This window comes from Zootoca vivipara, chromosome 15 (assembly GCF_965207765.1).
Source record: "Zootoca vivipara chromosome 15, rZooViv2.hap1.1, whole genome shotgun sequence".
Lineage (NCBI taxonomy): Eukaryota > Metazoa > Chordata > Lepidosauria > Squamata > Lacertidae > Zootoca > Zootoca vivipara.
In genome coordinates this window covers 16924202-17050924 of record NC_142598.1, presented here as the reverse complement: position 1 = coordinate 17050924, position 126723 = coordinate 16924202, and the positions used below count along the sequence as shown (strand labels likewise).

Here is a 126723-nt window from a genome sequence, read left to right as displayed (position 1 = left end):
GTGGCCAAATTTCAGGACGATCGGGTAAGTTGTGGGAGAAAAGTGGGGAATAACACATATGCACCTTCACCATTTATATATATATATATATATATAGATTAGTAAATCCCCTGTGAACTTTCATCTTTTTGTATCCTAAATACGCATGCCACCCATAGTGGCTATTAAACACTTCAAGTACCATGATAAATAATAAGGCTGAAAGAGGGCAGCCTTGCCTGGTCCCTTTATCTGCATAAGAGCAAATGAATAAACATACATATATCTAGCTTTGAATTAGAACATAGAGATAATAGCTCACTAAGTCATGTAAGTCATTGTGACAATCCCAAACATATTTCAGAGAGACTCCTTCCTGGTATTTGATGACTTATCATGGATCATAGAAATTGTCAACCAATTTCTGATCTACAAGCAGGTTTTACCCTGTTCCTCCCCAACAAATGAATATATATTCAAGGAAAGTGCTGACTCAAGGATCACTGCTCTAAGGAAATATTCTGAAGATCTATACTAAATGAATGAATTCATAATTAAAAACAGAAGAATGAATAAATATTTTATTTCCCCCTTACTTATTACCAATATTGCTGTTAGTAATGATTGACAAGTAGAAGGATCTGTGTAAATAATTATCAAAGGTTGGATTTCTAGGCAGGAATAAACTTCAGGGGAGGTTTAGGAGGAGCAGACAAGTATTAAAAGGGGGTGGGAGTTTCTTTTTTGGATACAAAAATTCATGTCCACAGCCCTCTTCTCTTTATGAAGCCACATCTCTGATGTTTAGTATGTGCAATAAGGTTTCTTTCAGTTTCGGATTGGACAATATTAAGATTATGGTATGTGCTGAAGGGATTGCAGACAGCACTATCACCAAACTTAAACTGTCAGATTTGTCGTACCTGAAAAAACCGCTTACAAGAATGATTAAAGCAGTAAAGTACGTCATATCAACAAGCAGAGAGAAGATCAAAGACTTCATGACATTGTGATAGACCTGAGTGCTGAGGTCCTTAATGATAGAGCCACTCTTTTTCATATTCTTTCTGTGCCTCCAAAGAGAGATGAGCAAAACTATGGATGCCGCTATGCTGAGGATGAAACTCATGCATATAGAAATGAACTGTAAAGTTCTAAAAACAGAGAATGGGTCTTTGCAAACCTTGCTGAGACTGGCATTCCATGTCAGAGTTCCTGAGAGATTGCAGAGCTTCTTAGTTTCAAAATAAAGAATGGTTGGATGAGTAGAGATGAGCATGAGAGCCATTATCACTATTCCAAGCAGTCTGGGTGCAAGTACATTGATCCTTAGCTTCAGCCAGAGGAAAAGGTGATGGGGGAAGTTGGTGACCTTCACACAGTAGAAGATATTGAGCCATGTGGCACACCAGAGGCTGACGTTGCTGAGAAATACCCAGAGAAATGTGCCAATATCCAATTCATATGAACACTTATCACTTTTTGCAGAGTTGCAGTACAGAATACTCTTTGTCAGGATGGTCAGCTGCAGGATAATTCTGGAGGTGCTCAAACAGGTCAAGAGGAAGTCGCAAGGGACCATCTTCCTGCTTTGGAGCCATCGGTGCCCATTCACAACTATGATAAATCCATTTCCTAAAAAGGCAACGGCGGACTTAATTGCTAAAATGGTCTGGAAAAAGATAGCAAGTGGAGTAATTATGCCAATTGCTGTTACTTTCTGCCAAAAATGCCTGAGTGGAAGAAGGATCAGTGTGTTATTCTCCTGGTTTCTTTCGGATGTCCAGCAATGGAAACTTTGGAGACTTGGGCTTTTAAAATGATGAGATCATGGTGCGGAAAGAAATGCAAATCTCAGTAGGATTCTGTTACTAATGACAGCGACCCCAGCATGTAAATCAGCAGTAGGGCAGCATTTTTGTCTGCTGCCTGGCCACCACCTCCTCCTTCCTTGCCCACCCATTCCCTTACTTGTTTACCTTCCTTCTTCCCCCACCCATCTATTCCTTCATTTTTGCCTTTGGTGCCTCCTCCACTCGGATCCATATCCGAGTGTACCGTTATCACTTCTAAGGGTGAAATCCACCAGTGTGTCTTCGGTTCTAGTAGTTCCTTCGTATTTACCCATACTCTTTATATAGATTTTCTTATGATATGATTAGTAAATCCCCTGTGAACTTTCACCTTTTTGTATCCTAAATACGCATGCCGCCCATAGTGGTCATTAAACTCTTCCAGGTCCAGTAAATCTCCATCCTGCAACAATATCCACTCCTTTTACCAATTTAAACAAACCGAATCATAAGACAACTTTAGGTCAGGTAATGCCTCTGTATATTTTATCTGTTTAAAGTTTATGTTTAATTCTTGGTTTTCTATGCTGCCAAATAAATTTTGATAGGTCTTTTTTTTAAAAAAAAAAAACAGCCCTCCCCTCCAATGATCGGTATCATTTGAAATAAAAACATCATTTTAGGCAACACATTCATTTTTACTGCTGATATCCTGCCACAAAGTGATAGTCTTAACTTATTCCAGATTTCCAAATCTCTTTTAACTTCTTTCCAAATTTTTGTATAGTTGTATTTAAATAGGTTACAGTGGTACCTCTGGTTACATACTTAATGCATTCCGGAGGTCCGTTCTTAACCTGAAACCGTTCTTAACCTGAGGCACTTCTTTAGCTAATGGGGCCTCCCACTGCCGCTGCTGCATGATTTCTGTTCTCATCCTGAGGTAAAGTTCTTAACCCGAGGTACTTCTTCTGGGTTAGTGGAGTCTGTAACCCAAAGTTTCTGTAACCCAAGGTGTTTGTAACCTGAGGTACCACTGTACTATTTTTGTTTGTCAGCCAGATTCCCAGATACTTGGTTTTGTTTACTATTGCCAATCCTGATATCGTTGTAATTCTTCTTTTTCCTGCATAGTCATATTCTTTGCTAACATATTGGTCTTGCTTTTGTTTAACATGAATCTTGCTACTTTCCCAAATTCAAGAATTCTTTCTGTTATTTGTGGCACACTTTCTTCTGGGTTTTCGGTTGTTAATAACAGATCATCTGCGAAGACTTTTATTTTATGTGATTTTTTTTCTCCACTGTTATGCCTTTCATCTTTGTGCTTTTCCTTATTGCAATCGCTAGGAGTTCAAGTACAGTGGTTTACAAACACAATTGGTTCCGGAAGTCTGTACTTAACCTAAAGTGAACTTTCCCATTGAAAGTAATAGAAAGTGGATTAATCTGTTCCAGACAGGTCCGCGGAGTACTTAAACTGAAAATACTCAAACCGAGGCGTACTTAAACCGAGGTATGGCTGTACCATGATAAATAATAAGGCTGAAAGAGGGCAGCCTTGCCTGGTCCCTTTATCTGCATAAGAGCAAATGAATAAACATACATATATCTAGCTTTGAATTAGAACATAGAGATAATAGCTCACTAAGTCATGTAAGTCATTGTGACAATCCCAAACATATTTCAGAGAGACTCCTTCCTGGTATTTGATGACTTATCATGGATCATAGAAATCGTCAACCAATTTCTGATCTACACGCAGGTTTTACCCTGTTCCTCCCCAACAAATGAATATATATTCAAGGAAAGTGCTGACTCAAGGCTCACTGCTCTAAGGAAATATTCTGAAGATCTATACTAAATGAAGGTTTAGGAGGAGCAGACAAGTATTAAAGGGGGGTGGGAGTTTCTTTCTTGGATACAAAAATTCATGTCCACAGCCCTCTTCTCTTTATGAAGCCACATCTCTGATGTTTAGTATACGCAATAAGGTTTCTTTCAGTTTGGGATTGGACAATATTAAGATTAAGGTATGTGCTGAAGGCATTGCAGACAGCACTATCACCAAACCTAAACTGTCATATTTGCCGTCCCTGAAAAAACCGCTTACAGGAATGATTAAAGCAGTAAAGTACGTCATATCAACAAGCAGAGAGAAGATCAAAGACTTCATGACATTGTGATAGACCTGAGTGCTGAGGTCCTTAATGACAGAGCCACTCTTTTTCATATTCTTTCTGTGCCTCCAAAGAGAGATGAACAAAACCATGGATGCCGCTACGCTGAGGATGAAACTCATGCATATAGAAACCAGCTGTAGAGTTCTAAAAACAAAGAATGGGTCTTCGCAAACCTTGCTGAGACTGGCATTCCGTGTCAGAGTTCCCGAGAGATCGCAGAGCTGCTTAGTTTCAAAATAAAGAATGGTTGGATGAGCAGAGATGAGCATGAGAGCTATTATCACTATTCCAAGCAGTCTGGGTGCAAGTACATCGATCCTTAGCTTCAGCCAGAGGAAAAGGTGATGGGGGAAGTTGGTGACCTTCACACAGTAGAAGATATTGAGCCATGTGGCACACCAGAGGCTGACGTTGCTGAGAAATACCCAGAGAAATGTGCCAATATCCAGTCCATATGAACGCATCTCACTTTTTGCAGAGTTCCAGTACAGAAATCTATTTGTCAGGATGGTCAGCTGCAGGATAATTCTGGAGGTGCTCAAACAGGTCAAGAGGAAGTCGCAAGGGACCATCTTCCTGCTTTGGAGCCATCGGTGCCCATTCACAACTATGATAAATCCATTTCCTAAAAAGGCAACTGCGGACTCAATTGCTAAAATGGTCTGGAAAAAGATAGCAAGTGGAGTAGTTCTGCCCATTGCTGTTACTTTCTGCCAAAAATGCCTGAGTGGAAGAAGGATCAGAGTGTAATTCTCCTGGTCTCTTTTGGATGTAGAGCAGTGGAAACTCTGGAGACTTGGGTTTTTAAAATGATGAGATCATGGTGTGGAAAGAAATGCAAATCTCAGAAGGATTCTGTTACTAATGACAGAACAAGGTATCATGTTATTTATATATACTTGGATTTTGACATATACTGAGATTTCAATGATCAACCAATCTCTGTCAGTTTGGGGTGGATATATATATATATATATATATAACATTTTTCAATGCTTGGACTCTAGGTAATTCTGTTTCACCATAAGCAACCTCCCAACCTGTTATAATGTGAAATGTGAAACAGCTTCCAACAACATGGATAGGATATGCTACTGAACTATAATACAGTGGTACCTCTACTTACGAATAACTCTACTTACGAATGTTTCTTTTTTATATAATCTATTTTTTATTAATTTTCCAATTAAAACACAATTATATCACATTCATTATTTCAAATTATACAAATACATATCAATTAAACCGAATATTATGCCAAATCATATAATATTTTCTGGAGTTCCCATGCTTCAAAAATTTGGGGATTCCTCGCAACCGTCTACTGCCGTCTTTTTCTAAAGTCCAAATCTTCACTCAAAGTCCAAAATAATCCCAATCTTTCCCCACCAGTCACTAAAATGTTTTCTTCTTCCATCCAATTTTTTCACAGCTGCTGAAATAAGTATCAAATGAGATTTCACATATATTCTTTCTCCTGTGTGAGTTTTAATCGTTCTGGCCCCCCCATATATCTTCTGTCTGGAGTGTCCTGTTGCGTCTGTCTTTCAACACGGAGCAGCGCCATCTTAGAAAGCTTAGATCACTTTCGCTTTCTTAAAACTTTTTTAAACCAACCATCTTTGTAAAATTTACAGCTTTTCCAGGCAAAAGATACAGCCGTCACATTATGCATATACTCTTGATAAATTTGTGGCTCTCCTTGCCCTGTAGCTGAACTTAGCTTCAGATCGCTGTTCAAATTCAAAGTGCGTCACAGGCATAAATCCACTGAACGCATTCCAGGGACTCCGGCCATCCAGTTAGAGGGGGGCTTCTCTCTTCAGCAGTTTTACAACTTCAAAAAATATGCTCAATACAATAGTTTATAGAGTTCATTACTCACTCAGGTATTCTTTATCTCTCATTTGTTCCAAACAAACAAGGACATCACGTCCGGGAAGGTATGAAGTAACTCGTAGAGTATATGAAAAAAATAAAAAAGCTCGCTTCCCTTCTCGTAACGTCCCCATCAATCTTTCTTCCAGATAAAATACAGCTTTGACTAATCACCCTCAGCAGCACAAATTCCTTGGCAGTAAACAGAGCTTCTGCCCCTCCTTCCGAAGCATGTCCATGAATTTAAGCCTAATTATCTTCTTTAATCATGGAGATCCCGCCATGCAGATTAGCGTCCGGGAGTTCCGACATTTCATGAGTGCTCTCAGCCCAAGCCCCCCCCTGAACAGTCTGGGTGGGTTTGGGGGCATCGCGGGCCCGCGGCCCCTCTCCGTAACCCCCGGAGAGGTAGGGGGGTTGCCGTTAACTCCCCTGGCAACCGCCGAATTCCTCATGAAGGTCGGAGGGATGGAACAAGGGTCAGCCATTCCTGCAGGCGGAAGCGGAACCTACTTACGAATGTTTCTACTTACGAATGGAGCTCCGTCCACCATCTTGGATGTGGTTTAGATAGGATTTTTTCTACTTACGAATTTTTAGATAGGGTTGCTTCTACTTACGAATTTTTTCTCCCAATGCATTCCTATGGGATTCGACTTACATTTTTTTTTGACTTACAAATGTGCGTTCGGAACACATTAAATTCGTAAGTAGAGGTACCACTGTAGAAGAGCAACTAAGTCCACAAATGCTGCTTCATTTTTGCCTTTGGTGCCTCCTCCACTCGGATCCATATTTATTTATTGCCTTTATTCTCTACCTGTTAATCCCAGGAGCTCAAGGTGGTGTCCATATTCATATCTTCTACCAATAATAATAATAATAATAATAATAATAATAATAATAATAATAATAATTTATTATTTATACCCCGCCCATCTGGCTGGGTTTCCCCAGCCACCCTGGGCAGCTTCCAACAGAATATTAAAATACAATAATTATTAAATATTAAAAACTTCCCCAAATAAGGTTGCCAGGTGTCCACTATTTGAGCGGACAGTCCTCTTTTTTTCACATTATGTTCACTATCGCCCCCCACAAAATAGTGGACTTTTTTTTATTCAAAAGCTTTATGATGAAACTAGTGTCATTCAGCCCGTTCAGTAAACGGGCGCTAGAGAAGTGGCGGGGCCGCGGCCTTCCCTCCCTTTAGCAGTGGGCGCTCCGCTGAGCCCAGTTGGGCAGCGGGCGCCCGGGAGAAGCTTGTTTCGGCGATGGCGGCACGGGGGCGCGGCTGGCCCTCCCTCGGCTGCCGCTTCCTCAAGGGTGCTCCGCTGAGCCCAGCTGGGCAGCGGGCGCCCAGAAGAAAGCCGCGATTCGGCCTGTTTTGGCGGCGCCGCCACAGAAAGAGGCCGAATCGCGGCCTCCTCCTGGGCGCCCGCTGCCCAGCTGGGCTCAGCGGAGCGCCCCGCCGAAGCGCCGGCCGTGGGAGGGGCCAGACGGCCCTTCCACGCGCCGCCGCCACAGAAAGAGGCCGAATTGCGGCCTTCTTCTGGATGCCCGCTGCCCAGATGGGCTCAGCGGAGCGCCCCAACGAACGGCGGCTGTGGGAGGGGCCATCCCCCCACGCGCCGGCGCCACAGCGTCGGCGGCGCACCTGGCGACCGCGGGATGGAGGGAGGGCGAGGGCAGGTGCATAGGAGCGCGGCCGCTGGCAACAACAGAGAGCGCCGCAAGCGCCGGCGGCCCTACCAGGAAGCCTGGGGCGGCAGCAGCCGTGCTCCCTCCCAGCTCCTGCTGGAGAAGCTTGAGCGGATCCGGCCGCCGCCTGTACCTGAGCCGGGTGGCAATGCGAGAGGGGAGTGCGAGGGAGAGCGGCGGTTGGCAGAGGGGGGGGAGCGCGCATGTGTGTGTGTGTGTGTGTGCGTCCTGTCTCTCCGTCCAATCCCTGTGTTCCTGGGGCCCATGCGCAGTACCCCAGGGACACACGGGACAACTTGGACGCAGGGACAACTTGGACTTTATTATATAGGATGGTACGTAATCTAAAGTTCTACAGTCTAAGACAGGGGTATCAAACTCAAATTCATCGGGGGCCGCATCAGCAGTTTGGTCACCCTCAAAGGGCCGGTTGTATCTGTACGACTATGTGTTCACTCTTTATTATCATAAATTATTGTCACTGCATTCAATTATTACTGTTTTTGTAATAATGTAAGTAATAACTAGCTCTGAAAGCGGAAACATAGTCAGAATAATGGCAAGTAGATATTCAAATGTACAATTATTGTACAATTTATTGAAAAATGATTTTTGGTAACTGCACTGGGTGGTGGAGGCTCGCTAGGGTTTCATGCAGGAGCTTTGCAGAGCTACTGGTACCTGGAGATGCTGGGGTCCTTCTGCATGCAGGACAGATGTTCTGCCAGTGAGCCACCACCCTTCACCAAAGGGACTGGCTGAGGTTGACTCACTGGAGCTGCTCTCCTGGTTCCAGGGTTTAAGGGCCAGAAGTATAAAGCAGCATCCTATGTTTCTGAGGAGAGGGAGAGGGAGGGGAGGAAGGAAGGAAGGAAGGAAGGAAGAAAAGAGGGAGTGGGAGGGAGAGAGGAAGGAAGGAAAGAAAGAGGGGAGAGAAAGAAGAGTAGGAAATAAGGAAGGGAATAAAGAAGGAAAGAAAAAGAAAGAGGGAGAGAAGACAGAGATAATTGATTGCGGGCCACATGATGGGCCACATGACAAGGGCCACATGACGAGGTCCGGTGGACTGGATTTGGCCCCTGGGCCTTGTGTTTGACACCCGTGGTCTAAGAGAATAAGGATAGGAGAATCGCGTTTTGTCTTTTTTTTTCAAAGTAAGAATGAGACAAAGATCGAATATCCATTGAACTCGATTCTCCGGAAAAATTATTAATCATACTCAATTGATTCACAAGACATTTTAAAAATGGGGGGGGGCGCCTCTTGCCGGAGTTTGGCCCACCTGTTCCTGACTCGAGGGGAGAACAAATGGGACAGGCGCAAAAGAAAAAGACGCCTCTTCCTGTTCCTGACGCGCAGGAGCAGCAGCAAATCAGCTACTGGTAGAGGCGCAGGGAAGAAAGGCGGGCTTGGAGGAGACTTGCCTGACAACCTGAGGGAGCGAGATCCTTGCTGCAAGGATCGCCTCCCTAATACAGGAATGGTAAGAAGGAACCCCTGTTGGGAACTTGGGTAGCTTTGCCCCAAGGATCCCTAAGAAACATAGAAGCATAGAATTGTAGAATTGTTGTAAGGGACCATGAGGATCATCTAGTCCAACCCCCCTGCAATGCAGGAATCGAACCCACGGGGGCTCGAACCCATGACCCTAAGATTAAGATTAAAAAATAAAGATTAAATTACGATTAAGATTATAAAATTATGTACAGTATAACCTTTTAAAAATGTATTGTAGCTTGTGTCGACTGACCTAAAATGGCGTCGAGTGATGAGAGTGACAGCGGCGAGATTTCTAATTCTTTAAAATGAAAGAGAGGAGTGTGCAAATACATCAAAGACTGGGAAGCTACTTTTGCATGGATTACCAAGAATGAAACCGACAGGACAAATACGACAGCCTACTGTAAATTGTGTCATAAATCATTCACAATTGAATATAATGGTATAGAAGCTGCCACACAGCATACAAGCACAAAAAATCATTTAGATAGGGAGAAAACGGCTTCCAGCAACAAGCGAATCAATTCGTTTTTCATTGTTAAAGACTCCTCTTTCAGTGAGAAAGTGACTGTAGCTGAAATGGCAGAAACTTACCATGGGATCAAACACCATATTTCTTTCCTGACTCAAAATTGCGGTATTAAGTTAATGAAGCAAATATTTGATGATTCAGAAATTGTAAAAAAGATGGCTTGTGGAAGAACCAGATCATCAGCTATTGTCAATTAGGTTTTGTATCCTTTATCTATTGAGTTGGTTCTCAATGATGTTAAAACTGGAATTCCATTTTCTCTCTCCACTACTGACGCATCAAACAAGGGAAATCGCAAAATGTATCCCGTTGTTGCACAATATTTTACTTGTGAAGATGGACTGTCTGTGAAAATTTTAGACTTTTATGAGGATTCTTTCGAAGATTCTACATCAATAAAAAATCAGCTGTGTTGAGTTCTTAGTGATAACGAATTGGAAATAAATAATGTTTCAGCTTACTCAGCAGATAATGCATCGGTCAATTATGGAGTGAACAAATCTGTTTACCAAAATTATTGCTGGAAAATGACAATATTGTAGCTGCTCATTGCAATAATCACATTTTACAGAACAGCGCAAAAAATGCATTAAAGCAGTTATCTTTTGATATCAAAAATGTAGTGCTGAAGGTTTTTGCTGAATTTTCGAATTCTGCGAAGAAACGAGAAGAGTTGAAATAATTTTTTGAGTTTTGCAAGTCAGAATTCCATGAAGTTTTGCGCCATGTTCCAACACGTTGGTTAAGTTTGTTTAAAGCGGTCGAAAGACTACTTTTAAACTGGATACCTCTAAAATCGTATTTTATTTCTCTTGGATCTGATGAGTGCCATAAGGTTATCTGGAACCTTATTTCGGATCAGGAAAATGAACTAGCAAAGGACGATGAACCAACAATTTCAGAATTGTATTTATATTTCACGCACTTCTTCATGTCAATAATGCAAGACACCATAGCTGCCAAGTTATCCCTTATTTTAAGGGATTTAGCCTTATGCTGAATAGGCTTCCTTGCGAGAAAAGGGAAAACTTGGCAGCTATGCAAGACACCCTACTGAAGCTGGAAAGCAAGAAAATTCTTGCATGTGATCTTCACATTATCATGTGTAAGCTGCGTGATTCTTTGCAAAAAAAATACGATGAGCAGTTTTTTGGAATGCAAGTTTTATTTGCCTTACGTAAAAAACATTTGCCTGAGAATGCCGTGCGAAAGTTCAAAGAAGAAGCCATCAATGTGTATCAAAGAGGCATTGCGTACCTAGAAAAGTGGTATAATTTTGGAGTGTGGGTTAGAGATCCAGGGAGGAAGCATTTGAAGAAATTAAGGAGGCTTTGACTGGATGGTTACAATATCACCAGGTGAATGATGTTTTGACAAAAGATAAGAAACTAGGATTTGAAGATAAAAGGTCCAAATTTCAAATAGAATTGTTGGGAGGCAGAGTAAAGTTATTGTCAAAGATGTATGATTTGTTGCTTGAATGGTGTACAAAATATGAGTTGACGAAAGATGTGATGATAAGATGGGCAAGAGATTTTGGGTATAATATTGAATATGATGCGTGGTTGAAATTATGGAATGAAACAATGAAATTCACTGCATGTACCGCCTTGAAAGAAAATGTTATGAAAATGATGTGTAGATGGTATTTAACACCAGTTAAATTGGCAAAAATGTATAGAACAAGTAGCAAAAAGTGCTGGAAATGTCAAGAGGAAGATGGTGAATTTTTTCATATGTGGTGGACATGCGAAAAGGTGAAAAGATATTGGGAAATGATATATAATGAATTGAAAAAGATGTTTAGATACACCTTTCCTAAAAAACCTGAAGCTTTTTTATTGTGTATAATGGGAGGGGAAATTGCTAAAGAAGATCAGAGATTGTTTATGTATGCTACAACCGTGGCAAGAACTTTATTGGCCCAAAAATGGAAATTACAGGACGTACCGACAGTTGAGGAGTGGAGGACGAAGATGACGGACTATGCAGAACTAGCTAAGTTGACCCATGGGATCTGATACCAGGGGGAAACAAGGTTCCAAAAAGAATGGAGTAAATTCGTTGAATATATGGAGAGGAACTGTAGAAGTTTAAGGACACTTGCAGGACTAAAATAAATCCTACGAATTGACTTTGAATAAGTAGGTAAAAGAAACTGCGGGATAAGAGTGGAAAAACAAAGCCGAAGGATGGGAGGGAGGGAAATCTTAGCTCGGCGGAGCAAACTATATTAAGACAGAAGAGTATAAGATGCAAGAGGTTGTGTTATGTGTGTAGTTTGTGTGTGTGTGTTTGTTTTATATTTGTTAATTTGTGTGTTTATGTGAAAACCAATAAAAATCTTTATGAAAAAAGGAAAGGAAAGTGGTATAATTTCACCGATTCAGTATATGAGAGGCTAAGTTGTTTCAATCTAATTGATTGCAATAATCCTCCAACTTTAGAAGAAATGACAAACACCTGGTTATTATCACCATAGTGAGAAGAACTTCCACCCAACACTCTCTTCAATGAAATTTTTGCCTTAGAAGAAGTTTATGTTCATCTGCAGGGCGATTCATCCCTTGAAAAGTGGACATACTTTTTCAAGAAAGAGCCAGCTCCGAGTTTACTGAAACTGTTCCAGTATTGTGCATCAATTTCAGTATCAAATGCAAACATTGAACGAATTTTCAGTGTCATGGGAAATTTGTGGACTGACAAACGTAACCGACTGCTTGTACCATCAGTTCGAAGTGAACTTTGTATATTTTTTAATATTTCTCAACGTTGTATTGAAATTAAAGAATTATTCCTTAAACACAAATAATTCATCAAAGCTGCGCAGTCAAATAAAAAATACACACAACAGCAAAGTAAAATGTAATTTTAATATTTTACATATTATTATAATATATTTGATGTTTTGAATTTTAAGTAAAGTTTTGAAGTGATTATATTAATACATGTTAAAATGTTTGTAAGAAAATATATAATTTAATTTAATTTAACCCCCCCCCGCTTGTCTGCTATTTTTTGGAAGCAGACCTGGCAACCCTATCCCTAAACAGGGCTGCCTTCAGATGTCTTCTAAAAGTCTGGTAGTTGTTTTTCTCTTTGACATCTGGTGGGAGGGCATTCCACAGGGCAGGTGCCACTACCAAGAAGGCCCTCTGCCTGGTTCCCTGTAACTTGGCTTCTCACAGCAGGGGAACCACCAGAAAGCCCTCGGTGCTGGACCTCAGTGTCCGGGTGGAACGATGGGGGTGGAGACGCTCCTTCAGGTACACTGGGCTGAGGCCGTTTAGGGCAGGGTCCCGAAACTAAGGCCCGGATGCAGCCCTACCGCCTTCTAAATCTGGCCTGTGGATGGTCCGTGAATCAGCATGTTTTTACATGAGTAGAATGTGTCCTTTTATTTAAAATGCACCTCTGGGTTATTTGTGGGGCATAGGAATTCATTCATTATTTTTTTTCAAAATATAGTCCGGCCCCCCACAAGGTCTGAGGGACAGTGGACCGGCCCCCTGCTGAAAAGGTTTGCTGACCCCTGGTGTAGGGCTTTAAAGGTCAGCAGCAACACTTTGAACTGTGCTCAGAAACGTACTGGGAGCCAATGTAGATCTTTCAAGACTGGTGTTATATGGTCTTGGCAGCTGTTCCCAGTCACCAGTCTAGCTCCTGCATTCTGGATTAGTTGTAGTTTCCGGGTCACCTTCAAAGGCAGCCCCACCATAGAGTGCATTGCAGTAGTGCAACCGAGAGATAACTAGAGCATGCACCACTCTGGCAAGACAGTCTGTGGGCAGGTAGGGTCTCATTTAAACACCACAACATTCCTGTTTAGGGAGAGAGAGAGAGAGACTATCCCAAGGACACCTAATGAGCTTCACGGCTAAGTGGGGATTATAGCCCTGGTCTCCAGGCCGACGTCCATCACTCCAGCCACTACACAACATTGGCTCTTTGGTGTCACGTCACCCCTGATCATTGGCCATGCTGGCTGGGGGCTGTTGAGTGCTTGGTGTACAAAAGGGGGAAAGGTCCTAGTCAGCTTGCATGGTGTGGGGCAATGATGCTGCTGACACATGTTGTAGTTCACCTCAGAAGCGAAAAATGTCCTGGGCTGCCCCTGAGGATACATAGCTATGCCTGCAATTCCCCAAACTGATTCTGAATTATGATTGCAATCAAAATCTGGGAACCTCAGCTATTAAACAGTTCATGTTGGAAAACCTAAAAGAGATGGGAACAGGAGACATGTTTATGAGTGGAATAGCTGCAATATATTCAGATCAGACAGCAAGGCTCATCGTAAACAATAACTTAACAAACAAATTTAATATCTCAAAGGGAACCAGGCAAGGTTGTCCTATATCACCTCTATTATTCATTACTGTCATTGAGATCTTAAACAACCACCTCAGAGATATGCCAGAGGTCAAAGGAATCAAGGTTGGGAAGAAAGAGTACAAATTAAAGGCCTTCGCGTTGACTGTGGAACAACCAGAAATTAGCTTACCTGAAGCGTTGAGGATTATGGAAGGATTATGGAAGAATTCGGCCAGGTGGCGGCATTCAAACTTAACAAGACGAAGACCAAGATGATTGTGAAGAACATACCAAGAGAGGAAAGCGAGAAGTTGGAAGAGAGAACGGGAATCTCATGTATTAAAAAGATAAAATATTTAGGAATTTGGTTGACACCGAAAAATATAAATTTGTTTAAAGATAATTATGAAACTATTTGGAGAGATATCAAAAAAGATTTGGAAAATTGGAAGAATCTAAAGTTATCTTTCTGGGGAAGAATTGCAGTGATCAAAATGAACGTTCTTCCCAGGCTTCTGTTTCTTTTCCAGAAAATTCCAATAATAAATGGGGTTAACCAATTTAGAGAATGGCAAAGAACGTTTGGATTAAGTTAAAAAAGGATTAAGTTAAAAATTCTAGTAGACAAAAAGGAAAGGGGGGGATTTGCAATGCCCGAATTGAAATTATACTACAAGGCAGCCTGCCTCGTCTGGCTTAAAGATTGGATCATGTTGGAAAATTCAGATATCTTAGACTTAGAGGGATATCAGAATCGATTCGGGTGGCATGCCTACCTCTGTTATGAAAAGGTAAAAGCCCATAAAAGCTTCTTAAATCATATATTTAGAGGACCCATCTTTGAGGTCATGTTCCCAGACCTAAGCTCTACTAGAGAATAAAACCCCTTGGTGCGTTTCCCCGGCGAATGTACTATCAATACGTAAACTCAATATGGAAAAGAAAGGAGTCACCTATGAAGACATTATAGTTAAGACAAATGATGATTACAAGTTGAAACCATACGAACAAATTCAAGACACATTGGCAGGATGGCTACATTATTATCAAATAAATGATTTATTTAACAAAGACAAAAAAAACTGGCTTTGAAGAAAAGATTTCCAAATTCCAAATCGAACTGTTGGGAAACAATCAAAAATTGTTGTCTAAAATGTATAGTTTATTATTAGATTGGTACACAATGGATGAAGCTGTAAAGGAATCAATGATCAAATGGGCTATCGATTTTGGGCATGATATACCAATTGATATGTGGTCCAAATTGTGGAGGGAGAATTTAAAATTTACCGCTTGCACTGTGTTAAAGGAAAATGTCATGAAATTAGTATATCGCTGGTACCTGACACCGGAGAAACTAGCCAAAATGTATAGGAATCAAAACAAGTTTTGGTGGAAATGTAAAATATCAGTTGGAGATTTCTACCACATGTGGTGGAAGTGTGAGAGGATAAAAAAAATTGGGAATTGGTGTATAATGAATTTAAAAAAATACTGAGCTATACCTTTACAAAAAAGCCAGAGGCTTTTCTGTTGGGGTTAGTTGACAGAGAAATTTTAAAAGTTGATCAAGGATTCTTTTTGTACGCCACTGTGGCTGCTAGAATCTTAATTGCCCAGAAATGGAAATCACAGGAAATTCCATCAATTACCGAGTGGCAAACGAAGGTCTTAGAATATATGGAAATGGCCAAATTAACCCACAGAGTCCGGGACCACGACGACGAGAAATTTCGATTAGAATGGAGTAAATTTATTGAGTACGCTAAGGACAATTATAAGGGAATGAAATTGTTAGCAGTAGTAGCATAACTCCTACATCGTTGAGATTATAAGAAAGCTAGATAATACGGGAGAGGATCGAAATAGTGTACCATTTGGTGGGGGGAGGGAAGTCGCAAAGTACTGAATGTATTGTGACGGGTATAGGGCTCCGTTGAGTTGTTTATGACTCAATTAGGAGCCTCTGATTATCGCCCGGCGCGCTTCCTCTCCGCTTCTTTGCTTCCGTAGAACCGGGCTGGCAGTAAAACACACACACAGCAGAGTTCTTCTTCTCACACAGCGAAAGCTTGTATAGCCGTTGGATAAAAAGCCTCTTAAGAACACACAGAGTCCAAAGTGTTCTAATAACTACTTAAGTTTATTCTAGAGAGAAAATAACAAACAACCTGGTGAGAGCGCAGACATCTTGCGACCGTCTCCCAGGCAAAAACGAAACCAACTGCAACATACAGAAACACTTCTGGTACATTCTGTAACATGATCTTCCTCAGTGGTCAGGTGCTACAGTACACAGTTAACTCTTTAGTTACTTGTTACTCATCACACCCCCTCTCACCTGAACACTGGGGATAGCGGGTATCCAAACTTACCCCAAAACCAACCCTTCACAGAATTCCCCATGCCGTTGGAAACTCAAGGGTTTTGTGAACCCATCTGCTAGGTTCTCTTGGCTTGGACAATACCTCAACTTTACCAAGCCTACCTGTATGCTCTGACATACGTTTCGGAAGCGGATGTCTAAGTGTTTGGTTCTGGCCTTGAACTGTCCAGACTCCGCCAGTCTCAAAGATGGTTGATTGTCGCCCCAAACAGTGATGGGCTGGCTACAATCACCCCAGATTTCCTGGACCAAACATCTGTAGTACTCCAATTCAGTGCATGTCGCAGACAACGCACAGAATTCGGCTTCCGTGGAAGACATTGCTATTAGGCTTTGCCTGCGCGACCGCCAACCAATCAGGGCATTTCCAAACTTGACTACCAAACCAGTCACTGACTTCCTGTCCTCCTGATTGGTCCAATCAGCATCTGCAAAACAAGTGAGTTGTGGCTCACCTTGCGCTGACATCTCCAAACAATACTCTTTGGTCTCCTGCAAATACCTAAGCACTCTCTTAATGCCATTCCAAGCATGCACGCTAGGTTTCGATGCTTCTCTACTGAGCAAATTGACTGCAAAAGCAATATCTGGTCTGCTCCATTGTGACAAATACAACAGACTCCCTAGCGCTGACTGAAACACTTCAGGACTCTCAAACGCTACTTTGTCCTTCACTTGTGACTCTTTCACAAAGTTTGTCTCCATGGGTGTTCTGACCCCTTTACAATCAGACATTCTGAACTTCTCAAGCAAATGTTCAATCTTGCCTTTCTGACTGAGCAAAAAACTTCCATCCTCAGTTCTGTCTATCTGCACACCTAGATAAACATTCACTGCACCTAGATTCTTGAGTTTGAACCTCTTGCCTAGCTCTTTTGCAAACTTCTGCACTTGCATCTGGCTCTTTGCTAAGCAGATCAAGTCATCAACATAGACAAGCAACAGTTCTTGCTGTTCTCCTTCACCTCTGAGATACAGACAACTGTCAGCTAGACTCTTCCTGAAACCTAGGCTCTTCAAAACAGAATCAAGACATGAATTCCAATTTTTAGCGGATTGCTTCAGACCGTAGATCGACTTGTGCAGCTTCCACACCTGACCTGGCACGTCACTCTCAAACCCTGGAGGAGGCAACATGTACAACTCCTCCTGGAGGTCAGAGTTCAAATAAGCGGTGTCCACATCAAAGTGGTTGACCACTAGGCCTCTCTGCGCTGCAGTCGCTAAAAGCATCCTGAAAGATTCCGCTCTCGAAGTCGGACTAAAGACATCTGTGTAGTGGATTCCTTTCTTCTGAGTAAAACCTCTAGCCACTAATCTAGCCTTGTACTGAGGCTCTCCAGTCACTGTGGGTTTCAGCCTGTAGACCCACCTACAACTGACTGCTTTCTTGCCTTCTGGCAACTGTGTTAGGCTATACACACCAAGAGATTGCATGGAGTTCAACTCTTTCTCCATTGCAACTTTCCACTTACCAGCTTCCTCCACTGACAACTGTTGCACCTCTTCAAAGCTTTCAGGCTCACACACTGCTAGGTTCGCCCATACACTGACAGCTGAAAACCTTTCAGGTGGTTTACCTTTCGTGGTGCGTTTTGAACGCCTTGGTCCCACATCTTCCCCCTCTAAATCCGAACTGCTTGTCTCTGACTGTGGCTCTCTCGGACTAGCAGCACTGTCAAGAGACTTACTACGCTTTGCAGCCCCCTCTGGGCTTGCTTTGGGTGAAGTGGGTGACCTACCACGTTTGCTGTACTTCCCAGGCTTGACCTGGGGTGAAGTCGGTGCGCTTCTGACTACTTGCTTCACTTCCCTAGGAGCTACACCACTTGGACCAGCTGCCTGACCTGGATCTGGTCCTGCAGCACCTGGAACTCCAGCATCAGCCACCTGAGTTTCCTCTTCCTGGTCAAAACCTGAAGACCAGTCAAGAAGAACTTCGGGGTTAGCATGAATGCGTCTCCAGCCCTCTTGTTCACAGAACGTAGCACTCCTGCTAATGTGAACGCGGGTTTGGTCCCCCTCTGCTGGTACAAACCTCCAAGCCTTTGAGTTTGGTTCGTAACCACAGAAGATCATTTTTCTGGATCTTGATCCTCCCTTTCTGCGCTTCTGCTTTGGAATTAGAACCCAAGCCTCACACCCAAAAGTTCTGAAATAGTGCACCTTCGGAACTTTGCCATACAACATGTAGTAGGGTGTGTTTTCCACAACTGAATTAAAAGCGCGATTTGAACAATAATTCACAAATTTATAGCATTCCCCCCAAAACTTCTGGGGTAGTCCTGCATCAAACAACGTTGCCTCTACCAGTTCAGACAGCGTCCTAAATTTCCTTTCAGCTAAACCATTCTCCTGTGGACTAAAAGGAGCGGTTTTTCTGTGCCTAATTCCCTTGCTTCGGAAAAACCCTTGTAGTTCTGCACTCAAAAACTCTCCCGCCCTGTCACTCTGGAAACACTGGACAGTGACGGAGAACTGTAGTTCTACTTCGGCTACCCACTCCTGTATCACTCTGGCAGCCTCCCCCTTCTCTTTCAGTGTTATGACCCAGGAAAAATGGCTGAAATCATCCAGAAGACACAAAACATATTTTGAACCACCTAAACTTAACGTTGACATAGGCCCAGAAATATCCAAGTGCACCAACTGAAATGGTTTTGTGCTCTTCCTCTCAGACCTAGGATAAGAGCATCTCTTCGTCTTCGCTTTCGCACATGCGCGGCATTGCAGGTGTTTTTGACATGGCTTGAACCTGCAACCTTTGACAAAATCAGGGGCTTTTTTCACATAAGGAAAAGACATGTGACAATATCTTCTGTGCCAAGCATGAATACAATCCTTATGGATAGCGCCCTCTGTGCCCTTTGGGGTATTGGCACTTTTAGCCTGAGCATCACCAGTGTTACTTCCACCTGCTTGCCCCCTCCCATCTAGGACAAACAGACCATCAGACCCAACAGTAACGCTTACCAGCTCAGCCCCATCTCTGGCAATTTTGCAAACACCATTGGCAAAACTTATTTCAAAGCCCTCACGCAATAAGCAAGACACACTTAAAAGACCATTCTCCATGCCTGGTACAACATAAACATCAAGGTTAGTGTCTAAGCATTGCATATAAAAAACACCCTTGCTTTTAATTGTTCCAGAAGAACCATCAGCAAGATGCAGGCTTTTTTCATCTTCAAGTGGCCTGCAGTTCAGGATCTGTCCTGAAGGCGGTACAAGATGATGGCTGCTGCCTGAGTCGATAATAAAAGTGAAACTGTCCTGTCCTTTGTTTCGAATCGTTGCTAAGGCAGCAGAAAGACGGCTGACAGGCTTATCTGGAGTTTTCCCACGTCCTCTGCCTCGGCGCTGCTGGCTGGTCCCACGACCACGTCCGCTGGGTTGCCTGGCACCTGGCTGAGTGACCTTGGCTGCTTCCGGAGCTGGGCAAAATCTCGCTACGTGCCCAGGCTGCTGGCACCGATAGCAAAGCCTTGTTGCGCACGCACTCACAGTGGATTCCTCAGTGCTTTTTACTGCACCCCCACTGGCTTCTCTGCGCCCATGGCCCCCCTTCTCAGCCGATTCTTTCTGGCGTCTCAGTTCCTCATCCGCCAAACGCCCAGAAACGTAAGCAATCGTGAGTTCAGATTCAGGCATTGACTCAAATGTTAAACACAAATGTTCATAGGCGTTTCCCAAACTAGACAGCAAAATATAAACTTTTTCCTTCTCTTTGAACACAAGCTCATGCCGCTGCAGCTTATGGAATGCATCAATCACATTGGCAATGTGCTCCTTAATGGGTTGCCCTGGTCTCAGTCTCAACTCAAAGAGATGCCTCATAGCATGCAGCTTAGCTCCAGCTGTTTTTCTCTGATGGACCCCTTCCAAACTGTCCCAGGCTTCCTTGGCATTTTCAGCATTTTGCACATAGGGCAGTTGTGTAGCATCGCAGCTCATGGCAATGGCACATAGAGCCTTATTGTCTTTCCTGGTTTCTGCTGCAAACCTCTGTGCTTCAGCTGCTGAATTATCAGCGACAGGGGTTGGAGGATTTAACACACAAGTCCACAAATCCTTTCCTAGCAACCACATTCTGGCCCTTTCTCTCCACTCTGCATAGTTGTCGCCATTCAACCTCTGGAACGGCACGACAAATGACTCCTGTAGCTGCTCCGCCATCTTGTCCACCCCCGGGCTCCGTGTCTGTGTACTCACTCAGAATAGCTCACGTTGCTCCTCCGGGTAGACTGCGGATCCCAGCCTTCTGGTACAGGGTCTTTCTGCTAGCGAGTGCATCTATTGATTGCCGACTGCAAGACAACAGGTTTCTCCCAGCTAGCTCTTTACACCGGCTTTCTCCACGGCTTTTACAGCTGCAATCACCTTTTATTGCTTTGGTGATTGATTAGGTTCTATGACCCATAACCTGTGACGGGTATAGGGCTCCGTTGAGTTGTTTATGACTCAATTAGGAGCCTCTGATTATCGCCCGGCGCGCTTCCTCTCCGCTTCTTTGCTTCCGTAGAACCGGGCTGGCAGTAAAACACACACACAGCAGAGTTCTTCTTCTCACACAGCGAAAGCTTGTATAGCCGTTGGATAAAAAGCCTCTTAAGAACACACAGAGTCCAAAGTGTTCTAATAACTACTTAAGTTTATTCTAGAGAGAAAATAACAAACAACCTGGTGAGAGCGCAGACATCTTGCGACCGTCTCCCAGGCAAAAACGAAACCAACTGCAACATACAGAAACACTTCTGGTACATTCTGTAATATGATCTTCCTCAGTGGTCAGGTGCTACAGTACACAGTTAACTCTTTAGTTACTTGTTACTCATCACATGTATATTATGCAGATGTATTATTATGTCTGTGTTTAATTGAAATGAATAAAAATTTATTGGTCAAAAAAATATGATCAGAGAAATAGTATGAAGGGTATGGTGTAATTTGGGGGTATAAGGGTATTAGACTAGTTTTCTAATATCTGAAAGGGAATCTGTGTGTTTATAATAGGTCGTCCTATAAAAAGATAAGTTGGGTGGAGGGAGAGAGAGATGCAAATCTTAATAGCTTTCTCTTACAAATGACACACCCATGCATCATGTTGTCTGTATATGCCAAGGACCATATTGCAATTTGCATGGTGACATTTACAGTAATTTTCCTTCTGTCACAATGGGATTTACCAAGCCCTGATCACTTGTTACTGACTCAGATGATAGATTTAAAATGTATGTTTTAAGAAAATCACCTGAGCCATATTCTCCGTAATGATCTGTACAGGATATTTTTGTGGTGTTGTTGTATCATTTTATGTAGGCAGCAAACATTGTAAAAAAAAAAAAAGCCTTCTTCTACAGCTCTAACACGCAACATGTTACTTAAACAAGAACCTTAAACAAGGCAGGAGTCAGGGGGGAGTCAGAAATAAAACAGACAGTGCCAGTGAAGAACCAGAACAGCTCAGGCCTAGTGAGCCAAGCAACTCCTCCCCAACATCCAAGTGAAACAGTTGCGGGGAGTGAAGGTCCCTGCCTTACGACAGCTCTCCAATCTCCTCCTTCCCAGGGTCTTTCCCAATGAACCTGAGAAACGCCTGCCTTGTTCATCTCTGCTCCACCCTTTTCATACCTCCATGGGTTCTGGGAGACCAGAGGGGAGGGGAGCTGGTCACAGCAGAAGGGAGAGACTCCCTAGCTTCTTTAGCATAAATCAAAATCTAAAACTAAGAATACAACCTTAATAAAATCACATAGGTAAAGAATAACAGGATTTTTTTAATAAAGCAAAACAAAACAGAGCCCTCTCTGCCCATCAGGCCCCGCCCTAGGCCAGGTGGTGAGTGGCAGGACTGGGGCCTTCAGGCGCTGAGCAGGGGAGTCCTCCTCTCTCCAACTCTCCAAGTCTCCTCCTTGCCATCATCTTACCCAAGGAACCGGAGAATTATCTGCTTTTCTTTCTCCGCTCCGCCCTCTTCATACCTCCATGGGTTCTGGGAGATCAAAGGGGAGGGGAGCTGGTCACAGCAAGAGGGGGAGGCTCCCTGCCTTCTTCAGCAGCCTGACTCCTTGCTGCCTCTTGACTCCTTCCTCTCCAGCCTCCTCTTCTGCCTCTGGTTCAGGATTACTCTTTCCCACAGCCTCTTCCTGCTCACTAAACCCTGTTACCTCTTCAGCTTCCAACACCTCCTCCTTCCAGTTTGCTCCCTCTTCTCCTTCTGACCACACATTGTCATCCCACCACCACCAATCCCCTGGCTCTATGTTGTCTTCCCTTAGGGGTTCCCTTGGAGGTTCCCCTGCTAGTGACTCACACCACTTCTCTGCATCCAGGCTGTCACTGACAAAGCAGGGCATCCTATTAAAGGCATGGATCTGGATTGGGCATTCCAGTAGAGGGTATGTGCAAATGTTTTTTTCCCATTCCAAGGCAAACCACATTTGAACCTAAAATAGAGAAGATTGTTCATAAAAAGAATGTGGCTGGCATTTGTCTGGCCCGAGAGAGAGAGAATGGACTGAACCTTTTGAGGGGAATGGGTGACGTCAAAACGCTACGTTAGCAGCACCGAAGTGACCCCCTGGGGCGCATAAGCTGGAGTGTGGGTTAGAGATCCAGGGAGGAAGCAACCATCCCTGCACTCCCCAGGGACTTGGAATATCTCATAGAACCAGAGTTGGAAGGGTCATGAGGGTCATCTAGTCCAACCCTTGTATTTCAGGAATTTTTTTGCCCAAAGTAGGGCTTGAACCCACAACCCTGAGATTAAGAGTCTCGTGCTCTACCAACAGAGCTATCAATGTTTTTTCCATAAAAGGAAATAAAACAGTAGCTGCATAAGGGCAAATGAATAAACATACAGGTATCTAGGCTTGAATTAGAATGTAGAGATAATAGCTCACTAAGTCAAGTGTACAATTTCCGTATTTCCACATACAAAAGCAATTCTTCTTCTTCCTCTTCCTCTTCCTCTTCTTCAGAAATGGTATGCAAGTCATATGACAATCCCAAATGTTGTTCAGCGAGACTCCTTCCTGGTATTTGATGACCAACCATGGATCATAGAATTCGTCAACCAATTTCTGATCTATAAGTAGGTATTCCCCTGTTTCTTGATGTTCACCAACAAATAAATATATATTCAGGTAAAGTGCTGATTCAAGGCCATTGACTTAAACTGCTCTAAAAAAAGGCCTGAAGATCTATACAAAATGAACGAATTTGTTAATAAATGGAAGAATGAATAAATATTTTATTTTCCCCCTACTCATTAGTAATGATTGACAAGAGGAAGGAGCTGTGAAAATAATCATCAAAGGTTGGATTTCTAGGCAAGAACAAACCTATGGGCAGGTTTAGCAGGAGCAGCTAGTATATCTCAGACAAGTATTAAAGAGATGGGGGGAGTTTTGGTGGGGGGTTTTTGATATAAGAAATTCATGTCCACAGCCCTCTTCTCTTTATGAAGCCACATCTCTGATATTTAGTTTGCGCAATAAGATTTCTTTCAGTTTGGGATTGGACAATATTAAGATTATGGTATGTGCTGAAGGGATTGCAGACAGCACTACCACAGAACCTAAACTGCCATATGTCCCGTACCTGAAAAAATCACCTACAGGAATGATTAAAGTAGCAAAGTACGTCATGTTAACAAGCAGAGAGAAGAACAAAGACTTAATGACATTGAGATAGACCTGAGTGCTGAGGTCCTTAATGACAGAGCCACTCTTTCTTAGATTCTTTCTGTGCTTCCAAAGAGAGATGAGCAAAACCATGGATGCCGCTACGCTGAGGATGAAACTCATGCATATAGAAATCAGCTGTAGAGTTCTAAAAACAGAGAATTGGTCTTCGCAAACCTTGCTGAGACTGGCATTCCTTGTCAGAGTTCCCGAGAGATTGCAGAGCTTCTTAGTTTCAAAATAAAGAATGGTTGGAGGAAAAGAAACGAGCACGAGAGCTATTATCACCATTCCAAGCAGTCTGGGTGCAAGTACATCGATCCTTAGCTTCAGCCAGAGGAGCAGGTGATGGGGGAAGTTGATGACCTTCACACAGTAGAAGATGTTGAGCCATGCGGCACACCAGAGGCTGACGTTGCTGAGAAATATCCACAGAAATGTGCCAATATCTCGTCCATATGCACGCATATCACTCTCTGCAGAGTTGCAGTACAGAATTTTATTTGTCAGCATGGTCAGCTGCAGCATAATCCTGGAGGTGCTCAAACAGGTCAAGAGGAAGTCGCAAGGGGCCATCTTCCTGTTTTGGAGCCATCGGTGCCCATTCACAACGATGATAAATCCATTTCCTAAAAAGGCAATGGCGGACTCAGTTGCTATAATGGTCTGCAAAAAGATAGCAAGTGGAGTAGTTACGCCCATTGCTGCTACTTTCTGCCAAAAATGCCTGAGTGGAAGAAGTATCAGAGTGTAATTCTCCTGGTCTCTTTTGGATGTCCAGCAATGGAAACTCTGGAGACTTGGGCTTTTTTAAAATGATGAGATCATGGTGCAGAAAGAAATGCAAATCTCAGTAGGATTCTGTTACTAATGAGAGAACAAGATATCATGTTGTTCACGTACTGAGACTTCAATGAGCAACCATTCTATATCGGTTTGAGGTGGGGGCTTTTTTGCTGTGTGTATAAATTTTACAGTGCTTGCACTTTAGGTAATTCTGTTTCACCATAAGTAACCTCTCAATTTCTGACATTTTGGCCACATTCTTCCGAATTGCTTGGAAAAGCTAACAGAGTGGTCTTTTTTGTCTCGCTGTGGTGAACATCCTGAAATTATCCCAAGTTCACTACTATGAAAACACTTGCAACTTATGGACAAATTGCTTACAGACGTAGACTTTGTTTGGATAAATATGGCAATACCTGGAATGCCTTTATACAAAATGCAGCAGGCTATTAATATTTACATATGTATTAGGATACTAAGATCAAATTTATATAAGAATGTATGAGTTAGGGTATTTTTCATATATTGCAAATATTCGTACATCTTTTCTTTCAACACATTCATGCGCCTTTTTCTTTTCTTCTTTAAATCACTTTATTTCTTTATAATTGAAAGTTTTTTCAATACAATATTAATACCGAAATTTCCCCCACCATGATTTTACCATGCTGTCCCCTTACTGTGATCCTCTTACTCATCTGATCTTATTTAACAACTCTTATCACATTCACAGTATTTTTTTAAATTGGGATAAAATCGGAATTGTAGCTGTCCATTCCAATACCCTCCCCCTTTGTTCTGCCAATTTCTTCAGTCTCCATTGGGCAAATTGTGCACTAAATATTACTCAACATACCTGCTCTTCCTAGTCACACATTTTGTCTCCACGGTGGCTAATGTTTTTGCTACAATGGTGTTCCTGGGCTGCCATGTTAAGTGTGAAACAGCCTTCAACCCCATGGAAAGGAAATGCTACTGAACTATTGTAGAAGAACAGGTGAGTCAATGAAGTATTTGTGAGAGCCACAGTAGTAGCAGTAGTAGCAGTAGTAGTAGTAGCAGCAGCAGCAGTAACCACCACCACCATCACCATCAATTTCTTATATCCTGCCCATCTCACTAGGTTGCCCCAGACACTCTGAGTGCCTTCCCTTTTACAGAGGAAAGGAAAAAGAAAAACACATTGAACATTAAAAGCTTTCCGAAACAGGGCTGCCTTCAGATGTCTACAAAAAGTTATACAGTGGTATCTCTACTTATGAATAACTCTACTTACGAATGTTTCTACTTACGAACGGAGCTCCGTCCGCCATCTTGGATGCGGTTTAGATAGGATTTTTTCTACTTATGAATTTTTAGATAGGGTTGCTTCGACTTACAAATTTTTTTCTCCCAATGCATTCCTATGGGATTCGATTTACAATTTTTTTCCACTTATGAATGTGTGTTCGGAACGCATTAAATTCGTAAGTAGAGGTACCACTGTACAGTTCTTTAACTCTTCACCAGGGTGTTCCACAAGGTGGGTGAGACTACCATAAAGGCCTTCTGCTTGGTTCATTTTAATTTCACTTCTTACAGTGAGGGAACAGCCTTTGCTACACGTAGGTAGTGGATGGAGAGACAGGGAAGGGAAGTTCTTCCTGGATGAGAGAAGAGGAGAAGAAAGGAAAGCTGCCAGGTCAGAGCTGGGAGGGTCCACAACTTTCTTTTATTTATTTTTCTCAGACAGTACATCTAAAGCAGAGAGAGGGGGGGGGAGAGGGAGAGAGGGAGGGAGGGAGATAATTTTGTCTTCTTGGATGCAAGGGATGCATGACAACAGCCCTCTTCTCTTTAGGCAGCCCTTTGTCTGATGTGTAGAATGTGCATGAAGATTTCTTTCAGTTTTGGATTGGACAATATTAAGATCATGGAGTGTGCTAAAGGGACTGCAGAGAGCACAATCTCAAGAACTAATCGGCCAAACTAATCGGCCATTTGTGCCATTCCTGTACAGACTAACCATAGGATTGAAGTAAAATAAGTAACGTCGAAGAACAGAGAGAACAGCAAAGACTTCATGACATTGAGATAGAGTTGAGGTCCTTAATGGCAGAGCCACTCTTTCTTATATTCTTTCTGTGCCTCCAAAGAGAGATGAACAAAACAATGGATGCTGTTACACTGAGAATGAAACTCACGCATAAGGAACATAACTGTAGAGTTCTAAAAACGAAGAATGGGTCGTCGCAAACCATGATGAGACCGGCATTTCGTGTCAGAGTTCCTGAGAGATTGCAAAGCTTCTGGTTTTCAAAATATAGAATGGTTGGATGAACAGAGACGAGCATGAGAGCTATTATCACCAGTCCGAGATGAAGAAATTATAGTAGCGGGGGATTTTAATGGGGTAGTTGAACCAAAAATTCACAGAACCAATGAGGGAAGGAGGGAGAGGGGGGAACTACTGGGGATTTCCCCCCCCCCCAAATAGTCAATAATTATGAATTGAAAGATATTTGGAGGTTGAGAAATTTAGTAGAAAGAAAATATTCATTCTATTCCGGAGCGAAAAAATCCACCTCAAGGATAGATATAATATGGATATCGTCGGAGCTAAGTAAACTAGTAAAAAAATGTGAAATTATGGCAAAGTCAATAACAGACCACAACCAAATTATGATAAAAATAAAAGAGAGCTACGGACAATTTAGAAGGTGGCGCTTAGACGAAAGAATTTTGGATGATGACAGATTTGTTGGTAAAATGAGGAATCTCCTAAAGGATTTTTTTCAGAAGAATGTAACAGAAGAGATATATCTGGCAACGGTCTGGGACTCGAGCAAAGCCTTTATTAGAGGAATGTATATACAACAGAAAAGTAGAGTAAAGAGGGAAAAAGGAGAAAGATTCGGAAAAATTAGAAAAGAGATTGAGAGAAACGCGATTGAATTAGGGAAGAATTCAAAAGATGTAAATACAGCAATACAAATTAAAATTTTACAAAACAATTTATCAAATTTATTGAATGAAGAAATTGAAAACAATATTAAATGGGCTAAACAAAGAACATTTGAATACGGGGGGAAGGCAGGCAAACTGCTGGCATGGCAATTAAGGAAAAAACAAAGTAAAAGGATAGTAATAGTAATAAAGGAGGGAGAGAAGATTTGGTCAAAACCGGAGGACATCCAAAGATGTTTTGTGAAATTTTATAAGAAGCTATATAAAGAGAAAGAAATGAATGAAAGTAAATTAGAGGACTATTTTAAAAATCATGAAATAAATCAAATTAATCAAGAGGAGAAGGATTTGTTAAACAAGGAGGTGTCAAAACAGGAAATATACACAGCTATTAATAAACTTAAAAGTGAGAAGTCACCTGGAATGGATGGCCTGTCGGGACGACATTATAAATTATTTAAGGATGAATTAGTAGTGGTATTCCAAAAGTTATTAAATAAAATTTTGAAAGAAGGGAAAATGCCTAAGACATGGCAGGAAGCATACATAGTCCTCATACCAAAAGAGAAAGAAGGAATTGCGGAAGTAGGAAATTTTAGACCGATCTCCTTGTTAAACATTGATTATAAGATCTTCACAGAGATTTTGGCCAGTAGAATAAAAGGATTATAGGCCAGGAGCAACAAGGTTTCTTGCCGAAGAGAAAAATGTCCAAAAATATGAGAATCTTCTTGAATCTATTGGAGTACACTGATTGGAATCCGAGCAAAAAAAGCAGCATTCATCTTCCTGGAGGCCGAAAAGGCATTTGATAATTTGGCCTGGGAGTTCATGAAAAAAGCATTGGGGAAAATTGGGATAAGGGGGGCATTTTTGGAAGGGGTGAGGGCAATTTATAGCAAACAAAGGGCGAGAGTAATTGTAAATGGAATAAAATAAAAAAATTCCTTCAGTAGCACCTTAAAGACCAACTAAGTTTTTATTTTGGTATGAGCTTTCGTGTGCATGCACACTTCTTCAGATACAGTGAAATGGAAGTTTCCAGGCACTTATGTAGAGAAGGGGTGGGGAGGGGTGGGGATGGGGAGGGGGGATCACTCAGAAGGGTGGTGGAAATGGGTGATTGACTGACTGATAGCTGTTGATGACCGCAAACGACTGCAAATGGTTTTGCATGAAAAAGCAAGGGTTGAGATGGCTGAAGATCGCTTATCATGTATAATGAGATAAGAACCCGATATCTCTGTTCAAACCAGGTCCCTCCATGGTTTTGAGCTTGGTGATAAGTTGCAATTCAGCAACTTCTCTTTCCAGTCTATTTCTGAAATTCTTTTGTAGTAAGACAGCTACTTTGAGATCTTGTATAGAATGTCCTGGGAGATTGAAGTGTTCTCCTACTGGTTTTTCTGTCTTCTGGTTCCTGATGTCAGATTTATGTCCATTTATCCTTTGGCGTAGGGTTTGGCCTGTTTGTCCAATATAGAGAGCTGAAGGGCACTGTTGGCATTTGATGGCATACACAATGTTAGAGGATGAGCAATTAAATAGTTGTTTAACTTCATCAGGTGGATATTTTAGTTCTAAAAAGGTTTGCTGTAGATCTCTTAGGTGAGATTCTCTGTCTGTAGAGTTGGAACAGATGCGGTTGTAACGTAAGGCCTGGCTGTATACGATGGATTGTTTGGTATGTTTGGGATGGTAGCTAGAAGCATGTAGATATGTTTGTCGGTCAGTTGGTTTTTGCACACGAAAGCTCATACCAAAATAAAAACTTAGTTGGTCTTTAAGGTGCTACTGAAGGAATTTTTTTATTTTACTTCGATCCAGACCAACACGGCTACCTACCTGTAACCTGTAAATGGAATAATCTCAGATGAATTCAATATTTCTAAAGGTACCCAACAAGGATGCCCACTGTCCCCATTATTGTTTATTTTAGCATTGGAATTTTTGGTTCAGGGTATTAAAGGGGACGAGGAGATGAAGGGAATCTCAGTTGGGAGGAGAAAACATAAAATCAGGGCCTTTGCAGATGACATTATAATAATGATGGAAGACCCAGTGGAAATAATAAATAAGTTGAAAGAGAAATTATTAGAATACGGGGAGGTAGCAGGATTTAAGGTTAATGGGGAAAAGACTAAAATAATTGTTAAAAATATGGGGAAAGAGGGGAGAGAAAAACTAAAAGGAATTTTAGAGTGGGAGATAGTAAAAAAAAGAGTAAAGTACCTAGGGATAATGGTAACCCCAAATAATGTTAATTTGTATGAGAATAATTATGCGAGAATCTGGAAAAATGTTAAAGAGGATCTAGAGAGATGGAAAGGATTAAATCTGACGTTTTCGGGGAGGCTAGCGGCAATTAAGATGATGGTTTTTCCCAAGTTTCTATTTGTATTCCAAATGTTGCCCATCAGGATTAAAAAAGAAACATTTGAGACTTGGAGAAAGGATGTAAGTAAATTTATTTGGCTAGGAAAAAAGGCAAGAATACAGTTCAGATTACTAACAGATATAAGAGAAAGAGGTGGGTGGGGGGTCCCAAACTTGAAATTATATCATGCAACGGCTTGCTTGTGCTGGCTGAGAGAATGGGTTGTGCTGGAGGACTGGGAGTTGCTAGAGCTGGAAGGCTTCAGGAATTAGGAGGCTGGCACGCATATCTATCAAAAGAAGAGAAAGGGAATTATAAAACATTTTCAGATCACGTCATTTAAAAATCGCTTTATAATACATGGGAGGAATGTGGTGTAATTTGGGGGTATATGGGTACAGTATTAGACTAGTTTTCTAATATCTGTCTGAGAGGGAATCTGTGGATTTATAATAAAAAAGAGAAGTTGGGCAGAGGGAGAGAGAGATGCAAATCTTAATAGCTTTCTCTTACAAATGACACAGCCATGCATCATGTTGTCTGTATATGCCAAAGACCATATTGCAGTTTGCATGGTGACATTGACAGTAATTTTCCTTCTGTCACAGTGGGATTAACCACGCCCTGATCACTTGTAACTGACTCAGATGATAGATTTAAAAAGTATGTTTTATGAAAATCACCTGAGCCATATTCTCCGTAATGATCTGTACAGGATATTTTTTGTGTTGTTGTTGTTGTTGTTGCTGCTGCTGCTGCTGTTGCTGCTGTTGTTGTTGTTGTATCATTTTATGTGGGCACCAAACATTGTAATAATAATAATAAAGGCCTTCTTCTACAGCTCTAACACGCAACACATTACTTAAACAAGAACCTCCAATGTGAAGCACAGAAGGCAAACAAACAATAGGCTTATGCCTGTAGACTGTATATCATAACCTGCTTTGAGACTTTGTGGGGAAGGACAGGTAAGAATGCAAAGAAATAAGAAGTAAGAAGTAAGAAATAAAATAAAATTTAAAAAAATGACTGTGAATTGTTTTTTTATGTGGTACCATCTACCACAATCAGCACTTCGACCAGAGGTTCTACATTCTTTTTAAAAAATAAATAAAAATTAAATCAAGGTTGTTTCTACACACTGAAAGGAGTTAAGGTTTTATGAACATTCAAAGTGAATATTCACAAGCCTCCAAGGAACGTTTTGCTTCCCCTACTCCAGGCAAAGGAAACGTACCTTGCAGCATGTGGTGGGAAGCACTCTCAGCTCCTGGTCGAGTGCCTGTTCCCACTGGGGACTGGGAATGCAACAACCAGCTCCAGAATCCCCCCAAAGTAAACAGAGAATACGGTATGCAATTCCATTCCCTGAGAGATATCCAACATTGAGCAGGAATTGGCACACACAGCATGAGTTCCCATCTAGAAATTGTGGCCACAGTCCCCAGTGAGAAATGATGCTCAGCTGTGGGCTGTGAGTGCCGCCTGCCACTTCAGCCTTTGTTTCTTCACCTTGGCATAGGAGAAGTGAGAGGAAGGGACAGTTTGCAAGACTGGGGGAAGACCCAATACAGGTTTCAGCAGCTTATAAATCAGAAAGAACAACGGCAATTAAAGTAAGAGAGCCATTGTGGTGAAGTGGTTAGAGTGTCAGGTGAGGACCTGGGAGACCAGGTTTCCGATTCCCATTCAGCCACGAAGCTCCTTGGGTGACCTTGGGCCAGTCACTACCTCTCCGCTACCTCATTGGGTTGTTGTGGGGATTAAATGAGGACAGGAAGAAAACCATGTACGCCACCTGCTCAGACCTGTGAAGAGAAGGCTCAGAACAAGCCGAAAACGTCTCGGATCCATGCTTTCTAATGTGGGACAAGCAAAGTGTGGACGAGCCCTGAGTAAGGTCCTGGCCCTTACTTACAATTTCTTAAGCTATGTTCTCATTTGGTTCCACAAGCAGGACAAAGAAAGCGGCTGTTACAGGGAACCCCAATCACTGAGCGGTGTGAGATTGCAGGGGTACCCGGTTCACTTTAGCCCAAGGTCTGCGTTTCCTTTTGGAATGAGGCACAGCGGAGACTGGGGTGTCTTTATGATATATGGTTTATTTACACACACATATATATACACAGCATTACAATTCAGGAGTGTCTTGCCTCCTCTAGGAGTGCAGCATTGGCTTCAAACAGACACTAGACATTTTCTCTTCCCTCTTGCACTCTGCTTGTCACCTAACTTCTCTCTCTGCTCCTCGCCCACATTGCTTCCTAACTGTTGCTTAATTCCTAATTTCTATTCTAAACTCTAACCTTTCCTAAAACACTAAAACAACTGGCATTATCTTTTACACCAAACCCTTAGTTGAGGGTATATGCTAGAAGCCTCCCAGAGTGGCTGGGGCAACTCAGTTAGATGGGTGGGGTACAATTATTATTATTATTGTTGTTGTTGTTGTTAGGAAACCCACTCATTTGCAAATGTGATTCTTTTTTTAATCCTTTGTGTGACCTAATTTGTTCTATACCTCAAATGAAAATTATCTAACTTTATGAACTTCTACACTTGGTTAAATAAAGGATTAACAAGGTCCAGCATATGGCTTAGATAGACATTGGGTCTGACTTAAATACACATATGAGTCAATGTATCACCTCCAAGGAAATTAGCTTTGATACCCCAAACCTTCATTAAACCCATAAACTTAAAGGGATGTAGGTAGCATTGTGGCCTAAACCACTGAGCCTCTTGGGCTTGTTGATCATAAGGTCAGCAGTTCAAAAATCTGCATGATGGGGTGAGCTCCTGTTGCTTTGTCCCAACTGCTGCCAAACTAGCAGTTCGGAAGCATACCAGAGTGAGTAGATAAATAGGTACCACTGCGGTAGGAAGGTAAATGGTGTTTCCGTGCACTCTGGCACTCATCACACTGTTCCGTGCTCCAGAAGCAGTTTAGTCATGCTTGGCAAGACCCAGAAAAAGCTGCCTGCAGACAAACGCCGGCTCCCTTGGCCTGGTTACCATTACCTTTTCCAAATCCAAAAAACTATAGCAGCATCGTATCTCAGTGGTAGAGAATGGGCTTTGTACTTGGAAGATCTCAGGTTCAATTCCTATCATCGCCAGTAAAACAAAAACCCACAACACAAGTATGACAGATAGCAGAGTCCTTGCCTGAAACCTTGCAGAGACACTGCCAGAAAGAGTCAACCATGGTGGACCTGCTGGACTATTAGTATAAGGTAGGTTCAACAAGGTCTTCTGAACATTCGGAGAATTTTAATCAAGGCCTCTTTCACATCTCTTTTCTGCAGACTGTATATAATTGGATTAAACAAGGGAATGACAATGCTATAAAACAGAGAGAACGTTTTGTCCTGACCAGGGGAGTGGTTCGACTCAGGTCTCATGTACATGAATATGGCGCTGCCATAGAAAAACACCACCGCTGATCCGTGAGAGACCCATGTAGAGAATGCTTTGTGCTGGCCGTGCGCAGATTGGATTTTCAAGATGGAAGCCAGGATGCAGATGTAAGTCATTAAAATAAAGGAGATGGGGATAAGCAAGGTGAAAATGCATCCCACTGGAGGAAACTTTTCAACAACCTTGGTATCGGCACATGCCTACTTCAGCAATGCTGGCATTTCACTCTGTGTAAGACAAGGGTTAATCTCTACTTTTGAGAGAACTCTGCATTTTCTTTTCTTTATTTTTCTCTGTTTTTCTTTTTACGTAGATTCCTTTTCATGTTATTGCATTATGAAATATAGCAGACAGTACATTTGAGGCAAGTTTTATATATAGAGAGAGGGAGGGAGGGAGGGAGGGAGAGAATCTTGCCTTCTTGGATTTAAGGGATGCATGACAACAGCCCTCTTCTTTTTATGTAGCCCTTTGGCTGATGTGCAGAATGTGCATTAAGATTTCTTTCAGTTTTGGATTGGACAATATTAGGATCATGGAGTGTGCTGAAGGGACTGCAGAGAGCACAATATCAACAACTAATCGGCCATTTGTGCCATACCAGCACAAATTAGCTGTAGGAATGATTACAGCAACAAAAAATGTTATACCAAACAACAGAGAGAAGAACAAAGATTTCATGACATTAAGATAGACCTGAGTGCTGAGGTCCTTAATGACAGAGCCACTCTTTTTCATATTCGTTCTGTGCCTCCAAAGAGAGATGAGCAAAACCATGGATGCTGCTACGCTGAGGATGAAATTCATGCATAAAGAACATAACTGCAGAGTTTTAAAAACGAAGTATGGGTCATGGCAAACCTTGCTGAGACTGGCATTCCGTGTCAGAGTTCCTGAGAGATTGTAAAACTTCTGGTTTACAAAATAAATAATGGTTGGATGAACAGAGAAGAGCACGAGAGCTATTATCACCATTCCGAGCAGTCTGGGTGCAAGTACATCGATCCTTAGCTTCAGCCAGAGGAAAAGGTGATGGGGGAAGTTGGTGACCTTCACACAGTAGAAAATGTTGAGCCATGTGGCACACCAGAGGCTAACATTGCTGAAAAATAACCAGAATAATGTGCCAATATCCTGTGTAAAAGTACGTGTATAGTTCTCTGGAAGGCTGTTGTACAGGATATTATTTGTCAGGATGGTCAGCTGCAGCACAATTCTGGAGGTGCTCAAACTGGTCAAGAGGAAGTCGCAAGGGGCCACCTTCCTGTTTTGGAGCCATCGGTGCCCATTCACAACTATGATAAATCCATTTCCTAAAAAGGCAACTGCGGACTCAGTTGCTAAAATGGTCTGGAAAAAGATAGCAAGTGGAGTAGTTATGCCCATTGTTGTTACTTTCTGCCAAAAATGACTGAGTGAAAGAAGAATCAGCCGGTTATTATCCTGGTTTCTTTCAGATGTCCAGCAATGGAAACTTTGGATACTTGGGCTTTTAAAATGATGAGATCATGGTGCGGAAAGAAATGCAAATCTCAGTAGGATTCTGTTACTAATGTCAGCGATCCTACCATGTAAATCAGCAGTAGGGCAGCATTTTTGTCTCCTGCCTGGCCACCACCTCCTCCTCCTTCCTTGCCCACCCATTCCCTCACTTGTTTGCCTTCCTTCTTCCCCCACCCATCTGTTCCTTCATTTTTGCCTTTGGTGCCTCCTCCAATAGGATCTGTATTTATTTATTGCCTTGATACTCCACCTGCTAATCCCAGGAGCTCAAGGTGGTGTCCATTTCTTCTTCTTCTTCTTCTTCTTCTTCTTCTTCTTCTTCTTCTTCTTCTTCTTCTTCTTCTTCTTCTTCTTCTTCTTCTTTATTTATACCCCTCCCATGTGGCTGGGTTCCCCTGCCACTCTGGGCGGCTTCCAACAGAAGGATTAAAATACAATAATCTATTAAATATTAAAAGCTTCCCTAAACAGGGCTGCCTTCAGATGTCTTCTAAAAGTCTGGTAGTTGTTTTTCTCTTTGACATCTGGTGGGAGGGGGTTCCACGGGGTGGGTGCCACTACTGAGAAGGCCCTCTGCCTGGTTCCCTGTAACTTGGCTTCTCGCAATGAGGGAACCACCAGAAGGCCCTCGGCACTGGACCTCAGTGTCCGGGCAGAATGATGGGGGTGGAGATGCTCCGTCAGGTATACAGGACTGAGGCCATTTAGGGCTTTAAAGGTCAGCAGCAAGACTTTGAATTGTGCTCAGAAACGTACTGGGAGCCAATGTAGGTCTTTCAAGACTGGTGTTATATGGTCTCGGCGGCTGTTCCCAGTCACCAGTCTAGCTCCCGCATTCTGGATTAGTTGTAGTTTCCAGGTCAATTTCAAAGGTAGCCCCACCATAGAGTGCATTGCAGTAGACCAACCTGAGAGATAACTAGAGCATGCACCACTCTGGTGAGACAGTCTGTGGGCAGGTAGGGTCTCATTTAATCCCCACAATATTCCTGTGAGGTAGGTTTAGGCAGAGGGGGGGGGACTATCCCAAGGACACCTAATGAGCTTCATGGCTAAGTGGGGATTTTAGCCCTGGTCTCCCGGGACCACGTCCATCACTCCAGCCATTACACAACATTGGCTCTTTGGTGTCACGTCACCCCTGATCATTGGCCATGCTGGCTGGGGGCTGTTGAGTGCTTGGTGTACAAAAGGGGGAAAGGTCCTAGTCAGCTTGCATGGTGTGGGGCAGTGATGCTGCTGACACATGTTATGGTTCACCTCAGATGCGAAAAATATCCTGGGCTGCCCCTGAGGATACATAGCTATGCCTGCAATTCCCCAAACTGATTCTGAATTATGATTACAATCAAAATCTGGGAACCTCAGCTATTAAACCGTTTCCTTGTGTGAAGGCAAGTGCAGCGGTTCCCAGCTATGCTCTAGGAAAGTAAATGGGCACAGTTCCCAAAATGATCAGAGAAATAGTATGACGGGTATGGTGTAATTTGGGGGTATAAGGGTACAGTATTAGACTAGTTTTCTAATATCTGTCTGAGAGGGAATCTGTGGGTATATAATAGGTCGTCCTACAAAAAGAGAAGTTGGGCAGAGGGAGAGAGAGATGCAAATCTTAATAGCTTTCCCTTACAAATGACACAGCCATCCTCCATGTTGTCTGTATATGCCAAGGACCATATTGCAATTTGCATGGTGACATTGACAGTAATTTTCCTTCTGTCACAATGGGATTTACCAAGCCCTGATCACTTGTAACTGACTCAGATGATAGATTTAAAAAGTATGTTTTATGAAAATCACCTGAGCCATATTCTCCGTACAGGATATTTTTTGTGTTGTTGTTGTTGTTGTTGTTGTTGTTGTTGTTGTTGTTGTTGTTGTTGTATCATTTTATGTGGGCACCAAACATTGAAAAAAAAGGAAAGCCTTCTTCTACAGCTCTAACACGCAACATGTTACTTAAACAAGAACCTCCAATGTGAAGCACAGAAGGCAAACAAGCAATAGGCTTATGCCTGTAGACTGTATATCGTAACCTGCTTTGAGACTTTTTGGGGAAGGACAGGTAAGAATGCAAAGAAATAAGAAATAAAATAAAATAAAATGACTATAAATTATTTTTTTCATGGTACCATCAACCACAATCAGCACTTGGATCAGAAGTTCTACATTCTTTCTTTTTTAAAAAAAATTAAAGAATCAAGGTTGTTTCTACACCCTGTAAGGAGTTAAAGTTTTATGAACAAGCAAAGTGAATATTTACAAGCCTCCAAGGAACTTTTTGCTTCCCCTACCCCATGCAACAGGTAGCACTGTGTCCTAAGCCACTGAGCCTCTTGGGCTTGTTGATCATAAGGTCGGCAGTTCAAATCTGCATGATGGGGTGAGCTCCTGTTGCTTTGTCCCAACTGCTGCCAAACTAGCAGTTCGGAAGCATACTAGCATGAGTAGATAAATATGTACCGTTGCTGTGGGAAGGTACCGTAAATGGTGTTTCCATGCACTCTGGCACTTGCAGAGACACTGCCAGAAAGAGTTAACCACGATGGACTTGCTGGACTATTAGTATAAGGTAAAGAAAAAGGTAAGGGACCCTGACCAGGTCATTCCAGTCAGAGGCGACTATGGGGTTGTGGTGCTCATCTCGCTTTTCAGGCTGAGGGAGCCAGCCTTTGTCCACAGACAGCTTTCCGGGTCATGTGGTCAGCATGACTAAACTGCTACTGTTGCATGGAAGACAGTGACACAAACCAGAATGCACGGAAAAGCCATATACCTTCCAGCCGCAGCGATACCTATTTATCTACTTGCACTGGCGTGCTTTCGAACTGCTAGGTTGGCATCTCATGTTTGTCTTCTGAACATTCCGAGAATTTTAATCAAGGCCTCTTTCACGTCTCTGTTCTTCAGACTGTATATAATTGGATTAAACATGGGAATGACAATGCTATAAAACAGAGAGATTGTTTTGTCCTGACCAGGGTAGTGGCTTGACTCAGGTCTCATGTACATAAATATGGCGCTGCCATAAAAAAGCACTACCACTGATATGTGAGAGACACAAGTAGAGAATGCTTTGTGCTGGCCGTGGGCAGATTGGATTTTCAAGACGGAAGCCAGGATGCGGATGTAAGTCATCAAGATAAAGGAGATGGGGATAAGCAAGGTGAAAATGCATCCCACCGAAGTGACCTTTTCAACAATCTTGGTATCGGCGCATGCCAACTTCAGCAATGCTGGCATTTCACAGAAAAAGTGATCAATCAGATTGGGACCACAGAATGGCAACCGCCAGGTGAGGACTGTGTGTGCCACTGGCAACAAAAGGCCACTCATCCAGGTTGCCACGGCTAGCTTCATGCATACTCTCTTGTTCATGAGGACCGTGTAGTGCAGTGGGTGGCATATTGCCACATATCTATCATATGCCATTACTGCCAGGAGGATGCACTCAGTCGTGGCCAAGACCAGGAAGACATACATCTGAACGGCACAGCCAACCAACGAGATGGTTTGTCTTGGGCTCTGGAGGTTCACCAACATCTGGGGGACTGTGCTGGATGTATAGCAGATGTCCACAAAGGCAAGGTGGCTCAGGAAGAAGTACATGGGCGTGTGGAGTCGGGGGTCCAGCCAGATGAGCATCAGTATGATTGAGTTGCCCACCAGAGTGATGGTGTAGGTCACCGAAAAAAGCCCAAACAGCAAAGGACGGATCTTCAAGCTCTTAGAGAGACCAAGCAGGAGGAATTCAGCCACAAATGTTTGGTTCCTCATAGCAGCTTCCTAGTCTCATTTCCTATACAAAAGAAAGAGATGAAACCCGTCACCTGGGCTTGTGTGTCTGAAGTGGAGAATACTATTCACTCTCATGTTCTGGCTTAGTTTGGATGAAAACAAACAACAAATCCGTTTATTGTGAGGACCATGCCTTTACACAAATATCTACATGACAAAAATTAAAAATACTAAAATTCATTGCATACTATCCCCGCAAAACCTTCATCTCACAAAACAGGAGGAAAAAGAAAAAACAGCAATTAGTTAAACAGATGATGAAGGGGTCTTTACTTTGTCATCCAGATATCTTTCCCTGGCTTTCATGGCCTTCATCACAAAGACCGCTACCGCATGCGTAATCTGTGGGTTAAAAAGGTAAAGGGACCCCTGACCATTAGGTCCATTCATGACCGACTCTGGGGTTACGCGCTCATCTCGCATTATTGGCTGAGGGAGCCGGCATATAGCTTCCAGGTCATGTGGCCAGCATGACAAAGCCGCTTCTGGCGAACCAGAGCAGCACATGGAAACGCCGTTTACCTTCCCGCTGTAGCGGTTCCTATTTATCTACTTGCATTTTGACGTGCTTTCGAACTGCTAGGTTGGCAGGAGCTGGGACCAAGCAACGGGAGCTCACCCCGTCACAGGGATTTGAACCGCCGACCTTCTGATCAGCAAGCCCTAGACTCAGTGGTTTAACCACAGCGCCACCTGGGTCCCAATCTGTGGGTTAGCATCAACTAAAATCTGTGGGTTAGCATCAACTAAAATCTGTGGGTTAGCATCAACTAAAATCTGTGGGTTAGCATCAACTAAAAATTTTTTTACTCTATCTTCAGGATTGATTTTAGAGTTGGGTATAATTTGCAGCATCGCATCTCTAAAGCCCGAGTAAATGGGACAATAGAGGAGGTAATGTATAAGATCCTCTTTAATTTTCATGAAGCAAGGGCGTAAACGGTGCTCTACTGGGATTTTTGTGAATCTACCGGTCAGGTATGCAGTTGGCAATGTTTGAAACTGGGCCATAGTGAAAGCTCTCCGAAGGGTGGGTTCAGTGACATCCACCAAGTAGTTGGCACAGATTTTGACTGCTTTTACTCGGGGAAACCAGTAGGAAAACCCAGAATTCTTTTTTATCTTTGTGGTGTCTAAAAAGGCATCTTTTTCAAAGATCCATTCCCGAACTTTATCAGGGCTCCTAGTTTGGATTAAATAAACTTACAAAATATCATTTATCTCTACATGTTCCATTATCTTTCACCCTTGATAATAGAGTTGGGACAGTCCCCTCCCCCCCTCCAGCAATGTTTCTTTGTGCTGAGTGGTGACATCCTTGATGATTGGGAGTGGGCAAATTTCTTTCTGGCCTGTGGAGAGTCTCACCATGGCAATAAGCATCTGGGTAGGCTTTTCTCAATCACATTTAAAAACGACAAGGAAACCCCACTTTGTCTCCTCATCTAAATTAAGCCAAACCCTCCCACCACCACCACCACTGCCGCACCAAAATATCAGAAATCCACCCCCCTAGAAGCAGCTGAATATCTCCCCACTGTCATTTACTGGGATAAATGGTCCCAAGAAGGGAGAAGATGCCTTTAGAATCAACAGAAACTTCCTTACCCCTGAAGCCCCCGAATGTATGGGTCAGGATAATAATAATAATAATAATAATAATAATAATAATAATAATAATAATATATTAAGTATGCACTAGAGGTGTGGCTTACAACTAAAATCCATTTCACATGCCTCCTAACTAAACACTTTGTTAAAATGTTCGGAGGGCAACACACACACACATACAGGCTCATCCTGATTTCTGAAACACTGGTGTCCCCTCCCGTTCCATTTGCTCTTGTAGCTTTCAAGCCTTGATGGAGTCGCCTTACCCTTCCACTCCTCCCAGTACAGACACCCCTTGTTATGATGGGACCCATAGCACACCCCTAATCCTCCCCTCTATGTATCTGATGCATTCTCAGTGAGTTGGTAAACTTGTGTTTGAGCTGTAGCATTTTGGACAGCAAACGAGGGCTTGCATAACTGAATGCTCCTCGATAGTATTAATTAATTAATTAATTAATTAATTAATTAATTAATTAAATCCCCACACAAATAAAACTTGCATGTCAGGGAGAAGTCTAGGCTAGAACCCCAACCTCTGGGGTGAGCTATTAATCACTCATTCATATTTATCACTCCCCTTCTCCCCGGCATCTTCATTCATGTTGTTGTTGTTGTTGTTTAGTCGTTTAGTCGTGTCCGACTCTTCGTGACCCCATGGACCATAGCACGCCAGGCACTCCTGTCTTGCACTGCCTCGTAGCTTCGAGAACACTGTCCAACCATCTTGTCCTCTGACGTCCCCTTCTCCTAGTGCCCTCAATCTTTCCCAACATCAAGGTCTTTTCCAAGGATTCTTCTCTTCTCATGAGGTGGCCAAAGTATTGGAGCCTCAACTTCTGGAAATCTAAAAAAGCGGAATATTTTGGTTCTTCCAACAAGTCTCATTTCGAAGAAGAAGAAGAAGAAGAAGAAGAAGAAGAAGAAGAAGAAGAAGAAGAAGAAGAAGAAGAAGAAGAAACAACAACAACAGCAGCAGCAGCAATAATAATTCTATTGTTGTGCATACCCCAGTCTCTAGTCTCTGGGGGTTCCAGTACTTACCCAGAGTTCAGTTTCCTTAGAATGAAGGTAAGCGGAGACATTGGTATTTTTAGGAAATATGTTTTTTTTTACACATACATACAAGCTGGACATAAGACAGTGGGACTCGCAGCATTTGCAGTTCAGCAGATCTTGCTTCCCAGTTAGGTTTCCAGGGACATTGCTAAATCCATAGCTTTTCTTCTTCCGATTCTCCTGTATTTCAATTGAACTGGATGACCTTTTTAAGAGGGAGGTGAAGCAGCACTTCCTTCTCGGACACCATGCCTAAATTAATCTGTAGGTTTAGTAGCAATGGCTGCAAATTTGAACTACTTGAGAATCACTGCTCTTTCTGTATAGAAAGAGAATTTATTATCGAAGTTTGTACTGTACTTCTCTGTATCCATAGTTGTGGGTGCTATTGCGATATCTATTCAATGCTGAACACTCCAATACAGTGGACCAGAGACTCAGACACTGATCTGCAGCAATATATTAATGAAATCTGCCCTTTGGAGAAAGTGTTGAAGTACAAGTAACATTACCATTCCATATTGCTTCCTCTTTTGTCTCCTTTTGGATGCTGTCTCCTGATCAGAGTTATGGATATTGGGACATCTATCTAATATCATGGAAAGATTTGGTCCAGAGATGTCCTTCATAGCAGAAGTTCCCATACAGTGGTCTGCAAGCTTCATTCAAGTGGTCTGTGAAGAACCATTTGAATTATATAAAAGTCCATGGAATTCAGATTGTAATACTGTACAATAGAATACAATGTAAGAAATAATACAATTAAATAGCATGCAGCATCGAGCACTGGTGCTCATTGCAACTGCTTCAACAGGCAGAAAACAAAATCATCAAGATGCAACTGCTTCAACAGGCAGAAAACAAAATCATCAAGATCCTCAGCAACTTTCAAATGGTCCGTGGTGGGGAGAGCATATGGGAACCACTGTTTTATAGGTTATTTCTGCTTTCCATCAATTCTTGTCATCATTGATAATGCGTGCAGGGGGAAAAATATTTGGTAAAAAGAGAGAGAACAAATATCTGGCATGCATCTTTTAGATAAAATATTACATCTTTCAGAAGAGTTACAGCTCAATTCTCTACTCAGAAGTAAGTCCCACTAAGTTCAAGGAAGTTCCTCTCAAACAGGGAAGTGAATACTATATGCTTGCAACCTAGCATATATACCTGAAAATACCTTTTGATCACACTCTGTTAATATAGCTACTGTCAGTGCTTTTTTCCTGGGGGGACGCGGGGGTGTGCATACTCCTCAACATTTTGTGAATCTAAGTTTGGCCTCATTGAGAGGCAGTATTTCAATATGAGTAGGAAAATGAGAGTACCCCTAAACATATATTTTTTAAAGGAAAAAAAAGCACTGGCTATTGTTATATAATAGCTATATGTCTTTAGCACATATATTTTGCTTATCTGTTGCTAGTTTTGGATTGTTTTATTGCTGCTTATTCAGTCTATAGCTAGTGATTTGAGTTGATCGTCACAATCACATGTTGGTTGAAAATCAGGAGCTGTATGGTTTAGCAAATAAACAAATCACCGTTTTAGCAAATAAGCAGTGTTAAAACTCACTCATCTGTTGGTTTTCAGCATTGTTGTAAGGATTATTCAGTCTCCCCTGCATACACAGGTCTCTTACTCCCTTCAGAAAAATAAAGCATCACGAGATGTTACTCTGCACACTTTTAAATCTTTGTTGATCTGGGGAAGGCTGTAGCTCAAGTGGGAGAACACATGATTTGTGTACAGAAGGATCCAGCTTCTATTTCCACTTAAGAATTCAATGAATAAGCTGTTTCCAACTTGAACTCCCTTGACCATTGCAATGCTGGCTGGAGTGTTAGGGGAATTGTAGACAAAAGCATTTGGAAGACAACAAGTTGGGGAACGCTTTTGTAGCTAATATGGGGCTAGAATATATCTTTTGTGAAACATTTTATATTTCAATGAGTTTTCTGCTGTCTAGTCTAGGTACGTTGGAAGAGCTTAAAGGTAAAGGGACCCCTGACCATTAGGTCCAGTCGTGACTGACTCTGGGGTTGCGGCGCTCATCTCGTGTAATTGGCCGAAGGAGCCGGCGTACAGCTTCCAGGTCATGTGGACAGCATGACAAAGCCGCTTCTGGTGAACTAGAGCAGCACACGGAAACCCTGTTTACCTTCCCGCTGTATTTATCTACTTGCACTTTGAAGTGCTTTTAAACTGCTAGGTTGTCAGGAGCTGGGACCGAGAAACGGGAGCTCACTCCGTTGCGGGGATTCGAACCACCAACCTTCTGATCGGCAAGCCCTAGGCTCAGTGGTTTAACCCACAGCGCCACCCTTGTCCCTAGGAAGAGCTTAGCCCTTTACTAATAGATTCCTTTAGCGTTCTCGCCTGCTCTTTCCCTCTGGGTTGATTTTGAATGGAATATCAAGCAGTCTTTGAGCTATGGGAGAAAGATAGAATCATAGAATTGTAGAAATTCAAGAGATTCTGAGGGCCATCTAGTCCAACCCTCTGCAAGGCAGGAATATTTGCCCAACATGGGGTTTGAACCCACGACTCTGAGATTAAGAGTCTGCTGTCAGAACCACAGTTCAGTCCTGAGCTATATACTGTTTAAAAAGTTGGGTGCCTCCCCCACTCTGACAAATGGTGGCAATAATTCATGGGGTTCCAGACACTCACCCAAGGCCCGTGTTCCTCTGGAGAATTGAGAAACAGCGGAGACTGTCATAGCTTTAAAAAATATGGTTAATTCACCTATTTACACCTTCAGTCTGCCTGGAGGGAGTCCAGATCTTACAGCATGGTCATTTCAAGAGGGGCTTTTTCTTCACAGCAGTGAAGCCCTGGAGTCAAAGGCATTTCTCTCAGGCCAGCCTTCAGCCAACCTGCCCAAGATGGATCCCAGTCTCTCTTCCTCCTTTTTCATCACAGAACCCCTTGCTACCAGACTCCCTTTTCCTGTCACCTCAATCACATAGTTACCTTGGCAACCTTCCAACACCCCCCAGTGTCTGTTCACACCTTAGGAGGGGGGGGGAGGACAATTCTATTGCATTGCCAATGGCCCTCGATTGTTTCTTAATGGCCCTAGCTTGGCCAGGTCATTTTGCATAGGCTAATCCAGGAATTCCTCTCCAGCTTGTATTTCTCCCTTCACACCCCAAATAATAAAAAGCCTACTATTTATTAATTTCTAGGGTTTAGGGGGTCCCCCCAATCTATAACAATACTATTATTTTAATAAGTGAGTGCTCAAGGATCCATCTGTGAGACTAAATCTCATTAAATTCAGTATACTTTACCTCTGAATAGACACATATAGGATTGCTCTGTTACTACAAGGTGCTACAACTGTATTGCAGTTTTCACCAGTAACAAGCTGCCCTTAAACACATTCACTCTGAAGTATACCCCACTGAGTTTAATTGAACTTAAAACATCTCAGGAACAAAGTATGCAATCTTTGTGTTAATGTAAGAAATCAGGCTGCACGAATCTTCCAGCTAGGGAGATTCAATATTTGGAATTTTGGAAGCTGGAAGCCAGCAATGACCCTTGCTCTTAAATCTACATTTCTTCCAAGAGAAGAAAATGGTGGGCTTACCTGAGAGAGAATAAAGACTGCAAAGTGTTTTTAAGTCCCTCCTAGGAGAATGGGGTCTTAGGTAGGGTGTTAAAGATATGTTTAATATGCATAAAATGTAATGTTTGTATGTGTTGTGTTTGAAAAGATTTTGCAAAGAGAAGGTTGCATTAGAAACATGGATGTTTCACTCTGACAAATGTGGCAGGAGAGGTTGAATGTTTCCATCTCAGTCTTTAGGCTAATTGATGAGTTGTCCTGGAAACCCAAACTGCAGATCTGTCACAGCAGAAAGTGTTGTCTTGAATTGCAGGCCCATATACGTTAGGATTGGGAGAAGTTATCCGTAAATGATAAGGTCAGAAAGAGATGAAAGGTGTGCTGTCTCACTAACAATGACTATTCACAAAACCAAAAACTAATAACACAGACATCCTGGCACTAATAAGACAATTAAAGTGTAGTATGATAAATAAAATAAAATAAAAGTGATATGTCAATTGCAGAGTTGGTACATATAAGCACATGTGGTGGGGCTGCTCAAAGGTGACTAAATTTTGGAATAAATTGTTCACTGAGATCACTTTGATAACTAAACATACTGTGACTCCACTTTTCCACCTGGTTCTTTTGAATCTGTATATGGAAACAGAACAGGACTTGAAAAGCAAATAATTTATCTCCCATCATTTAAAACAGCCCAGGACTCCATTGTCAAACCCTGGGAGACCTTTGATCTTAACAATTCGGATTGCTAGTACTGCAGGCTTTGGCAAATCGCCCTCCTTGAAAAGATATCTCATTAAAAAAAAAGTATCTAACGAACAGAGATTGAGTAATCCCCCCCAAAAAAATATGGCATAATTTTATTTGTTAAATGAGTATTGACACACACAGTCATTCAGTCTCACTAGTATATGCTAACATCTGCCTCATTTAAGACTTTATAGAACCTTTATTTTCAATAGTGATGGAACTCACAGGTGGATAATACTTTTGTTTTTATATAGCTTTATGATTTCTAAAGGGAATTTTTGTATGAGTTAATACTTTACCATCCCTTTGAAGCTATGCTGTATCTTTGTAGTTTTCTTCTTCTAGGCTGTGACATGTTTTTTTTATTATTCTTTGGGTTTTTTTCCCCTTTTAGCTGGGTTTAAACAAAATCACTAAAATCTGGATTTTTAAAAAATGTTGCAGTGCAGTCCAGAGTGATAAAATAAAACCTCTTGATGCAATATTTTCTTTAATTGCTTGACAACGTAGCAGAAATAATATTATTGCAAAGTACACCTATTTCATTAGCAATTTATATTTGTTACAACAGCATTGTGACTACTACTTCTCTGAAAATAAGGGGTTTGAACTTTAAAAAAGTAGCCCACTTTGGAATCAAGTTTCTCCATCAACAAAGCTTGTGCTGTGGCAGAATTTTGACCAAGGCCCCTTTCATGTCTTTGTTCCTCAGGCTGTATATCATGGGATTGAACATGGGGGTGAATATGCTATAGAAAAGAGAGACTATTTTGTCCGAATCTGCTGAGTGACTAGACTCTGGTCTCATGTACATAAACATGGCGCTGCCATAGAAAAGCACCACCACTGATACGTGAGAAACACAAGTAGAGAATGCTTTGTGCTGGCCGTGGGCAGATTGGATTTTCAAGACGGAAGCCAGGATGCGGATGTAAGTCATCAAGATAAAGGAGATGGGGATAAGCAAGGTGAAAATGCATCCCACCGAAGTGACCTTTTCAACAATCTTGGTATCGGCACATGCCAACTTCAGCAATGCTGGCATTTCACAGAAAAAGTGATCGATCAGATTGGGACCACAGAATGGCAACCGCCAGGTGAGGACTGTGTGTGCCACTGGCAATAAAAGGCCACTCATCCAGGTTGCCACGGCTAGCTTCATGCATACTCTCTTGTTCATGAGGACCGTGTAGTGCAGTGGGTGGCATATTGCCACATATCTATCATACGCCATTACTGCCAGGAGGATGCACTCGGTAATAGCCAAGACCAGGAAGACATGCATCTGAACGGCACAGCCAACCAACGAGATGGTTTGTCTTGGGCTCTGGAGGTTCACCAACATCTGGGGGACTGTGCTGGATGTATAGCAGATGTCCACAAAGGCAAGGTGGCTCAGGAAGAAGTACATGGGCGTGTGGAGTCGGTGGTCCAGCCAGATAAGCGTCAGTATGATTGAGTTGCCCACCAGAGTGATGGTGTAGGTCACCGAAAAAAGCCCAAACAGCCAAAGACGGATCTTCAAGCTCTTAGAGAGACCAAGCAGGAGGAATTCAGCCACAAATGTTTGGTTCCTCATGATGCCCTTACAGTCTCATTTCTGAACAAAAAGAATAGCATGATGCTGGCATTTATTATTATTATTATTATTATTATTATTATTATTATTATTATGCTGGCATTTAAATGAAGGGAATGAAAAGTATTGGTCATACTTATCATCAATAGACTCTTATGCAGACAATAGCCCTCCTTCATGGGTGCACTAACATGTTAAGGAGGTGGTAGAGTCATACCTCTAACCCTGCGTGAGATGCTGCATGTCTGGTCTTTGAGCTGGATGCAGAAGGGAGCCCACATGGGTAGAATTAGCTCCATGCTATTTGGAGCGCTGCATTATCAGAGTTCCCAACTGCATGGAAGTTACATATGTTCAGCTAATACACACATAGGCTTCCCTTTGCACACAGCATTCTGAACATATGGGGCGAGTGGAACATGTTAGTTCAAAGATGGCACCAGCAGGCACTCTTCCACTTCTTCCAGCACATGTAATAATGCAAATGTGGAGGAGATCATCTAATGAAGAGGGATAATACCTGTAAGATATCTTTTACTCTATTTTAAACATACCCTAGGTATAGGATGCGGTAAGAGTTGCAATGGGGACCCAGGTGGCACTGTGGGTTAAACCACTGAGCCTAGGGCTTGCTGATCAGAAGGTCAGCGGTTCGAATCCCTGTGACAGGGTGAGCTCCCGTTGCTCTGTCCCAGCTCCTGCCAACCTAGCAGTTCGAAAGCACGTCAAAATGCAAGTAGATAAATAGGAACCGCTACAGCGGGAAGGTAAACGGCGTTTCCGTGTGCTGCTCTGGTTTGCCAGAAGCGGCTTTGTCATGCTGGCCACATGACCTGGAAGCTATACACCGGCTCCCTCGGAACAATACTGCGAGATGAGCGCGCAACCCCAGAGTCGGTCACGACTGGACCTAATGGTCAGGGGTCCCTTTACCTTTACCTAAGAGTTGTGATACCCAAGGAGGATTGGCTTGTTCACCTGTAATGACAAAAATAGAGGACTTCATACATTTCTTTTTCTACTGCCCCATTTATGAGCCAATAAGATCTAAGCTCCTCCTCTTGATCCCGTCCACCATTACATCTAAGGAAGACTGTTTGAAATCGCTTCTTGTGGACGCAAATCCCAAAATTTCACGTGGGGTGGCAATCTTCATAGTGCAGGCTCTGAAACTCAGGGCTACCCTGACAGGGTAGTGTGTCCTATGCCTGGACCTGTTTTAATGCTCTCTTTTATATTTTTAACTCAATGTGTCGAGCCTATTTTGGGCTATTTTATGCTTCACATATATCCGCATATTAGATTTTTGGCGCTGGCACTTAAACCTTTGCATCATTGTCTTAGGGTAATTTAAATGCTATTACGCCAACAATACCGCTTTGAATTATGTTTCGTTGCTTGTCTCTGGCATTTTTGTATTGTTTTATTTTGCTATGGCTGTATGCTAACGCAATAAAGATTTGAACTTTGACAAAAATATAATTCACTGTTTTCAGTTTACATAGAGTGCTTTCAAAAGCAAGTGATGCCGGAAATTAATTTGAACTGGGCTTCAAAGCAATGCAGCCCCACATCCTGGCTCTCATTTCTGAAATGACAGGTAGGTAGCCGTGTTGGTCTGAGTCGAAACAAAATAAAAAAATTCCTTCAGTAGCACCTTAAAGACCAACTAAGTTTTTATTTTGGTATGAGCTTTCGTGTGCATGAAGTGTGCATGCACACGAAAGCTCATACCAAAATAAAAACTTTGTTGGTCTTTAAGGTGCTACTGAAGGAATTTTTTTTATTTTATTTCTGAAATGAGAGAGAGATTAATAGAAAGAGCTAGACATGGTTGATAGTTATCCAGAGCTGCCTGGAAAAGCAGGCTTCCCAATCACACAGAAAGAGGTCTGGCATGTAAAATGGTATGTGTGTGGGCTTTGTTCAGACACTAAACACTTTTTTGGGGGAGGGAGGAATTAAAACATTCTTTATTTTGAGAATATAATTGTAATAGTGTTGCTATAGAGCAAGAAGCACAAATGTAGAAGCCTTTTAAGGACCTACCTCTTTTTGGCAACTTCATTGATCATAAGAACTGCTCTGCAGGACCAGGCTATGTACGCATCTGACCCCACTTTCTGTTCCCAACAGAAGCCGGATACTATCAGCTTCTCAAAAGCAATGCAGAGTGATGTCCAGCCCTATCTGTTCCCAACACTACTTCCATACAAGAAGTCCATTTAGGCATAATGGCTCATAGATATTGATAGGACTGTCTACCATGAATTTGTCTATTTATTTAAAAGCAGTCTTCCCCAACTTGGTGCCCTTCAGATGTTTTGGATTACAAACTCCTCAGCCCCAACCACCATGGGTCATAGTCAGGGCTGATGGGAGCTGGAGTCCAACAACATTTGGAGCACTCCAGTTTGGTAAAAGGTGGTTTAAAGTTGTCTACATCAGCTGCCGTCATCACCACATCCCATGGCAGTAAATTAAGTTAATTAAAGAAATGCGCTCTGGTGTCTGCCTTGAACCTGTTGCAAAACAGTTTATGACTGTCTTAGACCTTTCTAAAAGGTAAAGGTAAAGGGACCCCTGAAAGGTAAGTCCAGTCATGAACGACTCTGCGGTTGTGGCGCTCCTCTTGCTTTACTGGCTGAGGAAGCTGACGTTTGTCTGCAGACAGTTTATCCGGGTCATGTGGCCAACAAGACTAAGTTGCTTCTGGTGAAACCAGAGCAGCGCATGGAAACGCTGTTTACCTTCCCGTCGCAGCGGTACCTATTTATCTACTTGCATTTTGACATGCTTTCGAACTGCTAGGTTGGCAGGAGCAGGGACCGAACAAGAGGCACTCACCCAGCGCGGGGATTTGAACCGCCGACCTTCCGGTCAGCAAGCCCAAGGCTCAGTGGTTTACACCACAGCACCACCCACATCCGTGCCTTTTAATTTGCTATTATTTCAGACGCGGAATGGCAAACACAATTTTTATTAGTTTTCTGTGGTTCGTTAACATTATATATTATAGGAAAACCATTAAAATATTTTTTTTAAGTGTACACTCCATTCAGGAGTACACTGGGAAACGTTACAAGCACAGCCGGAAAAGAAATGAAAACACTGAAGGAAGTAGTTACAGGTAGGTAGCCGTGTTGGTCTGAGTCGAAGCAAAATAAAAAAATTCCTTCAGTAGCACCTTAAAGACCAACTAAGTTTTTATTTTGGTATGAGCTTTCGTGTGCATGCACACTTCTTCAGATACCATTCAGATTCCTTCAGGTAACTGAAGGAAGTAGTTGGCTTGGAAATTGCAGTACAGTATCTAAAATTACCATTGATACGCCCACACGGAAACAGAAACAAAATCTGTGGTCCCAAGCGGAACACATTTCCCCCGGTTTCCACCAATTTAGCAGATTATTCCTGCATCAGGTAAACTCAAAAATATAGGGGGAAAGCATCAATATATGCAGTGTTTGAGGGTACAGTGGTACCTCGGGTTACAGATGCTTCAGGTTACAGATACTTCAGGTTACAGACTCCGCTAACCCAGAAATAGTACCCCGGGTTAAGAACTTTGCTTCAGGATGAGAACAGAAATCGTGCAGTGGCAGCGCAGCAGTAGCATTAGCTAAAGTGGTCCCTCAGGTTAAGAACAGTTTCAGCTTAAGAACGGACCTCCGGAATGAACTAAGTTCTTAACCCGAGGTACCACTGTAATGTCATGCTATGTCTCTGTGCAGTAAACTCTGATAATGCCAAACCCCAAGTATAACACAGGGATTTTAAAATACACTGTTATGCACAGATACTTATGAATGGGTCTCACTGGACCCAGTGGGACTTGCTTTCCAGTAACTGTGTATACAATTGCACGGCATGCAACAAAGAGGAATAGATAGATATATATATACTAACGCTCTCTGCATTATCTCTGCTGCGTTGATGAAAAACAACCCTGCTGGTAAGCAGGATATAAATATCATGAGCAGAATATAGTGTATACAAAACTCTGCAGTATCACATGAAATGCATGAGCATACCCAGTAGCGGCAAACGGGGGGGGGGGATCTCCAGAGCCAGCCCAATCGCAATACATTCTGGATAATCCTGAAGTCTCCCAGATCCCTGGCTGGGGACTGGGAAGGATAAACGCCCAATACCTGAGCCAAGGTCTCCCTACATCTGAATCTCAATAAAGTTGTGGCCATTTTTTAATCCCATAGCAAGTTAGAATCATAAGAATCATAGAGTTGGAAGAGACCACAAGGGCCATCCAGTCCAACCCCCTGCCAAGCAGGAAACACCATCAAAGCATTCTTGACATATGCCTGTCAAGCCTCTGCTTAAAGACCTCCAAAGAAGGAGACTCCACCACACTCCTTGGTAGCAAATTCCACTGCCAAACAGCTCTTACTGTCAGGAAGTTCTTCCTAATGTTTAGGCGGAATCGTCTTTCTTGTAGCTTGAATCCATTGCTCCGTGGGCACTTCTCTGGAGCAGCAGAAAACAACCTTTCACCCTCCTCTCTATGGCATCCTTTTATATATTTGAACATGGCTATCATATCACCCCTTAACCTTCTCTTCTCCAGGCTAAACATACCCAGCTCCCTAAACTGTTCTAAGTTGTCTTGAGTCATTATTCCGCTTGGGGGTTGCCTGAGGTTTTGGGGACTCTGCTTGTCCACGCAAATGAGAGTACCCCTAAACATTTTTTTTAAGGAAAAAAAGCACTGGTCCTAGGAAAGTTGTTTACCTGGATATGTCAGACAAATGATGCTAGGGTGGCACCAATCCAGGGTGAGAGACATCATCCGAGGTGCGGCTATTATCAGGTCGGTTTAGCTCACAGGATGTTCCAGGAAATGAAGTAGCAGATGCTATATAAACCCATTCCTTATTGAACCTGTTTATTTGAAACAGAAATAGCTTTTCACTACAAAATTCCTCAGAGGTCCTGTCCCAAGCTCCCTTTTAAAGTATTTTTGAACTGAGCACCGAATCCCACGATATGTATGTTCCCTAGTGCAGTATTGTTTGTTTGGGTATTAGGGAGGTAATCATGCAGGGAGGAGTATCACAGAATTGTAGCATTGGAAGGGATCCCAGGGTCATCTAGTCAAACCCCCCTGCAGTGCAGGCATCTCAACACATGGTCCCTCATCCAATTTGAAACCATACTGGACCTTGCGTGGCTTTACAAATGTGCTAGCCGTTTTATTGCTGCACTTTAGGAGGTCCATGGTGTCTTCTGGACACTTATCAAGCTCAGATGTAACCAAAAGAAAATGGTGGGATGCTCAGCACTGGTTCTCCTTATAGTCTTCTGTTTCTTGAGCTCTTTTAACAAATAATTTGGTCAAAGCTTTCAATCTTTATTGCTACAAGAAATGAGCAAGATTTTGGGTTTGGTCAAATGATTATTCAGCATAGGGTTTCTAGAAGAATAGTCCAAAGCTAGTTACCGTTAATGAAAGATGGGTTCTCACGTTTTCTGATAATGTTTCAACATGGGTTTCTGGTAGGAAAACTAGTTGCTTTAATATAATAAATTATTCTAAAAGAGCATATTATATTCAATACAATTTTTATTATCTGTTCTTCCTGCCCGAACATCACAGCGACTGATGCCAACTGACATCAGCACACTTCACAGATCCGCAGAACTCAGTAGCACAGCATTTGGCTAATCTACGTTTATTTACATATAAACACACATGGAGCACTGCAACATGGCTCTCTCCCTCCCTCTCCCTCTCTCTCTCCCTCTCTCTCTGTCTCTCTCTCTCATCAGACAGCAAAGAGAGAGAACAAAGGACAACAGCCCCACTTCAGGAAACCCAGTATCACAAACATCCTGTCTTTGTCACTTCCCACTCTGTGGAATGTAAAACATATACAGTCATGTGATAGACAACAATCCCATGAATGCAAACACAGGGAATGAATCTCCAACAACCTCCCCCGATTCATGAACCGTGTCGCAGTCATCGGTGTAACTGCAACAACCATACAGATGTCATACACACAGTGTACCTCTGTATCACCCGTTCCACCCTTGGAACTACCTGCAACTGGATTAGCCTTGGGCTTTACCATCTTGCTCTTCTGACTAGTCTTGGAGTCACAACCCTTCTGACTATCAGGAAGTCTCACACTTGGCTTTGTTGGGACTTGAATCCTAGCCTCGTTCCTCTCTGAGGAATCAGTGTTGTCACACACGGCCTTTGGACGTGGTTCTGCTTCCTTCTCTGAGGAAACAGTGTCTACCCTTACAGCCTTTGGGCGTGGTTTCCTGTCCCTTGAGGACAAACTCTGCACCCCTTTCAAGACTTTGGGTTTCAAGACTTGTCTCGAGCCACTAACCACAGCTAAATCTGCAACAGCTGTGTTAGCAAACTCCTGAGCATACCTGGTGGGCATTTCACCCCTTGTAGCTCCTCCTGATCTGCACATCTGGCACATCTCCTCCACTGTATCAGTGGAACTCACCTCAGTGTTATCATCAGCAGCAGATTTTGTATCAGAGCCTTCCGCAGTGAATCTAACAGACTCTCTATAAATTATGAGAAGACAAAAAATTTGGTCTTCTCGAATGGTTGGAAATTAGAGAAATGGAAAATAAGAGGGCAAGAAATCCAACAAGTGAAAATCTATAGGTATCTGGGAATTTTATTCCAGAGCAATTTAGGGTGGGCAAATCATCGTACAAATGCCATAAAACAGGCAAAGTGTACCTCATCAGCAGTTTTTATTATCAGAAAGGTAATCAATTTATTCCTGCGGCCAACCAGATATTTCAAACAAAAGTGCTATCCCAGATATTCTATGGAATCCCGCTATGGGTCCAAGCATGGGCCGACTCCCGCTATGGGTCCATTCCAGCTTTCTGAGACGTATTCTTTGACTCCCAACTGTAATCAAATATGAAACAATGTGTGCAGAAATAGGCATACACACAATGGAATACTGGGCTTGGACCACCTCGATAAAATACTGGTTACGCTGCCATTTTCGCTGCTCCCCATCAAGTGTGCTCGCTGATTTGCTCAAAGACTCCTATAAATCAAGATGGTATCAGTACCTTGAAAAAAAATTGAATCTTTAGGCATCGAGTTGGAGCCCCTGTACAATTCTAGCAAGCAATACATTTTTCATAATATCCTAACTAGACTAAAGGATGTCGAGAGACAAAATATTGAGGCAGCTGTAAACAAAATTTGCTCCCCTATATTCTATGATTTAAATATCCTAGATAGCAGAGCCAATTACGTCACTAAGTTAATAATCCCAGCCCAACGTAGGGCTTTTATGTTGGCCCGTCTGAATGTTTTTCCCTCGGCATTTGTCAGGGGAAGATATCAAAACATTCCTAGAAACAAGAGATTCTGCAGATGTTCTATGAATGTCCCAGACACTGTAGAGCATATTCTCTTTCATTGTCCATTGTACAATACGCTCCGTCAATGTGTGCTGTCCCCTCTTTTGGGTGGTCTGGAACCCCAGCAAGGTGAAAGTGTGGGATTCTGCCTATCTGACGTTGACCAAAGGGTAACGGCAGGGGTAGCCGAGTTTTTGGTAGCAGTCCTCCAAGGAGCAGGTTAACAGGGAAAACCACAGATTCTACACATAGATACAATCAGTCTATGTAGCCAACTGCTGCCTTTTTTATATATATTTCAAGGCTTTTATATGCTATTTTCTCTTTTATGGTTTTATTTGTAAAATGCCTAATAAAGGTTTGATAAGTAAGTAAGCCTTCTGCAGTGGGGTAACCTTGGAAAATACCCTCATTCCCCCCCCCCAATTCTGCACCGCACTCAACAACTATAGTGAGTAAAATCAGCTCGGTATGAGGCCTTAGTACTCTGTACATGCCTCCATACCACAGGAAGAATCTATGCTCCCTGCCTCGTGACATCTCAACCCACATGTCAGACCCATCCATTGGCATCCTGGCTTTTTCTGGGTTTATCTTGTCACAGTTCCCATCAGAAACTCTGTCTAAATCCAGGGAAAGACCTTGAAACTATGTTTGCCGAGCATATCGCTCTGTGACTTTGGAACCCACATGTCAGATCCAATCATTGGCATCTTGGCTTTTTCCGGGTTTGCCTTGTCGCTGTCATCATCATCATCTCCATTACCAAGAGGGTGTCTCTGTGAGATCCCCATATTGTCTCCCCCCCCCCCCGTTTGCTTTGTCCTGAGCACATTTGGAACACCTGCCCATCTTCGTGTCAGACACCAGCAATCTGGAAGACCCATGCACACATCCTGCATGAAAAGAATGGTTATCAGACATAACATCACATGTCTCTCCAACCTTCCCACCATCCCCCATGTTTATATTACTACATAGGAAGAACAAGCCAATTATATGTTGCTTTCGTTCTTCTGGGTGGTTGTGTTCTGTTTACAGCCTGAAACGGAACAGCCACACTGGGCTTCTCGACCTGGAATGCTGCAAATGTTCCTGACATTTGGATCCTGTCCAAACCTCTCACAGGACAAACTTTCCACTGCTTCGACCTCAGCAGTGCCACCTGCTGGTTGCAGTGATGATTGGGATGACGCCACAAGTCACTTCTCTTTCTTTCGTTCTGGAGAGTCCTCCCCCCCCCCCCCAGAACAGAAAACAATGCAGTTTCCCTCCAAAACGCCTCCAAACACGACTGGAGCTTTTGGCTTCAGGAACCATTGCCTCCCACTTCATGTGGGCGTCGGAGAGAGCAAAGTCCAGCCCTCCGAACTTCCCCGGCATACTAGACAGCCTGTTGCCATCTTGGAATGTCCAATGTGTCGCAGATGAAATTCCTGCTGAACACACAACTCTGGCTGTTGGCATCAGACACAGCATCAAACCACCTTTGCAGTTTGGGGAACAAAAGTACTGCTCCCTCACATTCCTAAACTCAAAGTCCATGCCTGCTACTTCAACGTAGCATCGTGGGAAACTGCTCCCTCCCCCAGTACTGTCTTGGCAAAGCCTTGCCACGGCACGAATCCAACTGTCAGGGTTGAGACAACTTTCGCTTTCTGCCGCTCTCCATTCTCCTCTCAGGAAAATGCCTCAAAAGCATCGGGAAACGCCTTCCCTTCTGTAGCACGTAAATCAAGGCTACATTCTTAGCAAAGTCCTGCCACATCAGGTCGCTTTTCCCTTCCCTCTATGTAACTCAGGGGTTGGGATTTCTTCCTCCCAGTTCCCTCCACATAAACCTAGGGAATGGGGTCGCTACTCTTCCAAAAGGTCCATTCCGCAGCTTAGCTCAAGCTGGAACCTTTTTCTATCCTTATCAGACGGCTATAAATCAAGCCTTCTTCTGCAGCCTTAATTGCCTGGCAAGTACTTCAAAGGCTCCTTGCCTTCTGTGCGCAAGCCCGCTAGCATTGGCACAAAACAGTCCAGCCTGCCTCTTACTTTCTCTTTTAGGCATTTGCTGTAATCACCATCTCCATGCAGCCTTTTCTCTTCTGTCTCTGAAGAGGCTTGCTTCACACTGCCGGATCCAGGAGACCCCAAACAGGACAAAAATTAGCCCCTGGTGCTTCCTCTGCTGGCACTGGGCCCATAACCTTCATGTCATATGATAGACAACAATCCCATGAATGCAAACACGGGGAATGAATCTCCAACACTATATACGGACATAGCCGGTATTCAGCCCCGACACGTAGCTTCCAGGTGGAAATCACTTACATGTCCTGGAAAATCTGGATGTAGTGTAGATTGGTAGTGTAGATTTTGGCGATTTTCAAAAAACTCATTTTGTTGTTGTGTCCAGATTTTCAGAGAAAAGAAGTGGAAATACTAACTATACGTTGTAGATCTACAAAGCTGAGGAAGCCAACCCTTAGGCTTGGTTGGTTGATATGTTCCTTTCTTTTGTGGGAGGGAAAGATGTGAGCACACTTTCACTTTATGTGGGTTTTGCTTAAGTGAACAAAATGAGACTGGAAGGGCTATGGGTTCCTTTAACAGAGACTATTCTGTAAATAATTAATACAGTTTATCTTATGTTTATGGACTTCCTGGATTCTGAAAGTTATTAATACAAGAATAACACAACCTTCTCGCTGACATGGTAGCCTCCATTGGTACAATCCAAGCACAATTTCCCCACATGATATGCTGATAGTTTAAAGAGTCTCTAATACTCCTTACCCTTCATGGATCACCGCCTTGTCATGGCGAAGGGGCTTGAATAACTCCAAGAAGCTATGAGCTATGCCATGCAGGGCCACCCAAGATGGACAGGTCATAGCCAAGAGTTTAGACTAAATGTGACCCACCTGGAGAAGGAACTGGCAAACCACATTTCGAAATCACAAAAGGTACCAGACAAGGATGCCCGTTATCACCGTTATTATTCATTACGGTCCTGGAGGTATTATTGAATAGAATCAGAGAAATCCAAACAATTAAAGGAATTAAAGTAGGTGCAAAAGAGTTTAAATTGAAGGCCTTTGCGGATGATTTAGTTTTAACCTTGGAAAATCCCAATGAAAGTGTTGCAGAAGCTATAGAAGAGATAGGAAAATTTGGGCAGCTGGCAGGATTTAAGTTAAATTAACAAAAATGGTGATTAAGAATATGAAGATGGAGGAAAAGGAAGAACTACAACAGAAACATGGTGTCGTAGTGGCGAAAAAAGTACAATATCTGGGAATATGGATGACAGCAAAAAATATTAACCTATTTAATGACAATTATGAACCGGTGTGGAAAGAGATAAAGAAAGATTTGGAAACCTGGAATAGAATGAAGCAACAATTAAGATGAATGTACTACCCAAAATGTTATTTCTATTTCAAACGATACCGATAATAAAAGGGACAGGACAATTCAGAGAATGGCAAAAAGCTTTGCAGAGATTTGTCTGGCAGGGGAAGAAACCAAGAATAAAATATAAAATTTTAGTGGATAGAAAGGAAAGAGGTGGATTCTCCATGCCAGACTTGAGGATATACTATGAGGCGTCCTGTCTCTGTTGGTTAAAAGAATGGATAACATTGGGAAATACAGACTTATTAGATTTGGAAGGATACGACAACAGATTTGGTTGGCATGCATATCTTTGGTATGATAAAAAAAGAGTTCACAAAGGTTTTACAAATCATGTGATAAGGAGGTCTTTATATGAGGTGTGGGAAATAAATAAATCACTGTTAGAAACTAAGACCCCATGGTGGATTTCACCTGTGGAGGTGTTGACAGTTAAAAAGATAAATATGGAAGGGAGGAGGGCCACATACGAGGAGATATTGAGGAAATCAGAAAAGGGGTGGAAGTTGAAATCTTATGATGAAATTAAAGAATGTCTGACTGGATGGTTGCAATATCACCAAGTAAATGATGTGTTTATAAATGATAAAAAAAGGTCTAAATTTCAAATAGATTTGTTGGAAGGCAGAACAAAATTGTTGTCAAAAATGTACGATTTGTTGTTAGAATGGTATATGAAAGATGAATTGACAAAAGATGCGATGATAAAATGGGCAAAAGATTTTGGGTATAATATTGAATATGATGCGTGGTTGAAACGGTGGAATCAAACATTGACATTTACTGCATGCACTGCCCTGAAAAAGAATGTTTTGAAGATGATGTATAGATGGTACCTAACACCAGTAAAATTGGCTAAGATGTTTAGGATGAGTAGCAAAACATGCTGGAAGTGTAAAGAGAAGCATGGTGAATTCTATCATATGTGGTGGACATGCGAAAAAATCAAAAGATTTTGGGAAATGATATATAATGAACTGAAAAAGATGTTTAAATATACCTTTCCCCAAAAACCGGAAGCTTTCTTATTAGGACTTATAGGACAAGAGATAGAGAAAGGAGATCAAGTATTATTTATGTATGCGACAACCGCGGCTAGGACTTTGTTAGTCCAAAAATGGAAAACCCAAGAGTTACCGACGATTGATGAGTGGCAGACAAAAATGATGGACTATGCAGAATTAGCAAGACTGACTAGCAGGATCCGAAACCAGGGAGAGTCAAGGTTCCAAAAGGACTGGAGTAAATTTGTGGACTATATGGAGAAGAACTGTAGAAGTTTAAAGACACTTGCAGGACTGAAATAAATCCTACGAATTGATTTTAAGTAGAAGGAATAAAGAAACTGCGAGATAGGAGTGGACAAGAAAACCGAATGGGGGGAAGGAGGGAAGTCAAAGCTCAGCAGAGCAAAGAAAATTGTAATAATTGACAAGATGTTAGAAGAAAAATTTTGTGTTTATTATGTGTTGTTGTGTCTGTGGTTGTATGTGTGGTTTGTTTTTGTTTAAATGTGCTTAATTGGAAAATTTAATAAATTGCTTTAAAAAAGAAGAAGAAGAAGAAAGTGACAGTTTCCAAGGCATGCTCTGTTTCATGGGGTCACGGAGAGTCAAACACCACTAAGACTACTAAACAACAACAAATACTCCTTAACTTCTCAATTGGCAACCAGCTATGTCCACATCTGCCTCAAATGTTGGTTTAGATTAAATGAAAGTTGGTTTAGATTAAAGTCTGTTACCCAATGCCCAGTGAATTCGAGAGTTTTATCAGAAAATTAGTTTGGAATGGGATCTCCGAGGCTCCTTTAAAGCAGTAGGATGTTTACATCAAAAATCAGGAACAAGAAATCCCTCAGAAATGTTGGCAAAACCCTCTGTAGACGGAATCTAGTCATGTTCTTCTTCCCGCCCCTGTGGATTAATAATTTGTTCCTGGTCCCCATGTGGATGGGCCCAGAAGATAATGTAAACATGCATACTGTTTTAGGAGTCACTGCTGACATGCTTTTCTAGGTTCATAGGGGAAACAACTTGGCAATTTCTTTCAAGCCTCTGTGATCTGGGTACGTAATGAGAAAACCAAAGTTTACATTTCATTTTAAAAAATGTGCATAACTGAAAACGCCTCTTTCTGTGTGCTGCATTCTCCATAAAACTCACTGTAGCCTCCGGATGATGGCCTGAGACCGATGGCTTTCAAGGGTTTCCCATCCAAGGTCTTCTACAAAACTGACCTAATCAAGAATAGGATGTAGCTGTTTGAACAAGATAGGCTAGTGGGTTGCTGTTTCTCATTCATTCAGGTCAGTATGTGTTTTACTTTTCCAGTATAATGATAGTGTCTTAAGCAATTTTTGCTCAGTTGCTAATTTGTGAGTGCTACTTTAACTCAGTCTCAGAATCTTATTCTTCTGCAGCTCCCATTTGGTTTCAGCTATATCTTCTCTGTTCGGAGACAATTCTGGAATGTGTCCATTTCTTACTTCATCAAGGAAAAATATCCCTATACATATATTACAAACACAATGGTTCTAGTTACAGGTAGGTAGCCGTGTTGGTCTGAGTCGAAGCAAAATAAAAAAATTCCTTCAGTAGCACCTTAAAGACCAACTAAGTTTATATTTTGGTATGAGCTTTCGTGTGCATGCACACTTCTTCAGATACCAAAATATAAACTTAGTTGGTCTTTAAAACACAATGGTGAATTTCTTTGCTGCCTATCTCACTTCAATGAACACTGTAACAAGCTGAAAACACCAGTGACCTCCACTGGCAATACCCAACATGGCTGGTTTATTATTGTATGTCTCTACCAATATGTCTTAAAACAGACCTCACCTCCTGTCTGTAAAAGAGTAAATGAGGTATCTTCCTTTAACTTGACATATAGCCTGGAGTAGAGGCACACCATATATCTGACTGGTGGAATATGAGGAAGGCATTATTACTCCATGGTGAGTTTGATTTCTTGCAGACAGCATTTGCTGTAGCATCTGTTTGATGCTACAGCAATTATTTGGTATGGTGATGTGATGCTCCAGAACATGTTTGGATCATATTTATTTGGATTTTGCCCCACCCCACCCCCTGCAGGTTGGAGTTCTGTTTCTGTTTTCCTTAGGTTTCAGTCCTGGACACAGGGCTTATTTTTATTTTTGCCTGTTGACTATCAAACCTTTATTAGGCATTTTACAAATAGAACCGCAAGAAAAAGAGTCACATACAAAAGTATTTAAAATGCATACAAAGAGGCAACAGTAAACTGCATACACTGTGTGTGTGTGTGTGTGTGTGTGTGTGTGTGTGTGTGTGTGTAAACTGAGATTTCTTCCTATTAAACTACACCTTGAGACACTGCTGCCAAGAACTCAGCTACTCCCGCAGTCACCTTATGGTCAATGTCAGACAGGCAGAATCCAACATTTCCACCATGCTGCGGTGTCAGAACACCCAGAAGGGGGGACAACGCACGTTCACGCAGCATGCTCTGGAGTGGACAATGAAAGATAATATGCTCTAGTATCCGGCACATTCAGAGACATCTACAGTATCTCTTGTCTCTGGGAGTGTTCTGATATCTACCCCTGACAATGCCGAGGGAAAGACATTCAGTCGGGCCAGCATAAATGCCCTACGTTGGGCTGGGATTATTAGCTTTGTAACATAGTTGACCCTATTTTCTAAGATATTTAAATCATAGAACATGGGGGAGCGAACTCTATTTGCAGCTGCCACAATGTTTTGTCTGTCAACATCCTTTAATCTGATTTGGACATTGTGGAAGATATATTGCTCACTTGAATTATACAAGGGCTCCAGCTCAATGCCTATGGATCTAATTTTGTTCTCTAGGAGTTGGTTTTTGCCTGTTTCTAGGAGTTTTGTTTTCTAGGAGTTGGTTTTTGCCTGTTTTGGGTGAGGGGTCTGAACATGGCCAGTTCTTCTTCTGTGAAATTGTATTTTGCAGTGCCCACAATGACATCTTAGATTCCCAGATGTTTCCTGAGGCCCACAAGGGTTGGGGACCCCTGCTGTATGCTGTTATATTTTACATGGTGCCTGTTTCCTCCTCTGTAGTGTCAGGAAAAGATGAGGAATCAAACTGATGTGACAGAATTTATCCTCTTGGGTCTTTCCAGCAGCCCACAGATGCACATGGTTCACTTTGGGATTTTCTCTGTGGTCTACAGCATAACACTAGCTGGCAACGGGATTTTATTGATGCTTATTTGGCTGGATTCTCGACTCCACACACCCATGTATTTCTTCTTGAGCCACCTCTCTTTTGTGGACATCTGGTACACAACCAGTACTGTTCCTCAGATGCTGTCCAATCTCTGGAGCCCAAAGAAGACCATCTCATTTGCTGGCTGTGGTGCTCAGATCTACCTCTTCCTGGGCCTTGGCATCACTGAATGTGTGCTCCTTGCCGTGATGGCGTACGACCGGTTTGTAGCAATATGTCACCCTCTGCGCTACACACTCGTTATGAACCATAGAGTCTGTGTCATGTTGGCGGCATCATCTTGGATGTGTGGCTTCCTCGTAGCCATGGTGCACACAGTCCAGACTCTACAGATGCCTTACTGTGGCCCAAATGTCATTGACCACTTCTACTGTGAGATATTGGCTCTGCTGAAACTGGTCTGTGCTGACACTCAACTCAATGAAATCATGATGTTTGTGGATGGTGTCTTCATGCTTCTATGCCCCTTCTCCTTCATAATCACCACATACGTCCGCATCCTCGCAGCCATATTGAAGATCCGTTCTGCTGAAGGCAGACACAAGGCTTTCTCCACATGTGCGTCCCACATGACTGTGGTGGCACTGTTTTATGGAAGTGCTATGTTCATGTACATGAGGCCTGGTTCAAGCCACTCAGATCACCACAAAATGATATCCTTGTTCTATAGCGTTGTCACTCCCATGTTCAACCCCATGATTTATAGTCTAAGGAATAAGGAAGTAAAGGGGGCATTGCTGAAAGTGCTACAGAGGTGCAAACCCTCTCACGGAGCATGGCATGTTATTTAGGGTTAGGGTTAGTTGTCTGTGATGACAAGGTGTGAGATGCCCTGTACATTACTTTACATGGAAGACTCCAATGGCTTGTAAAGCATAATGTTTGAGCAGATGGTCTGTGGCAAACGATGGTCCTTCTAAATGGCGGGGGGGGGCAAGTGTAATCAGATTGCACAGTCCCACCAGTTGGAGAATACAAAATGACAGCTGGATGGAAACGCTCTGAAAATTTGGGGAAAGGACAGAGAATACAGAGTTTAGGGACAAATAACTGAAAAGCCTGCCTTGAGAGGAAGGTAAATGTAGGGGGAAGTCATGCATATGCTGTCTTTCTACAGCAGACACCCCCAAACCCGGCCCTCCAAATGTTTTTGGACTACAACTCCCATCATCCTTAGCTAACGGGACCAGTGGTCAGGGATGATGGGAACTGTAGTCCGAAAACATCTGAGTTTGAGGATGCCTGCTCTACAGGATTGCATTATAATCCTGTTTAAGAGGAGTATGCAATTCCACCTTATCTTAGCATTCAATAAGGAGAAGATGTGCTGATTTGCTGCTGTGATCTTGTCCTTATTCCACATCATCTTTTCCACTCCAGCTAGACATGACTGGTGTTTACATAATGGAAAGAATTCTGTATCAGTGCTTGATTATCTAAAAGCTACAACACAACTGAAGTAAGCAGATCCACGTGCATAAATGTTTATAAAGAGAAATCAATGAAAGCTTGAAAAAGGACAAATGCCTTTGCAGCAAATTTTCTGAGCTAGAGTCTCTCACCCTGCTATGTCTTCTTCTCAGCAATATTTGGCTTAAGCATGCAGGTGTCTATGTTGGCATTCAACGTGGTCTGCCTAAGCTCACCTTGCTAGAAGTGGAAAATATTTGTTCCCATTGCTATCGGGGACGGACGGGGACGGACGGATGGACTGCAGTGGTCTTGGAGTTTCTGGGTTGCCATTCAGCACTTAACAGTGTTTATTTTATGTGTTGATTTGTTTGTAAGCATGGGTGAGATTTGTGTGGCGCATGGTAAATATAAAAAACACCTAGCATCTTCTCTATTTACCTCCCTGTTAGTTTCATGGCTAACTTAGCCATGAAACTAACTGAGAGTCTTTCATCAAATTATCCTATGTTTTAAGAGGAAGTGGAAAGTAACATTGGGGTGGGTGGATAAACAAACAAACAAACAAACAAATAAATAGTTCCTCCCTCAAAATATTTGTGGGTGTGTGTTTTTTTTAAAGAATTATTCATAAACGGTACATAGCTTGTAAGAGCTGGACTCCCTCCATGTAGGCTGAAGGTGTAAATAGGTGAATAAACCATATTTCTGAAAGCCATGACAGCCTCTGCCATGTCTCCAAAGGAACAAAGACCTGGGGTGTGCCTGGAACCTCATGGGCTCTTGCCACCACTCAGCAGAGAGAGGGGGAGGCACTCAACTTTTGCAATACTATTTAGATTTTTGATTGCTTTTGTTTTTTAACATTTGCCAAGGAAACTCATAACTAATGACCCTAATCCAATTCAGTATTGGGTGGGTGTTACATACCAGACAGAGTAAGTGGACCCTGAGAACTATGTATAATGGATTGAACTGTATTATGGATTGAATGTGATATGGGGCAAATATTGCAGTGGACGGAGACTGATGATGCCTTAGGTCAGCCATTGGTGAGAAGATGATGACATAGCATCAAGTTACGTCAAAGAGAGCTTCCCTGCATGAAGAAGGAATGGGGACGGTGCTTCACAATTACTCTACATGAACACAATTTTTTTTGACCAATAAATGTTTATTTATTTATACAGCAATACAACAATACAACAATACAACTATACAACATAGATTCCATACCCTATGACTTCCCTCCTCCCACCTAATGGTAAAATATTTCAATCCACTCTCGTATTATCTAAACCAAATATACTCTCAACGATGTAGGAGTTATGTCATTACCACTAGCGATTTCATTCCCTTGTACAGTGGTACCTCTACTTACGAATTTAATGCGTTCTGAATGCACATTCGTAAGTAGAAGAAAATTGTAAGTCGAATCCCATAGGAATGCATTGGGAGAAAAAAATTGTAAGTCGAAGCAACCCTATCTAAAAATTCGTAGGTAGAAAAAATCCTATTAAACCGCATCCAAGATGGCGGACGGAGCTCCATTCGTAAGTAGAAACATTTGTAAGTAGTTATTCGTAAGTAGAGGTACCACTGTAATTATCTTTAGCATAATCCATAAATTTACTCCATTCTATCCGAAATTTCTCATTGTCCTGAGTTAATCTCCCGTATACAATAGATATTCAAGGCAAAATGTGTCTATTAGCGACACATCCTAGTTCTCAAACTATTGAGTCCTAAACTTCTTGTGTAGTTCATTAGTTCATCTTACTTCATTAAACTCAGCACAAATGTCTCACGGAGAATATCTCAGGTATATTTATAACAAGTCACAAAGGGTTCAATTAAGGAAACAACTTTTCTACAAGGCTATGAAGCTAACCATAGTAAGAAGCTGCAGTGGGCCTTGTTAACAGAGAGAAAGTGAAGTTGCTCATCGACAAGCCGTTCATTATTTTTTCGTTAAATCACCAGTGTGTTGTAGCTAATTACACTAAAATGAGTCCTTGTTTTCTTTATTTTATCTTCACGTAATAACTGCCCTAAAGATCTCATTTCAGAAAGGCAGGATATGAATATTTATCATCTCCATGGGTTTTGGGGGTGTCTTTGAAAACATAGCACAGAAGTGCAGTGCCCGATTGGTGTGGGGAACAAGGGAAAGGTAATTGATCCCAATTCTATTCTACTGTCACCACTAGCAGTTCTTTGCCTTCTCTATCCATGCCCAATTTGCACCGATAGCCACAATGCCCACAATAAGAAAGCAATGGCTGTGGAAGCAGAAAACAGTGCCCCAAATAATTCTTTCTGTCTTCCTGCATTGTTGTGGCCCATTCCCATAACCATAGCTGGCAAGTTCTCCCCTTTTTTAAGGGAAATCCCCTTATGCTGAATAGGCTTCCTTGCAAGTAAAGGGAAAAAGCCTATTCAGCATAAGGGAATTTCCCTTTAAAAAAGGGAGAACTTCACAGCTATGCCCATAACTCTCCAGAAAAATAAAAGCACCCTGTTTTCCCAAGCCATTCCTATTGAAAATGATCTTCAGAGAGGACAAAGAAAACCCACTGATCCTCCAAATAGCTTTTATAATTATAAAATTATAATAAAGTTATATGAAATATATGTCCGTTTTCATAAACTAATTATATCTATATCTACCTATCTATAAAACTGCAGCCTAAATAAATTATGTTAAGCATTTGATATTTCTCTCTCTGCCTTCAATAACTGAACTGGAAAGCAAACTATACAGAAATGCCATAACATCAAACTGATCTACTATATTAGACTCCAGAGAAAAGACACAGACACAAAAAAGATTATTCCAGATTAGATGCCTTTTATTTATTGTTGGCAAAACAAAGTACCTACATTTATAAATGTGACATTTCTTTATTACTGTAACTGAAACTATAGTTTATCTTACATATATAACATAATTTGATAAGATTTTCCAGACGGGTTAACCATGTTGGTCTCTTGCAGCAAAAACAAAACAACTAAGACTAACAAATGCCATATTAAATGTATTAGCCATTAAGGTGCCTTAAGATTCTTTGATTAATACAACTCAACAAAATACACTTTTAAAATATTGCATTTGGCTAATTGAAAGTTAATATACATCAACAAATGTGAACAGGGTGTTTTGTTTGTTTGTTTTGAAAAGTTTCTATCAAATGTGAACTTCAGAAGCAGTATCAAATTCTAATTCTGTTCCCAAATTCTGAATTTATGCAAGTTTAGCTCTTCTCTATAGCGTGGAAAGGGGGGGGGAGCCTTCCTCTTGAACACCTTCCTGAGGCGCTCTCTTTTTATGTAGACAATCCCTAATGGAGAAATGATTTTAAAATTCTATCATCTAATATTTTACAGGGGAGAAGTCACACATGAAATGTCACCTGTAGGCCGACCCTGAGCTTTAGCTGCGGGCGGTCTGAAATTCTGGAGGATCCCCAGGGCTTGCTTCTTGAGTTTAGGATTCCTTGCGATAAAGGTGACTGCTTGTGCTGAAGATAAGATGGAGAATGCTGCCATACACATTAAAAAACCATTGCTGGAAAGTGGAAGAATTTCAAAATTAATTGCACACCACGCAACGTAGTATAAAACATAGAGAATCAGGAGGCACGTCAAGGTATGGCTGGCGTTTCTGTGAGCACTCAGATTGGGTACTCCAGAGCCTGTCATGGTCCTCTTCATTTTCTGGATGTGTTTCCAAATACCCTTAAGAAGATGTATAAAATGGAAGGATGTGACAACAAGGGGCCAAGTAGTGTCCATCAAAGAAAAGAACTGCTTCCCTGGAAAGTTGTTGTAGGGGCGGGAGAAGGAGTTCGAATAATTGCTGGTGAGATTGGCTGAAGTTTCAGGAAACGTGTTACGGAAAACTTGGTAAACTGCCAGCAGACTAAATCCAAAACTTAGCACCAAACTGAAGCATAGTAGCTGAAACGTATACTTCATGCACTTTGTCTTCATCCACAGCAAGAAGGGCTGTTGGGTGTTCATCACCTTCAGGTTGTAGTATCCAAATAATGAAGCAGTAAGCCAGAAATTACTGTGGTTACCGAAGAGGAAGAACAACCAAAACGCTAGCATGCAGAACCCCGTGAAGAGGAGCTCCCCAAAGCAGAGAAATGAAAACACGCCTGTGGCTGAGGTGGCCTGTACACAGAGGCTGGACAGTCCGAGGGAGAGCAGGATTTGATCATTAGGGGTCAGGGCAATGCCTTTAGCCCAACTGACAAGATTCACTGCTACAATAAATGCGCTGGTGGCTGTTCCCACAAGGGACTGACACACATAGATGACGAGGAGAAAAATGGCAGAGACAGACGGCATGTTTGCCCCCTTACTTGGGTAACTGGTCCTCTTCTACCTGGTGCCTTCGAGTATGCCAGTTATACTGCCAGTATTCGGTGACGGCTGAATGGGGGTCCAAGCAAAGAAGCAAATAATGTTGATGGAGATATTTGAAGAGAAGTTGCACTTATTTCCATCAGAAGCATGGCAGATGCAAATATCTGAGCTGTTCCGATTTCTATTTATTTTGCTTAGCCTTTGAAACCATTTTCTGTTTCTGGCTGCGAAATAAGAACAAAGCAGGATGCGGCAGCCCTTGTTCTGCTTTGTTGTATATCAGGGGTCAGCAAACTTTTTCAGCAGGGGGGCCAGTCCACTGTCCCTCAGACCTTGTGGGGGGCCGGACTATATTTTGAAAAAAAATATGAACGGATTCCCCACAAATAACCCAGAGATGCATTTTAAATAAAAGGACACATTCTACTCATGTAAAAACATGCTGATTCCTGGACCATCCGCAGGCCGGATTTAGAAGGCGATTGGGCCACATCCGGCCCCCGGGCCTTAGTTTGGGAACCCTGTCGTATACTGCAATTCACTTTATGCTGTGTACATAATAAATGTAACTTCTTGATGTGATACTGGAAAGTTGTCCCTGCCTTGAGGATATTAAGGACAGAAGCCCTTATAAACAAATATAGATCAGCTTGGAATTCTTCTTGAATGACGGCCCAGTTAGAACATCTGTAAAGGGCTGAATACAGACTCTGCTTTGTTAATAGTTAATAGTCACATGCATAAAGTGACAAGTGCACGCAGGTTCCACTTGCTGAACACAATGCGCTCCCAGGAAATGGTACCTTATTTAGGCAAGCATTTACCTTACGGGTTGACAATTTCCATTATTTCCAATGGAAACATTTCTAATCCATGATTTGTCCAATCTCCCTCTTTTCCCTACCCGCCCCAATGATTTCTTGCTGCAGCCAACCAAGTTTGGATATAATCCTTTGTGTTCAGAAAACTGAATTCGTGAATAACGAGCTTTCTGATAGCAGGACCTGTGTATCACTGTTCTGATCACTGCGTGACCATTTCTTTTGGTCAAATTTCCTTCTTTAATCTTTCAGCCTTACTCTCTTCCTGCATTATACTGTAGCTGCAACCTTGTTTTTGACACTTTCCCCAACTTTAACCATCTTGTAAAACCTCTGTACAAAAGCAGAAAAATATTTTAATTTCATTAACCATAGAGGTTAAACTATCAGCTTTTACAAGGTATGCACTTCAAACCACTTGTATCCAGCACTCCCATGTATTCCTACACACACTATCAGGAGGTTTAGAATCTTTTGCTTGAATTAACACATGTGTCTATTACGAACATATGTTTTGCGCACTCAGGCGCAGTCCCGTCCCCCCAGTCCCCAGGGCAGCCCTGAACGGAATAATGACACAAGACCACGTTTTATGGGATTAAAATTGGCCACAACTTCATTAAGAGGTCATGTCAGGGGATTCTTGCGGCTACTCCCGAGTAAAGACGCTCCAGTCCATTCTGTCTTTAAGGGTTTTATTGTGCATACTATTTACAGTGCAGAGATAGCAGAAAACATGACCTCTCAGTCACTCGCAGAATCTGGCAATGGTGCCCTTCTGCTCCGGGGCCAGCATAATAGCTTGGGCACCCCAAAATGCCGCCCTCTAAACCTGCGTTTGGGGGCGCGCCTCAATTCGGGCGCCGGAAGCAGCTGTGCTCCCTCTTCCACTTGTTGGCTAGGGCAGTGCAGGGGCTCCGATACCTCGCTAAGCCTTCCCTCCTCCATTCCGCTCCACTCCTCATTCCCCCCACCTGACCCGCTGCCAGTTACCCAAGTAAGGGGGCAAACATGCCATCTGTCTCTGCCGTTTTTCTCCCGAGCACCCCAGCCAGCCAGTGGGACTTTGTACGCCAGCTGCGGCAGCAGCCGGAGGAGGAGGCCTGCCATCCTGCCGCCCAAAGCAGCGCCAGGTAGAGCGCCGGAGCCAGCGGCCTCGCCTCTGCCCGGCCGAGAAGGCCTGCTGTCCCGCCACCCGGAACTGGCTGCTGGAGCACGCGGAGCGCCTAGCAGCTCAAAGAGCCCAGCAGTGCCCCAAGCCAGCGGCCTGGCCCGGCCGAGGAGACCATAAGGTACCATAAAAACCGTAATACAAAAATAAGACATCCCACCGAAAATAAGCCCCCCTGTGGTTTTTTGAGGGGAAAAAAGTAATATGACGGTTTCTTAAACTGAGCCCTTTTATACAGAAAGTTAATCGCCAAATGTGCCCAGTAACAAAGATAAGAGAGTCACAAAATGCCTGCAGTTACATTGTGGGGCATGAGTAATCTCTGCTGACTCATAGAGAATTTTCCCATTAACTGCCTTCCTTAACACAACTTTATCCAATTTTAGGTGCATGGTGCTGGGACCCCCATTTTTAGCTCATTCGGTCCATTCCCATTTCAATGCTGCTTGCTCTCTCTGAGGCGCATACTCCACTGGTGAACTGAGCATCCGAAGAAAGAGGTAGAACCAACTTCTCCACAGCACTGTTGGCTCATACAGCAGCCACCCTATTGCTGTGTAAATAATCAGGAGAAGGTTACCATAATATGGATATCTGAAATCAAAGCAGAGAACAGGGAAGGAACCTCCTTTGGCAGAATAATTGTCATTCAGTTTTGACATAAGAATAAATAATTAAGCAGGCAGAGTGAACAGAGTATCAAAAAATGCAGAAAAGAGCATACCAAGCAGGAGGTTCTCCTGTGCAAACCTCCTTAGAATGGCTTGGCAGCCTTTTGCGGGAGAATGTCTGGTAGACCGTATCCTCAGCGCATATGTGCGCACACACGCAAACACACACACACTACACAGATAGTATTGTTCTTGCGAGGGGATGTCACTTCCATAAGATTTTGGTGACCCTTAAGATGATGGCTTCCTTCAACGTTTTAGTTGACGAAGCATCCTTATTGATTTCTGTTTCAGTCTGGGATTCATGAAGATCAGGATAACAGCATGGCCAGAGGAATTTGCAATTATCACATTTAACATAAGTATTGATATCAAAACATCTTCAATGCCTATCCAGTATAAGACCATGTCCAAAATTTCCACGAAAAAACTAGATATGTAGAGAACGAAGAAAGAAGCCAGGGCTTTGATGGCATTCAGGTGAACTTCTGTGCTGGCATCCCTTGCACTGCTTTGTAGAAGGTTTTTGTGTCTCCACAGAGAGGTTAGTAATAAGATGGACGAGGACAAAAATATCATGAATGGAAGGAAATTTGGAATGGTATATAGAAGGATAACATATTTGCAGTAGTCAAACATTTTAATTCTCGAGTCACTGTTATTGTTTAGGAATGATTCAAAGAGATTACATTTAGACATAACACTACTTCCTGTTATTACCACGGTGGTGATGATTGCAGAGAAGACTACAGTCCCCAGAAGCAGCCAAGGCACCAGCCCTGGGAATCTCCACTTCATTTGCAGGAAGAGAGGGTGGGAGAAGTTAGCAATTTTTACACAGTACAAGACGCTAAGCCAAGCGGCAAGCCAAAGGTCAGCAGTAGTAATAAATGTCCAGGTGGTAAAGTTTGCTATTTTTACATGCATTAATGGAACAGCGTCCATGTAAAAGAGGGAAATACTTGCAGACTGTATCACAACTGCATGGAATGCAAATCTGAACAAGCTAAGACAACTCAGGATCAAGTCAGCTGGGGAAAGTTTTCTGCTTCTATGCCAGTCAATGAAGTTAACGATAGCAATAAATCCATTTCCCATCGTTCCTATGAGGGTTTCAAGAACAAGAAGAATGAAGCTGAGCAATTCAAATGAGGTTGGCATATTTCTGAGCACGTAATAAGAGTGTTTCTTCCACTATAATGTTTAAGATTAGCTGATGCTTTCCTTTATATGACCAGTGTAGAGCACAATCGTTCTGCCTTCTATCTGGAACAGAAATGCTTGTAGAGAGAGGAAGGAGCTATTTTCAGTTGTTGATTCTCTTCAGATGCAAATCACACCTGGAAAGATTCTATTACTAAATCTGTATCGTCTGTCCTGTTGTCATATTTGCAAATTCTACAGAGGTGCTAAATATCATCTTTGCATCTGGCTTAGGAAACAATGATGCATAACTCTTTTTCGATTTGTTGATTTTGAAAAATGTTTGTTTGATAGTGTAATCCAGCTGAAAACATATTTATCTAATAATTTAGTAAGTTTCTTGTGTTTGTGAGGGAAGTTGTTTTGATTTTTTGGATATTTAAAGCAGGGTGTTTAATTAGCCGGCCAACAGCAGGAATGTTTAGATTTACATTTCCTAAGGAAAATGGAAAGTAGAGGAATTTAACATCAGGGAGCTGTGTATTGGTATTTGTCAGCCTGAACTTTTTCTACACTTTATTTCTGTAGATGATGACACTAATAATGTTGGGATAACTTGATGGAAAAAGAGATCCCAATTTTGACATATTTTAAGATGTTTCTCTTAAATGTGACCTTGAAGGCATGCCGTAAAATATCCTGGCCTGTCAGGGGGACTACCTACAGGGAGCCGCCCCACCATCATCCTGACCAGCCCTTCGCCCAGGGAGAGCGGGAGAAGCTGGTCAGGCAGGGGGAATGAGGAGTGGAGCGGAATGGAGGAGGGAAGGCTCAGCGAGGTATCAGAGTGTTGAATGATTGTGTAAAAGTGTCATTATTGTTTCACTGTACCTTTAAGAGTCAGGAAAGATTTAATGACTGGGGCTCTGCAGCTGTGGAGCAGCTCTACAGGTGTTGCTGATGATGCAGGCTATATCAGGGGTGTTGTGTGTTGCCTCTGTGCTGGGCGTTTTCCCAGTGTGCTCTTGGTGGGTGGTTTGGTTGTGTGGGTATTTTGTGCAAGCCTAATTTAATTTTTGATATTTTTACTTTCTCCATTAAACCAAGCATTTGTTTAAGCCTTGGTCTCTATGTGTAAGTTTCTCAACCAGTTTCTGCTGATTTTGCTTTTAACCCTAACATCTGGGTTATGGGCCCAGTGGTTGAGCGTGGAACTGCACATGTTAGTTTTTGGAGAAAGGTTTAGAAAGGTTTTTTTCCTTCTTTTTGCTGCAACGGTTTCGTGGGCTGGTGGTTGAAAAGTTCCAGCATGGCAGACCGTGTTGCTGAGGCTGAGAAGGCTTTAACATTCCCGCAACTAACGGCCGAGAACTACAGTCTATGGAAGCACTTCTGACTTCCCGTGATGTGTGGAAGTACGTGACCGAGGACCCTCCTGCTGCTCCTGTGACCGAAGCCTGGTCGAAAGGTGATGCTAAAGCAAGGGCATTAATTAACTTGGCTGTTAGTGATCAGCAAGTTGTGCATATAAGAAATAAGAAAACTGCCAAAGAAATGTGGGACAGTCTTGCGGCAGTGCATGTTAGAAAGGAGTCAGCGTCTGCCATAGCTAGCCAGATATCTGCTGTACCTCCAGCAAAATTAACTGTGGAAGGGGTAACAGCAAGATTGATGAGCGAGCTGGACAGAAGGGAGGCTTGTGGGATTAGCACTCCTATTTCTAAAAATAATGAGGAACGCCGTATGCAAGTCTGTGGTGATTCATCTGCTTTCAAAACTTCCAAGCATTGCTGGTTTTGTAAAAAGCAGGGGCACCTTGCGAGGGACTGCAGATTTAAAAAGCAAAATGCTTCAGGGTCTGTTCCATTTCGTAAATCACAGACAGCAACCCAGCAGTCAGCAGCACATTGTAAAGATGGATGTGAGCCGCGAGCATTCCATGTTCGTGAATTAGGTCGTAAAGTAATTAAAGATGACACGTGGAAATCATTTGTAGTAGATTCCGGGGCGTCAATTCATCTTTGTAACGACCGAAGTCTGTTTATTTCTTTCGAAGAGGAAGTTGGCACCATTCATCTGGCCAACTCCGACGTTCTACAGTCGCTTGGCAGAGGTACTGTGAAACTTGACTCCTTAAACATCACAATAGCAAATTGCACTTGCTGCCCATCAGTGGACAATTTATTATCAGTAAGTTGCTTTGCACTCCAAGGAGTAACTGTGTGCTTCACAAAATCACTATGTGAGTTCTACAAAGGGGGAAAGCGTGGATTGTATGCCAGAGAGTCTGAAGGTTTATATAGACTATATTTTAAAAAGCATTCACAGCCACCTGTGAACTGTAGAGTAACCCAGCCAAGTCAGGGGCTGAGAAATGTAAAGCCTCACTCCGGATGTATTCATGAGGCGCATAGACTTTTGGGACATTTAAATTTCACAGATGTGATAAAGACAGAGAAGATTGTTGATGGACTAAACTTAAAGCCATGTAAATACTATATGCAATGTGTATCTTGTTGTAAGAATAAGATAAAAGTTGCAAGAAAGGGTAAATGCTCAGGCAGGAAAGTAACAGAGCCATTTGAACGTGTGCATTGTGATTTAGTAGGGCCACTCCCTCCTTCCTTAGGAAATTCAAAATATTGGCTTACTCTTATTGATCAGTACAGCAGATATTGTTTTGTTTACACCATTGCTGAAAAGTCACAAGCACTTGAGAAGTACAAGATTTTTTGCAACTGGGTAAAAACCCACTTTAACAAACCTATAAAGCATTTGTTTTCTGACAGGGGGGGGAGAATTTGTTTCTGAGGAATTTTCACATTTCCTGGAAGCGCAGGGGACTGTTCACGAGTTGTCCTGCCCTAGAAGTCCTTGGCAGAATGGGATTGTAGAAGTAGTGCAACGTGATTTGCAGGCAGGTGTTAAAACTTACTTGCATGATGCTAATTTGGGGAAAGAATATTGGGCGGAATCTCTTCATGCCTATCTTTTTGTTAAAAACAGATCCTATCATTCTAGTTTAAATGTTACACCCTATGAAATGTTGTTTAAAAAACACCCTAATTTAAAATACCTGCGAATTTGGGGTTCAGACGTTATTATTCACTACCCTGCTAGACACAAGTTGGATGAGCGTAGTGTTCAAGGAAAGTTTATGGGCTACCAGCAGGGGGCGTACAGAGTTTATGTACCAGCAACTGGCAAATTTCATATTACCAGAAGCATGATTGAAACTGTAAATTGGAATAGAGTTGCTATTTTTCAAGATAGTGATGGTTTAGATAATGCTGATGAGGAGGAAGTAGAAGTAGAAGAGGAAGAAGCTGGAGCAGGGGATACTAGTGAATCTGAAGACGAAAAGCCTGTTGTGTCTGGTGATTTGTTTGAAAATTTAAAGACACAGACACCTAAAGAAAGGTTAAGTTCTTCTGAATTTTCTGGGAGTAAGAAAAGCCCACAAGAGTCTCATCAGTCTGATGATAGCAATTTACAGTCTGAAGCTAGAAGTCCAAATAGTTCTGATTCTGAAGGGCCTAGCTCTTCTTCAGGACTAAGACGTTCAGACAGAAAGAGACAGGAACCAAGACGGTTTTCAAAAGAGCAGTTATACACTGTGTATGCAAGACAGGAGTGCCTGGCGTGCTATGGTCCATGGGGTCACGAAGAGTCGGACACGACTAAACGACTAAACAACAACAATGCCAATAAAGTAGTTTTTGAGCCAAAATGCTACAACGATGTTCAAAAATTACCTTTGCATGAAGCTGTAAATTGGTACAAAGCTATGGATGCTGAAATAGCTTCTTTAAAAGAGCATAACACTTGGTCTCTTGTACCACAAACCCCAGACATGAGAGTTATTGATTCAAAATGGGTTTATAAAGTGAAAATGAATGATAAAAACGAAGTTGTAAGGTACAAGGCTAGGTTAGTAGCCAGAGGTTTCCAGCAAATCCCAGGTGAAGACTATGATTTGTGTTACTCACCGAGCGTAAAATATGAATCTGTTAAGCTTTTGTTAAAAGATGCATCCCAGCGTGGACATTCTGTCTATCATGTAGATATAAAAACTGCCTATTTGTTTGCAGATTTAGAAGAACAAATTTTTATGCGTGTCCCTGATGGCGTAATCGCCACTAAAGGAGTAGTGTGCAAACTAAATAAATCTCTTTATGGTTTGCATCAGAGTGGTAAAAACTGGCATCAGACTTTAGTGAAGGAATTGCTGAATTTTGGCTTTACACAAGGCAAGGCAGATAACTGTGTATTTACAAAAGAAAATGGAAATTCTGTGACCAAATTATGTGTGTTTGTAGATGATATACTAATTACTACAAAAACTAAACATGAATATACACAGATAGTGTCACTGTTACAAGAAAAATTTGATGTGGTAGAATTAGGTAAAGCTAAAAACTATATATCCATGCAAATTGAAGAAGGCAAAAATGGTTCTTATCTGATTCATCAAACTGCAAAAATAGATGATCTTGTTGAAATGTTATGTTTAAAGAATGCAAATGGGAAAGAAACGCCTATGGTATGTGGTTTTACTTTTACAGATGGCAATAACACGTTCTCTGACAAAACTTTGTATCGCTCTGCCATAGGCAAGCTCAATTTTATTCAAAGAGTTTCAAGGCCAGATGTAACTTATGCTTTTCATTTTCTGGCAAAATTTGTAGAAAAACCCACTACCCAATGCTTCAAAGCTCTTAAGAGAGTGGTGATGTACCTCAAACACACAAAACATTATAGGTTGGAATTTACACCATCTATTGACAAAGGTTTTGAAATATATTGTGATGCATCTCATGCTGTAGAGCAAAATAATTACAAAGGTACATCTGGTATGGTTTATTTTTATAATGGGTGTCCTTTTGAATGGAAAGCACAGAATCAAATGATTAATTGTCTTTCTTCAACTGAAAGTGAGTTATATGCCTGTACTCAGGCCATCCGTGATAGAGTGGTATTTACAAATATTTGAAGACTTAAAGATGCCAGTGTCACTCCCAGTAAAAGTTTATCTCGATTCCCAGAGTGGACTTGCTATCCTGTGCTCAGAAACCAACACACAGCGCACTAGAGTGTTGAGATTACGTTTACAATTTGTAAAGAATTTGATTGCTGACAAAACAATTGTTTTTGAATATGTCCCCGGTGACAGACAAGTTGCAGACATCTTTACTAAAGCACTTCCAAAAGTTGCACATGAAAGACATGTACAAAGTTTGTTTCTGTTTCACAATAATGAACTGCAGGGGATATGTTGAATGATTGTGTAAAAGTGTCATTATTGTTTCACTGTACCTTTAAGAGTCAGGAAAGATTTAATGACTGGGGCTCTGCAGCTGTGGAGCAGCTCTACAGGTGTTGCTGATGATGCAGGGTATATCAGGGGTGTTGTGTGTTGCCTCTGTGCTGGGCGTTTTCCCAGTGTGCTCTTGGTGGGTGGTTTGGTTGTGTGGGTATTTTGTGCAAGCCTAATTTAATTTTTGATATTTTTACTTTCTCCATTAAACCAAGCATTTGTTTAAGCCTTGGTCTCTATGTGTAAGTTTCTCAACCAGTTTCTGCTGATTTTGCTTTTAACCCTAACACAGAGCCCTTGCACCGCTCAAGCTAACAAGTGGAGGAGGGACGGCTCAGCGATGTATCAGAGCCCCTGCACTGCCCTAGCCAACAAGTGGAGGAGGGAGCACAGCCGCTTCCGGCGCCCAAATTGAGGCGTGCGCCCAAACACAGTTTTAGAGGGCGGCGTTTTGGGGTGCCCAAGCTATTATGCTGGCCCCGGAGCAGAAGGGCGCCATTGCCGGATTCTGCGAGTGACTGAGAGGTCATGTTTTCTGCTATCTCTGCACTGTAAGTAGTATGCACAATAAAACCCTTAAAGACAGAACAGACTGGAGCGTCTTTACTCGGGAGTAGCCGCAACAATCCCCTGACTTGACCTCTTAATACTTTAAGGAAAGATCAGGAGGCTAATCTGGTGTTACCACTGAACTTAAAAAATGGCTGGTCCACTGTCCCCCAGACCTTGTGGGGGGCCGGACTATTTTTTTGGGGGGGGATGAACGAATTCCTTAGCCCCACAAATAACCCAGAGATGCATTTTAAATAAAAGGACACATTCTACTCATGTAAAAACATGCTGATTCCCGGACCATCCGTGGGCCAGATTTAGAAGGCGATTGGGCCGCATCCGGCCCCTGGGCCTTAGTTTTGGGCCCTGTTGTATACTGTCATTCACTTATGCTGTGTACATAATAAATGTAACTTCTTGATGTGATACTGGAAAGTTGTCCCTGCCTTGAGGATATTAAGGACAGAAGCCCTTATAAACAAATATAGATCAGCTTGGAATTCTTCTTGAATGACGACCCAGTTAGAACATCTGTAAAGGGCTGAATACAGACTCTGCTTTGTTAATAGTTAATAGTCACATGCATAAAGTGACAAGTACACACAGGTTCCACTTGCTGAACACAATGCGCTCCCAGGAAATGGTACCTTATTTAGGCAAGCATTTACCTTACGGGTTGACAATTTCCATTATTTCCAATGGAAACATTTCAAATCCATGATTTGTCCAATCTCCCTCTTTTCCCTACCCGCCCCAATGATTTCTTGCTGCAGCCAACCAAGTTTGGATATAATCCTTTGTGTTCAGAAAACTGAATTCGTGAATAACGAGCTTTCTGATAGCAGGACCTGTGTATCACTGTTCTGATCACCTGCGTGACCATTTATTTTGGTCAAATTTCCTTCTTTAATCTTTCAGCCTTACTCTCTTCCTGCATTATACTGTAGCTGCAACCCTGTTTTTGACACTTTCCCCAACTTTAACCATCTTGTAAAACCTCTCTACAAAAGCAGAAAAATATTTTAATTTCATTAACCATAGAGTATGTTGAGGTTAAACTATCAACTTTTACAAGGTGTGCACTTGAACCCACTTGTATCCAGCACTCCCATGTATTCCTACACACACTATCAGGAGGTTTAGAATCTTTTGCTGGAATTAAGAGGTGTTGTGGCGAATTTAAAACTGTTATGTTATGTTTTTGTTTCGCAACCGACCTATCGAAGGGTTAACCCAGACTCCTGGTTAACTGGCAGCAACATTCCATGGGAGGCATGGCCTGCATGGGGTTTAAATGGAAAGGGGAACCGTTATGTCAGTTGGCGGTTGAGGGCTTTTTTTGTGGGAGCTTGTGTGGTTGTGGAGAAGGTAGATTTAGAGTAGATGAAGTAGTTGATAGGTATTCTGTTATTTGATTACCAAGAACGTTACCTGTGAAATTAAGTTTGTACCAATGTTACTAGAAAGCAAGCATTAAGATTCAAGCCAATAAATATCCATCTTTAAAGTGTCATACCAGTAATCGTCTATTTCATTTTCCAGCTAAGGTACCCAGGAACCCAGGTGGTGGGGAACTCTTTTAAACTGTCAAAACTGCCTTTTAGAGGAGGAAGGTTAGTTTGTGGCTGAGAGTGCACCAAGAGAAGGGGGGGGCTAAAGGAGGAGACAAGTTCTGGATGATAATAAAGTTACCTCAGGAAGGAGGCTAGCTTTACAGTAAGGGAGTTTCTAGTGAAGTGAAACATAGGAACAGTCTTACTTATAGCCCCAAGTCTATATAGGTACCTAGCCACGTTTAGGCTGGAAGAGGACTCTCTTTTATGTTTGAAAACCCACGAGTGCTAGAGGGTTTAAAGAAAGGCTAGAGGGATAAATGGGAGGTTTGATTTACCTCAGAAATCCCTGTTAGTGCTTTTAATAAATGAGAGGTCAAAGTTATAAGACTGAAAGTGAAGGGACCTTTTCGTCGCACGTGTCAATTACGAACATATGTTTTCCCTTAACCCTTAGCTCAGCTCCGGCATCTCTCAGGTGGACGCCATGGCCATCAAGGGAGAAGTTTATGTTGAGCTCTGGAACCTCTTTTTCTAGAAAGATAGTGTTGGATATGAGGATGCTGTTTTCAGACAGCAAAGTTATAAATATCAGTATATTTTATGAAAGGGACGGGGGTATTTTTGGATAAGTGTTTGCCATTATATTCTTTTTTTTTGCACCATTGTTTATTTCCTATAAGTTCCTGTCTGTTTGCTATTTTGTTAACCTTGTCCAGTTTGTAATTGAAAGGACAAGACCTAGTGAGAAATGACTAAGTGGTTATCTTGTGTGTTCCCTGAATACTGGGGTTAACTTAGGTAGAAGATTCTATGCAGCATTATTTTTCTAGAAAAAAAGGGTGCCAGAATTAACCATTAACACCTCACTTGTTCTCTTAGAACTGAGTCCGGCTTGGCGGGGGGGGGGGGGAAGCCCTGATTATATTATATATGTGAAACCCATTTTTTTTAACAGGATGTGATAATTAAAGTTCAGTGGTAACACCAGATTAGCCTCCTGATCTTTCCTTAAAGTATTAAGAGGTCATGTCAGGGGATTGTTGCGGCTACTCCTGAGTAAAGACGCTCCAGTCTGTTCTGTCTTTAAGGGTTTTATTGTGCATACTATTTACAGTGCAGAGATAGCAGAAAACATGACCTTCTAGTCACTCGCAGAATCCGGCAATGGCGCTCTTCTGCTCCGGGGCCAGCATAATAGCTTGGGCACCCTGAAACGCCGCCCTCTAAAACTGTGTTTGGGCACACGCCTCAATTCGGGCGCCAGAAGAGGCTGTGCTCCCTCTTCCACTTGTTGGCTAGGGCAGTGCAGGGGCTCTGATACCTCGCTAAGCCTTCCTTCCTCCACTTGTTGGCTTGAGCGGTACAAGGGCTCTGATACCTTGCTGAGCCTTCCCTCCTCCATTCCGCTCCACTCCACATTCCCTGCGCCTGACCCGCTGCTCCCGCTCTCCCTGGGCGAAGTGCTGGTCAGGATGATGGTGGGGCGGCTGTAGGGAGTCCCCCTGACAGGCCAGGATATTTTACGCATGCCTTCAAGGTCACATTTAAGAGAAACATCTTACAATATGTCAAAATTGGTATCTCTTTTCCATCAACTTATCCCAACTCTATTAGTGTCATCATCTACAGAAATAAAGTTTAGAAAAAGTTCAGGCTGACAAATACCAATACACAGCTCCCTGATGTTAAATTCCTCTACTTTCCATTTTCCTTAGGAAATGTAATTCCAGACATTCCTGCTATTGGCCGGCTAATTAAACACTCTGCTTTAATTATCCAAATAATCAAAAAAACTTCCCTCACAAACACAAGAAACTTACTAAATTAGTAGATAAATATGTTTTCAGCTGGATTACACTATCGAACAAACATTTTTCAAAATCAACAAATCGAAAAAGAGTTATGCATCATTGTTTCCTAAGCCAGATGCAAAGATGATATTTAGCACCTCTGTAGAATTTGCAAATATGACAACAGGACAGACGATACAGATTTAGTAATAGAATCTTTCCAGGTGTGATTTGCATCTGAAGAGAATCAACAACTGAAAATAGCTCCTTCCTCTCTCTACAAGCATTTCTGTTCCAGATAGAAGGCAGAACTCTACACTGGTCATATAAAGGAAAGCATCAGCTAATCTTAAACATTATAGTGGAAGAAACGCTCTTATTACGTGCTCAGAAATATGCTAACCTCATTTGAATTGCTCAGCTTCATTCTTCTTGTTCTTGAAACCCTCATAGGAACGATGGGAAATGGATTTATTGCTATCGTTAACTTCATTCACTGGCATAGAAGCAGAAAAATATCCCCAGCTGATTTGATCCTGAGTTGTCTTAGCTTGTTCAGATTTGCATTCCATGGAGTTGTGATACAGTCTGCAAGTATTGCCCTCTTTTACATGGACGCTGTTCCATTAATGCATGTAAAAATAGCAAACTATACCACCTGGACATTTATTACTACTGCTGACCTTTGGCTTGCCGCTTGGCTTAGCGTCTTGTACTGTGTAAAAATTGCTAACTTCTCCCACCCTCTCTTCCTGCAAATGAAGTGGCGATTCCCTGGGCTGGTGCCTTGGCTGCTTCTGGGGACTGTAGTCTTCTCTGCAATCATCACCACCGTGGCAATAACAGGAAGTAGTGTTATGACTAAATGTAATCTCTTTGAATCATTCCTAAACAATAACAGTGACTCGAGAATTAAAATGTCTGACTACTGTAAGTATGTTGTCCTTCTATATACCATTCCAAATTTCCTTCCATTCATGATATTTTTGTCCTCGTCCATCTTATTACTAACCTCTCTGTGGAGACACAAAAACCTTCTACAAAGCAATGCAAGGGATGCCAGCACAGAAGTTCACCTGAATGCCATCAAAGCCCTGGCTTCTTTCTTCATTCTCTACATATCTAGTTTTTTTGTGGAAATTTTGAGCATTGTCTTATCCTGGATAGGCATTGCAGATGTTTGGATAACAATACTTATGTTAAATGTGATAATTGCATATTCCTCTGGCCATGCTGTTACCCTGATCTTCATGAATCCCAGACTGAAACAGAAATCAATAAGGATGCTACATCAACTAAAATGTTCAAGGTCATCTTAAAGGTCACCAAAATCTTATGGAAGTGACATCCCCTCGCAAGAACAATACTATCTGTGTGTGTGTGCGTGCGTGCGTGCGCGCATATGCACTGAGGATACAGTCTACCAGACATTCTCCTGCACAAGACTGCCAAGCCATTCTAAGGAGGTTTGCACAAGAGAACCTCCTGCTTGGTATGCTCATTTCTGCATTTTTTTAATACTCTGTTCACTCTGTTTGCTTAATGATTTATTCTTATGTCAAAACTGACTGATTATTATTCTGCTAAAGGAGGTTCCTTCCCCGTTCTGTGCTTTGATTTCAGATATCCACATTAACCTTCTCCTGATTATTTACACAGCAATAGGGTAGCTGCTGAATAAGCCAACAATGCTGTCGAGAAGTTGGTTCTACCTCTTTCTTCGGATGCTCAGTTCACCAGTGGAGCATGTGCCTCAGAGAGAGCAAGCAGCATTGAAATGGGAATGGACCGAGTGAGCTAAAAATGGGGGTCCCAGCACCTTGCACCTAAAATTGGATAAAGATGTGTTAAGAAAGGCAGGTAATGGGTTAATAGTCTATGAGTCAAATGGGCACATTTGAGTTACTGGGCACATTTGGGGAAATTCTCTATGAGTCAGCAGAGATTACTCATGCCGCACAATGTAGCTGCAGGCATTTTGTGACTTTCTTATCTTGTTACTGGGCACATTTGGCAATAAACTTTCTGTATAAAAGTGCTGTTTACAAAATACTGTATGGGTCGTGGTAGCAAAAATTGTTGAAGGCTATCTGTGGGAACTGTGTATTTGAGTGCAGAGTTTTTGAAGAGATGGTCTGAGGAAGAAGTCAAAAAACTGTCAGACTTCAGAACTCAGAAAACTCTTTCAGTTGCAAGGCTCTGAAAAAACTGATTTTGGACTTAGCTGTGAACCTTAAGACAGCAAGGACTTTGAAGCAAAATACCCTCTCTGGGCTTAGAGAGAGAAGGCATCATGTAGCCTGTATAAAATATGTAAATAGGATGTGTGTTTTGTATGTACCAAGTAAAACAACTTTTCTTAAAACAACTGTTTTGTGTTAGTGAGCTTAACCACTGGACTGAAGCATCTGTGGGGCATAAAAAGATTTACAGGAAGAAGATAAACACAAACCCCAACAAGATGGTGCCAGGCATGCCTCCCTAGGGAGAGCATTCTTTAAGTGAGAGAGCAGCACTGAGACACACTGCTCTTGTGTCTCCCCTCTCCAAAAGACAAAAGGAGGAGGTAGCACAAGGAGAAGAGTTTGCTTCATGTGAGGTGTGTACATTCTATTATTTTATTTTTTGTAAATAATTTTTATTCATTTTCCAATAAAACATTCAAATTAATAAGAAAGCAGACCAAATCTTGCCACTTTGTTTAAAAAATAAGACAATACAGCCAATTATACAGTCCAAGTTAAATACTTTCAAGGGGGACTTCCCTTTTTCTGTATTTCAAGAGATAATGTCCTTCATTTATCTTCTGCTTTCTTCCTTGTTTTTTCTTTCTTTCCAGTTTTCTAATTCTGATCTTAACCATTCTCACAGTCAATCAATTGGTGGTATATGACTCTCTGTCTTGTTTGACTAGTCCAGGGGTGGCCAACTCCCAAGAGACTGTGATCTACTCCCAGAGTTAAAGACTGGCAGTGATCAAGTTCAAGTCAAAGTTGTTGAGCTTTTTTTAGGAAGGAGGAATGTCGCGGTTCAAGTAAAAGTTGTTGAGTTTTTTTCAGGGAGGAGGTAAAATGTTGAGCTTTTAAAGGGGAGCCACAGTTGTTCAGCTTCTTTGGGGGAAGCCAATGATCTACAAGTGATCTACCGCAGACATCCAGTGATCAACAGGTAGGTCATGATCTACCTGTTGGACATGCCTGGCTAGTCCATATAGTCATACCTCATGTTGCGTCTGCTTCAGGATGTGTCTTTTCATCTTGCAAACATGGCAAACCAGAAAACAGTTTTGCCAAGTACACATGCGCAGAAGTGCTCTATCATGTGTACATTCTAGACCAAGGGTGGTCAACCTTTTTATACCTACCGCCCACTAATGCATCTTTCTTGATGGTAAAATTTCCTTACTGCCCACCAGTGCTCGCTGGAAGGACGATTCAGCTTGTGCGTAGAACCCCCTACCGCCCACCTAGAACACTGAAACGCCCACTAGTGGTAGGGACCATGTTGACAACCCCTGTTCTAGACTCCATTCCGGCTCCCAGCAGGTCAGTCCATATTGGCACATACCATTGGACAGATTCCTTTTTTTTTAATTCCTCTGGTTTCCACTTTTTAAAGGATATGTAACTCTATATATTTCACCTATTGGCTTGCATAATTAAACACCCGGCTTCATCTCTCTAACCAATTAGAACAACGTCCCTCACAAACACAATGGATTTTATTAAATCATTTGATAAACACCTCTGCTTTCAGATGGATTAAAAATAAAAATACTGGTGAACAAACATTAATCAAAATATAGAAATAATAAAAGAATCATCTATCATTGTTTGTTAACCCAGATGCAAAGAGGATATTTAGCACCACTGTCAAATTTGCAAATATGACAGCAGAAAATATGATACAGATTTAGGAAGAGAATCTTTCCAGGTGTGATTTGCATCTGAGCAAAATCAACAACTGAAAATAGCTTGCTCCTCTCCCTGCAAATTGTTCTGGTCTTGAAAGAAGGCAGAAGTATTCTGCGCTCCACTGCTCATATAAAAGACATCATAAGCAGCAGACTGTGCTAATATTACATATTACCGTGGGAAGACACTTTTATTTCGTGCTCAGAAAGATGCCTACCTTATTTGGATTGTTCGGCTTCATTCTCCTGGTTATTGAAACCCTCATAGGAATGGTGGGAAATGGATTTATTGCTATCATTAACTTCATGGACTGGTTTAGCAGCAGAAAACTATCCCCAGCCGACATGATCCTGAGTTGTCTTGGCTTGTGCAGATTTGCATTTCATGCAGTTGTGATACAGGCTGCAATTATTCTCCTCTTTTTCATAGATGATTTACAGATGAGCAACATATATGTTGCATACAGTGCCTCCTGGCTATTTGTTAATACTGCTAACCTTTGGTTTGCCGCTTGGCTCAGTGTTTTGTACTGTGTAAAGATTGCCAACTTCTCCCACCCTCTCTTCCTCCAAATGAAGCGGAGATTCCCTGGGCTGGTGCCCTGGCTGCTTCTGGGGTCTGTGGTCTTCTCTGCAATCATCACCACCGTGGTAATAACAAGCAGTAGCATTATGACTAGATGTAATCTCTTTGAATCATTCCTAAGCAATCACAGTGACTTGGGAATTAAAATGTCTGACTACTGTAAATATGTTGTCCTTCTATATACTGTTCCAAATTTCCTTTCATTCATGATATTTTTGTCCTCGTCCATCTCATTACTAACCTCTCTGTGGAGACACAAAAACCTTCTACAAAGCAGTGCAAGGGATGTCAGCACAGAAGTTCACCTGAATGCCATCAAAGCCCTGGCTTCCTTCTTCATTCTCTACATATCTAGTTTTTTCGTGGAAATACTGAACATAGTCTTCTACTGGATAGGCATTACAAATGCTTGGGTAATCATACTTATTTTAAATGTGATGGTTGCGTATTCCTCTGGCCATGCTGTTACCCTGATCTTCATGAATCCCAGACTGAAACAGAAATCAATAAGGATGCTTCGTCAACTAAAATGTTGAACGAAGCCATCATCTTAAGGGTCACCAAGACCTTATGGATGTGACATCCCCTCGCAAGAACAATGCTATCTGTGTAGTGTGTGTGTGTGTATGTGTGTGTGCACATATGCACTGAGGATGTCGTCTACCAGACATTCTCCTGCACAAGGCTGCCAAGCCATTCTAAGGAGGTTTGCACAGAAGAACTTTCTGCTGGATATGCCCTTTTCTGCATTTTTCAATACTCTATTCACTCTGTTTGCTTAATGATTTATTCTTATGTCAAAACTGAATGACGATTATTCTGCCAAAGGAGGTTCCTTCCCCATTCTGTGCTTTTGATTTCAGATATTAACCTTCTCCTGATTATTTACACAGCAATAGGGTGGCTGCTGTATGAGCCAACAGTGCTGTGGAGAAGTTGGTTCTACCTCTTTCTTTGGAGGCTCAGTTCACCAGTGGAGCATGCTCCTCAGAGAGAGCAAGCAGCATTGAAATGGGAATGGACCGAGTGAGCTGTAAATGGTGGACCCAGCACCTGGCACCTAAAATTGGAGAAAGATGTGTTAAGAAAGGCAGTTAATGGGAAAATTCTCTATGAGTCAGCAGAGATTACTCATGCCCCACAATGCAACTGCAGCCATTTCGTGACTCTCTTAACTGTGTTACTGGGCACATTTGGCTCTGAAAAAACTGAAATTGGACTTAGTTGTGAACCTTAACACAGTAAGGACTTTGAAGCAGAATACCCTCTCTGGGCTCAGAGACAGAAGGCATCATGTAACCTGTATAAAATATGTAAATAGAGTGTGTGTTTTGTTTGTACCAAGTAAAACTACTTTGCTTAAAACAACTGTTTTGTGTTAGTGAGCTTAACCACTTGACTGAAGCATCTGTGGGGCATACAAAGATAGCAAGATTTACAGGAGGAAGATAAACACACACCCCAACAAGATTGTGCCAGGCATGCCTGCCTAGGGAGAGCATTCCTTAAATGAGAGATTGGCACTAAGACACACTGCTCTTGTGTCTCCCCTGCCCAAAAGACAAATGGAGGAGGTGGCACAAGGAGAGTAGTTTACTTCATGTCTTGAGACACCGTTAATCCAAGGGGTGTACATTCTAGACAGGTGTTGTTCATGCACAGTTGGCAGTCATTGATTTACAGTTGTGTGGGTAGCCGATGTGGAGAAACAAAGTGCATTACTTGGAAACATCCCCGTCCCCTCTCTGGTCTGTGCATCAACAGAAAAATGTGCCTTGAAATGCAGTGGGGAGAATGACCTTGCTGTATTTCGAGCCATTCATGTGTATGTCATAACCCAAGTCTGAGAAATGTGGTGGGGAAAAGGCGAGGGAGAGGGAGAGCACTGAGTTGATCTCTGAAAGGAACTTAAATTGCTGCCTCTCCCTCTCTGAAAATCTGATGGGGAACCAAGAGCTATGACACATGTTCGGGTGTTTAATGTATATTTCCAAATAATAAAATACCAGCGTGCCCCCACTGACAAAGCAGTGGAACCTCTGAAGTGTCTATTGGAGCTGTATCTTCCTGGCAGCAGACGACAGAACCATGAGACAGGTGTAAAATACTCAAGCAAGTGTTTTATTTATAACCTTAGAAACTTACAAACACAAAGCATATGGGTGTTCTCTTTTGCAGGCGAATTCAAACTGCAACTTCTCCTCCTTTTGAACTCATCACCAGCTGTACCTAATCAGCCTAGAAAACCACACCTAGAACTCACAAAAACATTTCCTAAAGTTACAACCATCTTTTTCTGTTTCTTTGCAGAATGACTCATAACAGTGTCTCACTGCTTGGATACTTTGTGTGTTTTTAACAGTATATTTCTGATTAAAATACCTATTGCAAAGTCATTGTAACTCCCTGGTGCTTTTCTCTCTTCTTTCTCTTTTTTACCCAAGCAAAACTGAACCCATGTGGCTCTCAGAATGAGGAATGTGGCAAACACAAAATAAATACTAGATCTCATTATCATGCACAATAAAAGGTTACTATTATTATTCTCGTCATCATCATTTTTATATTGCCTTTCATCCCAAGATCACAGGGCAGTTCACAACATAAAAATACAAAATGGAAACACAAAATACATAATAAACCAAACCAAACCAAACTAATAACCCTCCTTCTATTGAAACATTTAAGGGCCACAGAATGTTAATCAGCCAAATGCCTGGTTGAAGAGAAAAACTTTCGCCTGGCATCTAAAGATATGTAATGAAGGGACCAGGAGAGCCTTCTGCGGGAGAGCATTCCACAAACGGAGCCACCACAGAAAAGGTCCATTCCTGTGTTCCCACCCTCCAGACCTCTTGTTGAGGCACATGAAGGTGGGCTTCAGGTGTTGATCATAGAGTTTAGGTCAGTTCATAGGAGGAGAAGCAATCCTTGAGAGATTTAAGGCCTTACTCCAAGGCTTTACTCCTAGCCAAACCATGGGCGTAGGCAGGGGGGCAGGAGGGGGCAATTGCCCCCCCTAGAAGCAAAAGGCTGAGGGGCCCAGCGTGGCAGCCCCAGGCTCCCGCTCCCGGCACGAAGCTACAGAGGCGCGCGGGGAGTGTAAGCGGAGGAGCGCTAAGCAGGAGCGGGGAGCGTAAGCGGAGGAGGCAGCCACAGGCTCGCATTTCCCGCGCGCCTCTGGAGCTTCGCGCCGGGAGCGGGAGCCTGGGGCCGCCTCCTCGGAAGAGCTGGGCAGTGCAGGCAATGTAGTCCCGCTCACATTCCCACTGTGGCCCCTACCCTCCCGCCCCTTGCCCCCGCCCTTGCCCCCCCTAATTTTGATCCTGGGTATGCCCCTGAGCCAAACTGGCATTCAGGAGCAGCAGCTACAGACCCAAGGCATGGTTGATAGGACAGCTGTCATTCCCCAGGTTGGAAGAGGGGCTTGCGTCCATCACAGACACCAACTGCCTGTGCTGTGTGCCCCTTACACAGCTGCCCCACTTCCCACACCATACCTCCCCCTATCCCAAACCACTGTGATTAGTTACAGGTAGGTAGCCATGTTGGTCTGACGTAGTCGAAACAATATAAAAATGTAGAATAGTGGGTAAGAAGGATGAAGACACAGCTCTCAAAACAACCAGCTCTTTATTTTAGCTGAGTCCAAGCTGAACAGTAGCTTAGCCAACTGGCTTATATAGTACTCAGTAACTTGCAACAGTAACAAACTTCCCCTAGCTACTCAATGCATGAACAGCACTCTCAATCCTTCATTTGCATGTTGTGGACCTGAGTGAGAACTGCAGCCACAGTGGAACTGCAGCCACGGTGGCCAGAAGGAGTACTGCAGTTAACTTAATACATAACACCCATTGTGGACCTGAGTGAGAATGCAGTCACAGTAGGCAGGGTAAGAACTGCAGCCACGGTGGCCAGAAGGAGTACTGCAGTTAACTTAATACATAACCCCCCAAAAATCCTTCCAGTAGCACCTTAGAGACCAACTAAGTTTGTCATAGGTACGATCTTTCGTGTGCATGCATACGTCAATATTTTTCAGGAAATTCAAGGAGACTGAATATCAAGACTGAAGAGGGGTGGCCTGAATCCCATCAGAGAGACTGGGTCTGATATTCCTTATCCGTGGTCTAACCTAGCACCCATAAGTAACTACAATTACCAGGGCAGGGGGACCATTTACTTTTTGACCTCAGGCAGCAAAGTGTATCGGGCAGGTTTTGATTTCCCCTCTCCTTTACACTTCTGTAAAGTCTCTCTACACTTCCTGACGTTTAATTCTGAAGTAGAATTACAAAATAAGCTCCTGGCGTACTGAGCATGCCCAAAGAATTTGGTAAAGGTGAACAATCGCGCAACACTCCCTTTGTCTGAGCTAATGGGCCGATCACACAACGCTCTCTTTGTTTAAGATGTTCGTTAGTACACATGCTCATAGTATTTGTAATTTGGACCAATCATAGGGAGACAGCAGGGAATATGCTTAAAGTGCCTTAAAAGTGAATGGGGTGAAGGAAACGAAGGGTTTCGATTGGATAGGAAATTAAACTTAATGGAAATATACATTCCATTAAGTTTATAAAATGATACGGAATCCATTGGTGCATGGCCAGTTAATTTGGGAAAATATCCCTGCTCGTCCTTTCTGCGCGGAAAAGAAAAGAAAATACTCTGGACTTCTTTTTCACTCACTGTCTCGTGTGGTTTTTGGCTATCCCTGAGACAGAGCAGGCTCTTGCTTGCACCTATTCCACCAATTCCTACTTATCAGGGAGTGTAATTGTAAACATTCCTCCTGTTGGCCTGCCAAATATAACTTCCTACTTTAATTAGTCAACCAATGAGAACAACTTCACATAGAAAGAAAGTATACTTCCTGAACCTTTTGAGGAAAAAGTATGGTTTGGGGTGGATTGGAAATGTTGATACGGGTGGAAAAATATTAATCAAAATAAACAAAAAGTACAAGAATCACATATCGTTGTTAGTTAAACTAGATGCAAAGATGATATTTAGCACCCCTGTAGAAGGGTCCCTTTACCTAGAATTGGCAAATATATTATCATAAGGGATATTACAGATTCAGCATTTGAGTCCTACCAGGTGAGATTTGCATCTGAACAAAATCAACAGATGAAAGTATCTCCCTCCTCTCTCTACAAGTTTTTCTGCTCTAGGGAGAAGGCAAGAGTATTGTGCTCTACACTGCTCTTATAAAAAAAAATTGTGGTGGTGGGAGAAGACAGTGCAGATATTTGCACATTACAGTGGAGGAAACACTTTCATTTCATGCTCAGAAAGATGCCTACCTTATTTGAATTCTTCGGCTTTGCTCTTCTTGTTATTGAAACCCTCATAGGAATGGTGGGAAATGGATTTATTGCTATTGTTAACTTCATTGACTGGCATAGAAGAAGAAAACTTTCCCCAGCTGACTTGATCCTGACTTGTCTTAGCTTGTGCAGATTTGCATTCCATGCAGTTGTGATACAGACTGCAAGTATTGCCCTCTTTTACACGGACGCTGTTCAATTAACGTATGTAAAAATGGCAGGCTACACCACCTGGACATTTATTACTACTGCTGACCTTTGGTTTGCCGCTTGGCTCAGTGTCTTGTACTGTGTAAAAATTGCTAACTTCTCCCACCCTCTCTTCCTGCAAATGAAGTGGAGATTCCCTGGCCTGGTGCCTTGGCTGCTTCTGGGGACTGTGGTCTTCTCTGCAACCATCACCACTGTGACAAGTACAGGCGGTAGCATTATGTCTAAATGTAATCTATTTGAATCATTCCTAAGCAATCACAATGACTCGGGATTTAAAATGTCTGACTACTGTAGGTATGTTATTCTTCTATATGCCATTCCAGATTACCTTCCCTTCATGATATTTTTGTTCTCATCCATCTTATTACTAACCTCTCTGTGGAGACACAAAAACCTTCTACAAAGCAGTGCAAGGGATGCCAGCACAGAAGTTCACCTGAATGCCATCAAAGCCCTGGCTTCCTTCTTCTTTCTCTACATATCTAGTTTTTTCATGGAGATTTTGAGCATAGTCTTCTACTGGATAGGCATTACAGGTGCTTGGATATCAATACTTATTTTTAATGTGATGGTTGCGTATTCCTCTGGCCATGCTGTTATCCTGATCTTCATGAGTCCCAGACTGAAACAGAAATCAATATGGATGCTACATCAACTAAAATGGTGGATGAAGCCATCATTTTAAGGGTCACCAAAATCTTATGGATGTGACAGCCCCTCGCAAGAACAATACTATCTGTTTAAGTGTGTGTGTGTGTGTGTGTGTGTGCGCACGCGCATATGAGTTGAGGATACACTCTACCAAACATTCTCCTGTACAAGGCTGCCAAGCCATTCTAAGGAGGTTTGTGCAGGAGAACCTTCTTCTGGGTATGCCCTTTTCTGCATTTTCTGATGGAACTGTGGATTTGAGTTAAGACTTTTTGAAGAGATTGTCCAAGGAAGAAGTCAGAAAACTGCCAGACTTCAGAACATCAAAAAAACTCTTATAGTTGCAGAGCACTGAAAAAAACTGAATTTGGACTTAGCTGTGAACCTTAACACAGAAAGGACTTTGAAGCAAAATGCCCTCTCTGGGCTCAGAGAGAGAAGGCTCCATGTAACCTGTATAAAGTGTGTACATAGAGTATGTGTATTGTGTGTACCAAGTAAAACAACCTCGCTTAAAACTGGTTTGTGTTGGTGAGCGTCTGTGGGGCATATAAAGATAACAAGATTTACCGGTAGAAGATAAACACACACCCCAACAAGCTGGTGCCAGGCATGCCTCCCTGGGGAGAGCATTTTTTTAAGTGAGAGAGCAGCACTGAGACACTCTGCTCTTGTGTCTCCCTTCTCCAAATGACAAATGAAAACATCCTTGTCCCTTCTCTGCTTTGTGCATCAACAGAAAAATGTGCTTTGAAATGCAGTGGGGAGAATGACCTTGCTGTATTTCAAGCCACTCGTGTGTATGTCATAACCCAAGTCTGAGAAATGTGATGGGGAAAAGGCGAGGGAGAGGGAGAGCACTGAGTTGATCTCTGAAAGGAATTTAAGGTGCTGCCTATCTCTCTAAAAATCTGTTGGGGAACCAAGAGCTAAGAGACATGTTAGGGTGTTTATTGTTAAACGTTCATCTGTCTTCTACTGTATATTGCCAAATAGGAAAACACCAGGCAGCCCCAACTGACTTAATTCCCAAGCTGAACCAGCAAATCACTGGAGCCTCTGAAGTGTCTCACTGCTTGGATACTTTGTGTGTTTTTAACAGTAGCTTTCTGATTAAAATACCTATTGCAAAGTCGTAAGTCCCTGGTGCTTTTCTCTCTTAGAATCATAGAATCATAGAATCATAGAATCATAGAGTTGGAAGAGACCACAAGGGCCATCCAGTCCAACCCCCTGCCAAGCAGGAAACACCATCAAAGCATTCCACCATCAAAGCATTCTTCTTCTTCTTTTTCACCCAAGCAAAACTGAACTCATGGGGCTCTCAGAATGAGGAATCTGGCAAACACAAAATAAATACTAGACCTCATTATCATGCACAGTTAAAGGTTACTATTGTTATTATTCTCGTCATCATCATTTGCATATCGCCCTTCATCCGAAGATCACAGGGCAGTTCACAACATAAAAATGCAAAATGGAAACGCAAAATACATAATAAAACAAAACAAAGCAACAACCCTCCCTCCATTGACACATTTCAGGGCCAAAGAATGTTAATCAGCCCAATGCCTGGTTGGTGAGAAACACTTTCGCCTGGCGTTTAAAGATTTGTAATGAAGGGACCAGGAGAGCCTTCTGCAAGAGAGCATTCCACAAAGGGAGCCACCGCAGAAAAGGCCCATTCCTGTGTTCCCACCCTCCAGACCTCTTGTTGAGGCACATGAAGGTGGGCTTCAGGTGTTGATCACAGAGTTTATGTCGGTTCCTATGAGGAGAGGTGATTACAGCCCTGAGACACTTAAGACCTTACTCCAAGGTCTTATTCCTAGCCGACCTGGAATTTAGGAACAACAGCTACAGACCCGAGGCAAGGCATTCCCCAGGTTGGAAGAGGGGCTGACATCCATCACAGACACCAACTGCCTATGCGGTGTGCCCCTAGCCCAGCCTGCCCCACTTCCTCCCCCATACCTCCCCCTATCCCAAACCACTGTGATTAGGTCCCCCTTCTTCTCCCCAGCTCCTCTCTTGCCACACACATCCTCTCCAACTCCCCCGCCCAAATTTAAATATGTATTAGTTAAATCCAGTTTAAAAATTTAAAAACATTTTAGGCAATGGGGACAATAATAACAAACCTGAAACCAGCTGAACCATGTCCCAACCCAGAAGTCTATTTAGGGGGCTCATCTCTCAAAGATGTGGTCAGTGTGGGCCCACCTAGCTAGGCCAGGTGGAAGAGACTTGCAAGGCCGGGAACAGATTACTCAAGACTCGTAGCCGAGATATATCAATACATCAATAGTTTTAAGGAAATTCATGGAGCATGCATATGAAGACTGAATAGGGGTGGCTGGAAACCCAACAAAGAGACTGGGAGGGCTACATTTGCTCCCTGGGTCTGATATTCCTTATCCATGGTCTAACCCAGCACCCTTAATTACAATTACCAGGGTGGGGGGGGCATTTTCTTTTTGACCTCAGGCAGCAAAGTATATTGGGCAGGTTTTGATTTCCCCTCTCCTTTACACTTCTGTAAAATCTCTCTACACTTCCTGTATTTTTACTTCCACCAATTCCTATTTACCTGGGAGTGTAATTGTAAACATTCCTCCATTGCCCATACAAATATAACACCCTGCTTTAATTATTCAACCAATTAGTAGACACTAAGTCAACTTATTGAACCTTTGAAGAATAAGAAAAGTATGTTTTCGGATGGATTTGAAAAGTTGATAGGGGTGAACAAACATTAATCAAAATAAACAAATCATAAAAGAATCACATATCCGTGTTTGTTAAACCAGATGCAAAGATGATATTTAGCACCTCTGTAGAATTTGCAAATATGATATCAGAAGAGATATTACAGATTCAGCATTTGAGTCCCACCAGGTGCGATTTGCATCTGAACAAAATCAACAAATGAAATATCTCCCTCCTCTCTCTACAAGTTTTTCTGTTCTAGGGAGAAGGCAGGAGTACTGTGCTCTACACTGCTCTTATAAAAAAAAATTGTGGTGGTGGGAGAAGACAGTGCAGATATTGCACATTACGGTGGAGGAGACACTTTCATTTCATGCTCAAAAAGATGCCTACCTTATTTGAATTCTTCGGCTTTGCTCTTCTTGTTATTGAAACCCTCATAGGAATGGTGGGAAATGGATTCATTGCTATTGTTAACTTCATTGACTGGTTTAGAAGCAGAAAACTCTCCCCAGCTGACATGATCCTGAGCTGCCTTGGCTTGTTCAGATTTGCATTTCATGCAGTTGTGATACAGGCTGCAATTTCTACCCTTTTTTTCATGAAGACTGATCAATTCAAGCACCAAATAGTAGCATATTACACCTCATGGTCATTTATCAATACAGCTGATCTTTGGCTTGGCACTTGGCTCAGTGTCTTGTACTGTGTAAAAATCGCTAACTTCTCTCACCCTCTATTCCTCCAAATGAAGCTGAGATTCCCTGGGCTGGTGCCTTGGCTACTTCTGGGGACAGTGGTCTTCTCTGCAATCATCACCACTGGAATAAGTACATCCAAAACCAATGCTTCTAAATGTAATTCTTTTGAATCACCTCTGACCAATAATAGTGACTCGGAAAATGAAATTTTCAACTCCTGTAAGTATCTTCTCCTTCTATATGTTGTTCCGAATTTATTTCCCTTCATGATATTTTTGTCCTCATCCATCCTCGTACTGACTTCTCTGTGGAGGCACAAAAAGCTACTACAAACCACTGCAAAGGATGTCGGCACGGAAGCTCACCGGAATGCCATCAAAGCTCTGGCTTCTTTCTGCATTCTCTACGTAGCTAGCTTTATTGTAGAAATTTCGACGTTAGTTTTGTTTGCGAAGGGCATGAAAGGTATTGGGAAGCATTTTTTTCTCTTAAATGTGATTATTGCATATTCCTCTGGCCATGCCGTTATCCTGATCTTCATTAATCCCAAACTGAAACAGGAATCAATCAAGATGCTACATCAACTAAAATGCTACATCAACTAAGAATCTGAAGCCACCATCTCAAATTCTACGAAGACTGCATGGAAGTGGCTTCTTCTTTTGCAAAAACAATGCTGCCTGCCTGCCTGCCTGCCTGTAGGTGTACATGTTCCTCTTGCAAGACTGCAAAAGCCATTGTAACGAGCTTTGCACAGGAGAACTTCCTTCTTGGTATGCCCTTTTCTGCATTTTTTGATACTCTATTCACTCTGTTTGCTTAATGATTTATTATTATGTCAAAACCGAATGACGATTATTCTGCCAAAGGAGGTTCCTTCCCCATTCTGTGCTTTGATTTCAGATATCCATATTAACCTTCTCCTCATTATTTACACAGCATTGGGGTGGCTGCTTTATGAACCAACGGTGCTGTGGAGAAGCATAGCTGTCAACCCTCCCGTTTTTTTGCGGGAAACTCCCTTATTTCAATCCGTTTCCTGCTGATATCCCAGATAGTTAGACATCCCGTAATTTCCCCGGATTTCAAAGGAAGCAGCTGCTCTCCCTCCCACACGAGCGAGCAGCCAGCCGCTGCCCGGTAAAATGCCTCGCTCGGCGGCTGGCTGCTCACTTCTGAGCATGCTCCGCCCAGTTCCAAAATGGCGGCAGCGCTACTTCCGGTCTGCTACTTCCGGTCCGATCCCTTATTTCTCAGACAGGAACTTGGCAGGTATGAACCACAGGAAGAGGGGGTGTTGTCTTACAAGAGAGGTTTGAAGAGCAGGAGTTTCTGGGAGGAAGAATCAGGAAGTAGGGAGAACTCTATGTGGGGATTGCAGGGCAACTGCCATGCTGGCTGGTTGGAGCAGGATATTACAGAGAGACATGTGGGTGGTGCTTTGGATGCCTCTGAATCCAATGTTGGGAAGGACAGTCTTGAGATGTTAAATACTGGTGAACAAACTCTAATCAAAATATAGAAATCATAAAAGAATCATCTACCATTGTTTCTTAAGCCAGATGCAAAGAGGATATTTAGCACCACTGTTGAATTTGCAAATATGACAACAGAACAGATGATGTAGATTTAGGAAGAGAATCTTTCCAGGTGTGATTTGCATCTGAGCAAAATCAACAACTGAAAATAGCTTGCTCCTCTCCCTGCAAATTGTTCTGGTCTCGAAAGAAGGCAGAAGTATTCTGCTCTCCACTGCTCATATAAAAGACATCATAAGCAGCAGACTCTGCTAATATTACACTGGAAGAAACACTTTTACTTCGGGCTCAGAAGGATGACTACTTTATTTGAATTGTTCGGCTTCATTCTTCTTGTTATTGAAACCCTCATAGGAATGGTAGGAAATGGATTTATTGCTATCATTAACTTCATTGACTGGTATGGAAGCCAAAAACTATCCTCAGCCGACATGATCCTGAGTTGTCTTGGCTTGTTCAGATTTGCATTTCATGCAATTGGAATACAGACTGCAATTCTTCTCCTCTTTTTCAAAGATACTTTTCAGATGGGGAACGTAAATATTGCATACAGTGCCTCGTGGCTATTTGTTAATAATGCTAACCTTTGGTTTGCCACTTGGCTCAGTATTTTGTACTGTGTAAAGATTGCCAACTTCTCCAACCCCCTCTTCCTCCAAATGAAGCGGAGATTCCCTGGGCTGGTGCCCTGGCTGCTTCTGGGGACAGTGGTCTTCTCTGCAATCACCACCACTGTGGCAATAACAGGAAGTAGAATTATTTCTAAATGCAGTTCATATGGATCACTTCTAACCAATAACACTAACTCAGGAATTAAGACAACTGACTTTTGTAAGTATTACATGCTTCTATATGTTGTTCCAGAGTTCTTTGCCTTCATGATATTTTTCTCCTCATCCATTTTACTACTAACGTCTCTATGGAGGCACAAAAAACTTTTACAAAACAGTGCAAGGGATGCCAGCACAGAAGTTCACCTGAATGCCATCAAAGCTCTGGCTTCTTTCTCCATTCTCTATGTATCGAGTGTTTTTGTGGAAATACTGTCATCATACTTCTCTTGGATGGATATGCTAGGCATTGGGATGCATATTTGGTTTATTGATGTTAATGCTGCATATTCCTCTGGTCATGCCATTATCCTGATCTTCATTAATCCCAAACTGAAACAGGAATCAGTCAAGATGCTACATCAACTAAAATGCTGAATGAAGCCAGTATCTTAGAGGCTACCAATTTTGCCTCCTCTTTTGCAAAAACAATATTGTCTGCCTGTGGGTGTGCAGGACACAGGTTAGAATAAGTTCTGCTTCACAAAACTGCCAAGCCCTTGCAGACATAGAATTCTAGATTCATAGAATTGTCAAGTTGGGAGTGACCCCGAGGGGCATCAAGTCCAACCCGTTGCAGTGCAGGAATCCAGCCCACAGCTGTCCCTGGGTGGGTTTGAACCACCAGCCTTCTGGTTAACAGCCAGATGCATTCACCCATTGTTCTCTTGAACCATTGTGTCATTCTGCAGAGTATGCCATTCTGCAGGGTATGCCTTTCGAAGTTAGGTTGGTAGTTTGAAGGAAATTCTTCTTTTAAAAAATGAAGATTTAAAATAATGTTATAAATCGGGGGAGGAGGGACTCCTCATAATCTCTTCATTCAAAGAAGGGTCAGTGTTCGTGGATTCCTGGACTAAGCAAGGAATAACAACAGCTACCGTTAACTTTCTCATGGGGCAAGCCTGGTGATGGTGGGACATTGAAGAAACAATTCTCCTGATGGTCAGACATTAGTCCCTCAAGGGGAGGTGTCAACCAGACAGAAGGCTCACCCAGGCCCTGAGGGAGGTTGCCAGGGTAAGATCAGTGCATGATGTCACCATAGGAAGAGGGAGTGTTGTCTTACAAGAGAGGAAACAAGAGATCAGGGGCTGGCTGGAGCAGGATGTTACAGAGAGAAATGTGAGTGCTGCTTTGGATGCCTCTGATCCAATGCTGGGAAGGACAAACCCCTCATGAGATGTTAATGCTATGAATTCCACCTCTACTGAAGACTTCAGGTGTAAACGTGTGTGAATAAACCATAGTTCTAAGACAGGCATGGCCAACAGGTAGATCGGGATCTACCAGTAGATCCCCAGGACGTTTCTGGTAGATCGCGGGTAGATTGTGGGTTCCTTAGTGATCGCCAGCCTAAAAGAAAAGAAAGAGCTCTCCCCCTAAAAAAAACCCTCAAGAACTCTTGTCTCTCCCCCACAAAAAAGCTCAATAACCCTGAGCAATTGCAGGGAGAGCTCCTTCTCTCTTCCCGATACTGAGCTTACCAGTATGTGTGTGACTGCGTTAGTGCGTTGCACAGAATGGCTGGATTGCTCCCTGTCCCTCTTGCCTGCCTAGAGCTCCCCGGCTCCTCCTCCCTCATGTCGGCAGAAAGGGAGGGGTGTGTGAGAGTTTGCGTGCATGGGAGGAAAGTGGGAGCCGCGACTCACAGAGGGATTTCCCCCCTGTCCCTATGAGCCACTGGGAGCCAGCTAGCGAGAGAGAGAGAGAGGTGGGTGGGTTCCCCTAGCTGAGGGGGTGGGGGAGAAAGAGAGAGGTGGGTGGGTTCCCCTAGCTGAGGGGGTGGGGGAGAAAGAGAGAGAGAGAGAGAGAGAGAGAGAGAGAGAGAGAGAGAGAGAGAGAGAGAGAGAGAGAGAGCAACGTTCAAACATGACAGATGAGCACCTTAAGGATTTCCTGCAGCTGGCCCTGACACAGTACTCGCCTGATATCGAACAGTTGGTTACCAAAATGGTGATGCAGGTTTCACACTAACAATGGATGAAGGCATGTATTTTTTTAAGAAATCTTGATAGGTAGGTTAATGGAGTGGGTAAAGGAGTTTGTGCGGTGTACAGTTTTGTGAGTGCTTTTATGCAACTCTCTCCCAAGAAAGCTCTAAAAGTTTCTGTTGTCCCCCGTAAGAAAAGTATTTGGGCAGTGCTCCCCCCAAAAAGGTTACCAAATCTGGTCACCCCCCTTTCCTTCTCCCTAAAAAAAAGCTCAACAACTTTGAGCCGAACCCAAAAAAATGGGGGCAGATCACCGCCAGATTTTAATTCTGAAAGTAGATCACAGTCTCTTGGGAGTTGGCCACCCCTGTTCTAAGACATTGCAGACTTCCCTGTGCCCTTCCCCCACCCCCAAGAAAACACAGGCTACAGCTCAGCAAAGATTGGGGCGGCCCATAACAATAAAATAAAGGGAATAGCAAAACGAGGTGGTCCCGTGCCTGATTTAACATTTCTGTTGTTTAATAATGTTTCAATCCCTTTTCTTTTTTTAATTATTTGGATGGTTTGAATTGGTGTATTCCTTGTACATCTTTCATATATGTGTATATCTTGTAAATCTTAAATATCTTTGTATATCTTATGATATCAATTTAATTATACAATCTTTCCAGGTGTGATTTGCATCTGAATGCAATAAACAATTGAACAAAGCTTGCTCCTCTCTTGACAAGTTTTTTTGTTCTGGCTAGAAGGTAGTATTGTGTTGTACACTGGTCATATAAATAAAGGGCAGCATCAGCGGCATCTTGTAATTATCCAAATAATTAGAACAACTTTCCTCACAAATACACAAACTTACTAAATCAAAAAGACTAAAGAAGATTTTACAGGATTTTGTCCATCATGACTAATGTGGATTTCTGCCTAAAAGACAGTTAAGAGATAATATTAGAAATGTGTTAAATATGTGGGGGTACCTAGATTGGTGCAATGAGAAGCCAACTGTGTTAATCTTTTTGGATGCAGAAAAAGCCTTTGACAGTGTGAACGGAATGGTTTTGTTTAGAGATTTGCAAGAAATGAATTTTGGTGATAACTGTATCAAATGGGGAAAGTTTTTTAAAGAAACATAAATTATAGCCCTTTGCGGGTGATTTGATGCTAGTTCTGGAAAACCCACTACAGGAATAGATACTCTTATGGATAAACTCAATGATTTTGGTATGTTACCAGTCTTTAAGGTTAACTACCAGAAAACACAAATGTTAACAAAGAATATGACTACAAAAGATCTAAAGGTTTTGATGAAAAAAACAGGGTTTCAATATGAAAAAAGTAAAATATTTGAATTTTACTATAACAGCTATGGATTCTATGATGTTTCCAAACAATTACAGTATGTTAAGACATGGACTAGAATGAAAAAGGATATGTCAAGATGGGAGGAGCTAAAATTGTCATTGCTGGGTAGAGTCTCAGTGATAAAGATGAATGCTTAGCCTAGAACGATATTCTGGTTTCAAACAATACCTACTTTGGCTACAGATTTACTATTTGAACAATCACAAAAATAATTATCCAAGCTTTTATGGCATGGGTGGCGGAACCATGAGTTAAATTTATAGTATTGCAAAATGCAAAGGAATGGGGACAACTGATTTGAAATTGTATTTAGCAGCTTGTTATTTAGTGTGGTTGAAGGAGTGGGTGACATTTAGAAACAAGAGACTTTTGGAATTAGAAGGGTATAATTTAAGGTTCAGATGGCATGTTTCTTTGTGGTACAATGCCCAAAGACACCTTAATGGATTTCACCACAGGAAGCTCTCTATAGAAATGAAGTGGCAGGCAAAGATAAATGGTTGACCTATCAAGTTATTACAGTTGCATCCAGGAGATTACAAACTTATGTATTTTGTGGTTTTATATTGTGATTTTGTATTGTGACTGTCCTGAGACCTGTGGGTATAGAGCAGTATACAAATTCAATCAATCAAAAATTGAAACCAGGGAACAGTTAACAGCAGAAGGTTGTAGATTTGAGTGGTTTTCGCATCTAGTAGAGAGATATAAGTTGGATTTAAAAAACGTCTGGTATAGAACAAAGAAAGATTTTGAAATACAACTGTGTACAGATGAACATGTTAATAATATAATAATAATATCTTTATTACGGTCATAGACCAGCAAAAAAGAAAAAGAAAACCAATAATACATAAAATAGATCTTGAATATCATCTTTGAACCATACTGTTTCATAATCCTATTTTAAGTTAAATTTGGGTTAAAATTTAATGAGGGATAGTTCCCTTTAACTATTATTCGCTGCGAATTAATAGGCAGCTTTATCATTGTTATTGGTTGATGTCACGGCGTGTCTTAGTCTTGACGCGTAGTAACAGAATTTAGCTACATTGCGCAGTCAGGCAGAGTCCCCCCAGCCCCCCAGGGCAGCCCCGAGTGGAATAATGACACAGGACTACGTATTTATGGGATTAAAAATTGGCCACAACTTTATTAAAATTCAGATGTAGGAAGACCTTGGCGCAGGCATTGGGCGTATATCCCTCCCAGCCCCCCGCAGGGGGTGGGGTGATCTTCAGGGTTGTCCAGCATGAGTGGGGGTTGGGCTAACTCTGGAGAACATATGTTCAAGCAGATAGCCCGCCCCCCGGATCGCCGCCGCTGGAGGGGGAGGGCAATAACCAGCCAAGTGGCATCGCCAAATGCCCCCCCCTTGATGCCCGATTACGGGAACCCTGTTATCGCCGCCGCAATAGGGCGGGGGGTCACCGCCCCCACGCCCCTCCCCTTTGTGTAAATGACTAAAGGATTCCGCCCAAGGCCTGCATCCGCCACCCGAGACCACAAATTGGGGTCTCGCCGCCAAGACTACCTACACCTGAACCGCCCCAGAAACCGCCAGCCATTCCAGGAGGCTGTGTCTTATGTCGCTCAGCCAGAGGTCGCAACCTGTGGCTGTGAGGTGAACACCGTCATGCCTGAATAGTTCCTTCCTGTAAATTTTGATGCTGGGATGCTTCACAACTTGACCTCCAATGCGCGTGAGTGCTGTGCGCAGTGCCCTATTGATTTTTTCAACAGCGTAGTTAAGTCTGACATGGGCGGTGTTATTGCGCCATTATAGGCGTGGGAGGAGTTCTGACCAGAATATGGTAACGCTAGGGTACGCTGCCTGAAGGCATTCCAGGTCTGAAATTGCCGCTTTTATCAAGACGATGCTCTTGCGCGCAACCAGGTCATTCTCGCCAAGGTGGATGACCAGCGCGTCTGGTGGTTGGCGGAGTGTGAGTTTGTGACGCAGCCAGGGCATGAGCGCATCCCAGCACATTCCGCGGTGACCAAACCAAGTGAGGCTGATCTTCGGTTGAAGGCCCAGGTGTTCATCGGCTAGAACCGAGGAGGCACGGACCGCTGCCCAGTATACAATGCTATGGCCGAAGATCCAGATGCGCTTGGGGTGTGTACCTGAAATAAATCATCATACAGAAGCTGTCAGAACCCGTTGCCTTTACCGGATATACCCCTTAAATGCTGCTGAGCGCCAGCGGCCCAATGCCTTTATGCTCTCCGGGGGAAACCCACTTGCCGCCGCTGTAGTGGCTGCCCCTATGCGGAAGGAATGACCGGAGTAGTGGGCAGGGTCGCCCCCGCAGGCCTGGATGGCCTTCCGCAGGACCGCGGTGAACTGCGTGCGTGTCAGGGGGCGGCCTGTGGAGTGTATTAGCAGGGGGCCTGGCCCGTGCGGGCGCACCCTGATATATTTCTGTATGTCCGATACCGGACAGGGCCCACCTTCTGTGGAGCGTGTCAGGGTAAGGGTGGCACCTTTTCCCAGCTGGTCAGTTTTAGAGGCCCTTATTCTAACAAGCACCCTGTGGCCATCTAGGCTGACGTCCTTCAAGGTCAGCCCCCTGAGTTGGGATGATTTTTTGTCGCAGACGCATTCCCCCAGCCTAAGGGCACCGAAATATGCCAGAGAGAAGGCTGCCCTAAAAAGCCTAACCTCGTGCTTGGACCAGCATATACGAGGGAGCACATCCCAGATCTGACTGAGGGTCTCTAAGGTGATTGGCCTTCTCCTATCAGGACTGGGAGGGTGTGTGCGGTGCCATCCTGCTATCAGTTTCCTAACTCGGAAAGTGTCGCATGGATCTGGGTGCTGCGAGCAGTTACAGAAATAGGAGATTGCAGCCTTGTGGATCCGAATTGTTTTGATGGCCATGCCTCCCCTCTTGAGGTGCACTAAATATTTCAAAACCTCAGACTCCCTGGGCGCGTGACTGAGCCGCGGATCACACTTAGCTCTGAACTGCTCAAACTGTGACCAGGCTCTGGTATAGGACTGCAGCGTTGATGGAGCAAGGGCACTCAGTATCCCTGACATCACTTCGGCTCTCCAACCTTCCACAGCTCCCCCGGAAAAGTCTCTGGGAGCTGATCGGCCTCGGGCGCTAGTTCTCGGAAGCGCTCCATCTGAAAACGAGACAAAGCATCCGCAATCTCATTATTAAGGCCTGGAATAAACCTGGCTGAAAAGGAGATGTTACCTCTGAGGCATTCCAGCACGAAGAGATGTAGTATACGAATCACCCTGTCTGACTTCGCGGACTGCTTTGCAATGATCCGGACCACAGCCTGGTTGTCTGACCAGAAGCAGACCCTGGTGTCCTTGAGGTGGGACCCCCATATGCGCAGAGCTACCAGAATTGGAAAGAACTCAAGAAATGTTAAATCACGTGTGATACCTGCTGCATGCCACGATGCTGGCCATGGTTGTGCACACCAGTGGCCCCTGAAGTAGACGCCAAAGCCACAGCGACCCGATGCGTCCGAATGTATCTGGAACTCCTCCTTTGGCTGCAGCCAAGATTGCCAGAATGACACCCCGTTATAACATTTTAGGAAGGTCAGCCATGTGTTTAGATTCTCCTTTATCACTTTTGTGAGCCTAATGTGGTGATGCCGGGCCCTGCCGCCTGCCAGGAGGCGATTTAAGCGGGCACAGAAGGCACGGCCAGGTGCAATGACCCTGCATGCAAAATTAAGGTGCCCTAACAGTACCTGTACCTCCCTTACTGTTGTCTTTTCTTTGAGGAGCATAGCGCTAATCATTTCCCTTAGGGTCTGGAGCTTGGCCTGCGGCAGTCGGGAAGTTTGGTTAATGGAGTCTAATTCAATGCCCAGATATGATATGACCGTAGTCAGGCCCTCCGTCTTGTCGGCTGCCAGCGGGATGCCGAACTCGGCTGCCAGCTGTTCGAAGCAGGCCAATGCTCTGGCGCATGCGTCAGACCCTGCAGGGCGGACAATAAAGTAGTCATCCAAATAATGCGAGATGCAATGGGAACCTGACCTCTGTTTCATGGCCCATTCCACGAATGTGCTGAATGTTTCAAAGGCGGCACACGCTATGGAGCATCCCATGGGCATGGCTTTGTCAAAGTACCACATGTCCTGGAATTTGAAACCTAGGAACCTGAAATCATGTGGGTGCACTGGAAGCAGTCGGAAAGCCGATTCAATGTCACATTTTGCCATGAGTGCACCTGGGCCGCATTCCCTCACCAGCTTGATAGCATGGTCGAGGGACGCGTAATGCACGGAACATTGCTCACGTGGAATGGCATCATTCACCGAGCCTCCTTTCGGGTAGGATAGATTATGTATCAAGCGGAACTCACCAGGGACCTTCTTGGGGACGATGCCCAGAGGTGATACTATAAGGTTAGGAAATGGAGGCTCGGTGAATGGGCCTGCCACACGGCCCAGCTGGCGTTCCTTGCCAATTTTCCTTTCCGCGATGTGTGGCATCTCACGTACTGATTTCTGATTGGGTGCAACTGAGCATGAAGGTGTGCCTTGCACAGGTATTCTAAAGCCATCTCTAAAGCCCTCCTCAATGTATTCTGCTGCCTCTCTGTTGGGGTATTCACGCAGGAATGGCAGCATGGCTGGAAGAGAGATAGGGGAGGGGGCTAGGGAAAAGATATGGTTATTTGCGGGAAGAGTCCCTTGCAGGCTGAGACCCAGAGGAACCGGATGATGCTCCAGCCCCATGTCTTGCCTGGGATGCGCCTGAACCCGGGCCACGCGGGCCACGAAAAGGCCGCTTCCCTTTGTAGCATTTACTGATAGGGTGGGTACCAGCACAGCGCTCACATTCATGGGCATAACGGCATTTTTCCCTGAAGCAGGCCCCATTGTTAAATTCCCAGCAGGTTCTCTTTGTAGCCTTAGCAACCTGCTTCTGCTGCCTATCGTACCCTGGCTGTTTCTCGAAGTATGGGGCGACAAGCTCTGACCACGCCTTGCTTTCCTGGACGTCCCACCTGAAGGTGGGGTCCTGGGCTGCTCGCTCCCTGAAAGAATGATCATAGGCGAGCGCCGCCTTCTCCCCTGCCTTGGCTTCCGCGTTCAGGATGATGAGCAGGTAATTGTACAGGTGCCAGGCTCTATCAGGATAAGCTGCTGATACTATCCCTGCATAAGTGGTAAATCCCGTGAGCCAGTTGCGGAACGTACGCTCAATGGTCACCTTTTCATCCTTTCTCCGCTGCTCAGATGACTTATATTTCTGACTAGTGGAAGAGGCCGGGGACAGGAGGGAGAAGAGGTCTACAAACTCCCCATTGAGGATCTTCTCCCTGAGCTTCCAATTGAGGCGTATGCCAGGGGGGGTCATCCGTACGCTCAAAGTTGGACTCTCTGATATTACCAGCGGAGTCAATGCCCTCCTCCCCGCATGGGGCGATGGCACCATGTTCACGCCTGTGCCTCCGATTGCGGCGGCGCCAGACCCATTGCGGTAGCCCCGGGGAATGTGGGCCTGTGACCCAATAACCTTTGATGCGCCGCCCATGCCCACTGTCACAAGAACTGGACCTACCTGAGGATGTGGAAGATCCAGAGGAATCCCTCTTGCACTTGCGTCCCCTTCTCCTGCATCCATGCCGGCGACTCTCGTGGTGGCATGTCCCGTGTGATCCGTGGCGAGATGTTCTGTGCGACTCGTGGTGGCATGAACTGCGCGACTCGGGGCTCTTGTCACTCGCCCACCTATCGAAAGAACTACGGCAGGGGGACCTACCTCTACGTCTGGGGGATGAGGCCGGCGAAACCGATCGGTCCTTGCGGGCTCGGCGGTCAGGTGAACCACTGCTGTAGCTTCCCTTGCTACGGTAGGGTGACACCGAACTCCCCCGCGACTCGTATCTACGGAGGCGCCTTCTGAGCCGGGCGATGGTCCGCTCCTGGCTGTCCTCACGCTCTGATCTAGAATTACTGCCCCCACGTGATGAGCGTGAGGGGGAGGGGCTCTCCCTGTGGGTTGTTTTGGCGGCCGCCTTTTTGCCCCCAGCGGCTTTTTTACCCTTAGGGGCACTGGGAGGCTTGTTACGTACTTTCCCCGCCTTGCGCCCTTTGCTTTTTGCGGCAGCCTGAGCCTTTACCGGCTTGCGGGGGTCATGCCTCACGGTGCCCCTTCTGGTGACGGGTGGGGAGACTTGGCGCTTGGGGGGCATGATGTAGGCTATAAGCACCGAGTGGTATCACAATCAGCTAGCAGTTGGAGTGGGGTAGTGAAATTGATCCAAGCAAACTAGATTAGACAGGGTAAGAAAGCAAGAACTGAGTCGCAACAAGCAACGCTACCAAAGCTGCAAAAGACAAATAATGCAAGGGTTAATCGTACGTGTAAGCCGCTGTGCGCATGCGGGCATGCGTGAACTAGTGTCCAGCACCAGGTTGACGCCATTCGACCAGCTGCTGCCGTGCGGGCGCCCCCAAGATGGCCGCCGCCATGCGGCCACCCCCAAGATGGCCGCTGCCAAGGTGCCTGGTGCCCTTAGGTGCCCTGCTGCGTGCTAGGCCGCCCGCAATGGCGGCGCCCCTCCCCCATGCAGCCCTGCATGCCAGGGCCCCAGGAACAGGCAGGAGGCCTTCCGAAGCCCCCGCCGCCAAAAAGAAGACTCTGGGGGGGGGCGTGGCCCTCCACGGTGGCAGCATCACCCCCCAACGCGACCCGGCAGCAGCCGGAGTCGCAAGGAATTGGCGGGAGGCCTCCGCTGCACCTTCTGCCGCCGAAAAACTCCAGGGGGGGGGCGAGGCCGCCCAAAATGGCGGCGCCCCCCCACGCGACCCGGCAGGAGCCGGAGTCGCAAATAATCGGCGGGAGGCCTCAGAGGCCCCCGCCGCCACAAAAAGCCTCCAGGGGGAGTGGCGAGGCCGTCCCAAATGGCGGCGACCCCCCCACGCGACCCGGCTGCAGCCGGAGTCGCGAGGAATCGTCGGGAGGCCTCTGAGGCCCCGCCGCTGCAAGAAACTTCAGGGGGGGTGGCAAAGCCGCCCGAAATGGCGCCCCCCCGCGACCCGGCAGCAGCCGGAGTCGTGGGGAATCGGCGGGAGGCCTCCTAGGCCCCCCCGCCGCCACAAAAAGCCTCCAGGGGGGTGGCGAGGCCGTCCCGAATGGCGCCCCCCCACGCGACCCGGCAGCAGCCGGAGTCGCGGGGAATCGGCGGGAGGCCTCCTAGGCCCCCCGCCGCCACAAAAAGCCTCCAGGGGGGGTGGCAAGGCCGTCCCGAATGGCGGCGCCCCCCCACGCGACCCGGCAGCAGCCGGAGTCGCAAGAGAATGGCGGGAGGCCTCCGAGGCCCCCGCCGCTGCAATAAACTTCAGGGGGGGTGGCAAAGCCGCCCGAAATGGCGGCCCCCCCACGCGACCCGGCAGCAGCCGGAGTCGCAGGGGATCGGCGGGAGGCCTCCTAGGCCCCCCGCCGCTGAAAAAACTTCAGGGGGGTGGGGAGGCCGCCCGAGATGGCGGCGCGCCCCCCCACGCGGCCCGGCAGGGGCCGGCGTCGCAGGGGATCAGCGGGAGGCCTCCGAGGCCCCCGCCGGCGGAAAACAGTCCTGGGGGAGGTGGCGATGCCGCCCGCGATGGCAGAGCCCTCCCCCCCCCGCGATGCAGGGTTAAAAGGCCGACGAGGGTGGGATTTGAACCCCGCACATGCAGAACACAATGGATTCCAACGTGACTGGGAGGCCGCCTAGGTAGGCCGAAGCCTCCCGCCGGGCCTGGGAAGCACCTGGAGCTCCTTAAGGCGCCTGCCACCCCCCAGAGGCCAGTAGGCCCGATATTGCATGGGGGGGCCAGAATCCAGCCAGGGGGCCCACGATGCCCACCACCCTCCTCCCTCCAGGGTCGATGGGCCCTAAATTCAGGTGGGTGGGGGGGGGAAACAAATTTCAAAATGTTAAAATGGGCCTAAACAAAGGCCCTGAACTTACCTTGAACCGGCGTCCAGCGAAGCTAACAAAGGCCCCCAGAGCTCTAACTCAAAGCAAAGCTCTAAAGCTCTGAATCCGTCGGCTGCTTCCCAGGAATGGCCCCTCTTCTTTGTGTGCAGGTAAGCCTACCTGATCCTACCTGGCCAATCCCCCTGGCACGCCCCCTTCGGCCGGATTGGTCGGCTGATGGAGTGGGCGGTGACTCCAGCCTCCAGCCTCAGGTAGGCAGTGCCAGCCTCCAAACTTCCAGGTCTGCCCTAGGGTTCCCAAGGGGGGCTGCGCGCGACTGCGCAAAATGCGCCTCCCCTTTATGTTGGGGAAGCGGTCATTCTTAGTGCACTCTGGATTAAAATCCGCTAGTAGGTATCTAGTAAGCGTTTCTGTTGAGCGGCCTGGTAAGTTTTTTAACAAGGGATCAATTATCTCCTTCCTCATGTCTCGATACAATGTGCAATGGAGGAGGACATGACTTATAGATTCAATCTCCTTGTTATCACAAGGACATAGTCTCTGATCTACCGGAATCTGGAGATATCTACCAGTTAACAACGCCGAGGGTAGAGCATTGAAACGAGCCCTAGTGAAGGCCCACCGATATCTCGGGTTTTCTAACGTTTTTAAATAATTAGCTAGATAATTTGATCGATGCTCGTACAGTTGTCTATGTATTAAGGAAAGTCGGGTTAAGTTGTTTTGTCGATCAATATCCGAGATTCTTTCCTTAATTAGCTTTTTCGACCTTTCCCATCCCATGGACAGAATGGACCCCACCGGCAGTCCATACGAGACTAATTGATGAACATGTTCAAATTTGTTGAAATTTGAAATGCAAGAAGAACAACTCAAAGAATGTATATTAAATGGGCAAAAAATGGTTAAAATATACAGTGGTACCTCGGGTTAAGAACTTAATTCATTCTGGAGGTCTGTTCTTAACCTGAAACTGTTCTTAACCTGAGGTACCACTTTAGCTAATGGGGCCTCCCACTGCTGCCGTGCCGCTGCCGCACGATTTCTGTAACCTGAAGTGTCTGTAACCCGAGTTACCACTGTAGAGATGGAACAGTGGGAACATATGTGGGCTAAAGGGTTAAAAATTAAACTACATCATGATCTTAAACAGAATTTTTATAAAATGACATATCGTTGGTATTCAACTCCTACAAAATTATTTAGAATGTATAAAGGTGTTTATATACCTAAAGATGGCAAGATTCGTCATCACCTACTGTCAGGCTTCGGGGAAATCATTTCCCTCCCACGGGGCAGCCCAGAATCAGAGAGACGAGTTCTTACCAAGCCATTTATTCAATAATTCACAGAGAATGACAAAAGAATGCAGCCTTCCTAAAAATAGAGTTGCTCCAACTGAGCTCCACCCCTCTCCCTTCCTAGAAAAAGCACTTCCCCTTATGGTGGCCACCAGGGGCTAACTGTCTCTGAGTCCTTTGTTCTTAAATTTTCGACGCACAGTGTGTTCTGGGAGAAGGTAGCTCAGAAATGCTCTCCAGTGATAACATGTCAGTTGGCTGTAGGGCTGTCTTAAGCATATGGGGCACTAGGGTGCAAAGATCTGCCCGGCGCCCCCCCCCCCAGGTTGTCCAAAGTTGTCAACCTTTTTTTAGGCAGGGAACCCCGAGACTGTTCACCTTTTTAAAAGAAAGGTTCCCCAGAGCTGTCGGGCGCCTTGGGGCATGGGCAACCAACGCAAGCAGCAGAAGAACCAGCACAATAAACCAGCCCGAGGCGTCGGTGACTGAGTGAAGCCAGGTGCCTCATGGTGTAAGCAGTGTGTGCTGGGCACGCCTCTCCATGGCCCTACGCCAAGCCCAGGCATGCAGGAGGGTGGAACCGGCCGGCCGCTTCAGAACCTCGCTGGCTCGCTCGCCCCCAAACTCATGGCACAGAGCCTCCCCCAGCAGAAGAGCCCACCGCGGTGCTCTGACCGACAGGTGGGCTCTTCCCCAGACTCAACTCTCCGGCCCCAGACTCTTGGCCTGGCACCCCTGAGAGCCCATCGCCTGGGTGTCCTGCACCCCTAGCGCCTATGGGTAAGACGGCCCTGGCTGGCTGCTCTGGCTCCCCCTTCTCTTCTCCCAACACCTCCCAACTCTTCTGTTCACCTGTCTGCGCTGTGACCTTCCTAAAACCACTGTTATAATTCAATACTGCCTTCCTGTTCTCTGGGAAGTTCAGGAGGAGGGGGGCCGTCTCCACCATTCCTCCTCAGTCTCGTCTCCCTCAGTCTAGTCCCCGACACCTACTATGGAGGAATGGCTGCTGAAATTCCTGGATTTGGCTGAGATGGCAAAGTTAACATGTTTAACTAGAGAAAAATCATTATTGATATTAATGACTGGAAACGCTTTGTGGACTTTTTGCATGAAAATAATTATTACTCAGAGACTTCACGATGTTGAATTACAGCAAGAAGATGACTTACTCCCAGAGAATTACAGATGTCTAAACTCGTGGCCTAACTTTGCAGCTGCCCCATACTTATCTAACATCACTAACGAAGCCTATAGATGGGCCTTTTCTAGAGCCCGTTTTGAGGCAATGCGGGTACGAATTCATGAGCGCCTTTGCCCTTGCATGTCCAATAAGGTAGAATCTGTCACTCACATCCTTTTATTCTGTGAATTTTATAGTGAAGAACGAGCTCGACTTATTTTACCCCTTTTATCAAAATTTATACCCTTACAATAGTATTTGGAAGGAACTCTCCTCCGAAATCTTACGAAAATTTCTTCTAGAAGATTCCTCAAGTCCAATATCATATGATGTGGCCAAATTCTGCGCTTTAGCTATTAAGAACGTAAATCTCTTCTATTGAATAATACATTGCGAATTCCTTTCATGTAACTGTTCTGCTTCTGGTGATGTTATTGCTGGTTTTTTGTTTGGAATTATGGTACTTTGTATTGCTGGCTTTTGCTGTAAAAAAACTGAACTGAACTTTCCACATCTGGGCTTGGGGAGTGAAGAAAATACTGGTTTATATAAAGTAGAATAGTTGGGTGTTACCTTGGAGCAAATGTTTTCAATAATTTTTAAACTATAGCTGACAGACGCTGGATCTACATTGATCTACATTGAGAGCCAGTGTGGTGTAGTGGTTAAGAGCGGTAGACTCATAATCTGGGGAACCGGGTTTGTGTCTCCGCTCCTCCACATGCAGCTGCTAGGTGACCTTGGGCTAATCACACTTCTCTGAAATCTCTCAGCCCCACTCACCTCACAGAGTGTTTGTTGTGGGGGAGGAAGGGAAAGGAGAATGTTAGCTGCTTTGAGACTCCTTCGATTAGTGATAAAGCGGGATATCAAATCCAAACTCCTCCTCCTCCTCTTATTCTCCTTCTCCTTCTCCTTCTCCTTCTTCTTCTTCTTCTTTCTTCTTCTCCTCCTCCTCCTCCTCACCGTTATTAAATTGAACGTTCTATAATGTTCAATGGCAATATCCCTTTGTCAGTGGTTTGCACTCTGGTGTCACATTTTAATAACACATTTCAACTTTATAAACTACAAGTGTAGATTTACCCAGAGTCCCTTCTATGATTCTATTATTCTGAAACCCTCCCTTCCTTGTCTTTCTGCTTTATTCTTTTTCTTCCTTTGTATTTGTATTTATTTATCTTACTTTCTTTTATCTTTTATTTTAGGCTTTAATAAACTCTATTGGGGTAGAGGGGGAGGAAGCACTGACCACTCCCTTCACCCACTCAGCCAGTCCCCTGCTGGCCCTTTCGATGAGTCACAAAGGGCAAGGGTCTAGCACACGTGTAATAGATCTCACAAGTCCAATGATCCTGTCATATTGGAAAGTATCCATTAGCACTGGACAAGCAGAGGCCCAAGGTACACCCGGTGGATCTGTATCACCTATTGCTGTTAGTTATAGTGCCAGCAGAAGATCTTTGATCTGACTCTTGTACAGAAATAAAATTTCTTTAACACAAGTAATAAAAAGGCTTTGCAGTACTTGTAAGACTTAGTTTTAAATGTTTACATTACAAAAGAGACATTGGTTTCTGTCTCACTCTGGTCCCAGTGTGAGCCTTTAAACCTCTTGTACTAAATAGTTGCTTTCCAACTAAAAATAAAATCCAAATATTATTTCTCCCTCTTCCTCTTGCCGCATACCAGCCAGCACTCAATGACCAAGCACCACATGCCATTCTATGTGTGTCTGTGTGATGCAAGCAGCTCCATCTGTATATATGAATGCCAGCAAATGCATATAACTTCTCTCACCACTGCCTTCTGATTTAACTTGTGATCCAGACATAAACCAAGGTAGGGTGCCACAGCCTTAAGTGGACAAACACCAGCCATCTGGGAAAATACTGCCTACATTCTTGAATACAATGCAAGTAAAATATGGCACTTAATGTAACATTAAAAATAATTTCAACAATAGCGTCCAAGTCAGAACAGATTGTTCACCGTGTGCCATAATTTAGTCTAAATTCTCCACAGGTGGGCAAGAGGTTAAAAGGCCCCTGACCACTCGAAGCATTAATTCATTTCATTCATTTATTAGACATTAGTCACTTCTCATCCAAAGGTCTCCAAGTGACTTACAGCAATACACACACACACACACACACACACACACACACACAAATACAGTGGTACCTCGGTTTAAGTACACAATTGGTTCAGGTTAAGTCTGTACTTAACCTGAAGTGAACTTTCCCATTGAAAGTAATGGAAAGTGGTTGGGATGCCAGTAAAGCAGTGATGAGAGGATTTCTAATTCAACAGAATGTAATAAAGAAAAAAGAATCTAATGCGAATAAAGAAAAGATTTTAAATCAAATGAAAGAAAAAGAAAAGAAATTGAGGGAAAACCCTAAAAATCAACAGGTCCAGAAAGATATTAAGGCATTGCAAGTTCAATTTTCTAAACTGATGAATCAAGAAATCGAATCCAAAATTAAATGGATGAAACAGAAATCCTTTGAGTCAGCAAATAAATGTGGAAAGTTACTGGCATGGCAATTGAAGAAGAGGCAGAAATTGAACACTATTGTAAGTTTAGTGGAAGATGGAAAGCATCTGGAACACCCAACAGAGATACAAAAATCTTTTCAGAAATATTTTAAACAATTGTACAAACAAAAAAATCAAAATAAAGAGGAAGTGGAGCAATTTTTGGACAAATTTGGGTTACATAGAATCCCAGAAGAGAATAAATCTCTACTTTCCCAACAGATATCAACGCAAGAAGTGGAATATGCTATACAACAAATGCAGTCGGGCAAGACCCCAGGACCGGATGGCTTGACAGATGCATATTATAAGACAATGAAAGACTGGTTAGTACAACCTTTGAAAGATTTATGCAATGAAATTTTGAATGGAGGAGAGGCCCCCGAATCTTGGAAAGAGGCTTATATCACTCTGATACCAAAACCGGATACGGATAGAACGCAAGTTAAGAACTATCGCCCAATATCATTACTTAATGTGGATTATAAAATTTTTGCAAATATTTTAGCCTCCAGATTGAAAAGGGTTTTGAAAGATTTTATTCATCAAGATCAAGCCGGCTTCCTTCCGGGGAGGCATTTGAAAGACAATATTAGGGATATAGTCGACATTCTGGAAATGCTGGAGCAGAAGATAAACAAAAAAAGCCATCTTTATGTTTATAGATGCGGAAAAGGCGTTTGATAATATTTCTTGGCTATTTTTAAAAAGAAATTTAGAAAAAATGGGAATGGGCAGTGGATTTTTGAATGGAGTAAAAGCAATCTATTCAGACCGAAAAGCCAAGATAATCGTGAATAATATGGTGTCAGATGAGATTAGAATTGAGAAAGGTACAAGACAAGGGTGCCCTCTCTCTCCTTTGCTTTTTATATCGGTCCTGGAAGTCTTGCTTGACAGGATTAGAAAAGATGATGAAATAAAAGGTGTAACTGTAGGGAAGAGACAATATAAACTTAAAGCCTTTGCTGATGATTTGGTGTTAACTTTACAAGATCCAGAGTCCAGTGTACAGAGGGCTCTGGAAGTTATTCAAGAGTTTGGAAGGGTAGCAGGTTTCAAACTGAATAAATAAAAAACTAAAGTATTAGATAAAAATTTGAATAAGGAAGAGAGAGAGAAATTGCAAGAAACAACTGGTTTATCTTTTGTTTAAAAAGTGAAATACCTTGGTGTGTATATGACTGCAAAAAATTTAAATTTGTTTAAGGACAATTATGTGAAATTATGGAATGAAGTTAAGAAGGATTTAGAAATATGGACCAACCTGAAATTGTCTTTGTTGGGCCGTATAGCAACGATTAAGATGAATGTATTGCCAAAGATGCTGTTTTTATTTCAACCATTACCAATAATCGAAAAGTTGAGTTGTTTTAAAGAATGGCAAAAGGTGCTATCAAAATTTATATGGCAAGGGAAGAAGCCAAGAATTAAATATAAGATATTGACTGATGATAAACAAAGAGGAGGCTTCTCTCTACCTGATTTTAAAATCTATTATGAAGCAGCTGCCTTTTGCTGGTTGAAAGAGTGGTTTACATTGGAAAACGCTGATATTTTGGACTTATGATAATGTTCATGGTTGGCATGCATACGTGTGGTATGATAAGGTTAAAGCCCATGGAAGCTTTAAAAGACACATTGTTAGAAATTCATTGTTCAAGGTTTTGTCCAGATATAAAGATTTATTAGAAAGAAAAACGCCAAATTGGCTCTCGCCTTTGGAGGCCAAGGTTCGTAAAAGATTAAATATGGAGACCGGTTGGTTGAAATATAGAGATTTATTGATTCAAGATGGAGACCAATTTAAATTAAAAACATACGAGGAGTTGAAAGGTAAACTGGATGATTGGCTCCAATACCATCAGATAAATGAAGCGTTTAAAATGGATAGAGAAATTGGTTTTCAAATTGAGAGGTCAAAGGTGGAAACAGAATTGTTAGAACCTAAGACGAAAATACTTTCGAGAATGTATAAATTGCTGCTAGAATGGCATACAAAAGATGAACAAACTAAAAATGCTATGATTTTGTGGGCAAAGGATGTGGGACATAATATTATGATAGAGGATTGGGAGAAGTTGTGGAAGGAAAATATTAAGTTTACTGCGTGTAGCTTATTAAAGGAGAATATAATGAAAAGATTTACCACAACAATGATAATAAATGTTGGAAATGCAAGAAAGAAATAGGCTCATTTTATCACATGTGGTGGACATGTCCACTGGTGAATGACTTCTGGAATAAGATTTATAACGAACTTAAGAAAGTGCTAAAAGGCACATTTGTGAAGAAACCAGAGGCATTCCTAGTGGGCATTGTAGGGAAGGAAATTCCTAAGAGAAAAGTATCGTTCTTTATGTATGCCACCGCAGCAGCGAGACTTTTGATTGCTAAATACTGGAAGCAGCAAACGTTACCAACGATTGATGAATGGCAGATGAAGATGATGGAATTCATGGAACTGGCAGAGATGACCGGACGAATCCGCAACCAGGGAGAACAAGCAATTGAAGAAGAGTGGAAAGATTTTAAATTATATTTAAAAAATTATGCTAAAGTAATATTTTAAGAATAGAAATCAAGTGGTAAATAATCTGTGGATTAGGTAAAAGAGGTTATTCTAGAATAGAAAATAAGAAATTTAGTATTAAAAGTGAATATTTAGAGGTAGAATTTGCTAAATTGGAAGCGTGCTTGAGAATATACACTGTGATAAAGATAAGTGATACAGTTTTTTACTTTTTCTACTTTGTGGTTTTCTTTTTGTTTTCTTGATTCTTGAATTTTTGCTTTTTTGTATTCATATCTCCCCCACCCCTTTCAATTTTCTGTAATCCCTTTTTTACTGTGAAAATCAATAAATATCTATTTAAAAAAAAAAGTAATGGAAAGTGGATTAATCTGTTCCAGACGGGTCTGCGGAGTACTCAACCTGAAGCGTACTTAACCCGAAGTATGAGTGTAATTGGTTCTGGAAGTCCATACTCAACCTGAAGCGTACTTAACCTGAAGTGAACTTTCCCATTGAAAGTAATGGAAAGTGGATTAATCCGTTCCAAACGGGTCCGCGGAGTACTTAAACTGAAAGTACTCAAACCGAAGTGTACTTAAACAGAGGTATGACTGTACATATTACAAAAGAGAGGAAAGTAGGGGGAATAATATAATACATTAGGATTTCATATAATATCATTTATATAAAAAACTCTAATAATAAACAAAGCGATACTCGGATTCCCTGCTTTACAAATAAACAAAATAACTAAACCCTCAACTCCCCCTAGTCCAAATATCATTCACATCAAAGCATTTTATTTTTCTCCTTTAACCTCTCCACCCCACCCAAAAGTCTGGTGTCAAGGCCAGCTGTTATAAATCAGTGGTGGATGAGTCCAGTGTCCTTCAGAGATGACTCCTCGTTCCTGACGCAATGGAGGCAGAGAAAAAAGCTTTTTCTTGCCTGCACTGCCACAGAATAGGTCTTCAAAGTGGATCCAGCTGGTGTTTGGTCAGACTCATTCCAAGTTTTCTATCAAATGTTGCTGTCATCACCATCTCACTTTATTGACGTCATGATCTACAGAAATAAACCACAGAAAAAGTCCATATTGGTGCACATACTATTGCACAGCTTCCTTGTTTTTAATTCCTCTAGTTTCCACCTTTTAAAGGAAATGTAACTCTAAATATTTCACCTACTGGCCTCATAATTAAACACCCTGCTTTATCTCTCTTACCAATTGGAACAACGTCCCTCACAAAAAAAGTGAATTTTATTAAATCATTTGTTAAACATCTCTGTTTACAGATGGATTAAAAATAAAAATACTAGTGAACAAACATTAATCAAAATATAGAAATGGTAAAAGAATAATCTATCATTGCTTCTTAAGCCCGATGCAAAGAGGATATTTAGCACCATCATCGAATTTGCAAATATGACAGCAGAAAATCTATATCATGATTTAGGAAGAGAATCTTTCCAGGTGTGATTTGCATCTGAGCAAAATCAACAACAGAAAATAGCTTGCTCCTCTCCCTGCAAATTGTTCTGGTCTCGAAAGAAGGCAGAAGTATTCTGCTCTCCACTGCTCATATACAAGGCAGCATAAGCAGCAGACTCTGCTAATATTTAACATTACGCTGGGAAAACACTTATTTCATGCTCAGAAAGATGTCTACCTTATTTGCATGGTTCTGCATAGTTTTTCTGGTTACTGTGACCCTCACTGGAATGGTGGGAAATGGATTTATTGCTATCATTAACTTCATTGACTGGTTTAGGAGAAGAAAACTATCCCCAGCCGACATGATCCTAAGTTGTCTTGGCTTGTTCAGATTTGCATTTCATGCAATTGGAATACAGTCTGCAATTCTTCACCTCTTTTTCACAGATACTTTTCAGATGAGGAACGTATATATTGCATATAGTGCCTCCTGGATATTTGTTAATACTGCTAACCTTTGGTTTGCCGCTTGGCTCAGTGTCTTGTACTGTGTAAAGATTGTCAACTTCTCCCACCCTCTCTTCCTCCAAATGAAGCGGAGATTCCCTGGGATGATGCCTTGGCTGCTTCTGGGGACAGTGGTCTTCTCTACAATCATCACCACCATTGAGGCAATAATTGTTAGTAGATTCATGTCTGAATGCAGTTCATATGGATCACTTCTAAGCAATAACACTAACTCAGGAATTAAGACTACTGACTTTTGTAAGTATTCCATGCTTCTATATGTTGTTCCAGAGTTCTTTCCCTGCATTATATTTTTCTCCTCATCCATTTTATTGCTAACTTCTCTGTGGAGGCACAAAAATCATTTACGAAACAGTGCGAGGGATGTCAGCACAGAAGTTCACCTGAATGCCCTCAAAGCTCTGGCTTCTTTCTCCATTCTCTACGTATCTAGCTTTTTTGTGGAGATATTGGCAAGGTTCTTCATTTGGATGGGGATAAAAGTCATTGGGATGGATTTTTTGTTTATTAATGTGGTTGCTGCATATTCCTCTGGCCATGCCATTATCCTGATCTTCATTAATCCCAAACTGAAACAGGAATCAGTCAAGATGCTACATCAACTAAAATGCTGAATGAAGCCACTATCTTAAAGGCTACCAATTCTGCCTCCTCTGTTTAAAGAATGATATTGTCTGTATATGGGTTTGCAGGACACAGTCTAGCAGATGTTCTGCAGCACAAAACTGCCAAGCCCTTGCAGACAGAGAATCCTAGATTCATAGAATTGTTGAGTTGGAAGTTACCTCGAGGGGCATCAAGTCCTACCTGGTGCAGTGTAGGGATCCGGCCCGCAGCTGTCCCTTGGTGGGTTCGAACCACCAGCCTTCTGGTTAACAGCCAGATGCACTCACCCATTGCTCCCTTGACCCACTGTGTCATTCTGCAGGGTATGCCTTTGAAGTTAGGTTGGTAGTTTTAAGGAAATTCTTTTTTTTAAAAATGAAGATTTATAATAATGTTATAAATTGGCGGAGGAGGGACTCCTCATAATCTCTTCATTCAAAGAAGGCTCAGTGTTCGTGGATTCCTGGACTAAGCAAGGAATAACAACAGCTATTAGTAACTTTCTCATGGGGCTAGCCTGGTGATGGTGGGACATTGAAGAAACAATTCTGCTGATGGTCAGCCATTAGTCCCCCAAGGGGAGGCGTCAACCAGACAGAAGGCTCAGCCAGGCCCAGAGGGAGGTTGCCAGGGTAAGATCAGTGCATGATGTCACCATAGGAAGAGGGAGTGTTGTCTTACAAGAGAGGAAACAAGAGATCAGGGGATTCTGGGAAGAGGAATCAGGAAGTGGGGAGAACTCCAGGTGGAGACTGAGGACTGGGGACTGTTGGCTGGCTCGAGCAGGCTGTTACAGAGAGAAAAGTGAGTGCTGCTTTGGATGCTGGGAAGGACAAACCCCTCTTGAGATGTTAATGCTATGAACTCCACCTCCACTGAAGACTTCAGGTGTAAACATGTGTGAATAAACCATAGTTCTAAGACATTGCAGACTCCCCTGTGCCCTTCCCCCACCCCCAAGAAAACACAGATTCTGGTTAAGTGCCAAGACCCCTGAAATCTCTTGCTACAGCTCAGCAAAGATTGGGGTGGCCCATAACAATAAAATAAAGGGAATAGCAAAACGAGGTGGAGGACCACGGCCTGCTTTAACATTGTTGTGTAATAATGTTTCAATCACTTTTCTTTTTTTAGTTATTTGGATGGTTTGAATGGGTGTATTCCTTGTATATCTTTCATATATGTGTATATCTTGTAAATATTAGATATCTTTGTATATCTTATGATATCAATTTAATAATACAATCTTTCCAGGTGTGATTTGCATCTGAATGCAATAAACAATTGAAAAAAGCTTGTTCCTCTCTTTATTAGACATTAGTCACTTCTCATCCAAAGGTCTCCAAGTGACTTACAGCAATATATATATATATATATATATATATAGAGAGAGAGAGAGAGAGAGAGAGAGAGAGAGAGAGAGAGCGCTACTTTTTAACCCAGGAAAATCTTCTCAAAAGTCGGGGGTCGTCTTATACGTCGGGTCGTAATATATCTTATATATACATACACGCACACACAAAATACATATTACTATAGGGAGGAAAGTAGGGGGGGTAATATAATACATTAGGATTTCATATAATATCATTTATATAAAAAACTCTAATACTAAACAAAGCGATACTCGGATTCCCTGCTTAACAAATGAACAAAATAACTAAACCCTCAACTCCCCCTAGTCCAAATATCATTCACATCAAAGCATTTTATTTTTCTCTCTTAACCTCTCCACCCCACCCAAAAGTCTGGTGTCAAGGCCAGCTGTTATAAATCAGTGGTGGATGGGTCCAGTGTCCTTTAGAGATGACTCCTCGTTCCTGACGCAATGGAGGCAGAGAAAAAAGCTTTTTCTTGCCTGCACTGCCACAGAATAGGTCTTCAAAGTGGATCCAGCTGGTGTTTGGTCAGACATTCCAAGTTTTCTATCAAATGTTGCTGTCATCACCATCTCACTTTATTGACGTCATGATCTACAGAAATAAACCACAGAAAAAGTCCATATTGGTGCACATACTATTGCACAGCTTCCTTGTTTTTAATTCCTCTAGTTTCCACTTTTTAAAGGAAATGTAACTCTAAATATTTCACCTACTGGCCTCATAATTAAACACCCTGCTTTATCTCTCTTACCAATTGGAACAACGTCCCTCACAAAAAAAGTGAATTTTATTAAATCATTTGTTAAACATCTCTGTTTACAGATGGATTAAAAATAAAAATACTAGTGAACAAACATTAATCAAAATATAGAAATGGTAAAAGAATAATCTATCATTGCTTCTTAAGCCCGATGCAAAGAGGATATTTAGCACCATCATCGAATTTGCAAATATGACAGCAGAAAATCTATATCATGATTTAGGAAGAGAATCTTTCCAGGTGTGATTTGCATCTGAGCAAAATCAACAACAGAAAATAGCTTGCTCCTCTCCCTGCAAATTGTTCTGGTCTCGAAAGAAGGCAGAAGTATTCTGCTCTCCACTGCTCATATACAAGGCAGCATAAGCAGCAGACTCTGCTAATATTTAACATTACGCTGGGAAAACACTTATTTCATGCTCAGAAAGATGTCTACCTTATTTGCATGGTTCTGCATAGTTTTTCTGGTTACTGTGACCCTCACTGGAATGGTGGGAAATGGATTTATTGCTATCATTAACTTCATTGACTGGTTTAGGAGAAGAAAACTATCCCCAGCCGACATGATCCTGAGTTGTCTTGGCTTGTTCAGATTTACATTTCATGCAATTGGAATACAGTCTGCAATTCTTCACCTCTTTTTCATAGATACTTTTCAGATGAGGAACGTATATATTGCATATAGTGCCTCCTGGATATTTGTTAATACTGCTAACCTTTGGTTTGCCGCTTGGCTCAGTGTCTTGTACTGTGTAAAGATTGTCAACTTCTCCCACCCTCTCTTCCTCCAAATGAAGCGGAGATTCCCTGGGATGATGCCTTGGCTGCTTCTGGGGACAGTGGTCTTCTCTACAATCATCACCACCATTTTGGCAATAATTGTTAGTAGATTCATGTCTGAATGCAGTTCATATGGATCACTTCTAAGCAATAACACTAACTCAGGAATTAACACTACTGACTTTTGTAAGTATTCCATGCTTCTATATGTTGTTCCAGAGTTCTTTCCCTGCATTATATTTTTCTCCTCATCCATTTTATTGCTAACTTCTCTGTGGAGGCACAAAAATTATTTACGAAAGAGTGTGAGGGATGTCAGCACCGAAGTTCACCTGAATGCCATCAAAGCTCTGGCTTCTTTCTCCATTCTCTACATATCTAGCTTTTTTGTGGAAATGTTGGCAGTGTTCTTCTCTTGGAATGGCATGGAAGCCATTGAGATGAATTTTTTGTTGCTTCATGTGGTTGCTGCATATTCCTCTGGCCATGCCATTATCCTGATCTTCATTAATCCCAAACTGAAACAGGAATCAGTCAAGATGCTACATCAACTAAAATGCTGAATGAAGACACTATCTTAATGGCTACCAATTCTGCCACCTCTGTTGCAAGAACAATATTGTCTGTCTGTGGGTGTGTAGGACACAGTTTAGCAGAGGTTCTGTTGCACAAGACTGCAAAGACCTTGCAGACATAGAATCCTAGATTCATAGAATTGTGAAGTTGGAGGTTACCCCGAGGGGGCATCAAGTCCAACCCGTTGCAGTGCAGGAATCCGGCCCACAGGTGTCCCTGGGTAGCTCCGAACCACCAGCCTTCTGGTTAACAGCCAGATGCACTCACCCATTGCTCCCTTGACCCATTGTGTCATTCTGCAGCACATGCCATTCTGCAGGGTATGCCTTTGAAGTTAGGTTGGTAGTTTTAAGGAAATTCTTCTTTTAAAAAATGGTCAGCAATAATGGTAGGACACAGTCTAGCAGATGTTCTGCAGCACAAAACTGCCAAGCCCTTGCAGACAGAGAATCCTAGATTTATAGAATTGTTGAGTTGGAAGTTACCTCGAGGGGCATCAAGTCCAACCTGGTGCAGTATAGGGATCCGGCCCGCAGCTGTCCCTTGGTGGGTTCAAACCACCAGCCTTCTGGTTAACAGCCAGATGCACTCACCCATTGCTCCCTTGACCCACTGTGTCATTCTGCAGGGTATGCCTTTGAAGTTAGGTTGGTAGTTTTAAGGAAATTCTTTTTTAAAAAAATGAAGAATTAAAATAATGTTATAAATCGGGGGAGGAGGGACTCCTTATAATCTCTTCATTCAAAGAAGGGTCAGTGTTTGTGGATTCCTGGACTAAGCAAGGAATAACAACAGCTATTAGTAACTTTCTCATGGGGCCAGCCAGGTGATGGTGGGACATTGAAGAAACAATTCTGCTGATAGTCAGCCATTAGTCCCCCAAGGGGAGGCGTCAACCGAACAGAAGGCTCAGCCAGGCCCTGAGGGAGGTTGCCAGGGTAAGATCAGTGCATGATGTCACCATAGGAAGAGGGAGTGTTGTCTTACAAGAGAGGAAACAAGAGATCAGGGGATTCTGGGAAGAAGAATCAGGAAGTGGGGAGAACTCCAGGTGGGGACTGTAGGATAGCTGCAATGTGGGCTGGCTGGAGCAGGCTGTTACAGAGAGAAAAGTGAGTGCTGCTTTGGATGCTGGGAAGGACAAACCCCTCTTGAGATGTTAATGCTATGAACTTCACCTCCACTGAAGACTTCAGGTGTAAACATGTGTGAATAAACCCTATTTCTAAGACACTGCAGACTCCCCTGTTCCCTTCCCCCACCCCCAAGAAAACACAAACTGTGGTTAAGTGCCAAGACCCCTGAAATCTCTTGCTACAGCTCAGCAAAGATTGGGGTGGCCCATAACAATAAAATAAAGGGAATAGCAAAATGAGGTGGTCCCCTGCCTGCTTTAACATTTTTGTTGTTTAATAATGTTTCAATCACTTTTCTTTTTTTAATTATTTGGATGGTTTGAATTGGTGTATTCCTTGTATATCTTTCATATATGTGTATATCTTGTAAATCTTAAATATATTTGCATATCTTATGATATCAATTTAGTTATACAATCTTTCCAGGTGTGATTTGCATCTGAATGCAATAAACAATTGAAAATAGTTTGCTCCTCTCTTGACAAGTTTTTCTGTTCTGCTAGAAGGTAGAAGTGTTGTGTTGTACACTGGTCATATAAATAAAGGGTGGCATCAGCGGCATCTTGTAATTATCCAAATAATTAGAACAACTTTCCTCACAAATACACAAACTTACTAAATCAAAAAGACTAAAGAAGATTTTACAGGATTTTGTTCATCATGACCAATGTGGATTTCTGCCTAAATGACAGTTAAGAGAAAATATTAAAAATGTGTTAAATATGTGGGGGTACCTAGATTGGCGCAATGAGAAGCCAACTGTGTTAATCTTTTTGGATGCAGAAAAAGCCTTTGACAATGTGAATGGAATGGTTTTGTTTAGAGATTTGCAAGAAAAATTTTTTGGTGATAACTGTATCAAATGGGGAAAGTTTTTTAAAGAAACATAAATTATAGCCCTTTGCTGGTGATTAGATGCTAGTTCTGGAAAACCCACTGCAGGAATAGATACCCTTATGGATAAACTCAATGATTTTGGTATGTTACCAGGCTTTAAGGTTAACAAACAGAAAACACAAATATTAACAAAGAATATGACTACAAAAGATCTAAAGGTTTTGATGAAAAAAACAGGGTTTCAATTTGAAAAAAGTAAAATATTTGAATTTTACTATAACAATTATGAATTCTATAATGTTTCCAAACAATTACAGTATGTTAAGACATGGGCTAGAATGAAAAAGGATATGTCGAGATGGGAGGAGCTAAAATTGTCATTGCTGTGTAGAGTCTCAGTGGTAAAGATGAATGCTTAGCCTGGAACGATATTATGGTTTCAATCAATACCTACTTTGGCTACTGATTCACCATTTAAACAATCACAAAAATCCACAATCATCATGGTCATATCAGAACAGATCTGAGTGATTCTGTCAGTAAAGCACTGAGCAAATTGTTTACCGTCGTCCATCGTTCAGTCTAAATTCTCATCACGTGGGCCAGAGGTTAAAAGGCCCCTGACCACTCAAAGCATTAATTAATTTCATTCATTTATTAGACATTAGTCACTTCTCATTCAAAGGTCTCCAAGTGATTTACAGAGATATATATATATATATATATATATATATATATATATATATACTTTTTATCCCAGGAATAAAAAGTACAGCCTTTGCAGCTGTCCGATACTTATCTAACACCACTAACGAAGCCTATAGATGGGCCTTTTCTAGAGCCCATTTTGAGGCAATGCCCTCAGCTGTGGTGTACGGCAAATTTATGTGGGTACGAATTCATGAGCGCCTTTGCTCTTGCATGTCCAATAAGGTAAAATCTGTCACTCACATCCTTTTATTCTGTGAATTTTATAGTGAAGAACGAGCTCAACTTATTTTACCCCTTTTATCAAAATTTATACCCTTACAATATTATTTGGAACTCTCCTCCAAAATCTTACGAAAATTCCTTCTAGAAGATTCCTCAAGTCCAATATCATATGATGTGGCCAAATTCTGCACTTTAGCTATTAAGAAACGTAAATCTCTTCTATTGAATAATACATTGCAAATTCGTTTTGTGTAACTTTTCTGCTTCTGGTGATGTTATTGCTGGTTTTTTGTTTGGAATTATGGTACTTTGTATTGCTGGCTTTTGCTGTAAAAAAAACTGAACTGAACTTTCCACATCTGGGCTTGGGGAGTGAAGAAAATACTGGTTTATATAAAGTAGAATAGTTGGGTGTTACCTTGGAGCAAATGTTTTCAATAATTTTTAAACTCTAGTTGACAGATGCTGGATCTACATTGATCTACATTGAGAGCCAGTGTGGTGTAGTGGTTAAGAGCGGTAGACGCGTAATCTGGGGAACCGGGATTGTGTCTCCGCTCCTCCACATGCAGCTGCTAGGTGACCTTGGGCTAGTCACACTTCTCTGAAATCTCTCAACCCCACTCACCTCACAGAGTGTTTGTTGTGGGGGAGGAAGGGAAAGGAGAATGTTAGCTGCTTTGAGACTCCTTCGATTAGTGATAAAGCGGGATATCAAATCCAAACTCCTCCTCCTCCTCTTATTCTCCTTCTTCTCCTTCTCCTTCTCCTCCTCCTCCTCTTCTTCTTCTTCTTCTTCTTCTTCTTCTTCTTCTTCTTCTTCTTCTTCTTCTTCTCCTCCTCCTCCTCCTCCTCCTCCTCCTCCTCCTCACCGTTATTAAATTGAACGTTCTATAATGTTCAATGGCAGTATCCCTTTGTCAGTGGTTTGCACTCTGGTGTCACATTTTAATAACACATTTCAACATTATAAACTACAAGTGTAGATTTACCCAGAGTCCCTTCTATGATTCTATTATTCTGAAACCCTCCCTTCCTTGTCTTTCTGCTTTCTTCTTTTTCTTCCTTTGTATTTGTATTTATTTATCTTACTTTCTTTTATCTTTTATTTTAGGCTTTAATAAACTCTATTGGGGTAGAGGGGGAGGAAGCACTGACCACTCCCTTCACCCACTCAGCCAGTCCCCTGCTGGCCCATTCGATGAGTCACAAAGGGCAAGGGTCTAGCACACGTGTAATAGATCTCACAAGTCCAATGATCCTGTCATATTGGAAAGTATCCATTAGCACTGGACAAGCAGAGGCCCAAGGTACACCCGG

At 42.8% G+C, this 126723-nt stretch overlaps 10 protein-coding genes across 10 annotated transcripts; 5 read left to right on the top strand and 5 right to left on the bottom strand.

Annotated features, from left to right (window-relative positions):
• Positions 1-23726: 23726 nt before the first annotated feature.
• On the bottom strand, positions 23727-24653 carry LOC148683402 (taste receptor type 2 member 40-like). The gene has a single exon (XM_088658942.1). The coding sequence runs from the start codon at positions 24651-24653 to the stop codon at positions 23727-23729; it is 927 nt and encodes a 308-aa protein (XP_088515068.1).
• Positions 24654-33910: 9257 nt separating this feature from the next.
• Positions 33911-34866, bottom strand: LOC148683401 (taste receptor type 2 member 8-like). Its single transcript, XM_088658941.1, has one exon. It carries the CDS (start codon positions 34864-34866, stop codon positions 33940-33942), a length of 927 nt encoding a protein of 308 aa, XP_088515067.1. The 3' UTR covers positions 33911-33939.
• A 2961-nt stretch (positions 34867-37827) lies between these two features.
• LOC118097809 (olfactory receptor 2A5-like) lies at positions 37828-42205 on the bottom strand. The gene is made up of 2 exons (XM_035141057.3): positions 41964-42205; positions 37828-38782 (listed from the first exon to the last, which is right to left on the bottom strand). The coding sequence occupies exon 2, from the start codon at positions 38758-38760 to the stop codon at positions 37828-37830; it is 933 nt and encodes a 310-aa protein (XP_034996948.1). The 5' UTR covers positions 38761-38782; positions 41964-42205.
• A 4052-nt stretch (positions 42206-46257) lies between these two features.
• LOC118097810 (olfactory receptor 2A5-like) lies at positions 46258-52264 on the bottom strand. Its single transcript, XM_060268701.2, has 2 exons — positions 52113-52264; positions 46258-47384 (listed from the first exon to the last, which is right to left on the bottom strand). Exon 2 carries the CDS (start codon positions 47361-47363, stop codon positions 46434-46436), a length of 930 nt encoding a protein of 309 aa, XP_060124684.1. The 5' UTR covers positions 47364-47384; positions 52113-52264; the 3' UTR covers positions 46258-46433.
• A 9975-nt stretch (positions 52265-62239) lies between these two features.
• On the top strand, positions 62240-63187 carry LOC118075291 (olfactory receptor 2A12-like). Its single transcript, XM_035097194.1, has one exon. The coding sequence runs from the start codon at positions 62240-62242 to the stop codon at positions 63185-63187; it is 948 nt and encodes a 315-aa protein (XP_034953085.1).
• An 18409-nt stretch (positions 63188-81596) lies between these two features.
• LOC148683400 (taste receptor type 2 member 1-like) lies at positions 81597-82520 on the top strand. Its single transcript, XM_088658939.1, has one exon. The coding sequence runs from the start codon at positions 81597-81599 to the stop codon at positions 82518-82520; it is 924 nt and encodes a 307-aa protein (XP_088515065.1).
• A 1719-nt stretch (positions 82521-84239) lies between these two features.
• LOC148683399 (taste receptor type 2 member 8-like) lies at positions 84240-87255 on the top strand. The gene has a single exon (XM_088658727.1). The coding sequence runs from the start codon at positions 85325-85327 to the stop codon at positions 86234-86236; it is 912 nt and encodes a 303-aa protein (XP_088514853.1). The 5' UTR covers positions 84240-85324; the 3' UTR covers positions 86237-87255.
• Positions 87256-90941: 3686 nt separating this feature from the next.
• On the top strand, positions 90942-91934 carry LOC148683398 (taste receptor type 2 member 8-like). Its single transcript, XM_088658938.1, has one exon. The coding sequence runs from the start codon at positions 90993-90995 to the stop codon at positions 91932-91934; it is 942 nt and encodes a 313-aa protein (XP_088515064.1). The 5' UTR covers positions 90942-90992.
• A 10147-nt stretch (positions 91935-102081) lies between these two features.
• Positions 102082-107136, bottom strand: LOC148683397 (uncharacterized). The gene has a single exon (XM_088658570.1). It carries the CDS (start codon positions 106586-106588, stop codon positions 105632-105634), a length of 957 nt encoding a protein of 318 aa, XP_088514696.1. The 5' UTR covers positions 106589-107136; the 3' UTR covers positions 102082-105631.
• A 10657-nt stretch (positions 107137-117793) lies between these two features.
• On the top strand, positions 117794-119063 carry LOC148683396 (taste receptor type 2 member 8-like). Its single transcript, XM_088658768.1, has one exon. The coding sequence runs from the start codon at positions 118081-118083 to the stop codon at positions 119005-119007; it is 927 nt and encodes a 308-aa protein (XP_088514894.1). The 5' UTR covers positions 117794-118080; the 3' UTR covers positions 119008-119063.
• Positions 119064-126723: the final 7660 nt, after the last annotated feature.

What these genes read in the sequence shown, in the direction of transcription:
- LOC148683397 (XM_088658570.1), bottom strand. Translation starts at nt 106,588, where the DNA reads ATGGATGCAGGAGAAGGGGACGCAAGTGCAAGAGGGATTCCTCTGGAT.
- LOC148683401 (XM_088658941.1), bottom strand. Translation starts at nt 34,866, where the DNA reads ATGGGCATAACTACTCCACTTGCTATCTTTTTCCAGACCATTTTAGCA.
- LOC148683398 (XM_088658938.1), top strand. Translation starts at nt 90,993, where the DNA reads ATGCTCAGAAAGATGCCTACCTTATTTGAATTCTTCGGCTTTGCTCTT.
- LOC148683400 (XM_088658939.1), top strand. Translation starts at nt 81,597, where the DNA reads ATGCTAACCTCATTTGAATTGCTCAGCTTCATTCTTCTTGTTCTTGAA.
- LOC118075291 (XM_035097194.1), top strand. Translation starts at nt 62,240, where the DNA reads ATGAGGAATCAAACTGATGTGACAGAATTTATCCTCTTGGGTCTTTCC.
- LOC148683396 (XM_088658768.1), top strand. Translation starts at nt 118,081, where the DNA reads ATGCTCAGAAAGATGTCTACCTTATTTGCATGGTTCTGCATAGTTTTT.
- LOC118097810 (XM_060268701.2), bottom strand. Translation starts at nt 47,363, where the DNA reads ATGAGGAACCAAACATTTGTGGCTGAATTCCTCCTGCTTGGTCTCTCT.
- LOC118097809 (XM_035141057.3), bottom strand. Translation starts at nt 38,760, where the DNA reads ATGAGGAACCAAACATTTGTGGCTGAATTCCTCCTGCTTGGTCTCTCT.
- LOC148683399 (XM_088658727.1), top strand. Translation starts at nt 85,325, where the DNA reads ATGCCTACCTTATTTGGATTGTTCGGCTTCATTCTCCTGGTTATTGAA.
- LOC148683402 (XM_088658942.1), bottom strand. Translation starts at nt 24,653, where the DNA reads ATGGGCGTAACTACTCCACTTGCTATCTTTTTGCAGACCATTATAGCA.